Source organism: Pyrus communis, chromosome 12 (assembly GCF_963583255.1).
Source record: "Pyrus communis chromosome 12, drPyrComm1.1, whole genome shotgun sequence".
In the NCBI taxonomy this organism is placed as follows: Eukaryota; Viridiplantae; Streptophyta; class Magnoliopsida; order Rosales; family Rosaceae; genus Pyrus; species Pyrus communis.
Window position 1 is genome coordinate 705,131 of NC_084814.1, and position 139,632 is coordinate 844,762.

General features: G+C 37.6%; 16 protein-coding genes, 1 long non-coding RNA gene and 1 pseudogene across 19 annotated transcripts in view; 6 read left to right on the plus strand and 12 right to left on the minus strand.

Moving 5' to 3' along the window:
* Nucleotides 1–6,177: 6,177 nt before the first annotated feature.
* Nucleotides 6,178–8,946, plus strand: LOC137710702 (uncharacterized). Its single transcript, XM_068449805.1, has 5 exons — nt 6,178–6,376; nt 7,199–7,331; nt 7,740–7,836; nt 8,146–8,232; nt 8,549–8,946. Exons 1-5 carry the CDS (start codon nt 6,343–6,345, stop codon nt 8,681–8,683), a joined length of 486 nt encoding a protein of 161 aa, XP_068305906.1. The 5' UTR covers nt 6,178–6,342; the 3' UTR covers nt 8,684–8,946.
* Nucleotides 8,947–9,494: 548 nt separating this feature from the next.
* On the plus strand, nt 9,495–12,389 carry LOC137710701 (glyceraldehyde-3-phosphate dehydrogenase B, chloroplastic). The gene is made up of 9 exons (XM_068449804.1): nt 9,495–9,652; nt 9,752–9,865; nt 10,295–10,456; nt 10,595–10,762; nt 10,863–11,023; nt 11,154–11,215; nt 11,297–11,346; nt 11,482–11,888; nt 12,028–12,389. Exons 1-9 carry the CDS (start codon nt 9,554–9,556, stop codon nt 12,161–12,163), a joined length of 1,359 nt encoding a protein of 452 aa, XP_068305905.1. The 5' UTR covers nt 9,495–9,553; the 3' UTR covers nt 12,164–12,389.
* Nucleotides 12,390–13,222: 833 nt separating this feature from the next.
* On the plus strand, nt 13,223–16,434 carry LOC137710825 (uncharacterized). Its single transcript, XM_068449960.1, has 9 exons — nt 13,223–13,360; nt 13,541–13,567; nt 13,663–13,742; nt 14,511–14,583; nt 14,667–14,709; nt 15,056–15,107; nt 15,273–15,297; nt 15,433–15,524; nt 16,176–16,434. The coding sequence occupies exons 1-9, from the start codon at nt 13,262–13,264 to the stop codon at nt 16,204–16,206; spliced, it is 522 nt and encodes a 173-aa protein (XP_068306061.1). The 5' UTR covers nt 13,223–13,261; the 3' UTR covers nt 16,207–16,434.
* Nucleotides 16,435–16,548: 114 nt separating this feature from the next.
* On the minus strand, nt 16,549–21,016 carry LOC137710824 (probable protein phosphatase 2C 27). The gene is made up of 4 exons (XM_068449959.1): nt 20,457–21,016; nt 18,947–19,138; nt 17,720–17,925; nt 16,549–17,377 (listed from the first exon to the last, which is right to left on the minus strand). Exons 1-4 carry the CDS (start codon nt 20,679–20,681, stop codon nt 16,819–16,821), a joined length of 1,182 nt encoding a protein of 393 aa, XP_068306060.1. The 5' UTR covers nt 20,682–21,016; the 3' UTR covers nt 16,549–16,818.
* A 2,922-nt stretch (nt 21,017–23,938) lies between these two features.
* Nucleotides 23,939–28,976, plus strand: LOC137711484 (glutamate receptor 3.3). Its single transcript, XM_068450730.1, has 6 exons — nt 23,939–24,726; nt 24,865–26,213; nt 26,340–26,617; nt 27,683–27,714; nt 27,817–28,223; nt 28,342–28,976. The coding sequence occupies exons 1-6, from the start codon at nt 24,450–24,452 to the stop codon at nt 28,807–28,809; spliced, it is 2,811 nt and encodes a 936-aa protein (XP_068306831.1). The 5' UTR covers nt 23,939–24,449; the 3' UTR covers nt 28,810–28,976.
* Nucleotides 28,977–29,359: 383 nt separating this feature from the next.
* LOC137711485 (glucan endo-1,3-beta-D-glucosidase-like) lies at nt 29,360–31,684 on the minus strand. The gene is made up of 2 exons (XM_068450731.1): nt 30,120–31,684; nt 29,360–29,988 (listed from the first exon to the last, which is right to left on the minus strand). The coding sequence occupies exons 1-2, from the start codon at nt 31,531–31,533 to the stop codon at nt 29,957–29,959; spliced, it is 1,446 nt and encodes a 481-aa protein (XP_068306832.1). The 5' UTR covers nt 31,534–31,684; the 3' UTR covers nt 29,360–29,956.
* An 824-nt stretch (nt 31,685–32,508) lies between these two features.
* LOC137710594 (serine/threonine-protein kinase/endoribonuclease IRE1b-like) lies at nt 32,509–36,824 on the minus strand. The gene is made up of 6 exons (XM_068449660.1): nt 36,548–36,824; nt 36,237–36,450; nt 34,502–35,931; nt 33,814–33,986; nt 33,258–33,504; nt 32,509–33,099 (listed from the first exon to the last, which is right to left on the minus strand). The coding sequence occupies exons 1-6, from the start codon at nt 36,703–36,705 to the stop codon at nt 32,649–32,651; spliced, it is 2,673 nt and encodes an 890-aa protein (XP_068305761.1). The 5' UTR covers nt 36,706–36,824; the 3' UTR covers nt 32,509–32,648.
* Nucleotides 36,825–44,717: 7,893 nt separating this feature from the next.
* On the plus strand, nt 44,718–47,894 carry LOC137710663 (F-box/kelch-repeat protein At5g42350-like). Of its 2 annotated transcripts, XM_068449751.1 has the most exons (3): nt 44,718–45,015; nt 45,296–45,382; nt 45,714–47,894. In XM_068449751.1, exon 3 carries the CDS (start codon nt 45,768–45,770, stop codon nt 47,508–47,510), a length of 1,743 nt encoding a protein of 580 aa, XP_068305852.1. In that variant the 5' UTR covers nt 44,718–45,015; nt 45,296–45,382; nt 45,714–45,767; the 3' UTR covers nt 47,511–47,894. The 2 variants fall into 2 exon arrangements, with proteins under 2 accessions (XP_068305852.1, XP_068305853.1); XM_068449752.1 differs by lacking the exon at nt 45,296–45,382.
* A 1,944-nt stretch (nt 47,895–49,838) lies between these two features.
* LOC137710524 (U-box domain-containing protein 44-like) lies at nt 49,839–54,469 on the minus strand. Its single transcript, XM_068449569.1, has 4 exons — nt 53,953–54,469; nt 52,566–53,135; nt 52,161–52,470; nt 49,839–51,613 (listed from the first exon to the last, which is right to left on the minus strand). Exons 2-4 carry the CDS (start codon nt 53,115–53,117, stop codon nt 50,037–50,039), a joined length of 2,439 nt encoding a protein of 812 aa, XP_068305670.1. The 5' UTR covers nt 53,118–53,135; nt 53,953–54,469; the 3' UTR covers nt 49,839–50,036.
* A 1,107-nt stretch (nt 54,470–55,576) lies between these two features.
* LOC137710515 (cysteine synthase-like) lies at nt 55,577–65,482 on the minus strand. Its single transcript, XM_068449559.1, has 10 exons — nt 65,130–65,482; nt 62,887–62,996; nt 62,413–62,470; nt 58,781–59,044; nt 57,958–58,095; nt 57,639–57,690; nt 57,446–57,525; nt 57,115–57,174; nt 56,600–56,680; nt 55,577–55,934 (listed from the first exon to the last, which is right to left on the minus strand). The coding sequence occupies exons 1-10, from the start codon at nt 65,385–65,387 to the stop codon at nt 55,842–55,844; spliced, it is 1,194 nt and encodes a 397-aa protein (XP_068305660.1). The 5' UTR covers nt 65,388–65,482; the 3' UTR covers nt 55,577–55,841.
* A 346-nt stretch (nt 65,483–65,828) lies between these two features.
* On the minus strand, nt 65,829–73,635 carry LOC137711698 (uncharacterized). Of its 2 annotated transcripts, none has more exons than XM_068450961.1 (13): nt 73,238–73,635; nt 71,627–72,701; nt 70,779–70,997; nt 70,459–70,697; nt 69,272–69,346; nt 68,745–68,816; nt 68,561–68,659; nt 68,243–68,314; nt 68,052–68,166; nt 67,380–67,448; nt 66,908–67,205; nt 66,746–66,821; nt 65,829–66,649 (listed from the first exon to the last, which is right to left on the minus strand). In XM_068450961.1, exons 1-13 carry the CDS (start codon nt 73,370–73,372, stop codon nt 66,086–66,088), a joined length of 3,108 nt encoding a protein of 1,035 aa, XP_068307062.1. In that variant the 5' UTR covers nt 73,373–73,635; the 3' UTR covers nt 65,829–66,085. The 2 variants fall into 2 exon arrangements, with proteins under 2 accessions (XP_068307062.1, XP_068307061.1); XM_068450960.1 differs by having other exon boundaries at nt 66,746–66,824.
* A 15,228-nt stretch (nt 73,636–88,863) lies between these two features.
* Nucleotides 88,864–104,715, minus strand: LOC137711242 (octanoyltransferase LIP2p, chloroplastic-like; annotated as a pseudogene).
* On the minus strand, nt 91,181–93,957 carry LOC137711699 (uncharacterized). The gene is made up of 4 exons (XM_068450962.1): nt 93,701–93,957; nt 92,855–93,073; nt 92,538–92,773; nt 91,181–91,435 (listed from the first exon to the last, which is right to left on the minus strand). Exons 1-4 carry the CDS (start codon nt 93,780–93,782, stop codon nt 91,313–91,315), a joined length of 660 nt encoding a protein of 219 aa, XP_068307063.1. The 5' UTR covers nt 93,783–93,957; the 3' UTR covers nt 91,181–91,312.
* Nucleotides 104,716–110,533: 5,818 nt separating the features above from the next.
* Nucleotides 110,534–111,309, minus strand: LOC137710276 (uncharacterized). The gene is made up of 3 exons (XR_011064961.1): nt 111,167–111,309; nt 110,900–111,079; nt 110,534–110,824 (listed from the first exon to the last, which is right to left on the minus strand). It is a non-coding gene; the product is annotated as an uncharacterized lncRNA (long non-coding RNA).
* Nucleotides 111,310–111,383: 74 nt separating this feature from the next.
* On the minus strand, nt 111,384–112,894 carry LOC137711244 (WAT1-related protein At1g44800-like). Its single transcript, XM_068450472.1, has 6 exons — nt 112,582–112,894; nt 112,329–112,499; nt 112,184–112,246; nt 111,973–112,086; nt 111,697–111,898; nt 111,384–111,566 (listed from the first exon to the last, which is right to left on the minus strand). Exons 1-6 carry the CDS (start codon nt 112,806–112,808, stop codon nt 111,384–111,386), a joined length of 960 nt encoding a protein of 319 aa, XP_068306573.1. The 5' UTR covers nt 112,809–112,894.
* Nucleotides 112,895–124,624: 11,730 nt separating this feature from the next.
* On the plus strand, nt 124,625–132,455 carry LOC137710527 (arabinosyltransferase XEG113-like). The gene is made up of 13 exons (XM_068449572.1): nt 124,625–125,033; nt 125,761–126,057; nt 126,207–126,412; nt 126,494–126,599; nt 127,284–127,540; nt 127,714–127,849; nt 128,381–128,475; nt 128,576–128,629; nt 129,625–129,738; nt 131,285–131,383; nt 131,481–131,600; nt 131,796–131,882; nt 131,994–132,455. The coding sequence occupies exons 1-13, from the start codon at nt 124,880–124,882 to the stop codon at nt 132,159–132,161; spliced, it is 1,893 nt and encodes a 630-aa protein (XP_068305673.1). The 5' UTR covers nt 124,625–124,879; the 3' UTR covers nt 132,162–132,455.
* A 316-nt stretch (nt 132,456–132,771) lies between these two features.
* Nucleotides 132,772–136,522, minus strand: LOC137710529 (catalase isozyme 1-like). The gene is made up of 8 exons (XM_068449574.1): nt 136,332–136,522; nt 136,051–136,147; nt 135,138–135,415; nt 133,986–134,762; nt 133,711–133,800; nt 133,411–133,478; nt 133,236–133,329; nt 132,772–133,135 (listed from the first exon to the last, which is right to left on the minus strand). Exons 1-8 carry the CDS (start codon nt 136,344–136,346, stop codon nt 133,076–133,078), a joined length of 1,479 nt encoding a protein of 492 aa, XP_068305675.1. The 5' UTR covers nt 136,347–136,522; the 3' UTR covers nt 132,772–133,075.
* A 392-nt stretch (nt 136,523–136,914) lies between these two features.
* The window catches only part of LOC137710528 (catalase isozyme 1-like), a 4,719-nt gene continuing 2,001 nt past the window's right edge, over nt 136,915–139,632 (minus strand). The window contains exons 4-8 of the mRNA XM_068449573.1: nt 138,515–139,291; nt 138,239–138,328; nt 137,939–138,006; nt 137,764–137,857; nt 136,915–137,662 (exon numbers count right to left, since the gene is read on the minus strand). Coding sequence (XP_068305674.1) covers nt 137,603–137,662; nt 137,764–137,857; nt 137,939–138,006; nt 138,239–138,328; nt 138,515–139,291 — 1,089 coding nt within the window. The 3' untranslated portion in view covers nt 136,915–137,602. The remainder of the gene's footprint in view (nt 137,663–137,763; nt 137,858–137,938; nt 138,007–138,238; nt 138,329–138,514; nt 139,292–139,632) is intronic.

Here is a 139,632-nt window from a genome sequence, read left to right on the forward strand (position 1 = left end):
GTTGTCAATGACTGTTAAAAAGCAGAAGCAGTGTATACCATACTTCTAAAAAAAGTGTTTTTGCTTTCAAAACATAGTGTTCAGTGACCATTTTGTAACATCCCACATCACCCAGGGGAGTGAATCATGTAAGCCTTATATGTATATTCTCATCTCTACCTAGCACGAGGCCTTTTGGGAGCTTACTGGTTTTGGGTTCCATCGAAACTCCGAAGTTAAGCGAGTTCGCCCCAGAGCATTCTCAGGATGGGTGACCCCCCCTGGGAAGTTGCTCGTGAGTTCCCATAAACAAAACCGTGAGGGCGTAGTCGGGACCTAAAGTAAACAATATCGTGCTACGATAAAGTCGAGCCCAGGATGTGATGGGGGCCCGAGCCTAGATGTGACACATTTAATGAAATTTTCAAATGACAAGTATACCCCCACATAATTTACAAAATTATAACCTTTGCCCCTACATTATTCTTTAAATGCTACTAGACCCACTCCAGTGTCTTATTTTCCCATCCACATGATAATCCCATCCACCATAGAAAATTAAAAAAGTAAAATGTTATTTCCCCACCCACCATTATTCCCAAAATAATCATAATATATTTTTTTTAAATAACTCTAATATATCTTTAAATAATATTATAAATAAATAAATAAATATAGAAAAATAGAAAAAAATGAAAGAAAATGCAAAACCTAAGACCTAGACATTCATCATCTCCTTCACACTTAACGCCACCCTGCAGAGACCCCGGATCCCCAAACCACTCTTCTTCCTCCAAAAACCGCAGATCTCACACCTAATTCTCTTTTCTCTCCATTGAAGTTTCTCGCCTTCATCTAGCACACGCCCATTCCTTCCTCCAACCTTTTCGTCGATTCTAACCCAAATCTTTCCCTACCTCTTTCCACCAAAGATATCACACCCCACCCACCATTATTTATTTATTATTTTAAACTATTTTTTGTTTTTTCAAAATTTTTGTACTGAATTAAATAGGGGTTTAAGAGTCTTCTTTCAAAATGATAAATATGTTATTAACTTTTTCATTAAATGGTGGGTGGAAAAATAAAACACCGGGTGGGAATATCACCACTCTATTCTTTTTGACAATTATTATATCATATTAAATACTATATCATTTTTAGTCATTTAACATAGTCACAACATATATATAAAAGGTTACCAATATATAACTTTCCAAGAAATGCTTGCATTTCCCCACTGGGGGAATGAGCTCACTCCACTACTGTCGAATAATGTATCTTTTCTATAGAATTTTATAATTGAAGTCGTCCAAATATTTAATCTTCATTAAAAGATCATTCTTACCAAAAAAATATATGAATCGGAGTTCGTTTAGTCATTCAAAATGTATCATATACATTAACAATATATGTACCAATTAACATATTTATTAATAATTATCTATTTATTTGATATATTTGGATGACTAAACGAATTCTAATTTGAATGATTTTTTGAAATCTTCCAATCAAAATTAAGAAATTGATCGGTGATTATAAAATTTTCACGAAAAAGATATGTTATTTGAAGGCCAGCTCATTCCTCCAAAGGAAGAACGCAAGCATAATTCTAATTGTTCACAGTGTTTCCTTCGTTCAATTATTTAATTAATGGTTATGTATAACGATTATTTTTTTCTTTTCCATTTTCTTCTTTCTTGATGGATGATGGTTTTGGAACTTCGAAACTACCGAAGTGATGAAGAATATTTCATGAGTAGACCTGTTTTGTTATTTGACCCAGTCTTCTTCCCAAATTTTGTAGTTGGAGTTTTGTTTGTGTATCGTCACTTTGCTGAGTCCACCATGACTCGTTCAAACTATATAGTAATTACATGAGCTTTTTCTCCAAGCATTGTAAAACAAACTTTATATGTCCGATTATAATTGCAAACGTTTCGTCACGTTTCCATTTCTTTCTTTTAAAATGATTGGGGAGACGTTAAGTACAAACTAGTGAGCTCGATGTTGATTTATTTTTGGTGATCAAAGTATTTTTTTTGTTTCTGTTTGTTAGATATTTAAAAATCAATTCCATGGAGGAGATTCTGATTTTATAGAGCCACAGATGAAGTGTAATATGGTGTTAACTAAACCCCCATTCATTATAATCTCAATCCTTTGAAAACAATCGTAAAAAACACTTCATTTATAACAAATATTCAACCCATTAGTTTGTTATTGGGAGTTTATCATAAAATAGTTCTTGAAATTTACTAAACTCTTCTCTTTGATTCTTCAAGCATAAATTTGATCAATGTTGTCCTTAAAATATAGTGCAAGACAAATTCATGTCCTCTTTACGTTAAAAATTATGTTAGTTTGGTCACATGACATGCGGATGAGAGGCCTACTGCTTCAATAATTCAGTGCAATGTGGATTACACCAAATATAAATTTTATTACATAACTTTCAACGAGCATTTGTGATGAAAATCAAATTATGGCCTCCTTTTTTTGGGAAAAAAAAAAAAAAACTTAGGCGCTCTCTTCTTCTCTTTACCAAAATCCTAGATCTACAAAATTCATAGCCGTCAGCCTCTTGCTTCGGCCTGGGTCAGTGGCAACCCACTCCCCTTTTTCCTAGTCTTCATCCATCATCTTCTCATGGATTGTTGCAGATCTATTTTTCGTTTTAGTATTTCAATCAATAAGTGCTTTCTTATGAGATTATTTGTGAGTATTTTAAATTTGTATTGGTGTATTATTAGCTTCTCCTAGGTCTACTTAATTGTTTATGGTAGCTTCATGAATGGTGTTGAGCACACAATTCATGTTGGTATGGACATTAGTTGGTTCGTTGTGAATTTTTTTTTTTTTTGGAGTCGTCATTGCTCGTTGTGAAAGGGTGTCTTCATGTTAGTTATTAAATAAAATCATAGAAAATTAAAAATACATCATTAATTAGATATTGCTAGTAATATGTTCAGCCAAAACCACAAATGCATTAAAAACATAATACCCTCTCTATTCCAACAAATAAAAGTATCTCCAAACATGGTCTCTATTTTTTGTTAAATTTTAGCTAAAAGGACTATAAAATTATTTTAGAATCTTCTTAAAATAATTTTACTCCAATCATACTCACTAGTTTAGAGTTATAATGATTGTGGACCAATAAGAATAAAGCTTTTATTTAAAATATTAATTAAATATTGGTATTTAATGTTGTGAGCTCCTTCCTCACTCCCTAGATGTAGGAGCTCCTAAGAGAACCTCTATCTCAAGAGGTGGATAGGGAGCATGATTGGAGATGGATTTTTCCAAATCCTCCCTAAAATTTAGCTAGTAGCTCATTTGGTGAGCTCATTGACGATGCTATAAATGCCACTGATTGGTAATAATTCACTTTATCTCAGAGCTCCATAAATGCACTTGCGAACACATATGCATCATAAATTATTTTGGCTTTAGAGTGTCATCTCAGTCTTTTTAGTTTGGATGTGCATGATTTCAAGACTTGGAAGTGTTACTTTGCTTATTCTTGGGCCAGTCTCGCTCTCAATTCCACCAGTATGGTGACAACTAGTTTAGCCAAGTTGACTTTTTATCTTCTTTGAAGTTTCTTTGAATAAAGAACCTATTGGATATTATTCACAAAATCCTCTTTGATATTTGCCCAAGTTGGCCCCGTTTTGCTCAAAATCAAGCCTAACGACCCCATAAGAAACTTCAAACCCAATTCATGATCAAGTGTTTATTTTTTCTTAAGATCATGATTATTTGTGGTGCAATTCAATCCCTATTAAACCAAGACTCACCAAATTCTTGAGATTCCATCATAAATCAAGATCTAATTAAGTTTTTCATTCTTGGTAGGCAAGTAATATCCTCAATGGAATTAGCTTCATCAACCAATTTAGACCTATTGGATCTCCCAAATTTATGCAGTCCGGTGAGCCATATCCAGCTCTGCTTACAACTAAGGGTATTCCTAGTTATTTTGACCACAGTAATTGCCACGTGACATGATCCCAAAAAAACAATTGTCCAATAGATGATGAGCTAACTCCAAAAACTCGTTGTCAATTCGAATTGTAGGCTCTAACTCGGCTAAATGAAGTCGAAATCGCCAGTTAGTCATACGATGGTGATTTCATTCCTAAGCCTTGTACACACCGTTCATCACACTATGGGAGTTGGCCTACTTGAAACTTTTTTCTCAATTCTTAACCACAAGAATGGGGAAGACATCGAAGGCAGAGCTAGTGATCAGAGTGAAGTCGTAACAAGCTAGTCATATTGCAAGGTGCAGCTAGATCACCATAGTCGGGTTTCTTGCGCAATGGATCTCTCTCTTTCTTTGGATCAACGAAGTGCAACTTGCCAACGACCATTGATTGATGGAGGGCGACGATGGACTACGGTCCCAAAGTGTATATGATCTCCACCAAACATACATAACACTTTAGCTAGTACACGAAAGTGTATACCATGATTCTTCTGTCATACAAGTAAAGAGATCCATTCATTGATAAGAAAAAGAAAAAAAATGTGAAAACAAATAAATAACACAACTCTCTAAGTTTTCTAACCCCTTATACAATTGAAACATCATTGTATGGAAATATTTAGAATATTCTAGGCCTTTAACCAGTGAACGTTGTTCACATTCGCTAGGTGTACTATATCGGGTCACTTTTGATCAATGTGTGCCTTTACTCCTTGTTTCATCTCACTTGTCTCATTTCAATCACATGGTACTAGGAACCCCTGAAAATTAATGATGAGTCGTTATTATTACTGTATATCTTACCCTAATCTTAGTATTAATTTATTAATTATTTTGTGAGAACTTTGATCTTTTGAATTATATTTCCAATGTAGGACATGCGACTTCCTCTTGAGCAAAGAGTGATCAAACAGATGAATTTTGGAGTGATTCCAATTATAGGATGTTCGTGAGTCTCCCAACTTGTTCGTGTCAAAGTTTTAGATTGTATCTTTTGGTGATGGGCCTTATGGAGATATGTTTAGGACATCTCAAGCTTTAAAAAGTCATGTTGGGCATGTTTTGAAGCTATTTTGAGCATAGAACGTAACTGATCAATTTGTTGGGTGGTTTCTTCATGTTTGACTTGGAGATTATTTCCTAGTTTCTAACTTATTATGTTTCCTAGTTTTTAGAAGACTTTTTATAGGAAGGATTTTATTTTGTAGTATAAATAAGGCTAATTATCCATTAGGATTCTCAATGCATTACTTTGAAGAATTCGACTTAGAGAGCTTTCGACAATTCAAGTTTATTTTCAAAGTGTTTTCTATCCATATTCTTAATAGTATTTTGCGTTATAGTTGTGCGTAACTAATCTCTTTTGGCGAGGCCACGATCCTTAGCAATAATATGTAGTTTATTTTCAATTTACTTATGATATTTCTAGATTGGAGGTCCAAGTAGAGCATACTTTAGGGAAATCTAAATATGCATAGAACGGGGGTGAGCTTAGCCTTACAATGAGCTAGCAATAATGTGATTCAAATTTGCCGAGAATCGAATTTAAGACCTCTTACTTATAAGTAAAGAGAAATACCACTAGATTGTAGTACTAAATGACAATAATTAATAGATTTGATTTTTATATAAATTGTTTAGAATAATCATGTGGAGAACAACCTTGCTAAAATTATTTATACTATAATTATTTTGTTCTCTTACAAGTATTTTTATTTTAACAGGTGGTAAAAATCCCAACAATTAACCCACCCACCAACCCCACCCCCATCCCCACCGCCATCGCCCACCCGCCACCCACCACTCCCCACGCCCCATTCCCCAACCCTGGGGCGCGAAAGGAAAAAAAAAAGTCTTAACGAAACACTCCTTATACTGTTCACTTTTAACGTTAAATACATTTTTACCTTAAAAATTCACTTACAACACATTTTTATCATTTTGATTAAAACTCAAAGATTTCAACATCTTTTCATTAGTTTTCTTTAAAGAAAAAAACTCTCTTGTCGAAGGGCATAACATTTACCAGTTGAGTAATGTTATTCATACCATGTTTTTGTACCATATTTCTATATCACCTGAGATGACGTTTGACGTGGACAACCACATAAAATAGCATCACACTTGCCAATTGCTAGTTGCCATAGCGGCAGAGCCCGTCTCCTTTATAATCGTTAGTCACTACCGATAATTAATAATTAATTTCTTAATCAACATTTGAGGGAAGCAGCATTGCATTGTTATTACCGAACCAATTAAACAAGTCGTCTTCTTCTTCTCCTCCCAACACAAGAGTCGAACAACACTCGTTTCCACTCTCTTTGTTGGTGAGGTGTGGCGTGCAAAATCCAGACCTCAAAGCATTAAGCATGGCTGCGGTTTCGAATTCGCTGGCTTTGACAGGTAAACTCCGCCCCATGATCTAACCACCGCTTTCTTTGTTGTATTATTTGCTCATTTTTTCCCATCTTTTTATCGATTTATGATTACTAAATCTTAGTTGTAGAATTAACGATTAATGTGCTTTCTGACAACCATTCTTGAATTCGATTGAATGATTAATGTCCTTGAGTTCGATTGAATTATTAATTTTGGGTTAGTGTATATGTTTTGGAACATTTCACGTTCATAAACTACGGATTCCCCGATGTGTTCTGTCATGTTTCAAGGTTTTTGCTCGAACCCAAAAACAACAACAGGACGAAATTTGAAATCATTTGTTTTCCAGTTTTGGTGGTGCACTGGTTTGGTAGCCCCGGAGAAGGCCAAGTTCGTCTACAGCTCTACTGAGCTCCTTTTTTTTTTTTTTTTCGTCAAGCCTTTCCTGAGCGCCTATTAAATTAATAAGCATTGCACAGGACTTTATGGCTACTGCTTTTGCATCTAACCTGAAACTAATCGGAAATTTGCCGAGAGACCCATGATCTTATACCTTATTATGCTAGGTTTAGAGTTCTCGATGCGATGTTCTGTAATCTGGGAGTAACTGATGTAGCTAACTGGTATGAAAATGGTAGTCTAGTTTATTTAAAATATCCCCACCTGGTCTAAGGGTTTTAAATAATATCGGTTTCCATTATCTAAGTCATTAGAATTAGAACTCGTTTAAAGTTTTTTGTGACATTTTCGCTGTCAGAAATAAGTTGATTTGTGCACCGTGTGTCTGTTTTTGAGCTGGATTTGGAATGATGTTTCCTTTTCTGTTCCTGTGAAATTCTTCACCAGGATCTTCTCTGAAACCATCACAACAGTATCTTGGGAGTGTGACCCCGACAAACTTTTCACTGAATGCAAAGCTTATTGGGAAAGTTCAACTTTCTAACTCCAAGCGGTCCATCTCAGTTCAGGCTGCATATAGGTATTCTGTTTGGTCTTGCGTTGTGATCACTAGTATTTTTCAGGGCACGTGCTAGTAGTTTAATGCAAAATGCATGGTTGCTGCTGATTTAATTTCCTTAAGCATGACTTGCTTAGTGATCATACGAAAGTCCATTATTGTATGTCACATTGTGTCCTCCTCTTGTGATCATGGCCCTGTAGCCCTGTTTAATTTCATTTTCTCATCATCCGATTTAGTATTCAGTAGTGAATAGTATTATTTTGATTTCCCATCCGTCAGTTGGTGGTGTTTTCACGATCGCAATGTTGAAATCTAATTGGTCCTTCGAAAATCAATTATGTATTTTTAACCTTTATGTAATATTCAATTATATCACATTTTCTTTCAGTAATATTCTAATGTCAATCTCTAATTGTGTAATTACAGTGATGGTGGCAGGTCAAACAGTTCAAGCATCTTTGTCAGTGGCTTTGTGTTGGGAGGACTTATAGTTGGCACACTGGGTGCTGTGTATGCACCTCAGGTTACTTTTCTTCTGTGATTAAAAAATTGTTTTTTTTTTTAAATTTTGAAAATTCAATCATTATTTTGCTCCATGCTACTTTGTGTCTATGTTATTCATCAGTCAATTTTTTTACTTTTCTTAATGTTTACATTTTGTGAGTAATGACTCATGAGTTAGCCACTTTAACGAAATGTAAATGTATACTCTACCGCACAATTTTGCAGTGGATGGTGCTCGGTGATGCGTAAATGTTGCAGTTTGTGGGCTTTTGCATTAAGCTAATGAAACCATTTTTTCCCACTGAGCTTTTTCCTTTTTAATCAATAGATCAGTAAAGCACTGGCTGGAGCTGACCGAAAGGATCTGATGAGAAAATTGCCCAAGTTCATATATGATGAAGACAAAGCTCTGGAGGTGAGAAGTTTCGGTTGAATGGTTGACCCTTTCTTTCCATAATCAGTTACAAGGATTATTTGCAATGGCCGTTTTCTGTTTGATATTTTTTCTTTGGTTTTCCATATGTTTTAAGCATTTGTTGGAAATGCTGAAAAGCTAGTTTGTTGTTATTGTGGTTTTGTTCGATCAATTATCTTCACTAACCATTACTTGCCAAAACGTTTGGTTAATGTTGGCTATAGGGAGACAGACCATTGTGATTCTAGTCCCATAACGGTCATTTTTTATTTATGTATTTGTAAATTCACAACATGCATGTGTTTTTGCACCACAGAAAACACGAAAAGTACTGGCTGAGAAGATAGCGCAGCTAAACTCTGCAACTGATGATGTTTCTGGTCAGCTCCGACCAGAGGATGACCCAGATGAAGTACCTGTGAACTCGGAAGAAGTTGAAGCTTACCTGTGAACTCGGAAGAAGTTGAAGCCGTCGTATGAGTCCTCTGAATTTCGTGTATTTCAGTGTTTCGATATTTTTCTCAATAATCAGTGTAGTGTTTCTTTTCTGTGGGAGCTCATAGTTCTGGTAATGTAATTGTACCCGCTGTGATCCTAAGATTGCTAATATTTGGACGACGCCAAATATAGGATTCTTCTCCTTTTCAATTGTATTTTGGTTAGCTTGTAATTTGTACTGTAAAAATAATATTTGGGATAAGGCTTTGTTGTTGATGTAGTAATTCGTACCGTAAAATAATACCATATACTTTTTACAAAAACAAAAAACAAAATAGTGATGCTGAACTCAATTCAATGGTTCATGCTCTTCTGAAATTAGTTATCCATGATTAGTGGTTTAGATTTTCAACCCTTAGTGTTGTGGCTATTACGTGTCTTTTTTTTATATAAGCAAGACTGTAAATTCATATAAACTACGGAGAGGGAAATTCGAACTCAAGTGCAAAGGAGAGCACATTGCTCTAACCAACTTGGTTGCATGCATTTTTCTTTCTATTCTTTTTTTGGAAATATGTTTTCTCCTCTTTTTGTCTGTTTTTCGGTCGGATTTATATTCATCTCGTGACAAAAGAAATTCGACGGAAGGGCATTTTAGGAAGGGATGGGTGGAAATAATTTGCGGTTCATATTTTGAAAGTGTTAGCCATAGACATGATCTTATCTCCTATATCTTCATGTACCATGCTATAACCACAAGTTCCTTTAATCCAATTGCAACCATAATTTAAAACAAGGTAAAGTCCACAATGCCAATGGCAGGGAGTTCAACTGTATATATACGTTGGCAAAGTCAGTCCATTAGCTCTAGTTGCTTGCAGCCATGGCCTCACACGCAGCTCTCGCCTCTTCGCGAGTCCCGGCTAACACCAGGCTTCCCTCCAAGCCCTCCCACTCATTTCCCACCCAATGCTTCTCCAAGGTCTCTCTCCTTCTCTTGAACGGAGTTCATCGCGTCGTGTTATTTATTGGCTTTGCTAGTTTGGTATAATTTGCTTACTTTTTTTTTTTGGCTGTGCAGAGGCTTGAAGTTGGTGAGTTTTCAGGACTAAGATCGAGTTCATGCGTGACCTATGCAAGCAATGGCAGAGAGCAATCCTTCTTCGATACTGTCGCTGCCCAACTTACTCCCAAGGTTTTATCTTCCCATATTCATTCATTTCATAGGGTAATATATACAATCTGTGTTGCATTTCTTTAGAACATCTCGCATAGATATGATTCCTTCGAATTCTGAGCATGCTTCTAAGCTTCAGTTGATTGACTAGACCAGTAACACAAGCACGATAAAGCCATGTCTGAAAACCTTCACTCATATGAGCACTTAACGAACTGAAATGAAGGTGCGGTGACACGGTACAAACTATAAGTGCTACCTATGCCATGCTTACTAATCGGCTACAGCACGTTGGTTCATTACAAGAGGGTTACGTTTCCAGAAAATGCATTTGTGGACTCTCGGCAATGACCAGTATATTCCAAGAATGCTAACGTTTGATCAACGCTATGTTATTGAGTGGTTTTTCTGCTATGTACTTTATTAACTGTTGTTTGTTCATAGCAGACTGCAGGACCAACTCCTGTCAGGGGAGAAACAGTGGCCAAATTGAAGGTGGCAATCAACGGATTTGGACGTATTGGCAGAAACTTCCTCCGATGCTGGCATGGCCGCAAGGACTCACCCCTCGAAGTCATTGTTGTTAATGACAGTGGTGGTGTCAAGAATGTAAGGGAACTTATGACTATTATTTCCATTCAATATCCTTCTGGAGAGTGGAGAGCCAAAGTACTGGAATTATATTCGCTTTAATTTAATATGATTTTGGAAAATGCATTACTGAAATTTAATTCAATCCGAATGCAGGCTTCACACTTGCTGAAATACGACTCAATGCTGGGTACTTTCAAGGCAGACGTGAAAATCGTTGACAATGAGACCATCAGCGTTGATGGTAAGCCTGTCAAGGTTGTCTCTAGCAGAGATCCCCTGAACCTTCCATGGGCTGAGATGGGCATTGACATTGTTATCGAGGTAACCGAATGCTCTACTTAATACTGGAATATCAATACTGAGGATGCCTTGGATAATATTGTAAATAGCAACTTATATAACAGAATTTGAAAACATACAGGGAACAGGAGTCTTTGTCGATGGCCCTGGTGCCGGCAAACATATCCAAGCCGGTGCCAAGAAAGTCATCATTACAGCTCCAGCAAAAGGTGCTGACATTCCTACCTATGTTGTCGGGGTGAATGAAAAAGACTACGGCCACGACGTTGCCAACATTGTAAGGTCAGTATTCTCAGATAGATTAGCAAGATAGAGAGGGGGAAAAGCAAAAAGAAAACAGTTATGACTGAGCTCGGAGTAAATTCACTTCATATTGTAAAGGTATAAAAGTTCTATTTCTGTGTATCTGCAGCAATGCTTCTTGCACCACAAACTGCCTGGCTCCTTTCGTAAAGATCCTGGATGAAGAATTTGGTAAGACGTCATTGTATGTTCAGCGTGAATCGAACGGCACACCTTCTAGGACTAATAATTTGCTCCTCATGGAACTTGCAGGCATTGTCAAGGGAACCATGACAACTACTCATTCCTACACTGGAGACCAGGTAATGGATGGCGCCTACATTCTCCTCTGCACACAGATTTCATTCTTTCGTTTACGATCAAGCATTGACATTTTGATATCGTTAAATCTTATGATATTGGAGTTATGTGTTATTTAATGCTTATTCCAATTTCAGAGGCTCTTGGACGCTTCACACCGGGACTTAAGGAGAGCCAGAGCGGCAGCACTAAACATAGTCCCCACAAGCACTGGTGCAGCAAAGGCTGTGTCCCTTGTGCTGCCTCAACTCAAAGGCAAGCTCAACGGCATTGCCCTCCGTGTGCCAACACCTAATGTATCAGTGGTTGACCTTGTGATCAACGTTGCAAAGAAAGGTATTTCAGCAGAAGATGTCAATGCAGCCTTCAGAAAGGCAGCGGACGGACCACTTAAGGGCATATTGGCAGTGTGCGACGTTCCTCTTGTGTCTGTGGACTTCAGGTGCACTGATGTTTCCTCCACCATAGACTCCTCCTTGACCATGGTCATGGGTGATGATATGGTCAAGGTGGTGGCCTGGTACGACAACGAATGGGGATACAGGTGAGGTCACTAGTTACAAATCTACAAGGAGTTTTCCATTAAACAAAGCTAATGTTGCATCGAATGCCAAGTCTAGTTCGCTCATCACTATTTATGCGATTGAGTCTTGATCTTTCATGTCGATTATTATTTTTCGCAGCCAAAGGGTTGTGGATTTGGCACATTTGGTTGCAAGCAAGTGGCCAGGCGCGGCAGTAGTGGGAAGCGGAGACCCATTGGAGGATTTCTGCAAGACAAACCCGGCAGACGAGGAGTGCAAAGTCTATGAAGCATAGACTAATGTTTTCGGCAGGGTTTAGCAGCATTTGTTATCAGCAAATGCTTAATTTGTAATGACAATTGACGAGGGGGAACAAAATCATCAAGTAAATTACAAATTAAGACAATTCTCTGAATGATTATCTTTTGAAATAATGATTATCATCATCATCAGAGTTTTCTGTGCAAAACTTTGATTAGATTTTGCACACCAGAGAGAATGAATGACTTTGTCCAATCCAACCACTGTTGTTCAAGTTAATAAAAAGATTTCTCACATCTCAATGTCTTCTAAGCTAAATCTTCTTGAGCAGCCTAAACTGATGGGAGCAATTGAGCACAAGCAGTCTACAATGTATAGGCTAGCTATTTTGCTTTTTATTTTCTTTTGATAAATAATTGACTCGAATTCGAGACCTCCGACGTATAAATGGAGAAGAATATTAGTGCTAGTTACAGTTCTTTAATTAGACTTTATAGACTTTGATTGCTCTCCTCATGATTACTTACAAGGAATGTTTGCTTCTCACAGCTAATATTCTATGTTTACTTACCAGGATTGGGAGGAACTCCATAACTCTGGGCCATTTCACGAAATTTCATGTTTATGATCGGAAACATTCATATTGTAAATTACACTGTAGATATCATTTCTACAAAAAAATTAATTAAAATTAAGATCATTTAATTATTGAACTGTGTAAAATCAATGGACGTATTTGGTTAAACAAATATGAACCGTATATTTATTTACTAAAATTGATTAACTAAATGATCTTAATTTTAATCGGGTTTTTTTTTTTTTTTGTAAAAATTATTTTTATTAAGTAATTTACAATATAAATAGTTCAAATTATGATTAAAAAGTTCTTTCAATAAGCCATTAAGTATTTTGATAAGGAACTCCTCCTCAACTTTAAGGCGTCAAGGTTTTCTGGCGAGTGTTAGGAAAAGAAAAAACAAAAGGCAATTTATAACACGTGAACAACTTTATCTTTGGAGAGTAACAGTGAAAGCATATGGGCCGAGATCTTGGCCCATTGGTCAGCCTTAAAAAGATACTCGATCTGGAGAGAGAGGGAGGGAGAGACTGAAAGCAGAAGAAGTGAAAGAAAATGAGAGGGTCAATGGTGGTGAGGTTGGCTTTGATCTTCACCATTTTGTCGATGGCTGCTTCCATCGACGACAAATGCACTGCTTGCAATGCGGTCGCGGTAAAGTCGGAATCCTTTCCTTCCTTGTCTTCTTCTTCTTCTTCTTCTTTCCCTTTTTTTTTGTTGGTCAAAATCTTCTTTCCCATTTCCTTGATCTGAAAAATGGAAAGAAAAAGTAGAAAAAAAAGTAGTAAAGATTTCTTGGAATGGAATTTAATTCGGTTTGAAATTGGGTTGCAGGAGGAGCTTGAGCTGGGACTTTCCAACGTAAGATTTTCGATTATCCTATGTGTTTCGATTTCGCAATTCTACACATTACATCATTAGTTACCGGATGCAGTTTCATAAGATTTGTTTTCCAGGAAAAACCCAGAAACCATTTGGATATGAGACACCGTTTGGACTCAACCGGTCAACGGAGAGGAAGGGTAATCGATTACAGGTACTACCTGCTCTGCATTGCCTCCTCAATCTCAATTTTACGCTCGCTCTTGTATAATTTGTCATGAATTTACAGCCCAAATGCCCCACATCCCCAAATTAGTATTAAAACCGTGAATTTAAGGGGGCGTATTCAATTGGGAATTTGAGAGATTTTAATGGATTTATAAATCCATGGATTTTTATGGAATTTAACTGATTTGTAGAGATTCTATGTAAAATTTTGATTCAATTCCTTAGAAATTTCATGGAAAGAGGTGAGATTTGTGGATATTTAAAATACACTACAAAATCCTCCAATTCCCTCTAATTCCTCAATTTTTCCAAGTTCTTTAAATTCAAATTTTAATTGAATACACCTGGAATATTATAAACTTCTTTAAAATTCTAATTGAATATACCCAGATTTCTAAGGATTTTAATAAATTATTTTAAAATCCTGATTGAATACACATTGAATTTCAGAGAATATTGAATACCCCTAGATTCATTAAAAGATTTAAAATCCATACACCCCCAAAGTTTCGAGTTTTACCTATACTTCTTAACATGTGGTGTCAAACTTCGCAAATGGGGTGATCTATTGACTGATTGCATTTAAATGCGTTTGGTGAGATTGTATATATGTACATAGTGCTTAGTCTTATAGCATTGGTTGGCGAGATCATGACGATGACTATTTGTATATGATCACTTGTTGTACAAGTTGTTTTTACTTCACTTTCTTTTACAAGTGGTTGGTGACTATTTCCGCAATTGTTTCCAACAGAGTCAGCGAGCTAAGAGCGGTTGAACTCCTCGATGGACTTTGCGATAAGATGCAGGAATACACTCTTCACAAGGTCAATGCACCTAAAAGGTTGCTTTCTTCTTATTTATTTTCGTATTTTGTTGGGAAACATCCAACTCTGGTTTTTGTTTGCAGAAAGAGTGGGTCAAAGTGGATAGCTGGGATAACCTCACGATAAGTAAGTATTTCTTCGTCTATATAATCCATTCTATAGCTGTTGTTTTTTTCCTGATTCATATTTGCATTCTACATGTTATCTTTGTGACTGACATATCGATTCAGTAAGCAACAAGCGGATGTGCTGCCTTTTATTTTAGTCAAAGCGAACAAACTAATGGTCTAAGAGAATGATTAAATAGATCCTAGAATAGTAGAAAATGCAGAAAAGTTTGAAATAAATTTAGATCCAATATTGCGAGTTGATTATCTGTACCATATGTAAAATGAAGGGAGTTCTTATTGATTCAAAGATGAACCATTTTATGAGATTATGATATTCTGAACAGTGAATGTGTGTTTTTCAGGTAAACAAGAAGCTAAAGCATATTCAAAGGATTTGTCGACCTATTGTGGAAGGTGAGATTCCAACTTTTTTCCCAATACCTATCGTTTACGGAAATTTTAATATTTTATCTTTCAAAACTCTAAACTGATTGTACTCTTATGAACAATGAGCATTTTTATAAGCCAGTTAAGGCTACCATGATTCAGAAGCCTAACCAGTGTATTTATTTTGGACAGATTACTTGAGGATACAGAAGACGAGGTGACTTAATACTCCTATATTTTTGGTGTTGATGAAACAAATAATTAATGGTTATCTGTATTGTACATTGAACATCAATGCTTTTTGTCTGAACATCAATGCTTTTTGTCTGCTAATTTGAAATTATGCTTGCAGTTGACTGAATTGATAAAGAAAGAGTCTGTTAGAGTGGGGGATGTAAGCAAGGTCCTATGTCAAGATCTGAGTAAACACTGCAGCAGGGCAAGGTACACTTTGTTTGCCATTCATCGTTCGGTAAAAAAAATATGAGTAGCAAAATTAGATAACTTCTAACTCCTCCCAGGCCCCCAATCATATCATACCATGATATCAACAATAGATGCTAACAGTTTTCTTTAACACTGGGCCCTTACTTAAGGGCCAGCTTGACAACCATTTTGTTTTTAATTTTTGGTTTCACTTTTCGTGCTTGAGACAATAGGAAAGTGTATGGGGGGAATGGAAGAATGAAGAAGGGTGATGGGAGAAAGGGGAAGAAAATGAAGAAAGGAATGAAAACAAAATCTTGTGAAAACAACGTAAAATAGTTTTTGGTTTTTAGTTTTCATTTTGTGTGCCTTTCCGTGTACATGTCTTCTACAATTCTACCATCATCCTTCATCGACTTTTTCTTCGTCCCTCCTTTCCCCTATGTAACCAAAAGCGAAATGGTTATCAAATTGGCCCTAAATTTCTTTTGTTTTCGATTTTGGGTAACGTGAGCTTAAAGGTTTTGACCACAGAAACTCATCTGCTTTCTGGAATTATTATTAATCCTGACTTTGTCTGGGGATTGTCCCCAGTTAGAAGGTTATGCTCGATAGCAGGCTTCCCCTTTTGTATAATATCCTGAAATTGTTTATGGTGTCTGTGTGCAGTGTATCGAATGGAGCAGATGGAGAACTTTGAGTTAACCGAGTTTACATACTTCACCAGCAAGCAGAGACGATGAGCCAGTTAACTTTTACACAATGTTTCGTCAGTTTAAGTTGGCTTTGTTTATGAAGTGTTATGCTTGAGTGACATTTTGTTATTCTGTAATACCAGCAAATTTTGCTTCTGAACTTATGCCATTATGTACCAATTTGTGTCAACTAATACAAGACACCAAGTCAATGCATCTCTTATACAACTGAATTTGAGTTGGATTTTTGTCTCGTCGGTTGCACTAGTTCTTCATAAAACCAACATCTGCAGGGATTTTAACACGTTTTAGCTTTGTAAACTACTGCATGAACATCCCTGTCAACTTTCGTTTCTCATGACAAAAAAGGTCGAACAAACGGAGAATAGCAAGCAACCTATTTGCCAGAAATCAAACAACGAAGATGAATACTTCTCATTCGTAGAACATAGCTTTGTTAGATGTACAGAATATGCAGCATTACAAACAACCTGACTTTTAGTAACACAACAATCAGCAGCTTATGCCTTCGGGTTGAGAAAAAAAGAGCCCCCCCATGTCCGTTTCAGGCCCTTTCGCTTCTGTACAGAACTCACTCATTGGACCATGTCTTTATTTCATGAGTTACAGTCCAGTACACCCTTCAATAAATTTAGCCCTTCTAAAGATATGCTCCTTCGAACTCTGGTTTGCGGTATCTCTATTTTAGGGGGAGGGTCCGGTAGAAAACAAACCACAATAACAGTTAAATTATCACATGTGTTGCGCATGAGCGCCTCCCTGACCAGTTCTCTTGAGCATCTCTCAGGATCATTGTGGACCATCAATTCTTTCCTCGTCATTGTGACAGCGCATTGGCTGCTCATTACGTCCCACAAGCCATCACACCCCATTATCAAAAACTCATCATCTTCAGTTAGGCGTGTCTCCTGCCACTCTGGCTCTGCACTTAGAGGACAGGCAGAACCTTTTGCACCCTTCATGTGCCAGTCTCCTAGAGCACGGGCCACAGATAACTGGCCATTGAGATAGCCATCATATATGACACCGCCAAGATTCTCAATTCTTAGTCTTTCAGATTTACAATTTGGTTTGTGGTCTTTTGACATCTCTACTGCTCTACCCCGCCTCCCCAACACAGCTCGACAATCCCCAGCATTAGCAACCATCAGGGTCCTACAAAATGTACAAAGTATGTAAGACTAAGACATGAAACCTAACTAAGATTCACGACTTCTAAATGCAAAGTATTTAGAAGCAATTCTACGCAAACCCAATGCTCATCATTCAATTTCTTTCTTCTTTCATAATTTACGTAGAGAACTATCACAACCATAGTCAGATATAAGTACGCCTTATCTATAGAAATCAGTATAGGCACGAGATGTCCTAGAACCTGGGAGTTAAACTTGTGCCTAATTAAAACAACTGTAAGAAAAACTAGCAAAATGTTCATCAGCACCAGTAGCATCCCAAATGCAAATATATACTTAAAAAGTAGCAAAAGAGCGGCCTTACCTTCCCCAAATCAGGGAAGTCAGAGCAGTAGTGCCAGAGGAGATGTCAAGAGAATTTGCATCTGCAAATGCATAATCAGCTTTCAGATAAGCACTCTTAATGGCCCTGTCCAAACACCTTGGAAAATGGGAATCCTCAACTATGTATTTAAGGATGTTTTTTCTGATAAACGATGCTGCATCTGTGCCTCCATGACCATCAAATACCTGTTTACATGTGTATAATTAATATCACGGAAAAAAGCTGTATAAACTGCAATGTACGCCACTTTTCAAGATCACTGTTCAATTTTACAAGAGAGGGAAGGGCAGACACCGTTGAATTTAATAGAAAGTATGTAAAAAGGTAAAAAAAGACTATTAACAATTGAAAGTCCAGTATACTAATTTCTCAATCCATGGATTCAGCCAGTTTATCCAGTATACTAATTTCTCAATCCATGGATTCAGCCAGTTTATCTCCAATTAACATATACTAATCTCTCACTACAGGGAAAATATTCATTACAACTATATTAACGACAACATTTTGTGTAAGGGAGATGAAATAAATCATTGGAGGTCAGTGATACTACAGAGTAAAAAATTGTTTAACTTGGAAAAAGACTGATGATGATCAAATACTTCTTGGGCGAAGCTATATGGTGGTGGCCAGGGGAGCACGTGCCCCCTCACATTTATTGCAAATTAAACTTCTCCTAATATGCTGTCTTTCTAACCATTTTGATGATTTTTATTTGGTCTTTTTTCTAAAAAAATTATTCTTTGTATCTTTTGCAGACAGCAACCTTCCTTGGTCCAATATATTTACATTTCCTAGTTCGCAATTTTTTCTCTTCCTAGACATCTCTGTTTATTTTTGGGCGTTGAACTGGAGAAATCATTTAAAAATCAAGGGAAATAATAAAACAAAGGTGTGCAAAATGATAAAGGGTGTACGAAAACCATTTCCCTTAGGAAAACTTGAGTTTTTTTCCCTTCTGAAAATTGATTTATATTAGGGATACAAGTTGAGGGTCCCCCTATGTATAAAACTCCTGGCTTCGCCCCTGCTTTTCAGTATGAACTAACAAGTAACAACCCTGCCATATACTCTACAGGAACCACAATGATAAAGAAGCAGACAAATTACTAATGTTACCATCAACTATCCTGCCTTAAGAAGGGCATTAAAATGTCTTCTGACTAATGAGCAGTTAAAGTGGTATGGTAAGAAGGGGACACTCACCCCATAGAAAGCTCCAGGTGAAGAGAAGTCATCAGTTTCACCAAAATGATCAATAAGATTATCTATGCATACGTGTTCATCCTCCATGTACTGTTTAGGTCCTCTTTCAGCACAACTTCCTGAACGGAACACAGGGAGAAACCCTGACTTTTGATTGGAGGGCGATTTAGTGGATAAGCTGTCATCATCCAACTGGACAAAGGTGATAAAGTCAGTTCAAATGAAATCCTGAAATTTGATGCCAAAAGAAAACAGAAGGGAATACTGAATCCAATAAAAAGAAATTCACTCTTTTAGATGCGAAAAGACAGTGGAAAAGAAAAACAGAACTTGGATTCTTACAATTTTTGGAATTGCATCAGTATTATAAAGATTCCAAGCATGACTTTCCTTTTCAAGTTAATTGCACAAAAACAGAAATCAAAGCAAAACATTACAAGAACGATATGCAAGGATGAAAAACGAGCTCACAGTAACCTTTACATTTTCCAAAACACCAATCTCATGAAGCGATTTTATCAAAGACAAGTTTTTACACACAAACCACATACTGCAAAACGAAGTTTGGGTCCTTTTGCATGCGATGAAAAGATATAGTTATTGATCTTTGTTTCATGCTAAAAATGAACAAATCTATACTCCTATTTTGTTCAAAGAATCTGTGACACAAAGTTGACACTAGGGCTACATGCAAGTTATGATACGGGCATAATGCCGTGACATTTGTGAGCTTGTGGACATGGTTATTTCATTAAGCACACATTAACAAGTAACAAGTAATCATATCGAACCCAACCACTATGAAAGTGTTATTTTACCAGTCTATGTTGAATATTTATGATGACATTGGCTTCCAAACTTATACTCTCCAGTACACAGTTTCTGTAAATTTAATATTTGACCTATCCATCGATTAAAGCTCAAATCTGAAGCCAATTTTGATTAACCTGTTATGTTTTTTCTCTCTTTTAAAGCCAATTTTGATTGACCTATCCATCTCTCCGCCTAATTGTTAGATTCTAGACATTCAATACATATTGTGGATAAAATGGATCACCAAAAGTCAAAATTTACGCGATTTTGACATTAGATTTGTTGAGTGATTAACCCATTCTTTTCTTATGTTCTTGTTGTTTGGTAAAAAAAAGGTTTCGGGGGAGGGGAAGCTACCCCATCCAAGGCCAGGGCACGCCACAAACCTCATTGAGGACTTTCAGAGGGGGTCTTAGCCCTTTTTTTTGGTTTTTACAGATCGCCCACCAGGATTGTCGACAGCGGATCTCGAACCTAGGCCTTGGATTGCTTTTGTTTTTGGTAAAAATGACCTTGGATTGCTTTCAATAGGCTACAATTTCTTGTTTCTTATATGAAAGCTTTTTACGGACTCTGTTTGCTCGTATATACTCTATCCATTTACAGTAATCATACACTAGAACAGGAGTTACTCTATGCATTTACTTCAACCATATGAATATTGATAACTTAGCAACCAAGAAAACAAAATGCTTACCAAATCATCTGCTGTCAGATGCCCGATGGAGCTCACGCTGTGCCGCAAGGCTGAGGAATACCGCGGAGGCTTTCGATTTGTCATTTGTTTCAAATCACTCAAACTATCAGAAACCTCATCTTCCAATGCCGCTGCATTATCCTTATTGCACCCAACTTCCAGCACGCTAGAAGGAGCCGAAAATTCAGTACCGGCCGCCATGCTCACAGGCAGATCAAAAGTCATATCACATATGCTTCAATTCAACACAAACCCCCGAAAACGATTCCTTCCAGAATTTTGCAAATGGAAGCAAATACGCAGCAGAAAATTGTTGACACAAATGTCCCGAATTAGAAGCAATAATTACCAAGCTAGCAAACCAAAAGCATCAACAATTTACCATGTACCATTTACTGAAAGGATTCCAGTTTCATCCAATAACCAGAGAGAATTCTCAAAGTAAACGCAATACTTGACAGAGAAATTGGACAAGGCAATTGCTTTGAAGAATGTGAAAGAAATTGGAAAGATATCTGAGCTTTTTTAGAATGATGGAGGAGAGAGAGAGAGAGAGAGAGAGAGAGAGAGAACGTTGAGTTGGTTAACTTTGCTGGTATATTGTTGGCCACCGGCGATTCTAGGTAATCCACCGGATCTCGTAGCTGGACGTACGAGTACGGGGAAGGATACCGACACGTACGTTTTGCATTCAATTCAAAGATCTGTTTGTTGACGTGGATGTTACCGACAAAATGACCCCAACCAAATTAATTCGGTTTTACAATTTAAACTTAAGAAAATTGAACCGTACCGGACAATAATTTAGGTTCAGTTTTAAGCTAGAAGCCAGACCCATATGAACCAAACTCGGCCCTATGGCCTGATTGGTTTGAGATTGCTCCTCCAACCGACAAAAATATTTATATGGAAACGACTCGGTTATAGTCTCAGTGGTGTTGGTTCTGCTAAAACAATGTCATGTATAAATTTATCAACATATGAAATTGCATTGGATCATGGCGTCACGCAATGGTGAATTTATTTAATGTAAATGTAAATCGTTCTCCTTCCAATAATGTTCAAGTTGTACCTGTGGAAAGGATGTGTTGTTTTCATTGTCTTCTACTCAAAAAGCCTCGTTCATATTATGCTCAATTTAGCTACATGTATAATTTAATAGGTGTGGAGTTTTATGATAAGGGACGTCAATTTAATTAGAAACAAAACACTTCAATATGAGTCTTATATATATACATCTTTTTTCTTTTTGAAAATTTGACTGTTATAGAAACATTTCGAATATTGGTTGCTACCATAGAAATAGTACATGCCCACACACAAAGCGTGCGTGAAATATTTTTTGTTTTTAAAATCGAAGGAGTGAGGAAGAGAGAGAGAGAAGTGGGAGTGGGGAGAAAGGGAGAGAAGTTTATTTGTTTATTTGTTTATTTCTTTTAATTAGACATGATACAATCACTTGTAGGTGAGGTTTAAAAAAAAATCGTAAAATTTTGTTTTGTAAAATTACATTATTGTTCTTAACTTTTTTTGTTATGATTGAAGACAAAAATGTCTTTTCATCATTTTTTGATTGACAAAGTGGATTTCATTAATATCATTGAGAGATTACAATGCCGTTTATGGAAGAGGAATTGGATATCACGGAGATCACCATACATAAAAGTAATTTAATTATGGTTAGACTCGGAGATGACAAAGAATATAAAAGAAATTCTCATTATGGTTTAAGAGGATTGGGTCATGTTGAATTTGGTCTTCAAGCCTTTGTTAGGATGTGCGATGTGGAGAGAGAAAAAAGTTCGTGAAAAACCTTGGGGATTAATCATAACTAGTTTTAATTAAGAATAGATTAATAAGAGTTTTTCTCACACTGTCTCACTAATTAGTATTTAATGAAATGAATTGCACACATATTAACGTGAAATTTGGGAAAAATTAATGAAAATGATATCAACAATGAATTGCACACATATTAGCTTGAAATTTTGGAAAAACTAATGAAAATTATATCAACTAAATTAGTTTTTTTTTTTTTTCGAACTGAATTAGTTAATTAAATAGGTTATGATTGATCAAGTTTTTTACTTAATTTTATGAATGAAAGATACTGTATTGGGCCTTAAAATTAGTATCAGGTTTCTAGGCTTATTGAGCTTGTTAACTTAAGTTGTGTATGACAACTTAAATAAAATGGATCTAAAGGCCCAAGGACACCATTGACCGCTTTTACGGGTTTTAGATAGCTAGAATTTCATATATGACTCACCTATATAAGTAACTTTATGGCTCCATTTAGGCTTAGGAGTTTTTGTAGAGAAAAATGAGAAGGATGTCGTCCAGTATCTTAGTAGATTGAATGTTGGGTTTCTATTTTTGATTTCGAGTTCATAACTCTCCTTCCCTAAAATAATATAATAGTTTTAAACTTTCTCCCTTCCTTTTAAATCATCTTCAACCCTTAAATTAAAATCTAAAAATTTTCTTCTCCATGGTGTCCAATCAAAATGGATCTATTGGGATTGCACAGGGTGGCTGGCAACCCATCAGGCTGGGCCCCACTTCCACTTAACACTGTTCCATTTGCCTTACGTTTGGTGCGCTCCCTTGCGTTTGGCGCGTTCCCTTGCATTTTCTCCCCCTTTTCTGGCGCGTCCACGCGCAGGCAGTGGGCCAGACCATTTACCCTTGGCAGTTTCTTAGGTTAAATTTAAGGAAAACTAATGAAAATGATTTGAAAACTTTGAGTTTTAATGATAAGGACAAAATAAAAGGTAAAGTGAATAATACCATGATTGACTTTTTAGTGTAAAAATGTGATTTTTCGTTAAAGTGAACAGTATCGCGGACTTTTCGTTAAAACTCCCTTAAATTTACTCCAAAAATCAATTTTGGAGGGTTGGAGTAAATTGGGGGTTTATAACCTAAATTTTAGATTCTAACTCAAGGATTGGAGTGAGTCTATCTACATTTTTTTTTTTAACAAATGATATTATATAAACTAAAAGAGGGAAGAGATGTGAGCTTAGCGTCATAATAGACTAGCAAGAAATGGTTTAAATTCATAAATTAAGAGGGGAGGGTGGGCTTAACCTTACAATGACCTAACAATAATGTAGTTTAAATTCGTTTTCAGTAAAAATAAAATAAAACCTTTCATTTACAAAAAAAAATAATAAAAAAATACAACTATATTGTAGTCTAACTGGCAATCAAACACCTTCTTTATTTACAAAAAGAAAAGTTAAAAAAATGCAAGCACAGTTTTTACACAATGTAAAATTTCCCACTTTTCTATGGGCCCGCGTGAACTTTCACTTTAAGACTTTAAGTCCAAACAATAAGTATATGGTGGAGGATTCTTTTTCCTTTTTAAACTCTCTCATTCTTCTTTTTTTATATTTGAATTATCACGGTTAAATTATTTTAAAATTTTATATTAATATTTTTTATGAAAAGAGAGGTAAATAGGAGGAGACATAATTCCCTCCAAAGTATAGGCAAACAGGTAGCCTTTTCGTCAGAGAAAGGAAATTCGTTGATTGGCGAGGAAGAGAAGAACAATTCCCTCCTCTCTACACTATTGATTTCACTTGGTTGGGAGCTTTACTTGTCAGGTTAAAGCATGATTCTCTTCTGCACATCAACAGGTTGAGATTTAATTAAATTAAAATTTTAAGTTAAATCTCAATCGCTTTTTATCGTTTTTTGATGCTTAAGAGGGTAAAGCTCCAGTGTAATTATAATCAGTACTAGCAGCAGAGTAGAAATTGGGATTCTCTTGTTTAATCCAATTACTTATGGCCGAATCAATCGCTGTGATTTTATAAGTGCTTTTCCCGAAAGCTGTTTCCCATGTAGTTGTAGTGCCTTCCCGACAAATGAGCTTTTGAGTTTGGGTTTTTTATTCTCCTCAAAATCAAAGAGAGACTCAGAGCAGAGCTTTCTCTTTAGTGGGAAATCCAAATTCTTCATAGAAATAGTTCATTCACAATGAAATTAGGGTTTAGGATTTTTGAGTTGGTGTTTGTGTGTGTTGTTTTTGGGGTGTTGCCATTTGGATTTGGGACTTCAAATTCAAGTTCAAGACCAGCGGTTGTGAACATTGGAGCAATTTTCACCTTTGACTCCACCATTGGAAGAGTTGCCAAGCTTGCCATCCAGGAAGCTGTCAAAGATGTCAACTCCAATTCCAGCATTCTCCATGGCACCGAGCTTGTTGTACATATGCGGACCTCCAATTGCAGTGGCTTTCTTGGAATGGTTCAAGGTGACCACTTTTTTACGCAATTTTTGGTTTTTTTGTGTTTTCTAGATTTTGATAGTCAAGAATTCTATTTCAGAAATTGCTTTGAGATTGTACGTAATTCGTTGTTGTGCTGCTAATTAAAACTCGTGCTAATTACAGCTCTGCAATTCATGGAGACTGATGTTGTGGCCATTATAGGCCCACAATCCTCTGTTGTTGCCCATATCATATCCCATGTTTCAAATGAACTCCAAGTTCCCTTATTGTCATTTGCAGCCACAGACCCTACTCTCTCGTCCTTTCAGTTCCCCTTTTTCGTTAGGACTACTCACAGTGATTTATATCAAATGACTGCTGTGGCTGAAATCGTTGATTATTATGGTTGGAAGGAGGTTATTGCCATTTATATTGATGATGATTACGGACGCAATGGAGTTTCAACTTTAGATGATAAACTTGCCGAAAGGCGCTGTAGAATTTCACACAAGTTAGGAATTCCCCCTGGACATGGAGCTACCCGGGGTGACCTCATGGATCTTCTTGTTAAGGTCTCCCAATTGGAATCTCGAGTTATAGTTCTTCATGTCAATCCTGATTTAGGTCTCAATGTTCTCTCTGTGGCACAATATCTTCAAATGATGGGTGATGGATTTGTGTGGATAGCTACAGATTGGCTATCGTCTCTTTTGGATTCTGCTCTTCCTCTTTCTCCTGAGATCATGGATACGATGCAAGGAGTTCTTGTGCTGCGCCAACACACACCGGATTCTGATAGAAAGAGGGCCTTTTTCTCCAAGTGGAACAAGCTAACTGGTGGTTCCTTGGGACTGCATTCTTATGGGCTTTATGCTTATGATTCCGTTTGGCTGGTTGCTCATGCTATTGATGCATTTTTTAACCAGGGTGGGATTATTTCGTTCTCTAATGATTCTAGGATAAATTCTGTAGACAAAGGTGGTAGTCTTCACCTTGCGGCAATGAGCATATTTGATGATGGTCCGCTCCTATTGAAAAATATATTGCAGAGTAGTTTTCTTGGGTTGACAGGCCCTGTGAAGTTTGATTCAGAGAGGTCTCTTGCTCTTCCAGCATATGATATTATTAACGTGCTTGGTACTGGGTTTCGACGAATTGGTTACTGGTGCAACTATTCTGGTTTATCAACTGTCCCCCCTGAGATGCTCTATTCAAAGCCACCTAATCGTTCAAGTGCAAGCCAACAATTATACAGCGTTGTCTGGCCAGGCGAGATGGTGTCAAAGCCCCGTGGTTGGGTTTTCCCAAACAATGGGAAACAACTAAGAATTGGTGTGCCTATCCGGGTCAGTTTCCGAGAATTTGTATCACAAGTTCGGGGGACTGATAACATGTTCAAGGGTTTCTGCATAGATGTATTCACAGCTGCTGTAAACTTGTTGCCATATGCTGTTCCATATCGATTTATCCCTTTTGGAGATGGCAAGAAAAACCCAAGCTACACAGAGCTTGTGACTTCCATTGCAACGGGTGTGAGTAAATATATTATGCATTTGGTATTTGAATTTTAACTCATAAAAGGGCAAGTTTAATCAGCTAATGCACTTATGTATATGTGTGTGCATTCATTAGCTATTTCTCTCTTATACTAATTGCAGGTCTTTGATGCCGCTGTTGGTGACATTGCCATTGTTACAAATCGTACAAAGAATGTGGATTTTTCACAGCCATACGCTGCATCTGGACTTGTTGTAGTGGCTCCGTTTAAGAAATTGAACTCCAGCGCTTGGGCTTTCTTTCGGCCATTTACTGCACGTATGTGGGTTGTCACTGCTGCTTCCTTTCTTGTTGTTGGTATAGTTGTGTGGATTTTGGAGCACAGGATAAATGATGACTTCAGAGGTCCGCCTAAAAAGCAATTAATAACCATCTTGTGGTAAGTTCTATATTTAAGTTTCTCATCATGATATTTGCTAACTTGCGCAAACTCTTTTATGTTTTTTGGCCAACTTACAAACTGATTACCTGGTTAGTTTTTCCTTTGCTATCTCACTATATCACTGCTTAGAGCACTACTATCTTCAGGTTGTCTGTGATATATGACGGAAAAGAAAATTTCGGAAATTTAAATATGATAGATATATGGAGGACATGGCAGTTGATGATTTGATGTTTATTTGAAGCCAAAATAATGATTCTGGTGCACTTTCTCTGTCACTTCGGTAACTCTCACTATTCCATTGCTTAGAACACTACTATCTTCATGGTTATGTGTATATATTATGAAAATTGGAGCACTTTCCCTCTAAATGCCTTCAGCAGTCATGATGTTTCCAACCCCTGTAACCACAGTGGGTCGGTATTAATGGACTTGCCTCAACCCATTTGGGATTGCTTTTGTAGTAAGCAATTCTGCTCATAAGCACTTGCGATAAAAATGCTTTTATTAGAAACACGTTGAAACTAAAAGACCTTTCCCTTAGAGCTTGTTAGAAACGGTTTTCCATGCTGAAACTTTTCATGGAATCTTCAAGTAGGTTGTGGAACTTAATGTTCCTCAAAAGAATGGAGACAACAGAGGAAGCTAGTGATGGTAGGAGTCAATCGTAGAAAGCTTCTGTACAAGAGATGAATTTCAATTTTCTGTAAAGGTTTTTTTCCCTTTCTAAAACGGAAGAGGGCTGAGGTCAATATGTGTTTAATCAGAGCTGTGTTAAAATTTGTGAGCGCAGAAACACCTCAAATGTGACTACATTCCTCTTTGATGTACCATTTTTTTTATTTGGTCAGGGTGTGTGATTCGTTTTGCTTCTTATTGGAAGAATCCTAAGTGTTTGCATGGGTTTTGGCCTCCGTTTGCGAATCTGTCCATTGTATATGGGTAGAGCATGTTATGGTGCTAAACCAATAATTTGTTTTTCACCTGAAGTCCAAGACACTTGCCTCAACATCAAATATTGGTTTCTTTTCTAATTTACTGACTTGTTTCTTAACCTTGCAGGTTTAGCATCTCTACTCTGTTCTTTTCCCATAGTAAGTGAGGCTTAGATTCTTTCTTCAAAATCCGGCTTATTTGGGCTTTATTGAAACAAATTTTCATTTATTATCTGACTTGCTTCTGTGCCCCTTCCATAGGAGAGAACACTGTGAGCACCCTTGGTCGCGTAGTGCTAATCATATGGCTCTTTGTGGTTTTGATAATCAACTCAAGTTACACCGCTAGTCTGACATCAATACTCACAGTGCAGCACCTATCTTCTCCTATTAAAGGAATTGAATCCTTGAAAAGTAGCGATGAGCCAATTGGTTATCAAGTTGGTTCCTTTGCTGAACAGTATTTGAGTGAGGAACTTGGGATACCCAAGAACAGGCTTATCGCTCTTGGGTCTCCTCAAGCATATGCGCTGGCGCTCCAGCTTGGTCCTAAAAAGGGAGGTGTTGCTGCTGTGGTTGATGAACGCCCTTATGTTGAACTCTTCCTCTCATCCCAGTGCAAATTTAGGGTTGTAGGACCAGAGTTCACCAAAAGCGGATGGGGATTTGTAAGTATTCTTTCTTAGAACATTCTTATTTTGAAAACAGGAGCATTAGATCTTTTCGAAGTTAGCCGAAATGAGAACCACAAAGTTTTGACATGTCTTCCTTTTCTTTGCCAAATAGGCATTTCCGCGGGACTCTCCATTAGCTGTTGACATGTCAACTGCAATTCTACAACTATCAGAGAATGGTGATCTGCAGCGTATCCATGATAAGTGGCTTATGCAAAGCTCTTGCAGTTTAGATACCACTGAACTTGAGTCAGACCGGCTTCATCTTAAAAGTTTTTGGGGCCTCTTTCTCATATGTGGAATTGCTTGCTCCGTTTCTCTCTTCATATATCTTTTGCAAGTTTTGAACAAGTTACGCCATGCTGAAGTCACACAACATATTTCAACTAGTCCAGGCAACTCCCAATCTGGGCGTCTCAAGAGATTTTTATCCATAATTGACGAGCGGAAAGATCAGTCCAATAGTGGAAGCAAAAGAAAGAAAATAGTTAGATCATTCTCCGGCAATGTTACTGATGGCAAGTTGGAATTAAAACAAACAGAAATGACTGCTAGGAGTGACATTAATTCCAACAACTAACCCGTTCATTAGATCATCATAACTGTATCAATACATGTAAGTTCTCATCTTAACCATACCTAAGCATTAATATTATTTAGAACCATCTGCCGTGTATAATTTGTATTCTAGGAACATATTCTGGATCTATATTTATTCACTGAAATGGAAGGAATTCTGCCGTATCTCTCAATCATCGCTATGATTGTTTATACGTAATATTTGGTGTCCAAATTCAAGTTTGTGTTTCTTGATATCTCATGTTTTGTCTAGCTTTGCTTTCAGTTTTGAATCCTTGTTCTTATTTAGTTAAACATCCAGATTCAGTACCACCAGGAAAAGAAACGAAAGTTAAATATTCTGATAAGAGTTCGTCTGCAATGTTTATTAGTCTAGATGCTGTCAGTATAAACTTACATTTTACTCGTGCACCGTTTATCCGTCGCCGTATTTGTTATATAACTTTAAGAACTACAGATCTTGTTGTATAGTTATTTTGAATCAACCAATTGTCGTAAGTTGAGTTGATGATCAATAGCATGACTTATAAACTCGAGATCTTCAGATTTCGAAACTCTTTAAATATTTACCGTAGCATTACTCTTTGATGAAATCCGAATGCAGGTCAAAACGTACAATTCGTTATCCTGGATATTACTTTCTCGCTCGCTTTCGTGTGAATTCATGTTTTTTCTTCCCTTTGAATTTGCAGACTTTCTCAGAAATTCTCATTTGGTTTCAGATTGAGGATTTAAGACCAGAAACTCACTCCCTTGAAAAAGTACACAGTGAAAAAAGATTCCAAATCACAAAAGAGGCAGGACTTTATCCGGACAGAAAAGCCTTTGATTGGGGAGGCATGTCACTTTTAACCATGTGCGGTTGTGCACCCAAAGAAAAAGACCCCTCCTTTTTAGGACAAAACCAAAACCTGAACCCACCCTCAAATTTCAAACTCCTCCTGCTTTACTTCTGTTTTACATTGGGATGGGATAGTGACATAACAGAGGCTGTGTCCTCATCATGAACATAAAAAACCACATAAGTCTTAAACCCTAATTTTAGAAACCACAAATAGTACTCAGCATTGAAGAGTGAAAAGTCAAGATCTAGCTGTCTCTGTGTTGTAAACCACATTGTGCCCTCCAGTCATTCCTCCCTTGTTCATTTACTGTTGAGGATACCGGCATGTCCCGTAAGCTGATCGGAAATCGGAAATCGGAAATCACATAATCAGTTAATAACAAGGAGGGAGATTCGAACTTAGATGCAAGGGAACGGCCACATTTGGCGTTAGTTAAAATTGTGATATGAAAATGGTAAATACTTACTTGGATCACTGAAAGTAACCAAGCCAGTGCCCTTGAAGTCACAATTCCAGTAGTTCCTGCCATGCATCTGATAGTAAGCATTCATAGCATACGATGCATGAGCAAGCAGCTTATCAGGCTCGAAACAATCACCGTGCTCGTAAATCTCCCTGCAGTCCACACCACCTGCTCCGCAGCAAAAATCCAACACAGCTTGAAGCACCTTATCATCGGCGTGTGGCTTAGCCACGCACCAAACTGACGGTCCCCTCAACACTCCCGCTACTTTCTCACCAAATCCAGAGCCTCCACCGGATCCACTTCCGTCGGTGTTGCTGCAGAATTGGCAGCTCAAATCCACATTGTACACCTTCGATCCGTCCCCGTTGAAAATCCCAAAATTTCTCTCCGTCACACCCCCGTCTTTTTTGTTCTCGTTGAACAAAGCAAACACAAATATTTCAACCTTGTCATTAGGCTTCATAGGCGTCCCTTTGTTAGACTGGGCACGCTCAATCAACCTCGTGTTGTAAGTCTTGGCATTATCTGGCGTAGCCGCCATATCTCCGGAGTCACCTTTGGACGGCCACCCGGATTCCGACACCATGATCTCCACCTTCCGGTGGCCAAGTCCCAGTGCATCAATGGCAGATCGAACAGCATCAATTTGTGCATCCAGCATGTTGGTGTATACATAGCCCTTGGGGTCACGCACGCTGGTCGAGGTTGAGTTCCCCAGTAATGCGTACTGTAGATTGACCATGTCGGGGTTGTCCCGGTAGGCGAAATAAGGGTAGGCATTGACCATGAAAGGCGCGTTAGTGTCAGCCAAGAAGGCGGCTATAGAGGTCATAGTTGGCACGAGATTTGTAGTGAAAGTGGAGGCTGAAGGAGGAAATGAGGATGCCAAAACCGCCATGCTGTGCGGCGTGGTGACCTTGATCTTGCGGTCCAGCCCTCGGGCTATAAGCACCGAGTGCAAGTTCTGCATTGCTTGGACCAGAGCTGCTGGGTCCGATGGGTTTGGGTCCTTCTCATCGTTTCTTGCGGCAGCCCCGGTTGTTAAGTACTCGTTTCCTACGGCAATGGCAGTGATGGAAGTGGCAGGAATGAATGGCAGGACGCGAGTGGCGAACCACTCGTCCGCGGCGGCCACTTCCGTGCTGATGTTGGGGACATGGCTGTTCTCCACAGCGACAATGAGGTCGATCCCGGTGTTGGAAAAGGCCTGGAGGATTTCGGGGTTGGTGTCGTAGATTTTGACCTTGTCTATGAGAGTGGCTTGGAGGAGCTGAGCTACTCTCTTTGGCGGTGGCAGGTTGTTTCCGAGAGTGCCGTAGTTTATGCCTACAGCTGAAACAACGGCGTTGGGGAATGGGCTGAAAATCAAAGGGTGGAGGAGGAGGAGGAGGAAGAGCGAGAGGGAGGTGGCCATGGCGGTTCAAGCTCAAGCGAGTATTGTGTTTAGGCGCTGCGGCATGAATTGTGCTGCATTGATTCATATAATATGCATCGGATCCCAATTTTGCACTTTTTACTTTGTAGTGGAAATTGTCTGTCAGTGGTATTTTACAAAATTACAAGATTAGCCCTGCCATTTCAATTTTATATTACATAGGAAATGGATAGCTTGGACATTTCAGCTCGGAATATCTTCTGGACATGTCACGTGGTAGGAAGTCAGGAAGACAAATCTTTGTTGCAGGCTCCCTTCCTAAATGCGTGAGCTTGACTGATTCCAGGATTATGATATTTTTACCAATTTAATTAAGAGAGGTTTAACGAAAAACCCACAGTACTGTTTACTTTAACGAAAAACCATATTTTTATACCAAAAAGTCAATTCTGGTACTATTCACTTTACCCTTTATTTTGTCCTTATCATTAAAACTCAAAGTTTTCAAACTCTTTTCATTAATTTTTTTTTTAATTAAGTGTTTATTTTTCCCTTTTAACTCTGAATGAGCAGCCACAGTAGCATTCCCGTTGCAAAAAAATTCTTCTCCTTCTCGTGGAGTAGACATCGATTCATGCTTCAATTTCTGTTTTTCGTTTTTTTCGGTTTTATTTTTTTTTCAATTAAGCCATTCCAAATAGACTTAAAGTAGCAGATAGAAAATCGGGAGGGTGAGACAAAAAGGCCTACAAGTAGGAGAAGGATTTGCATAAAATAGATTTATCGCCACAGCAGTGTTCTGGTCTAATAATACAATATCATATGTAAATTTATTCTCACGTAACATTACATTTCTAGTCCAATAATACAATATCATATGTAAATTTCTCCTCACATAACATTACATTATCGGATAAGGAGTCACGACACCACAGTGGGAGTAAATCCCCTCCATAACTTTTGCTTAATGCTTTAAAATTATAGCTCTCTAGCAACGAAATGCTATAACTAGTAATAATTAATAATCATGTTCATTCATCGTGGCACTGTTAGTGTTCGTACATATGATGCAATTTCCAGCTACAATTTTTAAGTTAATTCATGGAAACAGGTCAACAATGTGGAAGGTTGAAGACAGCTTTTCTAGAGAGCAGTTACATCTGATTGCTTTTTATATACTTACAGAAGAACTCTTCCTCTTTGCAGTACCTGTATAACACTTTATACACCTCGATTAACAGTTTTGGAAATCGACTTGAAAAATATCCGTCAAACCCCTCAGGAACTGGACCCAATATCTCCTTAACTTCCTCAGGAAGTTCCCTGTAGTGATTTAACTTGTTCCGTATCACTCGTAGTAAATCACGAACGCTATCAAACTTGTAACGCCTGTATCGTCCAATGTTATTTATAAATGCAGATTCCATCTTTTCATCCCACTTCCCATTTAAAGCCACCGCTGCAGTACTTTCTAATGAATTTAGTAGTTCGGACTCATTCTCCCTATCTTCCAATTCAACCCGATCACTAGCATCTCGAATGAATGAAAGTCTTGTCTCCGAACTCCAGAAGAAAGGATGATGCAACACATCCATGGATGTTGGCCTGGAGATCATTAATTCAGTGAGAATGAACGATTTAGAGCCAAAAGGGTGTCCACATGGATGTAATGTGTCTAGACTCAGGGGTGTGTGCGTAAGAAGAGGGGGTACTCTACATAAAATTTAGTTTTAAGTTGATGGATAGTGAATAAAGAATCTTACCGAAGATCAGGGTTGGGATTCAAGAGACGAGTAAAAAGGTCTACAGCTTCTGGTATAGTGTCTACTAAGAACAAGTCTTTGCGGTCATTCACTATATTTACATCACGCTCGATGCTATCACCATAAGGGTGTTTGCCCCCAGTGACGCAGAAAAAGAGTAGACAGCCTAAACTAAACAAATCCACTGCACGCGTTTGGCGCAGATGGAGAAGTTGTTCAGGTGCTTGCCAGCCTGAACTACCATAACCTGCAGCCAACAAACAAGTAAAGAAATAAAAGGAAATTTTAGTATCCATTAGAACACAAACAATGAGTCGAGGTTCATCAGTAAGAAAGTCTACCCAAATACTAACAGAAGTGATAATGTTGAACCAAAAGGCCATGGAAAATATACATCAATAAAAGGTTAACTAATGGATAATTCCGGGTTGTTTTCAAATTCAAACTCACCACATTTCATCATTAGAACTCATTCATACGGGCGTAATAACCATATCTAGCACATGTTTGCCTCGAAATCAATGAACATGACCATTCAAATAGTTCCTACACTTACCAGTAGCATGCTGGGTTATGGAAGACTTGTCCCCTTGTAGGCGCTTGCTGATACCCATATCTGAAAGCTTGGCACATAAAGACCTGCCCTTTATTATCAAAACATTTTGAGGCTTTAAGTCCCGATGTATAATTCCAAGTTCATGTAAATGGGCAAGCCCAGAAACCAGATCACTGCAGAAAAAATGATTATGTCAAAATCTTGAGTACTTTATTCAGCTCTTTTCAAGACTTTTCTTTTTTCAGAATAAATCTTCGCAAGATTCAAGGAACACATCTATATTAATGGGATGAAATTTCTTCATGAGCTATTACTGAAAATCAAATCTAAGATGTGCTTTCACTAAACAGAAGCAAGTACAAACTTCAATCCCTCACTTAAAACAACAATTTCAAAGGGAAATAAATTGGGAAAACAAAAATGCTGCTCTTACCACATTTTTCATACCACATTTGTACCACCTATCTAATAGAGATGGGACCCACATGTGTTGGTGGGCCTACCTCTATTAGAGAGGTGGTACAAATGTGGTAAGTGTAGCATTACTCTTGGGAAAATAAGTTTCGATACGACAAAATTACAGTAAGTCCCCTTATGTAAGTTGCCAACATTTTAAGGGATGAAGCATTAGCTGGAACAGTTTGATAAAAAGAAAGATGGAGAGGCTATTACAAGACATCAAACTAACCTCATTAATTTTAACAACTGGGGTGAAGGGTATCCATTAGCCTTCCACAATTCAATGTCCTTGTTATTTCCCATCATGGAATGCAATCGAGTGGTATACTCAGTCCAAAAGCGGGGATCCTGATCTGTGGTGATTTGGCTTTGAATGGACCCAGAGTGAAAATAAATAAGATCATATAAGCTACATGTACAACGCTCCAAGGATAGATAAACAAAATCTTGATCATACTCCACTCCATGCCAACGTACAATATTTGGATGCTGATCAGAAGCAATAAGATTCTGAACCTCTTTGAAAGCCACATCATGATGAGTCCTCACAAGACGTTTAACAGCTACTGGACGACCATCATAGATTCCCTCAAGTACAATGGTACCATTACTTCCCTGAGCAATTTCATTGTTGGAAACACACAACTTGCCAATCCTGCGTCCCTCTATTTGACCATCAAGATGATCAGCTGAGGTCAAGAGAAACTTCATTTCACTTCTTTCATTTTGTATGAAAAATTTAGATTCTCCAACCTTATCTTCATGTGACGTATTGCTCATGTTCTTGACATCAATGGAATTTCTCTTATTGTTTCCCAGTCTACGGGTTCTCTTCTTCTTTGGAACCCCAGCTTGCATCTTAGTTTCCTCAGCCACCTGTTTGAGTTTATGTTGTTTTCCAAATGCTCTTGGACAGCGAAAGATACAGACCACAATGGACAATAGTGTGAGACAGAGAGACAGTAATTTTGTTACAGCTTGAGCCATTATGCCTTCATTGCCGCCAGATGGATGATTCCCTTCAATAATCGCAGGAACATGAGATGGATGATTCTCGTCAATAATCGCAGGAACATGAGATGGATGATTCTCTTCAATAAGTGCAGGAACATTGACATTAGGGGAATGATCATAGGCAGAACTGTCTCCAGAATGGCTATCATTTATCCCAGCATATTTTGAAAGATACTCTGTCAATATGGGATCAAGAGTACGGGAGATATAAGTTTTGTTCTGACTAGGCAAAATTGAGTCGGAAACCCCGCTGTGTCTTAAAGCAAGCTCATTTCCAGCATTAGATATTTGAGGGCGAGATTCAAATGTAGCAAATGTCATGGACCAAACAACCTTACCAGAAGAATAATGTGTGATTTCATAATCTGTTCTCACGATGTAAAGCATATGTTCAACGGTTTCCAAGCCTATGGAACCAGACTCTACCAACCCGTGAGCATCTTTCACTTTCGGAGACAGATCACTTTCGGTACTCCAAACCACTAACTTGGACGGAGTATCAGCTGATTTATACATGTGAATTAGTTTTCCGGTCTTGGCATCAACAAGGAACACAGTGTTCCTCCTTGATCCCGTTGTGACTCCTCCATCCTTTGACCAATACGGAGCACCTCCTATGAATTCTTCTACACTCGATGACAATTTCTGTCATATAATGAACCACAATCAAATATAAAACAATGCAACCACAACAAAGATAATACTACAACAGAGATCCAAGCTATGGAAAACCATCCAATTTACTGACACTTGAAAGCTGCCCACATAATCTTGGCAAAGATTGAGATCACGAATATACAAATGATTACCATAAATCATCAACGTAAAAACTAAATATCCATTACAATACATTACAAGCAAAAAAGACATATTCGTATATAATAGAAGTAAAAAATGAAACGAAAAAACTGAACACGGATTATCAAAGGTGATACTGTGAGCCGGTATACCTCTTTTCCACTGCGGGTATGGCTATAGAGCGCCCCGTCTTCGCCCAAATCAATGAAGTGATCATCACTCTTAGTATTGTTTAAAAAACTGGCATCCTGATACGAAGTATGAATTGGGGCCCCAGAAGAGAAGCCCCACAGGATACTCCATGGGTTAGTGTTGACCATATATATGGTCCCATCCAATGCAACAACCAGCGTTATATCATTTCCACTGCATCAAATTTCAGAATTCAAAAGTTTATGAATTTCATTGAAATTCGACAAATTAAGCCGAAAAAATTGAGACTTTGAGAGCAGTCTGTGCTTACAGCTTCGGCAGGAGAGAATTGAAGCGGTTGGAAGGCGAGGAATGTGGAATGGAGAGGCCAGTCGAGGTCTCTGGTTCTGGGACTGTGATGGCTGCTTCTCTGGTCAAACATTCAATTAGCGGAGCAAACAGGAGAAGGAAGATGAGAGGTCGTCTCATTTCTTAGATCCAAACGAATCGAGTAAATCAGAGATCTTTCAATTAGGGTTTTGTGGTGACCTGGGAAACCAATTGGGAAATGGAAATTGGTGACGACAGACAGCTGAGAGGCGAGCCAATTTCAGTACGCGTATTTTGACATTTACGATTTTGATGTTTGGGTTGGATTTATTTGTGTTTTTTCCAACTAGGAATTTGATTAAAATAAGTGAAATTTTATTTAAATTCATATAACATTTTTCTATACTTAATTTAAATTTTAAATGTTAATTGTCTATTTTATCTTATTACATAATTACTATTAAACACAAAATAAAATTAATAATAAAACTCAAATTTCTCAATAAATCCAGACACATATGTTCATTCCGGCTAAAACCTTAATAGTTTTGATAGAGAAGAACAAGCTTTTCTATTGATAGATAGTAATTTTGAAGTTTTGATTCCTCCAAGTATGACTCTATTTATGAATATTTTGTTTGTTTGCTTCTTTTTTAGATTAAATTTCATACTTATTATATTATATTGTATTTGTTTTTTCCTGCCTTCTGTTTGCACCCCAAAACACTATTGCAAAGACTTTTGATTAGTAGTGCAAAGACATATAACTTGATTCTTGGTGCAAATAAAGATTGCCCAACCTCATAAACCTTGACCACTAACTAGCGGGTGGCACATCTCCATCCAAATCCAAAGCATCAAGGTCAAATGTTTTTGGCAAAGTGATGGACTAAATTGGAGCTGTGGAGCCAAAAATAATCACAAGGCGACACGTGGATTTTTGGTAAAAAGGACAAAGTTACCCCTGAGACATACCGATTGTTCTACGTACGAGCAGTGGACAATCATTCTTTAATCAAGCCAAGAGTGTCCAAAATAGGTAACAAATTCCAAATTATCTCACCCATCCTCATCTTAGGTATTTACTTCATAACCTACAAATTAGTCCATATAAACAGAGATTAATTGGTTAATTAATGGATTAATTCCTAATTAATCCATTAATCACCAATTAAATCACCCATTTTCACACAAAAAAAAAAACCTCTAAGGGCCGACCACCTCCATTCCCTGTATAAATGACCCTATTTTCTCTAAAAAGCCAAGTCCACACTCTTGTAAAACTCCAAAAACTCTCCAAACACTTTTTCTCTCTAAATTCTAACTTTGATATCAGAGGTTCTTCGCCCAAAGCCCCCTATTCATCGTGGGCGTGTGAGGCTCTTAGCCTTAACCTAAGGTGTTAATTGTTTTGTAGGTGCAATTTTGTCCAAGATCAAGAAGGCGGAAATTTGCATCCACATGAGCTTGCATTGCATTCTTTGGCAAATTCAAATCTATAGAAGGATCTATTGGATCCTAAGTCTATGGATGAGTTTGGTAGCATAAAAAAAAAACCATGGAAATGCTAGTCATACGCAATTATACAAGGGCAAAGGACACCTCTTTAAATAAAAAAAACAACATTCAATTAGAGATGTTATTTTATAAAGGGAATGGGTGTAAAGATAATTTTACATTTTGAATTGGGTTTGAGAGGGTAGTTTAGGTAATAAATTTGGGTTTAAAGAGATATTAATTCTTTACTAAAAAAAAAAAAAAAAAAAAAAACTGTGACAGCCCGTCCTGAATTGTTCGTATCGTAGGTGTGAAATGACAATTTTACCCTTGGTAGTTATTTGTCATTTTGGGGTGATTGTTTTGTGGTTTGGTTGGTTGCATATGGACCACACACTTACCCACACCCACATCATCTTCTCTCGTGTCTCTCTCTGTCTCTCTCTCTCATTCTCACTTGTACGGACGAGACTCAAAATCCTTGCAAACGTGACGGATCGAAGTGGAAAATGGTACCTTTGTGTTCGTGAGGATCATACGAGTTCAACCATACCAATTTCAGGTAAGGAATCCTTCGATTTCACGTCAAACCAAGAATCTCTGATTTGGTCACTGTTCATGCACAAGTGAATTATTGACTTTCAAGGAATTTGAAGCTTTTAGGAAGCTTAGTGAGGTCCTTAGGAAACTCGGGGCGGTTCGTTGGGTGGAATTGGACGTCATGATCGTGAGTTACAAGTTTGGCTGATTTTTTTTGAATTTCTCTGACGACATCTCGTGATCTTTGGGGCTTTAAACAGGTAAGGAAATGTTCTACAAGTTAAGAGCTTCAATTTGGTACTGGTTTCATGAAATTTGGTTGAAAAACGAGTAAGATATTAAGATTTGAAATTTTTTCAGTTTTCCAGCGACGGCGACGGTACCGGAGGTGTGTCGGAGAAGACAAGGGAATATTCCGTTAAGTTAATGGAATATTCTTAACGACATCAGGTTAGTTTTAACAGAATCTATTAGTTTTCATGGAATATTCCCCAACGGCGGTTAGGGAATCCGTTAGTTTTGGCCGCGCGTGGGGTCTCGGAAAATTATTTTAAAAATATGGGGATGTTTGTGAGGTTGAGTAGATCACGTTGGTATATCCAAACATCCCATTTGAGCATTGTATGAGAAGTTATTACCTAGTTTTGGTTATGTGCTTTAAATTGACGTTTTTATAGTTGTTTCGCATATAGGTGAAACCCATCCTGAGGACGAGCGCAGTCACTCGAGGTAAGGGGGTTACGACCCTTCCACATACTAGTGAGTGGGCTTTTGATTTTCCGTATATACCTATATACTTGTGGTTTTTCTCAGAAAATGAAATGGAATGTTTATATGTTTTAAATGCCATGCATAGCATTTGCCTATTTATTTATGCATTAGTAGTTGCATATATTTTTGATTGGTGCTGCGGACGCATAGGTAAGTGCCAGGTAAGTTTATAGATTATGGATGTGAATTAGTGGTTATGTGAGATACATAGAGAGCTCATAACCTACACCCCCGGTGTTAGTGCTCCCGCCTAGAGTAAGGCACAGTCCTTCACGTGATGTTCACCTCCCGCACCACACGCTTATCTTGGATCCAAGTTAGGTGCACAGTCCTGTTGTACAGACCACTATAGGTGGTTCCGACTCATAGGTGACCCGCGATTATTCGGTCAGTCTTCACGTGATCGTAGCACTTGAGCGTATTTATATACACCTAGTCCTGTCGTACAGACCACTTTAGGTGGTTTTGACTCGTGTGCAGGTATAGTTAGTGAGTTGGGGATTTGAGCTCTAGATTCAGCCATACAGGTCACATTAGGTGACTCCGACTGAAATGTTACTTGCATTGATTGACATTACCTAGGTTACTTACAGTTTATGAGGAGGCATTCGATATGGCATATTTCTGAACATGTTTTCGACATATGTGTATATTCTATTTTTTGGGAAACTATACAGGTTTTACGGCGAGGGATTAGAAATTTTAATAATGAAATGATTTTGAAAAGTTTTGTTTTTGCCCACTCACACTTTCTGTTTTGCGCCCCTTTAGGTTCTAGTTAGAAGTAACTTTGGTGGTTCATGAGGACTTGACGGTGGTTCTGACAGAACATCACAAATGTAGGATCACCTTTGGGTGTTGTATATTTAGTATTCATTCTTCTGGACTGCACTTAGGCTTTCTGTGCTCTAATTATGTTTATTACGCTTAGTCTCACACTAGTGTGTTACTTTAACTAGTTTATTTAGTAGTTTGGTTTTTATTTATTCGTACGTTTATTATTATCTTTTGCTTCCGCACTGTGCACATGGCTACATCACCCTCACGTGACGGCCAGCACGCCTTGATTCCGGTCGGGGTGTGTCAAAAACAATATGGGTGAAAATAGTAAGTTGGGTGTAGAAATAAGTTTGATGGGTTCAAATAAAATTTCTCTTAAAATAAATAAGTAATTTTGTTTTATTTTTTATGGAACATATTTGTGACACTATTTTTTTTACACAAATTCTGCATGTTTTTGTAGAGCACACTTCGTAATGTATTTTTTAACGACTCAAACCGTCTGTCTTTTGAGTCTTCTCTAAAAGATCATGTCAACCAAAAACACCTAAATTTGAAACTAAATGACCGTTAGATTAATTTTTTTGGTTTCTTTGTAGAACCATATTCCTTTATTTATTTTTTCACTACAAATGAATGTGTTAATGGTTTTGAATTTGTTTAATTTTTTGCAAACATAATCTATAAATAATGTTCTAAAAGATAAACTGCTCAAATCCTTAAAATACAATAAGAAGTGGGAGTTACAAATGAATGTGTTAATGATTTTGAATTTGTTTAATTTTTTGCAAACATAATCTATAAATGATGTTCTAAAAGATAAATTGCTCAAATCCTTAAAATACAATGAGAGTGGGAGTTACAAAAAATATGTGTAAAAAGTTAAGTAAAAAATAGTTTCGCAGATCCACTTATATATATCTTTATATATAAAGCCAAGGGTCCAATGAACAATGTTTTTTTTGGTGTCACAAGCTTTACAAAAAAAATAAATTGACAAAAATGCCCCTCAAACAAAAAACTTCAAAAGCAATCCAAAATAATGCATCAAATGTGGCAGAGGTATTTTCATCATTTAAACAATATTTTTTTAATAATTAATTTTTTTTTTGTATAGTTTTATTTTTTTTATTTTTAAATAATTAGTATCTCACAATAGGCTAGCAATAATGTGATTCAATCAATTTTTCATTAAATATTATTTTCTCTATTTTTAAACATGTTCAAAACATCTTAAGAGGAGTGTAATGCCGGTTATAAAAAAGGTCTTTCGCACACGGATAATAATGTGATTAAATTAGTTGTCTAATGATTGTTTTTATTTTATTTTTTGAACAAACAATATTATCCACACTAAAGAGGAGGGGATGATGTGACAGCCCGTTCCGAAAATTTTAAAACGTACGCGTGAAAAGACGATTTTGCCCCTAGTGTGAATTTTTACGTTGTGTGGTTGTTTTGAGCTTGGTGTGGCTGGTTTTGCACCACACATTTTCCCCCACACCTTTCCCCTATCCCTGTACCTATCCCGTGCCATTTCCCTTCCCATTTTCATATCCATGTGTACGGACACACTCCAAAACCCTTGTAATCTTCACATATCGAAGAAACAAAGTACATATCCATGCTCGTGAGGTCTGTAGGAGTTCAACCATACCCATTTCAAGTAAGAATACCTTCGTTTTCACGTCGAACTCGGGATACCCGATTTTTGGCACTGTTCATGCACAAGTAAATTCTTATGTTTTTGGGAATTTCAAGCTTGTAGGAAGCTTGGTGAGGTCCTTAGGAGGCTCGATGTGGTTCGTTTGAAGGTTTTGGACGTCGGGATCACGAGTTCCGAGGTTGGCCGGAGTTGGGGGTATTTTCGCGGCGAGATTTCGTGGATTTTAGCACTTGAAAGTGGTATGATTTTGTTCCTTTCATTGTAAGCTTCATTTTGGTACCAATTTTGTGAAATTTGGTTGAAAAACAAAGAATATATCACGATTTAAAATTTTCCCGATTTTCCGGCGCCGGAGCCTCGCCGGAGAAGACGACGGAATATTCCGTCAGTTTGGACAGAATATTCCTAACGCCGTCAGCGTGCCAGGCACGTGCCTTGGCCGGCGCGTGGGGGCGCGTGCGGCGGTGAAATTTTTTTCTAAAAATATGGGGATGTTCCTGAGGTTGAGTAGATCACGCTGGTGTATTCATACACCCCATTTGAATATTGTATGAGAAGTTATTTTTTAAGGTTGGTTAAGTGCTTTAAAATTAACGTTTTTATAGTTGTTTCGCATATAGGTGATACCTATCCCGAGGACGAGCGTGGTCACTCGAGGCAAGGGGGTTACGACCCTTCCACATACCAGTGAGTGAACTTTTGGTTTTCCGTATATACCTATATACTTTTACTTTTCCCAGAAATTGATTTAGAACGTTTATTCATTTATATGCCATGCCTATAATTGCCGTTGTTATGCATTGTTAGTTGTATATATATGTATGTATGTTGGGTGCTGCGGACGCACAGGTAAGTGCCAGGTGAGTATGATTTATGTTTACATTCAGTAGTGATTTGAGATGCATAGAGAGCTCATAACCTGCACCTCCGGTGTTAGTGCTCCCGCCCAGAGTTGGGCACAGTCCTTCACGTGATGTTCACCTCCCGCACCACACGCTCATCTTGGATCCAAGTTAGGTGCACAGTCCTGTCGTACAGACCACTTTAGGTGGTTCTGACTCGTAGGTGACCCGCGATTATTCGTGATCGTAGCACTTGAGCGTATATATATATTACACCCAGGCTTGTCGTACAGACCACTTTAGGTGGTTCCGACTCGTGTGCAGGTTTAGCTATTGAGATGGAGATTTGAGCTTTAGATTCAGCCGTACAGGTCACATTAGGTGACTCCGGCTGACAGATTATGTAATATTGATGCGATATTACTTGAGCACTTGCATTATACTTTGAGATTTTGGCATAGCATATTTATGATTATGATTTATATATGTATATTATATTTTCTGGGAAATATACAGGTTTTACGACGAAGGGTTAGAACTTATTTATTAAATGGTTTTCGAAAAACTTTGTTTTTGCCCACTCACGCTTTTGTTTTGCGCCCCTCCAGGTTCTAGTTGGCTAGCACGTTTGGTGGCTTCCCTGAGGATTTCCCCGGCATATTTGACAGACCACCACCAGTGTAGGACCACCTTCGGGTGTGCTTTTGTTGTGTCGTTTTCTTCTGGACTGCATTAGGCTTTTATGCTCTGAACCTAGCGTTCACACTTACGCTTGCACTTGTTCATTTTTACTTTGTGTAAAGCTAGTTTTTATTTATTTGTACTATTTATATTATTATTTTATTAGCTTCCGCACTGTGCACATGGTTACGTCGCTTCCACGTGACGACCAACATGCCCTGATCTCGATCGGAGTGTGTCAGATGATCTTAGTCTCACAATGAGCTAGCAACAATATGATTCAATCAATTGTTTATTAAATATTATTTTCTCTATTTTTAATATAAATTTAATAGATGCCGATTTTATTATGTGGATTTAGCTGCTTTAATTGATTTATGAGGGATTTCTTCTAGCATGATCTAAGATGATTCATTTACTTCAAATATTTGACTTTTCTTTTGTTAATTTACCCATATAAATACATTTAAAACGTGTAAATCTCTCGTAGCACGTCGTGATTCGAAAAATATTTCTGCACACGCTCATGCGTGTGCATGAATTCTAATATACACACACTAATCACTAACTTTTATGTTTAATCGTTGCAACTTGAATTCTTTAACATTGATTTGATTTATGACCCTAACTTTTATCTTTCTGCATGATTTGACGTACTAAATGTGTGTGAATAATGAAATTAAGCAAAAATCGGGTTGGGCTAAAAATCAGATTTGGGCCCCCAAAAGAGCACAATATCAAATTGATAAAATCCAACCATCGTACCACGCCATCTAAATTTTGTGACATACTGAAATTTAGCATACCAAAAACTTAGAATAGTAGTGGTACTAGATCTTGTCACATCAAGAGGTTGGTATTGTAATTGAAACCGAAGTTTGGTTACAGTAATTGTACTGTACCCATCCTTTACATCGTTCTATAAAAATATGACATCAATTTTACCAAAAAAATTAATTTAAGATCTGAATTTGTAACTAAATCGTTAAAACTATTTAAGAATAAATAACTTATATTGAATGGTTTCACTTTTAATTGTACCGAGTCTTATAGTGTAAATTCCTACACTTACCTAGTTGTGCAAGTAGTTAAGTTACAGATTATTGTATGTGTCAATTAGTAATAGATTATTAACCTGATTCTGAAGTTTGGACATAATTATTTATATAAATTATTAACTAGGCTCTAAAGTCTAAACATAACTATTTTATAAACACGTGAACGAGTAACTATTTTATAAACATAACTATCTTAATTGCAATCTGAAAAAAAAAAAAAAAAAAATTGATTCAATTCCATCATAAGTTACAAAAAAATAAAAAATAAAAAAAACGAAAATAAGACACTTAAATCTTTTGGATCTCTTTTGATTAAAAAAATTCGAAAAATTGAATTTGATAATCCGAGAATCTCATCTGCTTTTTCTTTCTTCCTCGCTTTACCTTCTTCACCATCATTCAATCCCATTGAATAGCGCTCAGATCGCTCACTGCAACAGTGCTGCGCTCAATTGCCCGTTTGCTTTTCAAATCTTTTCCTTTCCCTTTCTTTTCTCCATTTCTTTTTTAGCTTTTCAATTTATTCCATATCAGTCGATCCCAAATTCGAAATCACTCCTCCCTTCTCTCGTTTCTCGGCAGCCAAACCCATTCGTATCTGCAAATTTCGATCTCATTAGGGTGTTGATTCCCGGTATGTTGCAAAACTCCCGCTCCTATTTTATTTATGTAATTATCAGCAATCAAATGAGCTATATATATGTGTATATTTGTTCATTCAATTGGATTTAAATGCTATCGGGTAATCTGGTGAATTGGAATTATTGATTCGATGTATTGTTGTCTGTATTTTCTTTGCCTTTCTGTTTTAGTATTATACTGGAGTCCTTCGATGGTGATTTTGACTAAATATGGTATTCTACCCATTGTTTATTTCGATTTTGTAATCCTTTGCTCTGTGCTTGGTTGCCCAGAAAATTGAGGGAGAACTTTGCTCTGTGTTTGGTTGCCCAGAAAACTGAGGGAAAACTTTGCTTTGTGCTTTCTCACTTTATGCAAGTGTAAGTATCTGTCTTTTTTCGGTTAATGAGATGGAAATGAATTTAGGAGGATTCTTGTCGCAAAGATTTGCGAGGGTTGTAAAATTTGAGTAATCAAATTTCTTTTCTTGCGATTAGAAAAGGAAATGCTGAAAATTAATCTCTTATTTTTCAAGGGCATAGTTTTAAATAACCTAACCAAATCTTAAGTATGCTGCTGCACATGATTTCACCGCTCGTGTTCTATATGAGTTTCTGGGAGTGCCAAACTTATATGGATATGCATGCTTATGTTCACTCTTATGCACTCTTGATTAGTATCTTATACTTGTGGTTTTGCTTCTTCTTTTAGGGTTCATGACTCTTGCAAGAGAGTGCTTTTGCTTGCTAATGACTATAGAACAGAATGTACTCTGGGAGACCATCTGGTGAAGAATCTCTTCATCAAGATTTTGAAGCTTTGAGTGTATCGAAGTGTCTGATGAGAAATGTTAGCCAGAAGTTGAGGAAGAAGAATCAGAGGTCTGTAGGAGATGAGGACAATGGTGTGAGGGGAATAGCTTTGAGATGTCTTACTCTGTATGGAAGGGGTGGAGGTTGCAAAGTAGGTGCTGACACATGTGATGATTTTGGGGATACGAGTAACAGGAGGAGGTCAAGTGCCAGCGATGAAGGCAAGGGATACAGACCAATATGTGGTACCGAGGAATCTGGAGTGGATTGCTTCTCGTATGGGGTGAGGGAGAAATTTTGGAAGAAACATAACAGAAAGGATTTTGAGCTTGAAGAATCAATTAGAAATAGCAGGATGCACATTTTTCTTCCAGACGACATACTGGAAATGTGCTTGGTGAGGCTCCCACTAACCAGTCTCATGACTGCACGCCTCGTGTGCAAGAAATGGAAACACTTGACTACTACTACTCGGTTCCTGCAGATGAGACAGGAAGGCTCACATCAGACCCCATGGTTGTTTCATTTTGGTGCTGTTAAAGATGGTTATTGCTCTGGTGAGATACATGCATTGGATGTGTCTCTAAATCAATGGCATAGTATAGATGCTGAAATCCTAAAGGGAAGGTTCATGTTTTCTGTTGCTAGTGTCCAGGATGATATTTATGTTGTTGGGGGTTGTTCGAGCTTGAACAACTTTGGGAGGGTGGATAGGAGCTCATGTAAGACACACAAAGGGGTGATGCTGTTTAGTCCCTTAACAAAATCTTGGCGCAAAGTTGCTCCAATGAAGCATGCAAGATCAATGCCTATTTTAGGAATCTCAGAGGTCACTTCAGATTTTTCCACCAGTCAAAGTTATCAAAGTCGCCAAGATAGACGTATTCCCAGATCACGGGTAGGTGGAGTATCAGAGGTCTATGAAGATCCTCACAGGCTTTCTCTTAGGCGTCAACAGAGACATTCTGCTGATGACAATGAGTCTTTGGTGTTACCCAATAGAAAGTCGTATAAATTTATGAAACAAAAAAGTGATCACTCATCCATGAAGGGTTGTAGAAGGTTTGTGCTCGTTGCTGTTGGTGGTCTTGGCTCCTGGGATGAACCTTTGGATTCTGGAGAAATATATGATTCTGTTTCAAGGAAATGGACAGAAATTCAGGGGTTCCCTGTGGACTTTGGGATTGCTTGTTCTGGGGTTGTTTGTAATGGGATGTTTTATGTTTATTCTGAAACTGACAAGCTTGCAGGATATGACATAGAAAGGGGTTTTTGGATTGGAATCCAAACCACTCCCTTCCCACCCCGTGTTCATGAATATTACCCAAAACTGGTATCTTGTAATGGCCGGCTCTTCATGCTTTCTGTCTTCTGGTGCGAAGGGGATGGTCAGATAGGCCGGAGAAACAAGGCTGTTAGAAAGGTATGGGAGCTGGATCTCATGCACCTTAACTGGACCGAGGTCTCAGTACATCCTGATGCTCCAATGGACTGGAATGCTGCGTTTGTGGCAGACGGAAACATGATATTTGGTATTGAGATGTTCAAAATATTTGGTCAAGTATTGGATTTTTTTACTGTATGTGATGTGTCTGATACGGGGATGAAATGGAGTCATATCTCAAGGAACCATGTAACTCGCGAGCTGGATGCCTCTTCATGCTTGACCAAGTCAATGGCTGTGCTACATCTGTAAGTTAAAGACTGTAAAGTCCTCTGTACGTTGTAACTCACAGAAACAAAGTATTACACACAACACATGATCATCATTGGTCAACGCTCTCGTTCTCCCTCACTTCTCAAGAGCATTTTGGGCGTACCTGCTACCGTCAAGTTCAGTGTTGAATCCATTGGGCAAAGCATTTTGTGGTGAAAAGATTTGAATGGAGATTCTTAATAAAAACCCCGACCATTGGAGAAATACGGTATGCTCGCTCATTCACTCGCTCATGTAGTCTCGGATGTAATTTGTTCACCAACATTCATGAAATTGATTCTGTAATTTAAATCTCTCCTCTTTGTTAATTATTCCCACCTCATCATATTCATATGTTGCAACTCTATTGAATTGAATTTGGTCCCTCCTGCTGTTAATGATTTTGAATGGTGGATGTCCTATTACTTCTAAATTGATCGACGGTTGGTCAATCTTAAAGAAGCGGTTGTTGAACTGCACTGTAAGTTTTCCGTTGAGCATTCTGATTCTTTTTCAACATTGTATTCACTCGATCGCGCCATCAAGAAACTGAAAAAAATGATTTGAGCAAAGCTCTCTTTGTAATACTTCAACCGAACCAGCAAGATTTCCCGATGGTGAGAACCAAATTCGCCTAGTTATGTATTACGGTTCGTATCATGCCGATAATTGGGCGAACTTGTGAAGGTGTGGTTGCAGAGGCCCCGTGGAGGGATTATCAGAAGAACCCAAACAAGCAGACTATGCGGTCCTGGGTTGGCGAGTGTATGCGATGGTGGCGCCTCAAGCAGACGAAGCAAGCAGAGTGAGGAGAGAGGGGATGCGACTTGATTTTGGGTTCTTCGAGATTTGAAACGAGCAGACAGAGAGATTCTGGGTTCTCCCTCTGCGATTTTGGGTTGGCAAGTGTAGGCGATGTTGGCGACGCGAGCAGACGTAGCAAAGATCTTAGCAATCCCATGGTTTTCAGGGGTCTTGCTAAGACCTTCTAGTGAAAGAGTCCATGCGAGTCCCGTTTTATCCCCTTAAACTTAGTTCGTATACGTGACAAACGTAAGACTACATGTCGTTCAGTCCAGTCCAGTGAGAGTTAACGAGTCCAAACAAACGCACCATTAGTACACTTAAATTTGCTGATTAAAATTCCATCCTCAAATGAAAAAATTATAATCTAAGTTTCATGACCCTTTCAATATAATCGCACTGAACAAGAGAGTTTCTAGGTTCCGATTAATCCATTTTCAAATTTTCCTAAACTTTCTCGGTGACCAAACAGCAGAACGGACACTCAAAACAACAATCTTTATCAACTTCTACTCCATATATATAGAATAGCCAAGAAAATAAAGAATTTAAAAGAAAGGATCGGAATAGTTACCGTTACGGGGATCGGTAAATGCTTCCGGCTTCGGACATCAGAATCGTGGAGTTGAAAAATACTAAGCACACCCACCCATAGACTGTCCTATTTGGCAGCCATTTTCAGGAGAATCTAACTGCGGCAATCAATCAAGAAAAAAAATCGTAAGAGAAACATGTATAAATGAAGTTACAATGCATGCGTTGTCTTTTGTTTTTCCCGCTTTTTCCAGGGAACCAACCAAACAGGAACGGAAAGTGTACGAGAAACTGACCGAAATGAAGTTCAAATGTAGAGAAGGACGACGTCGGAGCTGCGCTGTGGATTAAAAATGTAGAAAAGCTAGGGTTTGTGGATTGACCTTTGGAAGGAGGAAGCAGAGAGAGGCTCGTTAGGTCGTCGGTCCATCTTGCATGTTGCACCACTCCCTTTTTCATGAATGGAGGAAGGACTGAATGGCTTGCACATGGGGATTGGGGCCACTCTTTTTATTTAATCCTTTCAAATAAAAATTTATTTCCTTTCAAATTTGTTTATTTTTTGGCACCACCACTTAACGATCAGTTTGATAATTGATTAACGGAGATCTATTATTGCAAGGAATTTTTAAATTGATGTATGGCATTACAATGTTTAAGATGTGAGGTATGAAATTATTATGCGGTCAAAAATTAAGATGATAAAATGTAATTTAAATAAGTAAACTCTAGTTTAGGGTCAAATTTGGAATATTTTGAGTTTCAATGGGTTTCAAAAAACTTGCAAATTCAAATAAGTGTTCAAAAGTCACTTAGTACTACAGTCATGTGGTATTCTTCTTCAGTTAGAAGTGAGATATCTTAAATTCGAATCTTATAGATGACAAATTCAATACCAAATAAGGTTGTCCATCGTGTAGCTTAGCCGAACTCCCCCTCTCCTTAGTGTAAAAATATCGATGTACTAAAAAAAGTGTTTTGAGAAGTGGGTGTTCCAGAATTGAAATCTGGGTGTAACAGAATTTTCCTTAACAATTTGTACACAAAATGCAGCTGATTAACAGAAACCAAGTAGATGGAGACACCACCATCCTTAAAAACAAATGAAAAATCTGCATACAACAAATATATACCCCCTCCAATTGCAGCTTTGCAAACTATAACAATAAAAACCACCGGGGAAGATGCCTATCCTGCGTTCGGAAAGACACCAGAGAAGTTTGGTAACCTGTCAATGTGCTTCAGGGCACGTTCAGCAGTCTGCCGGGTTCGATAGTCACCATGCTGGAAGGCATCAACAAGTGCGGTGCTCACGTTCGGATCTCCAGAAACTTCATAGGCTATCTCATCACTCCGCAATAGTCTTTCAACTACCCAGACTGCCCTCCTCCTCAGATTCTCTGTCCGTTTCTCTAACAACACGTCAAGAATAGGCTTCACCCCCTCTGCCTCACACAACACCATAACCCCTTGTTCGATATCAAGCCCATCATCCAACAGAGTAGAGAGTGCTGCAAGTGCTGCTTCGACCACCTTCTCGTTTGTGTGGTCGAGAAGAGCTACCAACTTTTCCACAGCATGTCCCTCCAAGAGACAAAAACTATCTCTAAGTGAACATGTCCCACGATGAAGCCGACACAAACCATTTATGGCAGGTGGTTCACTAAAACATGAAAAAACTGAAGCACAGAAACCAGGTGTAGGCAACTCGGGCAATCTTGTCAAATTTTTGGATTCTTGTGATAAATTCTCCAATGCTGCTGCTGAACTCATCTGTACATTCTCCAGTCCGTTGGCCTGTAGAAGTTCAATGAAAAGTGCAGCAAGATTAAGTTCACGGCACAGAGAAACTGCACCTTGCTCATCAGCCAACACAAGTGTAACCCTTGCTAAAACTCGTACAAGTCCTTCTAGAAATGGTGTCACAAAGCGGCCACCCTTACTCCCCCCTTGGCGGATCTTAACTACTCTAGAATGTACCAGCTCAAAGGCACCGTCATCTAGCATCTGCCTGGCAAGGCCTAGATCCCTCTCCGGAAGTTCAGCTAAGATGCCAATGGCCGCTGATTGCTCTTCAGTGATTGAAATATTCTCTGATATGACTTTTATTAGGCTTCCAAGTTGGCCCACTGTGCCACGTAGGGCGTCAGCTAGCTCCTGGCCCACATGTGGGGAGAGGTTCTGGAGAAGTTTAATGGAAGCCACACGTAATTCCTTTTGTGGAGCCTCAATAAACTGCACCAAACTAATAATGGCACCGGAGCTTTTAATGGCGGCAACAACACTCAAAACAGTTGAAGGAGAGCTAGTGAGTCCAACAAGAACCTGGAGAAGCTTGCTCTCGATTGCTGGTCCAGTGTTGCTAATGAGATGTAGTAGGTTATGGACAATGTCTTCTGAGACTAGCGTTTGCTGATCAGGTCCAACCAAGATGGAATCAAAATCATAGTCTGTGCTAACAACATTAGCAAGAATTGTTGCAGCAACCTCTTTCAGTCGCATAGGAAGCTGGTTAGCCCCAACGATAAAGAGATCTTTGACCAGAGACGGAAGTATTCCTGCCTCTATCAGTACCTTGGCACTTGCCTCACAAGATGAAATTTGGTTGAGAGCTTTCAAAGCTGCTTCTCTTGACTGCATATCACCACTTCTCATGATGTTAATCAAAGCTGAACCCACACTTTTAGCCACTATCACCTTTACATCATTGTCCAAAACTAACTCACCAAGGAAATTAGACATCGAAAGTTGGGTTTCTGGAGGGCCTGCGATCATATCAGCAAGGAAAATTGAGTTATGCTCAACATTTTTTTTTAAATTTTTGAGAGAGATAAAAATTATCTTCATTTGAAACAATAAAAGAGAAGTATAGATCAAACTAATACCAACAGTCCACTAAATTTAATTATTAAAAAATTAAAATAATCAGAGGTGGAGGTAGAGAAAATTAATCTGTACTCGAGTTTAGACCAAGAAGTCATAGGCGGGACAGCTACATTTAATTATTAAAAAAATAACGAATGGATAGTTGTCTCATAAGTAGGAAAACTCGTCTTGGATCAAACACTAGCAGAATCATGCAAGCTGTGGTGGACTGGAGACGCTAAGCAAGGTGCAGAAACTACAATAGTTCAATTTAGCAGTTAGCACGGTTTTTTGTTTTGTCTTTGAAAAAAAAAAATTACAAAAATGAATGTTTACCATATTTGCAGGACATGTAGTGCGAAATAAATTATCCAAAGAGCATTGGCTGTTTGGTTGTCCTACTTCTAGCAACATGCTAAGTGTAAAGATAAGAGAAAGTACAAGTACCTTCACGAATTTGTGTCAGAAGAGGCTGCAGTCTACCATTTTCAGCCATCTGTCTCACATTGTTCTCACACTTCTCCAGATTCTGTAATGTTTTATCAGCGTTCTCAACAGTCAAAATGTTATCTGATTTGCTGCTTGTCATTCCAACCAAAATAAGAATCGCTCCATTAATTGAACCAATCTTCTCACATAAGGCTTCAGATTTGGATAGTTCATACAGCAAAGAGACAGCTTTCTCCCTCTCTATGGATTGCTCGTGATACAAGAACTTCACTATAGTTCGTACTGTATCCCCATCAGCCAATAATTCCTACAACCAAACAAATATTAATATGAGGCCCTAGAAACATCCATGTTAGCAATTTCATGGAAAATGACAAGAGAAACAGAAAAATCTAGGACTACCTTATTATCGGAATCATCCTCCACCACAGTTTTAAGGGTTTCCAAAGCTTTGCACCTTACTTTACGACTGCTCTTCAACATGTCAACTATCATAGGAATCAGCCCTGCATTGCGTGCAACGTGCTTATTTGATCTTGTTTTTTGGCAGATTTGCTGGACAAACTTCAAGGCCAAAAGAACTTCACTTTCTGAGCTGCCCAGATTCAATGACTTACGAGCCATATCAAGCTGAGCAGCTTCATTTCTGGCATTCCACTCTTCAATGGTGTTCCTCAAAGCTATGCTAGGCTTTAGATCAGCGCTTTTCAATTCTTTTAGTGTCAGTGGGCAGACCAACTTCCTTCCACTCTCCTTGCATTCCCTAAACCACTTTTCAATTGCTTCTCGCTCAAATGTTTGACCATTTTCTAAGGTAACAGGATCACGCATAACTTGCTTTGTTAAAGGACAAAAAAATGCATCATAAATAGGCTCAATGTGCAATCGCTCAAACTTATGGCTGTCATCTGATGGACTGCCAGTGTCATAATTTCCATGCCAACTTTCAGCCATCTGACCTAAATCCTCCTACTGCACCGAAGTAATACAGCATACGGTTAGAACAGCACACCAACAATCACAAACTAGCTGTAAAACCGAATCAGCTCTAAAATCAAATGGGGAACCAAAATGAACGTGTGCAAAGAGTATGGGAAATGAACTGAACTGTTTTCTAACTCCATTTCAATGCAAAAAGGATTTTACTTTGGATGTGCAGTATACTACAAGTGTTGCATTGCACGAATGTTCTATACAAATTATAATAGATTGGGTCAGTAAGATACACCAGAGCAGCACATTTGCAGCAAATTATCATGTTCGACTAAGAACTGGACGTCAGAATCAAACATTCAAAATTTCCTATATCCTGCAGATCATCAAAACTTATATGTGGAATCTCTAAAATCCAGGTGTTGGACGAAACACCAACAGCTTGATGTCAGCTTCTAAGGAAGAAGCTACAAAATCCAATATTTGCATTTCCCACTTGAACTACAAGCGGTAGAAATAGGGAGCAAACTAAAGCAAAACACAATAAGAGGATTGGATCGATAAGATAAAGCACAACAACACAATAACAGTAACCCAGATAGAATGTGGTCTAAGAAACTGCAAATTAATGATCTTTATGTTAGTTTCTTCCACAGGGCCGAAGCGGATACAGATTGATCACCGCGCAAATCAGGGTTTCGATTAGATTAGATAAGATTAGATTAGGGAATTACATATTTATGAATGAAAATCATGCCCAACTATTAAGTTTAGTAAAAGGTTTATGCTTTCAACTAAATTACCAGGAAAAAAAAAAAAAAAAAAAAAGAGCGCAAGAAAAGAAACAAGTGCATACCTTTGAGTAGTTATGGAGTTTTTGTGGCCAAAGATGGTGTTCCAATTTAGGTCTGAGAATTGCTGACAAATTTTGAATAAGGGTTGAGGAAAGCATGAGCAAATACAAACCTATTCTTCTTCCATGGATAAAAAAATCAGATAATTTCTTCTTTTTCATTAAAATAAAAAATAAAAGAAATGGAATTGGGGTTTTCTTTTATTGTAATATGTGGTTGTTGATGATGGTGCAGTGTGAAAGTATGAAGTTTGATGATCTGAGGAAAAGGGAGAGGGAGAGAGAGAGAGAAAAGAAGCAAAAGCTAAAAACCCAAAGGCAAGAAATTAAAGAGAAGAACAACAGCAGCAAATACCAACAAGAAAAATAAAATTAAAAGGAAGACAAAAATTAAATTTGATATTAGTACGCAACAATTGAAGAGAGAGAGAAGGTTGACTCGATGAGAATAGTCATCTCTACTCTTCCAGCTTCTGCGTGTGAGAACCAGAGCTTCACCCGCCGCCCGACCCCACTTTAACCAGGCTGGCTTGCTGGCGACTTCACCCGGTTGCCAACGACTATTTAACTACCGGTTAAAATTAGAACGCCAAACGGTGCCGTTGTGTCATTTTATTTTTCTACACAAGCAAACAATATTTTATTACGGGATCGAATGAACTTGTCATCTATACAAATTGAACCCAAAATACCTTATTTATAATTTACAAATGACATATCACTAAACGGTAATGTAATTGTCGCTTACTTTTGCTTTTTCAATTGAAAAATAATATACGTTTTTCTATTTGTGAAATTTTTTCCTTATTATTGTCACCACACCGTAAGAGGCAAAAAGGAGTATTAGATACGTAACTTGGTTTCGAATTAAAGTAGAGTGGGTGACTAGAAGTGGAAGGAGAATAGAAAACTTTAGCAAGACTATCAAAAATTGAAATTTTTCGGAAGTAGAATAAATACATATATCATAGATTATTTTATTAAATTAGATGTTAAATTAGTTATCGATGGGTTTAAACCCACACCATCGTGCAAGAGTGCAACTCCTTTCCACCGTTGTGATAAAGAGGCACTTACCATCAGTCAAATAATTGAATATATATAATTGCTAAAAGGCTAAACTGAGTGGCAAAATTTAAAACACAAAGCCTAAGTAAAGTCTGGGAAGTAAAGCGTATAATTTGGACGACAGCAGGACCCCAGACTGGCCAAACTTAAACTTTGTTTTTATTGGGGCTTACATATTACACCCTTCAAGTTGGATTGATTTGAATCATGAGATTTTAAATTTTTCACATTTTAAAACTTTATCTATTTATGTCTTTTTTCTAACGAATTATTTAAATCTCAATTAAATTGATTATACGGTGAGCATGAAACATTGAAACTCGTAATTTGGATGGATATATATAAGCCACATATGTACCAAGTTGACTGAAAAACTCATCAATTTAATGAAGAAATAGACATCAAACAGACAAAAGATGTAAACTGATACAAATTACAAAATTTTAGGCTGCATTGTGAGGAAATTGAAACCTCATGGCCATTCTAAGCATTGAAAAATGCAGTTTTATTTCTTTTGCCTTTATGTAGATGTAATAAAAAAATAAAAAATAAAATAGAATTATGGAACTTGATTGAATGAATCAACTGGTGTGCCCTCAAATAAGCAACACCAGCAAATTCATCTCCATCTTAATTATTTCAAAATATTCATGTCAAACAACCAGGTCACGAATGGACAATCTTATACCATTGATCCTATCTCTAAGGAGTACATCAAGGAGATTTATGGAGAAAGAAATGACGTGTGAACGGGAAAATATAAAAGGAAAATTTCGGGATAAACAGTGTGCATCGTTGTCATAAAATTGCTTCAGCAAAGGAAATCATGGCTCCGGTTGCATCTTCTCACATTCTTCTCGGATTGACTGGAAAAGAATTGTGGAGAGATAACGTTCACCAAAGCTCGGAAAGACTACCTGGAAGCAGTAAAACTCTCAAGTGCATTAATACACACAGAATTGAAAGCAATATAGTTTTGAGTGCGTGCAGATCAGACAACAAACAGCCCGAGAAAGTAGTGATAGTGTGAACAACCAGGACTACCAGCCTGTCATTATATCATGCTTCTCTACTCCATAAGCGAGATTTTACCTTGACTGCGTAGAATCCAACCAACAAGCACACATGCAAAACATGGAGTGACTTTTATCTCTTTTACCAAACTGGTAAAAAGTAAGATGTCACGTGCACAATCGAATTAATTCCTGTGGGAATTCCCTAGTTTTGACTCTACATGAATTCCACAGACCTCTTGTGACAAGCTAAGTAAGATCCATGGCCTCTTTTTCTGGACAAGATCTAATCTAATATAAGAGCCAGCAACAATTGTAGGAACTATGCATCCAGGGAAACCATCTCAAGCCATCTCACGTGAAAAAATTCAAAGAAAAAGTCTATATTTTCATAGTCCCACCTCAGTTGTAGGATATAAATTCTAGAGCCTATGCAATCTTCTGCACTCGGTATAATGTTGTGTGTGCATGGTCTAAAATGAACACCTTTTATATCTTCCCAACTTGCAGTACGTAAATTCTATGCAAAAAGAATTACTTTAAGAGAAAATAGAGAGAGGATGATATACCGCTATAAGCTTCCCTGCATTCTCAGGCCTCTTACCAACCTTGATTGCAGCAGCAGCAGCTGCTCCTGAAGAAATCCCAACCTGATATGAAATAATTATTAGAAAATATTCTGAAATTGGATCTCAACTCTACATTCTACTCCATGGACTTTTTCCCTACTTGGTTTCATTCATGGGCTGTGAAAGAATGTCGCAGATGGAGAGGTTGAGGAAAGAAAGTTCATTTTTGCTCCATTGACAATGAAAAAAGTTTCATATCGTCCACTGAATGTGCTAAAATGTGCTGAAATGTGTGCAAAAAAGTGTCCCTTTGATCTAATCGTCTAAAATGTGCTTCCAATTCTTCTCCGGTTGTAATCTAAAACCTATGTGTGCAAAAAAGCATCCCTTTAATCTAATCATCCAAAATGTGATCTCTCACTTAAGGTGATTAATCCCAACACCCAAGAATGAGGATTAAGTTAATTTTTCCTTCGTCTAAATATAAATTTAGATGAAAAGTAGAAAACACATACCAACAAGCCTTCCTGGAGTGCTAATTGCTTTGCAGTTTCAACAGCTTCATCACTTGAGATCTGCCAAAATCACAATCTGTGAGAAACAACTAGAAAGCAATTCCAAACAGACCTGATGTAATTAATGATACATGGACAAATGACAAGAAAAATAACATTTGATAGGATCAATTACAGCGTAAACATGATTTGTATTGCAAACGTCAACGTAAGCACAATTGATTGTGTAACTTGGAAAGTTAGCTTTCATACAAGGATATTTATTTCAAGTGTAAAGAGAGAAACAAGTATAAAGAATGTAACTAGATTGAGTTGGAATAAGATCTTAGACCTCTATAATTTCATCGACAACATCCTGGTGCAAATTTCTAGGTATAAATCCAGCTCCAATCCCTTGAATCTTGTGGGGACCTACATTTTCGACAATGAATAGTAAACAAGCATGTAATTAACGAACAAATGACAGAATATTTAAAAAAAAAACACTGCATTAAGATGATCAGAACGCTGCTCTACTATCTTACCTGGCTTTCCACCTGAAAGGATGTTGCTTTCTGTTGGTTCTACGCCAATAATCTGTTAATTTTTAAGATCAGATGGTGGAAACAAAAATAACAGAATGGAAAACAAAGAAAGACGGCGAAAAAGAAATGGAATGCAAATGAAGAAAAATCCTCTGTTTAAAAACAATTTTCCCTCCAGCCAATACAGATATAAACCAGGATATGATTCGAGTTAACTCTTCCTTATAATTGACACATTCAAGGTGAAGCTATCAGATCCTGGTTGGTCAGCATGTTTGCGTGTATGTCTTCGAAACTGTGAATCAGAAAAACAACATACCTTTACTTTAGGATTTTTCTCTTTAAGGAACCGTCCTACACCAGAAATGGTTCCACCTGTTCCAATTCCTCCGACAAATATATCCACCTTGCCTTTTGTATCTTCCCAGATCTCTGGACCAGTTGTCTCATAGTGTATCTGCATATAGAACATCCAATATAAATATAGACATCTAACTGTATTGTAAGCCATAATGTCATTACACTACAACTAGTTAGAAGATCTCTCTGCCAATTTGCTATCCTTATGGAAAGGTGACAAAGGTCAAACTCACATGCTTCTGGATGCCAAAAAATGTAAAGTTGGATGCAAATGATCAAAACAGATAAAAGAAGAGTGAACGTATCTACTATCTAATAAGAAAAATAATCTACCAAGAGACAATTTTCTCTTTCATGTGAATATCTCTCGGATTTGAGTTGAATATTATCCAATTTTCCAACTCCATATACTTCCAAGGTTAAGCTCATACACAATGTTCTTTCCAAGGCTAAGCAAAGCACTATTCTGCTTTTTGACATATAATGAACAAAATTTGGGCCGCAGGTGTTCCAGTATACTTATGCATCAAGATCAGCACTGTACAAATATTCCCATGAACAGGATATAAACACCACGTCCACCATCACTGTGGATATGTAAAACGAAACTAACATGAATTCTCTGGTCTTTTGCGTAGGCATATGACAATTACAAAAAGACAAAGAAAGAAAACCAAAACTGAAACCTGGCAGTAAATGCAAATGCAAGTGGCCGAATAGCCTAGATGCTAAAACGACCCGTGTTAAATAATAAACAGAGTAGAGATAGGATGCCAAGACACCTTAGGATTAGCAGGGTTGTCGAACTGTTGAAGCATGTATGCATTTGGAGTACTATTGCATATTTCTTCAGCTTTCTGAACTGCTCCCTTCATTCCCTTTGCTGAATCAGTCAAAACAAGCTCAGCTCCAAATGCCTTTAAAAGAACCCTTCTCTCCAAACTCATTGAAGCTGGCATTGTCAAGATGAGTTTATATCCTTTAGTTGCAGCTATAAATGCAAGGCCAATGCCTGTGTTTCCACTCGTGGGTTCCACCAAGACACTCTAAAAAAATAAGGGAATAAAACAATGTCAAGAATGTAAAGAAACTATGAAAAGGAAACAAAGTGAAGCTTCACAGGCCTGTCTGATTTTACATGAACCAAAACAACAAATATCTAAACATGTGAACCATGCACTCATTTCAAGTTTTAAACAGCCAAGACTAAATTATGGGAAAAAGACCATTGCCATATGATTCCATGATTTTTTTATAAATTTTGTTCAACACAAGTCTATATAGAATCTGGAAACTTCCTCTGTAAGCTTTCCAATTGTATTTCTGAATTAATTAGTTTGTACACTGTGAAGACATATATAGCCTTTGGCTATTTACAAAGATACCCCTTAACTACCTACCTTATAACAGTTCTAACTAATCACAAACATTAGCACAGCTAATTACATTTAGAGATAACAGACTATTTTACAGTAATTGAAATGGGTGACTTGTCATTTTCCCTAATACACCCCCTCAAGCGAGAAGGGGAATCAGAACAGATTCCAATGGGAAGCTTGGAGCACAGGAACTGAAATCGACTTTTGGATAAGGACTTGGTGTGAAGATCAGCTAATTGGTCTGCACTGCAAACATACTGAACTTTGAGAAGATTAGCTAGAACCAATTCGCGAATATAGTGGTAATCAATCTCAACATGCTTTGTACGAGCATGAAAAACAGGATTAGATGCGAGGGAGATGGCTGAGATGTTGTCACACCAAAGTGTAGGCAGTGTAGGGATAGGGAAGTGAAGATCTCTGAGGATTTTGCAAACCCAAGTAAGTTCAGCAGCTGTATGAGCTAAGGAGCGATATTCAGCCTCTGTAGATGACCGGGCAACAGTACTTTGTTTCTTAGCACTCCAGCTAATGAGATTGGAGCCTAAGAACACACAATAGCCACTGGTAGATCTTCTATCAAAAGTGCAGCCAGCCCAATCAGCATCAGAGTATGCTGAAAGATGGGTTGAACCCTTGGTGAACCATAAACCATGGGAAAGAGAACCTTTAAGAAATCGAAGAACTCGTTTAGCTGCCTGAAGATGTTGTTCCCTGGGAGCATGCATGAATTGGCAGATCTGGTTGACAGCAAAAGCGAGATCCGGTCTAGTCCAAGTAAGGTATTGTAATCCCCCAACAATAGAACGATATTCAGTGGGGTTGGACAAGAGAGGCCCACTGTTATCTAATTTTGTGGAACTAAGGGGTGTGCAGCACGGTTTGGCACCCTCCATGTGTGTTTTCTTAAGAAGATCAATTAAGTACTTGGATTGATGAACAAAAATGCCATGGGAGGATCTATGTACTTCTAAGCCCAAGAAGTAGTGTAAAGGACCAAGATCCTTTACTGGAAACTGAGAACTGAGTTGGGTGATAAACTGTTGACAGATTTGGGAGTGAAGACCGGTTACGAGAATGTCATCAACATACACAAGAACAATAACCAAATGAGGACCATGAAGAACAAACAATGAGGCATCGGATGAAGATTGTTGAAACCCAAGAGAATGAAGAGCTTGAAAAAGTTTATCAAACCAAGCTCGAGGAGCTTGTTTTAGTCCATATAGGGATTTCTTCAACTTACAAACTGAAGTAGGAGAATTGGGATCAACAAACCCGGGAGGTTGTTGCATGTAGACATCCTCCTTTAAGTCACCATGAAGAAAGGCATTGCTTATATCCAATTGATTGAGAAACCAGTTATGTTGGACAGCAAGACTGAGTAAGATCCGAATGGTAACTGGCTTGGCAACTGGACTAAAGGTCTCTTGGAAGTCAATACCTTCTTGTTGGTGAAAACCCTTTGCCACTAGTCTGGCCTTAAATCTGTCAATGGTGCCATCAGCCTTTTTCTTAACTCGAAACACCCATTTACATCCAACTATATTTTGGGAAGGATGAGAGGGGACAATGGACCAAGTACCAGTAGAGATCAATGCATTATACTCATCTTGCATTGCAGCTCGCCAATGAGCATGCTTAGAAGCTTGCAGGTATGTACTAGGAACATAATCAGTGTCAACAGGAAGAGGATGCTTAGTTGCTGCATAGGCATGAGGGAGAGATTTATAAATGCCAGCCTTGGATCTTGTGATCATTGGATGAGAATTAAGAGGAAGAGGAGGAGGATTGGACTGACTTAAGGGTAAGGTGGAGGATTCAGAAACAAAGTCAGAACTGGAAGCAGGGACTGAAATGGGTTGAGAAGAAGAAGGAGGGGGAGAATCGGAGGCAGAAGGAGAAACAGGGGAAGAAGATGGTGCACAGCTAGTAGAGAGATGGGGAATATATTTCTCAAAATAAAGATCCAAAGAGGAAGAGCTTGCTGGTGAGGATGGGTTGGGACAGAAACAGGGAGGCTGCAGGGATTGAAATGGATAAGAACTTTCATCAAAGACAACATGTCTGGAGATGTAAATTCGAGTGGTGAGGGGATCAAGACATCGATAGCCTTTGTGTTGAAGGCTATATCCGAGAAAAATACAACTTTTGCTCTTGGCATCTAATTTGCTGTGAACATATGGTTGGAGCCAAGGGAAGCATAGGCAACCAAACACTTTAAGTTTAGAGTAATCTGGGGGTTGCTTGAATAATAATTCCCATGGTGATGAGGAAATACCAGAGATGGGAAGCCGATTAATAAGATAGATGGCAGTGGAGAAGGCTTCAACCCAAAATACATGAGGAACATGAGAAGCAACTAGCAAAGTACGAGCTGTCTCAACAAGATGCCTGTGCTTTCTCTCAGCACAACTATTCTGTGCTTTCTCTGATACCATATAGAATCTGGAAACTTCCTCTGTAAGCTTTCCAATTGTATTTCTGAATTAATTAGTTTGTACACTGTGAAGACATATATAGCCTTTGGCTATTTACAAAGATACCCCTTAACTACCTACCTTATAACAGTTCTAACTAATCACAAACATTAGCACAGCTAATTACATTTAGAGATAACAGACTATTTTACAGTAACTGAAATGGGTGACTTGTCATTTTCCCTAATAGTCTACACTCCACAAAGACATGGCAATGAAAAGCAGCCAATATTTGAAGGACATCCAATTACAGGTGGAAAATATAGCATGATGCATGCACAGAAGGCCAGCATCGCAATTATGAATTATGATACTATTTAGTATATAGGCATCTTTTAGAACTAACCCTCTGCAACAGGAACCCTAATTTGAATTGAAATCAAAACCAAAGAACTAATGGCTGGTCAGAGAGCAATAACTTTAGGGAATAACCAACGAGCCAATTAGCAATGCAACCTAATTAAAAACCATCTTACACATTAGCGCACATGCATAAGAGCTATATTCTTTTTTTAGTCTTAAAACATCATGAGATTTATATCCATAATAAGCTACCTGTCCAGGCTTTATGAGTCCTCTTTGCTCAGCATCAGTTATCATACTGTAACCTATTCTGAAGATGAACATCAAACACATTAGTAATAGTAGGAATATAAAACATATGATATTTACAATAATCAAAAGACAAATAAACACATTAGCTTTCATCGTAACAAGATGTGCCATTACACAATACTCATACAAACACGATTAGGGAGAAGGCCAGTAGTGCACATTTATTGCCATAAGCTTTTGAGTTTTTTAAACCAGCAATTATTATATATGGAAATTTGCTCTCCATAACTGCTATTTATTGAAAGCTAAGCAATGAAATGTAGAGTTCATTATCAAGTAACTATGTCATTTCATATATCAATCCAGGGGCTTGTTTCCCTCATATCAGTCTGAGAATAATGTTTCAGAATCACGTTAAAAAACCAAAAAAATCCTAGTGCTGAGTACCCAGACTAACAGTCAATGCTTCCTCACCTGTCCTTGACACTGCAACATGGCTCCATAATCTCAAGCTTGGCAGCAATATTTGCAACTGACCCCTTTACAATATTATTCAGGTACACCATTGGTGTTTTCCCAATAAGCTGCATCACCAAAGTAGCGATTGTAACAAATGAATTAAAAAGAAACATTAGCACTTCAAATTTAGAAAAAAAACACATACACGTTGTAGTCACATGATTTCTAGTTATGTCTATTAACCAGAAAATGGAACGTTCAGTACTACTGTACTCAGTGTTAAGAAGGGAAATAGCATTTCCAACAAAATTCAAATAATACCATCACATAGATCAGCATTTCAACTCAACCCAAGTAACTACATTTTCAAGACTCACACCACATCAAAAAATTTCACTCATTCTCAGCTATTTGTGTTTGGTATGACATAAGGCAAAAGAACTGCCATGCTTTACTTTGAATCTTGATAAAAATATAGAAGAAAGAGATGAGTGCTTTTCTACGAACTATGAATTCTTATATTGGATTTTAGGGTGGACTGGAACAGGCCTCATCAAAGGAGACAAAACTAATCCTTTTCAGTATACTATACATATTGAAATTTTCTTTCCCCGACAAAGACTTCTCGGTAAGAAAAACAGCTTGAAGCATCTGATATAGTGATTGAAAATATTCTGTCCCTGCACAAGAATAAATCTAAACGATATAATCACATGAAGAAACATAGTTTAAGTTTCTCAGATTTTAAAGTTCAATGAACTCCAATTTTTTTAGAGCCAATATTTATATAGAAATATAAAATAATCATACGATTCTAATTTCCATGCAGCTAAACTAAACACTCTGACTTCCATGGATTATTCCAGAACTTCCTTATATAACTAGATCTTGCAGCCTATTTAAGCATGTTCCAGATTTTCACAAAAGGCGATGTCTATTCATTTATTCAATCAAAAAGCAAATGCTACCCTGCGATGTCTATTCATTTATTCAATCAAAAAGCAAATGCTACCCTAATCTCAGCAAGGGCCGACCTTCTCAATTCCTAATAAATTCAATTTCTAAAATGTCATAACTTTTAAATTTTTCTGATTTCAAAAAAAAAAAAACAATATTGCCCCATTTATAGTTTGAGAGAATTATTTACTCACCAAGTGACAGTTGATGGCATTGGAATTATCATAAAGTAGTTTAAAGGGGTAGAACCCCATTGGTGCTTTCATTAAAATAGTTTTAGTTATCAGGAATATAGATAACTACATAATTTGGCACAATGCTGATTAAAATTATTTCGAACTTCATCCTTCTTTGTCTAGTGTGAGTAATCACACAGTTACCACTCTCCCACAAAGATCTTGATATTGACGATAATAACACTGACATGGATTCACTCACTTTCAAGCAAAACAGCTACAAAGATGACATGCTCCATCAACCTTCTGAATTTTCTTGGAGAAAACGTAACTGTGCAACCTAAATAGTGGGTTAATTGAATAAAACAAAACATGAAAGATACTTTATTTGGCTATCTGTATCAAATTAACATTCCTAAGCAAGAGTTGACCATATCAAGTACACTAAATAAAAATGAAAAACGAAACTAGAAGGGCGAAAACTACCTCTCTCTTGTTCTTACAAATGATCCTAGTCCTAGATATTGTCAATTTTTTCAAGTTAATTAAAAGGTATCCACAGTCAATAGTAGACCTGAAGTAACTCACAACATCGTTTCTTCTCTCCACAAGGAAATCAAACCCCAAGTGAATCCACAGTGAGAGTTGACCTCACAAGCATCAATCAAAGCATCCCAAAAGTAAATAAAAACAATAACAAAACCAGTGTAAGAAAGGTGGATATTCCTAACTTCCTTATTCCGAACTTGTAATGGAGAGAAATTTAACCTTGCCATCTATAGTTTCAACAAAGCAAACCGACCAGCTTCATAATTTCAATCAATTGCATGGAAAAAATGACAGTAATTCGTGACCGTTGAGCTTCACACGTGGACAACCTTGTTCTAATACCACCGTAAAACCAATTGGCAATATAACGAGTAGCCCAAGACCATATAAGCACATGGCAAACCTTGTCCCTCGCACCGATGTAGGACAACTCTCAACGAGTAACAAGTAAGCAGACTAAACTAATTAAATTTTAAATCAAGAATCGCATTCGAATATTGCCAACAAACGTAGCAGCCAATTACCCAATGGAATTCGCATTTCGCAGAGAAAAAAAAAAGTGAAAAATGGTTATACCTGAGTGACATCTTCGGCAATGTTGAGACCTTCAACGGCAGTTTGCGGCTTCACAGACACAGCCTTGCACACCACAGACGAAGACCAAGACTTTCCCTTCAGCCTCAAACCATTGATCTTGGTTATACTGGTGGACCTTAGGCCGGTAGTCATGGTGGGGCACGCCGCCCAGAACCGTATGGGAGCAGCGACCTCCGAGGGGCCGGAGAGGGAGGATGATGTCAGCGGATTGATCAGAGAAGCGGAAGAAGAACCCATCTTTCGTTGCTTTCGCTTGTGAGCTTCTCTGTGTGAGCGTCAACTTGTTGAGTGGTGTGGGTGCGGATTAAGGTTGTATTTAAAACCCGTTAAGCCAGGCCAGCAACAAAATTTTTGACCCTTTTGCCCTTTGAAAAACTACAATTAACTCCAAACCCAGCAGACTTTTCATTTCGTCCACGACCATTTTTTTCCATGTTGATAATGACTAGGGCAGAAAATAAAACCGGAAAGAACCGAACTGCTCGAACTGTGCCGAAATTGACCCGATAAACCGGTCTAACCCAAGAATTCAAGATTGTCTTTATTTTATGAAAATTATTATTAACACTCTGAACTTTAATGTACACTCAAGTAAACCGGTCCAGGCTGAGAATTCGAGATTGTCTATATTTTTATAGAAATTATTATTAGCACTCCAAACTTTGATATACAACAAGATTGATTATTCTCGTCAATTATTTCATATCAAATGAGAGTAATAAATTGTACACCGTATTGAACAAATATAAATGGTCTGTCATCAAATAATACAAGGCCATACAAACAACAATACAGGTTCTTCCAAGCCATACACTTGCACAGAATTTATCACACAAAAATTTGGCTACCATCAACAAACCCTCAACCCTCAAACAAAATGGAGAAAACAAGTAACGAATTTTCGGCTTTTTTCACGAGGTACAGTGGATTTCCCGTTAGAAAGCGCTCCAGTTATCAGATCCTTTCTTCGATGTTTGACTCTCTGATGAGACCTTAAATGGCCCAGAAGAGCCGAATGGATCTGTCTCGTCAAAAGAATATGCACCCTGGCCAAAATCTTTGGTGCTGTCTATGGAGTCGAACCTTGTGAGCTGCGGCTCGCGACCCTGACCAAAGTCCCTGCTGCTGCTCATGGAGTCAAACCGACCAAAGTCCTTGCTGCTGCTTATGGAGTCGAACCGTGTGTGGCCCCCAAAATCTCTAGTGCTATTTATGGAATCGAACCTCGAGAACCTCTCAGGCTGGGAAGAAAAGCCAACGTCATGCCTGTTGCTGCTGAAGGAATCAAACCTTGATAAATTGTCAAAGTGGTAGTCTCCAGCCTCGCTGTATCTTGGAGAGTTCTGAAATTTGGAGAGCGGAGTGCTGGGAACAGAGTCTTCAAAGAACAGGCTCTTTTTCTGAAAGCTGGTTTCTGCGTGGGGGGAACCAGTTCTTATTGGGTTGAGACCAAAGTCATCCGATCCAAAGAAATCCTTATGCTTCTCAGCCTCTGAGCCCTGCAGGTTGACATCAAATATGGGAAAGATTAGTATGTTTGGTGTAATCTAATAATCAGGAGCTAGAATGGTGTGCTTCAGCATGTCCAGGAGTACCTTGGTGTTAAAACCCCAGACGGAGTCAGTATCATCATTATTGTCAAAGGCGCCACCCCAGGTCGATTCATCAAAACTTCTGTCACCAGAAATTTATAAAATCAGCGTCAGGACTTATGGGGGAGAGAGAGTGATAAGTAAAGAAATGAATTAATTCCATACCCATGTGTTTCTGCATCTGCTTCAGAACTTTTACCATAATGGATGTCAGAGAACTCTCCTGACAGGCTTTCTGGAGCATTCCTGGCAGCTGGACTGCCATTTGAGCTTCTTCCATACTCATCTTCACCATGGGCGAAAACAGATTCACTTCCAAAGGCATGTTCCCCATTCCTTGATTTGCCATCAGCAAATGATGATGTATCAGGAGTGGAACTACGATCAGGGGAAGTATGTTCCCTCTGAACAGATGCAGATTGTGCTTTTGCCGAGGCATCAATTGTCAGATCATTGCCAAATCCTGAAAAAGTTGTTGACATGTCCACATATAAGAATGAACAAATATTTCTGTAACATCTCTGTTGGATTACTATGCTTTAAGTGCATCTGCATATTTGAGAATAATTACTAGATACTAACTCATTAAAAAAACAAAAACAAAAAAAATATAAAATCTGTGAACAATAGGACAAACCTTCATCTTCAAACTTATCCCAATCTTCATCCCAAACAGCGGCTCCCTCTTGAATTCCAGGTTGCCAGCCTTAAGAACCATCCCATGCAAAAAATGTCAGTTAAAAAAAAAAAACCAAAATACGAAGGCTAAATTTTGGGACTTCGTAATGAACACATCAATAATGATAAATTCAAGCATAAGTGCAAAGGGTTGAACAATATATAAAGTTAGTTTCTCATATAAAAAGGGTGTGAGATTAAAGCAACTCGGAGTTTTCTTCCTTGGAAGTTTCCACAAAACTTTCCCATGCACAGGGCCACATTACACATGCGCTTTTTTTACGGCATTCAGACTTCCATGTAGATAAACCCACATGGATAATTGTGTTGTATACTAACAAACAGGCTAGTGCATCTCTTAAACTCAGTTGACAGTCTTAAGCGGGTTAAATGAGTTGGAAGATCTATGATTGCAATTGACTTGTGGAGTGGTCTTACAAGAGTGTCCCTCAAGTAAGCTTATTTGAAGGATCCCTGAACCGAAGCTCACTCTAAATATATCTGATTAGGTTATTCCTTTTCTTTATTATGAGTATACAGTGATATAGTAGATTATTTGTATTCTCCTTGAATATGGGACATTGCTTAAGTGAAATAATAGAGTACAGGAAAACGAATGTGACTGTAGTACCAGTTGGAAGCTCAATTATTGCACTTGACTTCATGTTTAATCCATGTTTCTTGCATCGTTCTGTAAGAGCCTTTACTAGCTCCTCAAGATCATATTGTATACGATCAGCACGGACCTATCGTAGACACAATGCATCAGAGACAAACAAAGTTACACGCATAGTTCACCATAGCTAATGAGAAGGAGTTTACCTGAAGAATACCGTCTGCACTACCTCCTTGCTCCATTTTAACAATTGCTTGATGCAATTCCATTTTCCTCTCCTGAGAATGAGTCGAGTAATAAATAAGCAATGAAATTGAAGGTTGTTGTAAAAAAGGCACACTTCAAAGTAATAAAAGCACTCATTATACAACAAAACATTTGAATAAAGCAGCTACTGGGGGGAACTGCGTATTATTACTCGTGTATGAAAACAGCAGAAGAAAGAAAAAGAAATACATATATGTGCCTGCAACAAATGGCATGGCTGCAATAAACCAATACTCCTGAAGCAAGAATATAAATACCTGAACTTCGCGAAACGTGGCCTCTTCAATAGTTAACTTAGATGCTATTTCTGCCACTTGTTTGTACTTCTCCTCATATTTTTTGGCCAGTAACTCAGCCTGCAATACAACTCATTAACATGAATTAACGGGAAACCATTCTTGCTAAATGTTAGTAGTACAATTCATCTTTGTAAGAAAATACCTCACGCTTGTCAGCAATTGCCCTTTCTGTGATCTCATTTAATCTGTTATCACATCTGCTTTTATACAGAACCTGTAAGAAATGACCAAAAGAAAGTTAAGAGAGGCAGAAACCATGCACTATGGCCAAAATTCCACTGCTTTAGAAGCTTATAACAATACCCAGCAGAAACATAGAACCAGAGGCAATGCCTGAATATTATACCTCAGAACTTAAAAGTGGACAAAGTCACTTGATTGAATTCAAGGATCCCGGTAGGAAGGTTACTAAAATCACTTTCTATAGCAATTTGTTATTTATGATCCCACACTACCATAACTAACATTATAGAATCACTAGACACCAATATAATGTGAAACAGGAGGCATTTCAACTACCCCCATGAACAAGCCCTCTACTGTCACATCCTACGGACAAATCAATATATCAACATATACAATTGAACAACTGAGCTATACTGTAAGGAAATTTAACAGTACTCTAGACCAATGACCAGAAGAAAAACAGCCAAGGACAGAGCTACTAACAAGTTCCTGCATTTTTGTGCGATAGAACTCCATCTTCTCTCTCGAGTCCAAAATCACATTCTCAGTTTCTTCAACCTGCCATGATTAAAAGAATGATTTCTAATCCCATGAAGACAAAAATTAAAAATCTTTGAGAAGAAAATATAATTATCAAATTATCAATAATATGAAACCTGACAAAGCACATAATTTTCTGCAAAATCATATAAAAATTCCTCCATTCTAAGACGGGTTGGGAGAGGAATAAGAATGATTGAGTAGTGAGTACTCACAAATTTAAAGGCAAGAGACACTCAGCTCACAAATTTAAAGGCAAGAGACACTCAACTCCAAAAATATGTCAACACCAACAATATTGCAGGAAAATAAACAAAAAGCAAATACACGAAGCATGGAAAATAAAGAAAAATCAAGGTTGAAACAATAACCAACTTCAAGATGTTATTCTTAAACTGTTTGTCTGAGGATTAATTATTTTAACGAGGAGCAACTTCCAAGACTGTTGTGCTTCATCTCCTCTTTTTTTCCAAGACTGGAGGTATATCAGATGATTCAACAAAATATTCTGTCTACAAAATATTCCTGAGATCATTTCCACATAAACAAATTTTATGAGGTTCAAAATGATATTAAGATAACAGTAATATCTCTGGTCTTTCCTTGTTCAAGATGTTGGATTGAACTGGAAATTTAGAGTGGACTCAATTTGCAATCTAACTGTTGAACAGCGCTCTATACAATATAGGACTGTACTGTGCATAATATTGACCTAATGTGATCAGGTAGGACGCTTATTATTTTCTCATTTAGATCTCATAAAGATACTTTTGCGTATTAGAATGGCTATATGCTGGTCTTTCAATTTATAAGTTACTTAGACTTTCAAAACTGAATAAACCTTAGGCTTTCTGTCTCTGTAAAAACTAAGTTTCTTAAGTGAAAATTTTGCTTCAATGAAGTGATTTATCATGCTGACTTAGGAGAAAAGGAAGAAGGAAACTTGTTCGGGACAACATGACCCACTTCGAGGGGAAGGAGAGGCGGGTTATGAACTTCCTGTCTGAGATTGTTGAGTAATTCATATTTGTATTACCAATATATCAAATGACACCGCAGAAAATAAAAGAGACTGTTAAAACTTGAAGCAAGACTCTGTACGTTGGAATAAAAAGAAGAAAGGAAATTGCCTTTTTCCCTGCATTAGGCTCTTCGGGTTTTGAGTTAGCTGAATCATGCTTCCCATTATCATGTTGGGTTGTATTCAAACCCTCCATCCCTCGCACTCTCAAATTCTGCTGATTCGGTTGCAATGCACCATCAGCCTGGGGAAGACTTCGTTGCATTGGTGGCCTCAAACCTGCAGCAGGTGCCACACCCTGCATCCCTTGATGTTGTCCACCTTGCATCCCTTGATGTTGTCCAAAACCTAAATTCAAGGAGAACATGTATCTAATGAGCAATCTAACGAGGCAAACACTAAATCTAAAAAGAGAAATCTATCCATTACCAGGGTTGGGACTCCAAGCAGCATTTCCATAAGCCACTTTGGGTTGACCAGTCATTGAGAGTAGAGTCTCATCATGCATCACATTATGTGGAAGTGTGTCTGGAAGAGGACGACCTTCCCTGTAACGTTCCATCAAATAGAGAGAAAAGCAGAACTCCCTCAAGGAAAGCATGCTGTCATTATCTTGATCAGATAAGTCCCACACCTGCTTTAAAACCTCTGAGAAATGCAAAAATGGACATTATTGAGCATTTGTTGGACCAAACAAAGTCTTCAAAAAGATTGTCCAATTACATGTAAAACAAAAAGCATCATTCCATCGATACAAACATCTTGAGGGTAACAAAGATCTTGGATCAAAATTAAATTTGGCCACTGTATAAATGTAAATTAAGTGCTTGACCTGTCCAATGACGAACAGTTAAATTACTGTAAAAGTAAATTGAATGTCCATTCATAGATGAATGGAAAACTGATTTGAATCAACCACATCACCACCAAAATGTACACTTTCATCCTGAATATTTTCAACGCTTTTACTAATATAATTTTTCACATATGAAAATCCACCACGTCACCTACACAGTTTACCACTACAGAACCCCAAATATCCTATTCAAATCAGTCCCTTCACACATGTTCAATGATCACGAGGTTGAAATGTGCAATTTGATCCACTAATTCCAAGAAACTCTAACAAATAAAAATATGAAATGCTGAATGATGGACTTCATTTAAAGAAAAATTAAATGGGTTACTTATTCTCCTTTTTCAAATTGTTAAATTAAAGATTAGTCATCTGACCTAGTGCATTTGTTATGCTTACATTCAAATCAAAAAACCCTTACCTCTTGGTAACCTCCAACTCAGAAACAGATTCCGTGCCTGCTCACCAGTGATTCTCCCATCTCTGTCAGTGTCTACTTCCATAAACACTTTTGTATATTTCTGGATATCAGATGGCTTCATCTTTGGCCAAGGAATCTGCGAATTTCCAGACGTAGAGTTTCCTGCTCCCACTGAACTCCCAGATGATGGAAAAGAGGAAGAAGCTGGAGCTGAAACCTGCTGGCTTGGGTTCGAAGGTCCCTGCGGCCGCTGAAACTGACTGCCAGAAGGCTGCATGGTGAATGCACTCAATGAATCAAGTGCATTGAGCTTACTGGAAGATTGGGGCCCACTGGAAACTGGAAGAGTGGCTGATGGGGTAGGTATGCTTCTAGCAGAATATATAGACCCAGAAGATTCCTGTTTCAGTTGACTGGGAGTTGCAGAAAATAAATCACCTGATAAAGCCGAACTGGATGCAATTCCATTGCCAGAAACAACTAATGCTTTGGAGTCACCAGTTGTCGGCAGGGAAGGCATGGAAACTGGAGGCTGTGAGTTTGGTGTAGATGAGGGCATGGAAGGACTAACCCCTCTGGGCCCAGCAGGAGATGCACCAGCGCTTCCACCAAGCCAATTATTTGAGATGTTTGCGTTTGGAACATTGGGAGGCCCCATACCACCACCAACACCTTGTTGGGGTGGACGAGAATTCACGCCAGTAGGCATTCCAGTCGGCATGGCTTGAGGAGGTCTCATGGACTGATTTTGCTGGGGTGGAAAATAATTCTGGTTCGAGGATGCATTAGGAACTCCTGGTCCTCTAAATCCAAAATTTTGAGATGTTGGCGGGGTTCCCATACCCATCTGTGGCCTAGATGCTGCAGCCACTGGATTTGATTGAGGTGCAGATGTGGGTGGAAGATTAATCTGAGGAGTAGGAATTTTTGCAGCAGCTGGACCGTATAATGCCGCCTTGACAATATCCGGAGTTAAATCTCTCTTACTCTGTGCAACAGTCACAAGTCTGAGTGCATTGTAAAATTCTGGCCGACCAAGAAAACCAGTTTTGTTTTGATCAGCATGCATCCATATCTGCAGCTCGTCAACATACAACATTTGGTCAGCCAGACGTACCATGCTAAATCAAATTCTGAATTCTGTAGATTAAATAAGTCCGAATATAAGCACAAGCAAGAGCAACACAGAAAACTTTCCAACAATCTTAAGCTGTTACAACACCGTGATGTATAATACTAACAATAAGATGAACAGAACACAGAGACATATGACCAACTAGGCACAATGTTCACTGAATATCAACTAGGACAAATAATAAACTCGTTCCAAAACAATGAAGTCGTAAAACTGTCAATTAGAACAGGGTGAGAGGAATGTGAAGTTGGTCTATAGCAATCCATTCTCTGTAACTTCCCTAGTTTCTCAAACGACAGAATTCATACACTAATTACTATTTGTGGTAATTCAGATAGATATTCAATCTTATGAATCCACATATACACACACAGATGGATGATGATTCAAATATATATATATATATATATATATATATATATATATATATAAATAGAGAGAGAGAGAGAGAGAGAGAGAGAGAGAGAGAGAGGAACCTGAGCAAGAACTGGTTTGGGCAAATTGGAACCCTGGAAGAAAGCGACGGCTTCAGCTCCGCTGATCCTGCCATCTCCATCCAAATCTGCTCTCCTGAAGTAGGCTTCCAGTTGATCCGCATACGGACCCGCCATTTTCCTCCGATCTCACACCAGATCACCACCACACCCGCTCAACACAATCGCAATCCCCGAATCCCAAATCAAATCATACAGGACGTATACCACACATATACATACAGATACACAGTGGATAGAAATTGAATCTCTCTCTCAAAAATTTCTTACAGAAAGAAACAATGGCAAGTCGAATCGAATGCGTGGGAACCAGAGGTTGGTACTTGCAGGCTTGATCGAAGAGACGACGGAGAGAGAGAGATTTGGATATTTATTTCTATTTAAAAATATAACCAAAAAATATTGAGAGAAAATGTAACTACAATGCTTAGCCATCCTCGGTTGACCTCGCCCGACCCGAGACCCCGTGGGTCTTCTTTGCTTCTACAGACAGTTGGGGCAGGGCTTATTGGGCCCACGGGACCTGCAGTCCAGAGCTCAGAAGAAAAAAAACAATTTTATTTGTTGGGCCACCAGCCCCAATAGTTTTTGGGCCCGCAACCCGCCTTATATTTTGATCTAATATTTTATTCTTTTTCTTTAGACCGTGACGTATATCTAATAGTCCTCTAGATACTCGTTCTAGAGTCTGAAAGCTACCCAAATTCACTCTACTTGTACTATATTGTATATTGTGTTTGCTTGCAGGTCATTAAAGTCGAATTGAAGTTTCGAATAAGCGTCGTTGAAACCTGAAGTTTTTGTAAATCAATATATTCAAGAAAATTTGAAGATTTTCATGCTAAAATTAAACCAAACATGTATAATAGAATCGAAGTGTTCAATCTTTTTATCTATAGATATCTTTTTTAGTACTATCCACAATCTTGTTCCTTTGTTACAACGATATGTCAAACCTTACCAAACTTAATTTTACCGCTCCAAAAGTCTTTGGCAGAAACTTGCTCAATTACCTGAGGAATTTGTGGCCTCCTTGACATTTACATGTTCCTGGTTCTTATGCAGGGTTCCAATTACAGATAGGAAGCTTAACATGGGAACTTGGCAGGTATTTAAAAGTTAAAAACAATAATTTTACTTTTCCCAGTTTTCTAATTGTAAATTGCTTGGATCTCTCAACCTTGTAATCATGGTTTATACTAGGGGTTTTTGAACATTAGTCCTTGCAAAAGATTAAAATTTTAAAAAAACTTGGTGCTAGATTATATATTCAATTTAATCCCTTAAAGTACACTTTTATCAAAATTTATATTCAATTTTTGTTATTTAATGTGTATTTTTATTTAATCTCTCCACATTAAATTTTAATTTTATTAATATGCACATATTTAGTTCTTTAATTATAAATGAACATAAATGAGAAAATATTAAAAGAAATTTGTGATACAAAATATATAAATACATGATTGTGCTGTGCCGAAATATATATAATTGACTTTTTTGTACCTACATGATTGTACCGAAAAATATTATAATGAACCTAAATGTGTAACATTCCACATCGCCAGGAGAGTGGATCTTGTAAGCCTTATATGTATATTCTCATCTCTACCTACCACGAGGCCTTTTGGGAGCTCACTGGCTTCGGAGTTCATCGGAACTCCGAAGTTAAGTGAGTTCGTGCGAGAGCAATCCCAAGATGGGTGACCCACTAGGAAGTTGCTTGTGAGTTCCCAGAAACAAAATCGTGAGGGCGTGGTCGGGGCCCAAAGTGGACAATATCGTGCTACCGTGGAGTCTAGCCCATGATGTGGTGGGGGCTGTCACATCCCGGCCTGGGGCGGATCACGAGCAACTTCCCAGTGGGTCACCCATCATGGGATTGCTCAAGCCCCCTTCTCTCTTAACTTCCGAGTTCCTACGGAACCCGAAGTCAGTGAGCTCCCAAAAGGCCTCGTGCTAGGTAAGGATGTGGTGGGGGCTGTCACATCCCGGCCTGGGGCTGATCACGAGCAACTTCCCAGTGGGTCACCCATCATGGGATTGCTCAAGCCCCCTTCTCTCTTAACTTCCGAGTTCCTACGGAACCCGAAGTCAGTGAGCTCCCAAAAGGCCTTGTGCTAGGTAAGGATGTGAATATACATTTAAGGATCACTCCCCTGGGCGATGTGGGATGTCACAATCCACCCCCCTTAGGGGCCCAACGTCCTCATCGGCACACCACGGCCAGGGTTAGGCTCTGATACCAAATGTCACATCCTGGCCCGGGGCGAATCACTTCCCGGGCCCGCTCCACCACCGTAGCACGATATTGTCCGCTTTGGGCTTACCATTCCCTCACGGTTTTGTTTTTGGGAACTCACGAACAACTTCCCAGTGGGTCACCCATCATGGGATTGCTCAAGCCCCATTCTCGCTTAACTTCGGAGTTCCTACGGAACCCGAAGCCAGTGAGCTCCCAAAAGGCCTCGTGTTAGGTAAGGATGTGAATATACATTTAAGGATCACTCCCCTGGGCGATGTGGGATGTCACAGGGGCCCAGGCAGGGATGTGACAATATGAACTCCGAAGCCAGTGAGCTCCCAAAAGACCTCGTGCTAGGTAGAGATGAGAATATACATATAAAGCTTACAGGATCCACTCCCATGAGCGATGTGGGATGTTACAAAATGTATGTACCGAAATGTATTATATTGAATTAATGTACCTAAATATCAATACTGAAATGTACGTACCGAAATGTATTATATTGAATTAATGTACCTAACTGTCAATACCAAAATGTATGTACCAAAATGTACATATCGAAATGTATGTACCGAAATATAGTATCATTGAATTAATGTACCTGAAAGTCAATACTCAAATGAGAGGTATTATGTTTGAATCTCGTGGATGACAAATTCGATACCAAATTAAGTTGTTTATTGTATGGCTTAGCCAAACCCCCCCTCGCCTTAGTGTAAAATATATCGTTATACTAAAAAAATAAAAAAATAAAAACTCAAATGTGTGTACCAAAATGTATGTACCGAAATGCATGTATATGTTTAATGTACCTATATGTTTGTATCGATGGATATACCGAAATATTCAAATATATTAATGTACCTAAATGAAGAGAATACAAAATTGTTATTGGACTATATATTATAAAAATAAAATAAAAATTAGTTGCCTAAATGTAGACATTAAAATATTATGATAAATTAAATTTAAATGTAATTAATACATTAAAATAGGAATAAAAAGATAAATAAAACATCAAAATATAACTAATAAATGAGATGATTAAATGTATTAGGGACTACAATTGGATTTTAATCTTACACAACGTTAAAGTCTAAAACTCATCTTTTTTTAAGGATTAAAATGAAGTTTTCTATTTATATATTATATGTGTGTTTGAATATGTTCAATTTTTCTATATATTCTTTGGTTCGTTTGATCATGTTGAGGTACGTTGTTATTGTTGTTTCCGTAAATGCAAATTCAAATTATGTGCCCTCGTTTCGTATGGAATCAATCAAAATATTTCAAGATTTTAGTTTCGTATAGTAAATCGTGTTTTCTCTTTAAGCATGTTGTAACGTGTAATGTATTGCTATCATCATGTGTTTTGATCAAATTTCAAGTTTTGCACCATCACCGTCAGCCTATCTTATGCAGACTTCACCTCTAAGCCTGCAACAAAAAATATCAATGTCAAGAAGCTTACAAACTTTTAGTTTATTGGGAACAAACTCGCGGATTTAAGCTTTGCATATATTCTTAGCCCCTTCTGTGCGATATAATTTTTGCGGTCTTTCACTTTGATGATGCTTTTTATTATTACTGTTATTTCTAACAATGTATTTTCGTTGCCTTCCCTACCACATTCTCATTCCCAGCCCATTTCATTAAATTGCTACATCATGGTTCGGATCCTTGCTTTCCACTACCATGGAATTTGCATAACTTCTTTTGCAAGATCAACTTGTAATTTGTATATGTGATAGGTTTTGATTAAATTGATTGATTTATGTACATGATGTTGCCTTTCTATTGATTAAAGTCTTATTTTTTTGTTACCTCCCTTGTAACTCGAACTTAATGTTTCTTTTTTAAATTAAAATATCGCCACTTTATACCTAAAACTCAATGTTCACTTCATTTTGATGGGATTTCGTCAATTCCTGTTACATATTTGTTAAGTTGCTTAGGTGACACAAGTCTAATGCTGACTTATGATACCATCCAATAAAAAAAAGCTACCTGTCATACTAAAAAGGAAAAGTATAAACACCCCATTAAACCCAGAAATCTTTTAGCACCACCACCCCTCATCGTCGAAAGTCAAGGACATAACAAAGAACAACGCCAACTTTCTCAAGTTTTTGATTACCAAAGATGAAATTTTAGTTTTTCGAACTTTTTTAGGTAGGGGTCTATACCCTGTGATGTTTTCTATTTTATATGAAGAAAGTGTTAGTACCTCCAAGGAAATACTAAACTCGGAAACAAAGAGAGAGAGAGAGAGAGAGAGAGAAGGCATGGATGAGAGAGGAAGAAGGGTTCATCGAAAAGGATGGCGTCTGAATCATGAAACAAACATGATTACATATCTTGTTTTTGTCTATTTATTCGCCTTTAATTTATTCAAACTTACTAATATTAAAACAAGAACGAAAGTAAGAGGACAACAAAGGAAGAGCGGAAAAATCAATTCCTTGCTTTTAAACCGTATCGTGCCAATGTTAAATTAGGTTATTCCAATTCCAAAAAATAAAATGAAACTTGCACGTATCATGGGGCTGGCAGTATACAAGTACACCGGACTTGATTTTGAGATTGTGGTAATAAATTAGAGGGGAGGAAGGAAAGCAAAAGGGAGTATAAGTGATATTTATGATATACAGCTACTTATCTGAGGATTCAATGGTTGAACATGATGTGTAATAAGTGTCTTAGTTTTGTTTCATTTCGATGCATGTGGATGTGGTTGCCATTTTTACCAATTGTAATTAAGGATGGTATTGGTACGATTATCATACCAAAATTCATGTACCAATTACCATACCAAAATTTTGGTATGACAAAATATATTACCATTACCGTGCCAAATTTTCGCTATACCGAATTTCAACATGCCAAATAGTTCGGTTGGCATGGTATGATAATGGTAATTACCATTTTGTTTTGGACCATTCTTTTGGGTGAAAATTTGATTTTTTTTTTTAACAACCCAATTTAAGGCCCAAACGTGTTTTAGCCACTCCCCTTGGGTATCTAAAACTTTTTTATTTAATTATGAGAACTTTATAGAGATTCATTTAAAAAATAAGAAGTAAATAGATAAAAGAATTGCTAAAAGAATCCAGTATCCCTAAAAAAATGGTACAAAAATTCCTAAATTCCATCTCTACATTCTTTAAAATTGTACAAAAATTAACTTTATAGACGAAGCCAGGGAGAGACATCCCAATTTGATGAAGGAGAAGATGAGATGGACTCCGGAGAGAGAGAAAGAGAGTCACCGGAACTGGAGCAACAAAGATGAAGTCGGTGGCTAGATGAGTGAAAAGATGAAGAGTCGCAAAACAAGAAGGCTAAGGTTTTTTTATTAGGAAAGTAGGGATTAGAGTGTGAGATAATTGGATAAATGACTAGGAAAAAAATATAAAGTGCATATATAATGATAATAATACCTAATTATATATAAATAAAAAAATAAATGATATAATATTAATAGTAGTGGTACGGTACGGTATACCACTGATAATGATTTTGAATACCATTACTGTACAAAAAATGTATGGTATGGTACAAATACTGTACCATTACCAATGGTACAAATTTTTTGACACAACTTTGGTATGGTATGGTTGGTAAAACTTTTTTATTTAATTATGAGAATTTTATAGGAATTCATTTAAGAAACAAGAAGTAAATGGATGGAAGAATTGCTGAAAGAATCCAATATCCCTAAAAAAAATACTGCAAAGATTCCTCAATTCCATCTCTACATTCTTTAAAATTGTACAAAAATTAACTTGATAGACGAAGTCAGGGAGAAAGACATCCCAATTTGATGAAGGAGAAGATGAGATGGACTCCGAAGAAAGAGTCGCTGTAACTGGAGCAACAGAGATGAAGTCGGTGGCTAGATGAGTGAAAAAATGAAGAGTCACAGTGCAAGAAGGCTTAGGTTTTTTTATTGGGAAAGTAGAGGTTAGAGGGTGAGATGATTGGATCAATGACTAGAAAAAAAAATATAAAGTGCATATATAATGATAATAATACCTAATTATATATAAATGAATAAATAAATGATATAATATTAATAGTAGTGGTACGGTACGGTATACCACTGGTAATGGTTTTGAATACCATTACCGTACCAAAAATGTATGGTACAGTACAAATATCGTACCATTACCAATGGTACAAATTTTTTGGCACAACTATGGTATGGTACAGTTGGTATGATAACTTAGCAAAAAATTCCACCCCTAATTATCATATAATTTCAGCATTGTATCCTTATAATTTTTTAGAGGAAAGACACATGCAATTTTGACCTAAAAGTGAGTAAGTCATATGTGCTGAAAAATTTCAAGACAAACACATCCACTCAAATTTTCACAAATTCACCTCGAACTCAATTTTGGCATTCGCCGTCGTATATCTAAAAAATACAACACTTTCACTACAATGTGACGGTTGAAACTAAATATTAACACACTACAAAGTCTGAAGGTAGATCGAACTTGAAATTTCTTCTCCTTAGAAACATCTGTTGTGAGATCAAAATCAAGCTAATTGATGAACTATATAGTTGTGGCATGTTTTTTATTTAAATATTTTTTCCTAAAGTATAGCATGTTTTTTACTTGAAGACACTGCACATTGCCCTTCACCCAAAATAGCTATTTTTGCCAATAATAGCAAAAACGAACTGTTGGTTTCTGATTGTCATTTCCGGCAATCGAATTGAAGTAAAAATGGCAATCATGGAGCACTCGAAACCATACCCTTCACCTACATTCTTCCGTCTCCACCGAATTCTCCTCCACTTTGTCCAAAGGCCATGGAGCATTCGAAATTCTGCGAAGGGGAACCTGCTGCTCCCTCCACAGAAATTCTTCTGTCTCCTCCGAATTCTCCTCCACTTTGTCCAAAAGCCATGGAGCACTTGAAATTCTGCGGAGGGGAACCTGCTGCTCCTTGCACAGAATCTGGGGAGAAGATGAAAGGTATCGACTTGGACGATGAACGTGCTGATGCAAAGCACTTTCACACTGCTCTTGCAACACGCAATTCATCCGCTTTGCACTCTTTGAGGAAAGGCGATACATTCACTCTCGGGAGTCTAACGTTCAAGGTCACTAAAACTTTCGGAGAACATTGTGTGGTTTCCCTTGAGATCTTTTGCCAGGGGGAACCTGTGAGAAGGGAGGATGATGTCGATGATGTTTTGAACATTAGTCCTTGCAAAAGATTAAAATTAAAAAAAAAAAAAAAACCTAGTGCTAGATTACATATTCAATTTAATCCCTTGAAGTACACTTTTATCAAAATTTATACTCAATTTTTGTTATTTAATGTGTATTTTTATTTAGTCTCTCCACATCAAATTTTAATTTTATTAATATGCACATATTTAGTTCTTTAATTATAAATGAACATAAATGAGAAAATATTAAAAGAAATTTGTGATACAAAATATATAAATACATGATTGTACTGTGTCGAAATATATATAATTGACTTTTTTGTACCTATATTGTACCGAAATGTATTATAATAAACCTAAATGTATGTACCGAAATGTATTATATTGAATAAATATACCTAAATATCAATACCGAAATGTATGTACCCAAAATGTACATACCAAAATGTATGTACCGAAATGTACGTATCGAAATATACGTACCCAAATATATGTACCGAAATGTACGTACCGAAATATACATACCGAAATGTACTATATTGAATTAATATACTTAAATGTCAATACCAAAATGTATGTACCAAAATATACATTATGAGATCAAAATCAAGCTAATTGATGAACTATATAGTTGTGGCATGTTTTTTATTTAAATTTTTTTTCCTGAAGTAGAGCATGTTTTTTACTTGAAGACACTGCACACTGCCCTTCACCCAAAACAACCATTTTTGCCAATAATATCAAAAACGAGCCATTGGTTTCTGATTGTCATTTTCGGCAATCGAATTGAAGTAAAAATGGCAATTATGGAGCACTGGAAATCGTACCCTTCACCTACATTCTTCCGTCTCCTCCGAATTCTCCTCCATTTTGTCCAAAGGCCATGGAGCACTAGAAATTTTGCGAAGGGGAACCTGTTGCTCCCTGCACATAAATTCTTTCGTCTCCTCCGAATTCTCCTCCACTTTGTCCAAAAGCCATGGAGCACTCGAAATTCTGCGGAGGGGAAACTATTGCTCCCTGCACAGAATCTGGGGAGAAGATGAAAGGTATCGACTTGGACAATGAACGCGCTGATGCAAAGCACTTCCACACTGCTCTTGCAACATGCAATTCATCTACTTTGCACTCTTTGAGGAAAGGCAATACATTCACTCTCGGGAGTCTAACGTTCAAGGTCACTGAAACTTTCAGAGAACGTTGTGTTGTTTCCCCTGAGATCTTTTGCCAGGGGGAACCTGTGATAAGGGAGGACGACGTCGATGGTGTTTTGAACATTAGTCCTTGCAAAAGATTAAAATTTAAAAAAAAAAACTGGTGCTAGATTACATATTCAATTTAATCCCTTGAAGTGTACTTTTATCAAAATTTATATTCAATTTTTGTTATTTAATGTGTATTTTATTTAGTCTTTCCACATTAAATTTTAATTTTATTAATATGCACATATTTAGTTCTTTAATTATAAATGAACATAAATGAGAAGATATTAAAAGAAATTTGTGATACAAAATATATAAATACATGATTGTGCTGTGCCGAAATATATATAATTGACTTTTTTTGTACCTACATTGTACCGAAATATATTATAATAAACCTAAATGTATGTACCGAAATGTATTATATTTAATAAATATACCTAAATATCAATACCGAAATGTACGCACTGAAATATACATACCGAAATGTATGTACCGAAATATATGTACCCAAATATATGTACCGAAATATACATACCGAAATGTATTATATTGAATTAATATACTTAAATGTCAATACCGAAATGTATGTATCAAAATGTACATTGTGAGATCAAAATCAAGGTAATTGATGAACTATATAGTTGTGGCATGTTTTTTATTTAAATTTTTTTTCCTGAAGTAGAGCATGTTTTTTACTTGAAGACACTGCACACTGACCTTCGCCCAAAACAGCCATTTTTGCCAATAATAGCAAAAATGAGCCGTTGGTTTCTGATTGCCATTTTCGACAATCGAATTGAAGTAAAAATGGCAATCATGGAGCACTCGAAATTGTACCCTTCACCTACATTCTTCCGTCTCCTCGGAATTCTCCTCCACTTTGTCCAAAGGCCATGGAGCACTAGAAATTTTGCGAAGGGGAACTTGCTGCTCCCTACACAGAAATTCTTCCGTCTCCTCCGAATTCTCTTCCACTTTGTCGAAAAGCCATGGAGCACTCGAAATTCTGTGGAAGGGAACCTGCTGCTCCCTGCACAGAATCTGGGGAGAAGATGAAAGGTATCAACTTGGACGATGAACGTGCTGATGCAGAGCACTTCCACACTGCTCTTGCAACACACAATTCATTTGCTTTGCGTTCTTTGAGGAAATGCGATACATTCACTCTCGAGAGTCTAACATTCAAGGTCACTAAAACTTTCGGAGAACGTTGTGTGGTTTCCCCTAAGATCTTTTGTCAGGGGGGAACCAGTGAGAAGGGAGGATGACGTCGATGGTGTTTTGAACATTAGTCCTAGCAAAAGATTAAAATTTAAAAAAAAAAAAACACCTGGTGCTAGATTACATATTCAATTTAATCCCTTGAAGTGTACTTTTATCAAAATTTATATTCAATTTTTGTTACTTCATGTGTATTTTTATTTAATTTCTCCACATTAAATTTTAATTTTATTAATATGCACATATTTAGTTCTTTAATTATAAATGAACATAAATGAGAAAATATTAAAAGAAATTTGTGATACAAAACGTACCGAAACATACGTATTGAAATGTACATACCGAAATGTACGTATCGAAATATATCGAAATATACATACCGAAATGTATTATATTGAATTAATATAATTAAATGTCAATGCTGAAATGTATGTGACAACCCGTTCCAAATTTTACGTTTTTATTTTATTTTAAAAACGTGAATTTACGAAATTGCCCTAGAGGTAAGGACTTTGACTTCCGTTGACCATCGACTTGAGAGATGTGGGACTTATTCTTTAAGCATACCCTCGTAGTACTCTTTGGTACGAACGTATAGGCGAAAGCCGTTTGCGAGTCCGGATTATAACGGTATAGTTACGGACGTTCGAAATTGGTTATTCAAGGTTTAGTGTTTATTTAAATTAAATCCCCACTTTGTGGGGAAAGCCCAAAATCAGAAATGGAGGGAGGAAAGAAAAAAAAAAAAAAAAAAAAACAGAGGTGGTTTCCGTCCACCCGCACCCACCGCGGGTACATCTTCCAAGGCCGATTCTGGCCAACTCCAGTGGAGTTTTTGGATTCCACCACCACCATCTTGAAGCTCTCATTCCCCTCTACAAAACCCACCCAAGAACCACCTTGATTAACCATGGTATGGGGCGGTTTGAGGCCACGAAAGTTGACAAAAATCAATGGTGCTCCGGCCACCCTTTTCGATTTTCCGGCAAATCCGCAAAGCAATGGCCGATGCCACCACTTGGGCTTTGTAGCCCATCATCCCAGGAGAAAAACCCAACCAACCTTGACCCCGTTGGACCACCGTAGACGACGAATCGACGTCGGGAAGTTTTAGGCACCCGCCGGCTTTGTGGGCAAAATTGACCATCTTCCGTCCACTGTTGGACTTCGTCGAAGGTATGAAAGTTGCTCCACTCACTGAGATCTTCATTTCTGTGAAGTTTGAGAATTTTTGGAAATAGTTGGATTTTCCGGCGAGTCGGGGCGGCCGACCGCCACCCGCGGCGGCGCGTGCGGCGGCGCGTGGCCAGTGGGCCGCCAATGCTATTTTTAGGCTATGTCAAATGTCTTGAATTCATTTTTGTCATTTGAATGACGTAGGTTGATAGTTGGAACCTAAATTCGTTACGATACGTTACTTGATAAAAATGTGAATCGATGATCCGACTGTTGGATCGTCACCAAAATTAGATACATTATAATACGTAATATTTAAAGATCATAGGAATTTATGGATTGGGAATCCGACTTACGGATCTTCCTGAATTGGATTTGTAAGTTAGTAAAATAAATGTTCACGGCCACTTGTTTTGGGCAATTGGCGGAGATCTGACCGTTGGATCGTAATGAAATTTTAATATGTTATTCTAGAAACATATTGTGGATCGTTGGGAGTTGCGGATTGGAAATCTGATATGCGGATCTTCCGAGTCAAGTTATACAGGGTTGTAAGATCGACGGTTGACTTGTGGTCAATGGGTCTCAAACTATTTTAGAATGTCGTTGAGGTTGTGTTTTATGTGAATTACGTATTCTTCGGATAAGAGTTCTGAGATGTGATTTGATAATTGGTCACAGGGACCAATCATTCAGGACGTCTCGATGTGTGCGCTAGAGAATCATAGCGTGAACTTCAGGTGAATGGATCTTTTCCTTTTTATCGTACATATTGTTGAGAGTTCTATCGACACTTTTAAATTGATTAGGCATATTACTTTCATATAATTATTGTGAATGCTTGAAGTACCATATGAACTACGAATGGCTTGATCCCTGTTTAGGGTACGTAGGCAGTCTAATGAGACGTTAGATGCAGCCATAAAATATTTGAGACAAAAGCCTTATTTGGGAAATTGAGTAATGCAAAGGAAATTGGTAAAGGCAAGTTTTAGTTTTGTGAATTAGTTAGTTAATTAGTGTTAATTGGGTTGTTATGGATAATTATCCCTGAAAATAAGTAGTTTGGGTGTAGGGCGTTATTGATTGTACACTTCTCACTGTATTGTGTATAATTGAAAATGCTACGACATGGTTGAGTATTAGATTGCATCATCGTATATCCATATGTATATTACTTGCATATAATTATTGGGAATGCTTTCAAGTGCAAAGGTGGACATCAAGTGCAAAGGTGGACGCATGACACCCAGGTAAGCTTCAGGTGAGTACATGTTGATGTTAGTGATGGTAGTGAGTACGATTGTGTTGAGATATAGTATAGCTCATAAACCTGCACCCCGGTGTTAGTGCTCCCGCCCGTGGCCAGGGCACAGTCCTTCACATGATGTTCACCTCCCGCACCTTACGCTCACCTTGGATTCAAGGTAGGTGCACAGTCCTGTCGTACAGACCACTTTAGGTGGTTCCGACTCGTAGGTGATTCGCGATTATTCGCCCAGTCTTCACGTGATCGTAGCACTTATTTACACCCAGTCCTGTCGTACATACCACTTTAGGTGGTTCCGACTCGTGTGCAGGCATACTTATTGAGCTATTGGCTAGCCAGGATTGATGAGATATGGATAAGTCGTACAAGTCACTATAGGTGACTCCGACTTATATGCTAGCCAGGATTAATGAGATATGGATAAGTCGTACAGGTCACTATAGGTGACTCCGACTTATATGCTAGCCATGATTGATGAGATATGGACAAGTCGTACAGGTCACTATAGGTGACTCCGACTTATATGCTAGCCATGATTGATGAGATATGGATAAGATGTACAGGTCACTATAGGTGACTCCGACTTATATGCTAGCCAGGATTGATGAGATATGGATAAGTCGTACAGGTCACTATAGGTGACTCCGACTTATATGCTAGCCATGATTGATGAGATATGGATAAGTCGTACAGGTCACTATAGGTGACTCCGACTTATATGCTAGCTAGGATTGATGAGATATGGATAAGTCGTACAGGTCACTATAGGTGACTCCGACTTATATGCTAGCCATGATTGATGAGATATGGATAAGTTGTACATGTCATTTTAGATGACTCTGACTGATATATCACTTTGTATTGATTTAGTTCATTTGGCCTACTTATTAATGTATGGTGGAGTTGATGGCAAACCGTGGTTTTGGTCATTTCTGAGTATGGTTTGGATATATTTATATACGTTGTACTGTCTTATGGAAAACGATACGGGTTTTACATTTAGAGGCATTACTTTTAGAGAGGTAATAACTTTGGGAAGCTTGGTTTTATTGCTTACTCACACCTTCTGTTTGGTGCCCTCTAGGTTTTAGCTGCTGAGTTTGTATCGACAAGAATCTGTGGCGAATCTTAGTATTGATGGATATTTTTAAGGGTATGATTCTTACCCGCACTACTGTACCTTACCTATGCTCTGACATCGCGTGTGAAATGGGTTCGCTCTCACTCGCAGCGCACTCTGGTACTTAGACACTTTTAGATTCAAATTTATTCACTTTTTATACACTATCACATTTTATGGTTTCGTCACCTTCTAGGTGTCGGCCAACACAGCTCGATTCAGGGTCTAAGTGGACTTTCTGGGTTGGGGTGTGTCATGTATGTACCAAAATGTACGTACCGAAATATATGTACCGAAATATAGTATATTGAATTAATGTACTTGAAAGTCAATACTCAAATGAGAGGTATTAGGTTCGAATCTCGTGGAAGGCGAATTCGATACCAAATTAAGTTGTCTATTGTGTGACTTAACCGAACCCCTCTCGCCTTAGTGTAAAATATATCGTTGTACTCATATAAAAAAAAACACTGAAATGTGTATACCAAAATGTATGTACTGAAATGCATGTATATGTTTGTATCAATGGATATACCGAAATATTCAAATATATTAATGTACCTAAATGAGGAACATACAAAATTGTTATCGGACTATATATTATAAAAAAAATTAGTTAACTAAATGTAGACATTAAAATATTATGATAAATGTAAAAAAATAAAAATAAATGTAATTAATACATTAAAATAGGAATAAAAAGATAAACAAAACATCAAAATAGAACTAATAAATGAGATGATTAAATGTACTAGGGACTAAAATTGGATTTTAATCTTACACAAGGTTATAGTCTAAAACTCATCTTTTTTTAAGGATTAAAATGAAGTTTTCGATTTTTTCTTTCTTTTTATTTACATTTCTTTCAAATTTACCTTTTTTAATATTGCACCGAAAAGTGTTATTGATATTCCAAAAATCTCATTCTACACTTATCATAAGTGTATTTTCTTTTCAAATTTAAAAAGTTAGAAGTGTAGAATAAAAATTTTGGAGTGCTAATAACAATTCTCTATTGCACCATCGACAATATCTTATGCTCTCCTCATACCCTAATTACTTGAAAAAAAATAAACAAGCCACAACTATAGGGTTCATCAATTAACTTGCTTTTGATCTCACAACGGATGTTTCTAAAGAGAAGAGATCTCAAATTCGATCTACGTTCAGATTTTGTAGTGAAAATTTCGACAGGGAATACTTCAAGTTTGACCCACCTCAAGAGATCTCAAGTTGTTGTAATTTTTTTTTTTTAATATCTGACAGGAAGTACCAAAATTGAGTTCGAGGTGAATTTGTGAAAAGTTGAGTGGATATTTTTGTCTTGAAATTCTTCAGCATGCATGATTCGCTCACTTTTAGGTCAAAATTGCATGTGTCTTTCCTCTAAAAATGATAACGAGACAACGCTGAAATTATATGACAATTGGTGAATGGTAACCACATCCACATGCATGTAAAGGAAACAAAACTAGGCACTTACTGCACCTTGATACGTGGAAGTTTTTTTTATTTTTTATTTTTTTGGTATTGGAATAGTCTAATAACATTGGCACAATACTGTTTAAAAGCAAGGAACTATTTTATGCGCTCCTGATTTGTTGTCCTCCTACTCTCATTCTTGTTTTAATATTAATAAGTTTGAATAGAATAAAGGCTAAAAAGTAGACAAAGACAAGATGAGTAGTAATACAAGCACAACATTGATCCACCTTTGGCGGGATTTGATAATCAGGAAATTAAACATTACAAATATATTACAAAGATAATTCTGAATAGTATAAAGGAGATGTGAAAATAATTACCAAAGCTTTCCAAGCTACAGGTTACCACGATATGTAATCATGTTCGTTTCAAGATTCAGACCCCATCCTTTTCAATGAACCCCTTCTTCCTTTATCATCCCCGCCTTCTCTTCTCCCCCATTATCTTGAGCTTATTTTATTGGGTGGTATCATAAGTCAGCATTATGCTTGTGCCACATCAACAAGTGAGCCCCACTTATGCAACATAAGCAAACGTAACATATATGTAACGAAATTGACAAAATCTTGCCAAAATGAAGTGATTGAGCTTCCAGTTGTAAGTTCGGGATATTTAAATTTTAAGGAAGAAAGTGAGATCAAGTTCAAGTTTCAGAAGAGATAACAAAAAATAAGACTTTGATCAAGAGAAATGCATCATCATGCACAGAAATCAGTCAATTTAATCAAAATCTATCAAATATACAAATTACAAGTTGATCTTGCAAAGAAGTTATGCAAATTCCATGGTGGTGGGAAGCAAGGATCCGAACCTAACCTAATCTTCTCATGTAGATCTTATAACGTGCATAACAAGTTACAAGTTGAGAGCTCTAACAATTTCAATCTAAGTAGGAGTATTCATTCTGAGAGCGTCGACAGCCATGTCTATTTCAGACCCACAAAGGATTTAGAAATGTAGCCCCTCAGATTCAGACCTTGACATGGTTTCATAATGAATCCAGCCTGAGAAACTTCGGAAAACTCATTGATCAAAGATCTACATGCAGCATCAAGTAGCTCCCCATCATCGGGATCAGGTAGATATACTCTTCCACACTCTGCAGATGTCTGAAATTCCTCAAGCAAGCCTTCAACGCTTCCAAACTGATAGCCTTGTACCCACAAGGTACGATCCAACGAAAAGGGCGTCTGTGTTCACATTCACTGCTACGCCATGTTATGTTATCCACTGGCTGACTCCTATTGCAATGGCTGCCAATTTCTGGTTTCCTGAAGAAAAATTCAAATATAAACATCACAGAAAAATTCCAGCCGCCAGTTCGAGTACCAATATTCTTGGGTTTTTTTTTTTCCCCCTCTCTAAACACGACTAAATTAGGGAACAAGGAACCGTTACTTGTAAGGGAAGCTATGAGAGCAAAAACTCGGTACTAGCAATGATAATAAGCTATAATACAAAAGGAAGGAAATACATAATGCCTTTGTTTTAAGAAGCATACCATGCCAAACACCAGCATGAGGCCCTCAAGCCGCGAAGCCTTGACGCAGAATGTCTTTGAAAGTGCACGGATGATCACCTCCTCAGTCAAAGGCGAAGCCTGTGATTTATTGATGTGGCACTAGCACTACTAAATTAAACACTTTGCGCGACGAGGGACACTTTGTCGTGCAAAGCATCTTGAGGTCGCACAAAACCTATGGTGACGGATCAATCGTCGCGCAAAAGTCGTGAAAAAAGACCTTGCGCAACAATGAAGTGGACATTCGTCGCATACTACGCAACGCTTTAGTACAAGTCGCGCGAAAGGTATACGGACAAAGGCTTTCGTTGCATGATATAAAAGGGTACAAGTTTGCTTTGTGACAAGAGAAAATTCTTGGGACGTCTACAATTCGTTTTTAAATATTTGCGCGACAAAAAACCTTAGACGCTCATGATTTTGAGTGATGATTGCACTTGACTTGTGAAGTGGGTCTTAAAAGAGTATCCCTCAAGCAAGCTTACCTGAAGGATCCCTGAACTGATGCTCACTCTATATATATCTGATTAAGTTATTCCTTTTCCTTATTATGAGTATACAATGATATACTAGATTATTTGTATCCTCGTTGAATATGGGACATTGCTTAAGTGAAACAATAGAGTACAGGAAAAAGAATGTGACTGTAGTACCGGTTGGAAGCTCAATTATTGCACTTGATTTCATGTTTAATCCATGTTTCTTGCAACGTTCTGTAAGAGCCTTTACTAGCTCCTCAAGATCATATTGTATACGATCAGCACGGACCTATAGTAGACACAATGCATCAGAGACAAACAAAGTTACAGACAGTATTGTTCATCATACTTAATGGAATGGAGTTTACCTGAAGAATACCATCTGCACTACCTCCTTGCTCCATTTTAACAATTGCTTGATGCAATTCCATTTTCCTCTCCTGAGAATGAATCGAGTAAAATATAAGCTATGAAATTTAAGGTTGTTGTGAAAAAAGGCACACTTCAAAGTAATAAAAGCACTCATTATAGAAAACATTCGAATAAAGCAGCTACTGGGGAGAACTGAGTATTATTTCTCGTGTACAAAAACAGCAGAAGAAAGAAAAAGCAATACATGTATATGCCCGCAACATATGGCATGGCTGCAATAAACCAATACTCCTGAAGCAAGAATATAAATACCTGAACTTCGCGAAACGAGGCCTCTTCAATAGTTAACTTAGATGCTATTTCTGCCACTTGTTTGTACTTCTCCTCATATTTTTTTGCTAGTAACTCAGCCTGCAATACAACTCATTAACATGAATTAATGGGAAACCATTCTTGCTAAATGTTAGTGGTACAACTCATCTTTGTAAGAAATATACCTCACGCTTGTCAGCAATTCAAGGATCAATTGAGCCAGATGTCTCCCGGTAGGAAGGTTACTAAAATCACTTCCTATAGCAATTTGTTTTTTATGATCCCACGCTAACATAACTAACATTATACAATCACTAGACACCAATATAATGTTAAACAGAATGCATTTCAACGATCCCCATGAACAAGCCCTCTATTGTCGTATCGTATGGACAAATCAATATATCAATACATACAACTGAACAACTGAGCTATACTGTAAGGAAATTTAACAGTGCTCTAGACCAATGACCAGACAAAAAACAGCCAAAGACAGAAGCTACTAACAAGTTCCTGCATTTTTGTGTGATAGAACTCCATCTTCTCTCTTGAGTCCAAAATCGCGTTCTCAGTTTCTTCAACCTGCCATGATTAAAAGAATGATTTCTTATCCCATGAAAAAAAAAAGATTAAAAATCTTTGAGAAGAAAATATAAATATCAAAGTATCAATGATAACCTGACAAAGCACATTATTTTCTGCAAAATCATATAAAAGTTCCTCCATCTTTAATATGGGTAGGGAGAGGAATAAGAATAATTGAGTACTCATAAATTCAAAGGCAAGAGACACTCAACTCCAAAAATATGTCAACACCAACAATATTGCAGGAAAATAAAAAAAGCAAATACACAAAGCATGGAAAACAAAGAAAAATCAAGGTTGAAAAATAACAGTCGTTGGTCCCTTTCAGACAAAACCTTTTTTCATGTTTAAACAATAAGCAACTTCACGATGTTATTCTTAAACTGTTTGACTGAGAATTAATAATTTTAACGAGGAGCAACTTCCAAGACTGTTGTGCTTCATCTCCTTTTTTTTCCAAGACTGGAGGTATATCACATGATTCAACAAAATATTCTGTCTATGACATATTCATGAGATCGTTTCCGCATAAACAAATTTTATGAAGTTCAAAATGATATTAAGATAACAGTAATATCTCTGGTCTTTCCTTGTTCAAGATATTGGATTGAACTGGAAATTTAGAGTGGACTCAATTTGCAATCTAACTGTTGAACAGCGTTCTATACAATATAGGACTGTACGGTGCATAATATTGACCCAATGAGATCAGGTAGGACGCTTATTATTTTCTCATTTAAATCTCATAAAGATACTTTTGCGTATTACAATGGCCATGCTGGTCTTTCAATTTATAAGTTACTTAGACTTGCAAAACTGAATAAACCTTAGGCTTTGTGTCTCTGTAAAAACTAAGTTTCTTAAGTGAAAATTTTGCTTCAAAGAAGTGATTTATCATGCTTGGGAGAATACGATTTGGGACAACATGACCACTTCGAGGGGAAGGGGAGGGCGGGTTATGAACTTCCTGTCTGAGATTGTTAGAGTAATTCATATTTGTATTACCAATATATCAAATGACACCCCAGAAAATAAAAGAGACTGTTGACACTTGAAGCAAGATTGTGTACGTAGGAATAAAAAGAAGAAAGGAAATTGCCTTTTTCCCTGCATCTTCTTCAGGTTTTGAGTTAGCTGAATCCTGCTTCCCATTATCATGTTGGGTTGTATTCAAACCCTCCATCCCTCGCACTCTCAAATTCTGCTGATTCGGTTGCAATGCACCATCAGCCTGGGGAAGACTTCGTTGCATTGGTGGCCTCAAACCTGCAGCAGGTGCCACACCCTGCATCCCTTGATGTTGTCCACCTTGCATCCCTTGATGTTGTCCAAAACCTAAATTCAAGGAGAACATGTATCTAATGAGCAATCTAACGAGGCAAACACTAAATATAAAAAGAGAAATCTATCCATTACCAGGGTTGGGACTCCAAGCAGCATTTCCATAAGCCACTTTGGGTTGACCAGTCATTGAGAGTAGAGTCTCATCATGCATCACATTACGTGGAAGTGTGTCTGGAAGAGGACGACCTTCCCTGTAACGTTCCATCAAACAGAGAGAAAAACAGAACTCCCTCAAGGAAAGCATGCTGTCATTATCTTGATCAGATAAGTCCCACACCTGCTTTAAAACCTCTGAGAAGGGGAAAAATGGACATCATTGAGCATTTGTTGAACCAAACAAAGTCTTCAAAAAGATTGTCCAATTACATGTAAAACAAAAAGCATAATTCGATCGATACAAACATCTTAAGGGCGACAAAGATCTTGGGTCAAAATTAATTTGGCCACTGTATAAATGTAAATTAAGTGCTTAACCTGTCCAATAACAAACACATTCATTACTGTAAAAGTAAGTTGAATGCCCATTCATGGGTGAATGGGAAACTGATTTGAATCAGCCACATCACCACAAAAATGTACACCTTCATCCTGAACATGTTCAACGATTTTACTAATATAATTTTTCACATATGAAAATCCACCATATCACCTACACAGTTTACCACTACTGAACCTCAAAGATACTATTCAAATCAGTCCCTTACCACATGTTCAATGATCACAAGGTTGAAATGTGATATATTTGATCCACTAATTCCACGAAACTCTAACAAATAACCATATGAAATGCTGAATGATGGACTTCATTTAAAGAAGAATTTAATGGGTTACTTATTCTCTTTTTCAAATTGTTAAATCAAAGATTAGTCATCTGACCTAGTGCATTGGTTATTCTTACGTGTAAATGAAAAACCTTACCTCTTGGTAACCTCCAACTCAGAAACAGATTCCGCGCCTGCCCACCAGTGATTCTCCCATCTCTGTCAGTGTCTACTTCCATAAACACTTTTGTATATTCTGAACATCAGATGGCTTCATCTTTGGCCAGGGAATCTGCGAATTTCCAGACGTAGAGTTTCCTGCTCCAACCGAACTCCTTGATGATGGAAAAGAGGAAGAAGCTGGAACTGAAACCTGCTGGATTGGGTTCGAAGGTCCCTGCGGCCGCTGAAACTGAAAGAAACAATGGGCAGGTCGAATTGAATGCTAGATGCGCGGGAACCAGAGGTTGGTACTTGCAGGCTGGATCGAAGAGATGACCGAGAGAGAAATTTGGATATTTATTTCTGTTTAAAATATAACCAGAAAATGTAACTACGATGCTTAGCCATGCTGGGTTTACCTCGCCCGACCCGAGACCCCGTGGGCTCTTCTTTGCTTCTACAGCCAGTTGGGGCTGGGCTTATTGGGCCCACTGAACCTGCAGTCCAGAACCCAGAAGAAAAAAATCAATTTATTAGTTGGGCCAGCAGCCCCAATAGCTTTTGGGCCCGCAACCCGCCTTGTATTCCTATCTAATATTTTATTCTTTTTCTTTGGACCGTGACGTATTTCTAATAGTCCAGTAGCTGTGAGGATCTCGGGAATTCTCAAATCACATTCGTTCATCGTACATCGTGCGGTCAGAACTATTGTAAATTTTTTTATTTAAAATTGAATATAAACAATACTTGATGAAAATTGGCCACACGATATACGATGAATGAATGTGATTGGAGGATCTTCGGGATCCTCACAAAGAGGATCCGGCAAGGATCCTCACAAAGAGGATCCGGCAAGGATCCTCTCTCGTCCTGTAGATACTCATTCTAGAGTCTGAAATCTACCCAAATTCACTATACTTGTTATATATTGTATATTGTGTTTGCTTGCAAGTACCCAATGAATTGGCTCATTAGAATCGAATTCGAAGTTTTGAATAATCATCATTGAAACCTGAAGTTTTTGTAAAACAACACGCCCATGAAAACCTGAAGATTCTCATGCTAAAATTAAACCAAACATGTATAGTAGAACCCAAATGTTATGCCTTTTTGTCCATCGATATCTTTTTCCATAGTACTATCCACAATCTTGTTCCCTTTATTACAATGATATGTCGAATCTTACCAAATTCAATTTTACCGCTCTTGAAGTCTTTGGCAGAAACTTCCTCAATTACATGAGGAATTTGTGGCCTCGTTGACATTTACATGTTCTTGGTTCTCATGCAGGGTTAAGGATGGGAAGCTTAACATGGGAACTTGGCAGGTATTTAAAAGTTAAAAACAATTATTTTACTTTCCCCAGTTTTCTAATTGTAAATTGCTTGGATCTCTCAACCTTGTAATCATGGATTATACTTGGAAAGATTTTCACTTATGCTATACTTATTACATATTTAGAGAATGGCTCATTATTCATCGAAGGAATAGAACTTAGAAGTAAATTATGGAATAGAACTAAATAAGAATATATTGCTAAAATATTTCAGTTATACAATGAATAAAAAGTGCAGTACGAGAGTAATAAAACCGAGTGAAGAGTAAACACTGGGCGGAGCATTATTTGGTGTACTCGCCCTATCCTCAATAGTGAAGTTCTTGTAGAAATTTTCCCACACCTTGGCATCAAGGGTGAAGGAAAAGATGCCGTAGTCATTTATTTGCCACTTGCAACGATGCATGCAACGTTTTTGATCCCTCTTCGGCTTGTATATGTTAAAAGCGGCCTTTACCCATTTCCCATCAGACCTTCGCCACTGCATGTAGCAAAAGAAGAGGGTTCTATCCCAGAAATCGTCGTGGAACGTAAAGTTGTACGCGCCGCCGTGTGGAATTGCATGGTTGCCCAAGTCGTCACTCTTGGATTTGCAGTGAAGCTCAATAACAGTGTTTGATACTAGTGTGTTCTCTACGTCAATATGGATTTTTCCGAAAAAAATTGCTGAAACAAATTGGCCTAGGGCAAGCACGGCAACAATAATGAAAATGGTCCTTGCAGCCATTAGAGTCTCTCAAACAGCTTCGTTAGGCTATTTGAACGTAAACCAGAAACAAATCAGAACAAATTGGAAACGAACGTAAACCACACACAAAAAAAAAAAAAAAAATATATATATATATATATATATATATATATATTCTGAGAACAAAAAAGCCAAATTCAAGAGCAATTTATTGACGAATTATTCTCTAACAACAAGACCCAATTCATAGTTGGCAAATGTGTAAGTTATTCAGAAACAAATGCATAATTTAAATCAGGGATATTCTGATTGGAAGCCAAATCAAAGAGAGACAGAAAAAAAAAAAAAAAAAAAAAAAAAGCTAAGTGAATGGCGAGCTAAAAACATGCACATCCTAATTTATATTTTACTAAAGCCCAAATCTGACTGAAACCCACAAAACAAAACCCAAAACATTGCAAAATGCCCCAGACTAGGGATGGAACCGAAATTCCCAAACCGAATTGAAAATGTTCCGAAACCAAATCGAAAATCCCAAATCGTTCGGTACCCAATCCCGAAAGGTTCTGTATTATTCGGATCTCAAACCAAACCAATAAATATTTTAATATAATTTTATATATAGTTGAATTAATAATAGTCGTTAGATTTGGTTGATATTCAATCTCAACCGTTGGCTTAAAACTTAACCCTCTCTCCCCACTTCCTCACAGACCTCAGAATCTCCGTTCTCTCAAACTTGGAAGACAAGTCCTGCCAAACCCCCCAAAACCCTAAATCCCCAACCCTCCTCATCTCCTTCTAGTGCCCAATCGCCGCCAAGAGATGCCACGCCGTGGCCAAGCTGCTCAGTTCAATCTGGAGTATTATCAACTCTATATGTCTTTTAATTCTTTCGTTGAAGCCTCCTTGCTGAATTTATACAAATTCTGACTTCTCTGCGAATGGTATGAAATGCCTAATTTTCTGGGTTTATAGAAAATCCCGAATCGTCCCAAAATCCCAAAAAAAGACACTCTCCTCACCGATCCATTCATCAAAAAGCAAATTAAAAACACAGAGAGGTAATAGGAATAGGAAAGAGATAGAGAGATAGAGAAAAAAGCATTACCAGCGGAGGAGAAGGCCGAAGAAACAGTCGGAAGAAACAGTCGGAGTCGGCGATTCCACACCAGGCAAACAATAACAAAGGCGAAGCCGAGTGGGAGGCAGGAGAAGAATAGAGAAAGTGTGCGAGAGTGAGTAGACTGAGAAGAGAAAGTAGTCATGAATGCCATTTTTTACGAGTTCAATTGGGTTGCCGGAAATGGCAATCACAAAGCCACCGATCTGTTTTTTTTTGCTGTTATCGGCAAAAACTCTGCGCGCTTCCTTCCCTAACACCCTGACATTACATCACTCCTCTACCCTTGTGGTCCGCGTTGGCAGCATGCATTGGCATCACGCAACCAGTTTATCTGACCATGCAATAAATTAGCATGCATTGGCATCATGCCAAATTTGGGATATTTTGCTCTGTAATTACACTATCAAAATGCCCTAATTTAAATATTTGTATGTACATTGGTCACCTCCTCAAGTGATACAGAATGTCTTTGCAAGAGCACTGATGATCTCCTCCTCAAGTGACCTGAGGTACCGACAAAGATCCATCTTGTGATTTGGTAGATTCAAAATGCATGCATCCAAGGTTCGGAAAACAGACCCTGTAACCAATTAAGTCGCATGTTCCAACGGATTCTAATTCCTACTTGACCACCGTGGGCTAACAAGTTCAAATTACAGTAAGGAACCTTCTCTTCTGCCTAGCCCATGCCTGACTACAAGGAACCTTCTCTTCTCCTTGCACAAATCGGAGTCGACCTGGTGGGTTCCATGGGACATTACGACTATATGAAATGATTTGGAAACTCAGTCTCTAGTCTCCAAAGAGTATAAGATGTGGACAGCAGAGTTTGAACGTCTGAAACTTTATTCGATTTGGATAAGATGCGCAGAGAGAGAGTGAGAAGGAGTCGAGTAGCGGAGGAGTCGAGCAAGAACAATAAGACAATTTCCATACTAACCTTTACCATGTGGGTTTGATTATCAAATTTTGTAAATGATATGACAAATTTGTTGATGATTTGATTATTAATTAAGTGTTAATTAGCGTGTTTGTTTTCTATTAATGAGTTGACATATCCAATGATGAAGCGATGAATTGTTGGAGAGAGGAGCATGATTTAAAAGAGTAAAAGGTCCCAAACAATGTAGACAACCAAATTCTTTTAGGGAATTGTAGACAATATTAATGTTTTTCATAATTTTTCAATACAACATAACCATTTAGAGTCCAACTGATGACATTCCATTTATTTGTATTCCCAGTTGGATCAATTGACTCATAGGCTTATGCAAAAACATCCGTCAAGACACAGTTCAATTCATCAATCCTCAAATCTCCAAGATGTTGACTGTATTCTAAGTACATGATTTATTAGTCAAAATTTCACAAAAAATTCACCTATCATCTAATGACTTCTTCGAAAATTCGATTCTTTCAGATCGAAAAAAGTTTTCGGGTAAATTAACGAAACTCCACACACAACCAAATTTCGAAAATACGTTATGCACTATTCGAACATCGGATTGAAGCCTAGCATCTTAATCGGACCGATACGGGTCTTAAAAGAAAAAAAAAAAAAAGAAGTAAGAGAGAATAAATAAAACTTGAGAGAGAGAGAGAGAGAGAGAGAGAGAGAGAGAGAGAGATAAGAAGAACAGGAAGAGAAAAAAGGGGCGAAATGGAACAAACGAGGAAAAAAAAACAAAAAAGAGAGTGGTGCGGTTAGGAAAGAAGAAAAAACAGGCTGATAAAGAAAGATGGTGGGGTGAGTACCCAAAAGTCCGATATTTTTTAACGGACAATATTATTTAAGACCTCTCACAATATATTAGCAATATTGAATTATTATTAACATTCTAAAAATCTCATTCTACATTTCAAACTTTCTATATTAGGAAAGAAAAATACACTTGTGAGGAGTGTAGAATGAGATTTTTAGAGTGACAATAACACTTCCCTAGCAATAATGTGGGTTAAATTTACCTTTAGCGAGAATTGAACCTAAGACCCCTCACTTACAAGGAAAGAAATATCACTAGGCCATAATACTAAGTGACAAAAGTTAACATATTTAAAAATGGGGATTTTGTACAACGCCGTGATGAAACTTCATCTTCTTCACCAGATAAGAAACATAGATGAAGTCAATGCCAAGATGAGAGAGATTAAGTCACAATAGAAAGATGAGCGCTTTTCTATTGAGATTTTAAATTAGTTTCTAAAAGTAATCGAGGCGTTCAACCGGGATTCCAAATAAGTTATTTTAATGTTTTGTAATATTTCAATTTCTATCATTATCATTAGTGCCATTTTTATGTGTGATGCTAGGGACACTAAAATTTTAAATTAAATTTGTAAACCAAACGATGTAGTGGAAGATAATTGGATTATTGTTTAAGTGTTTATGTTTATTTTCTATTTATGACACATTATTTGATTTAAAAATTTAGTATTCTTAACATTATCATTTTTTTAATTCTAATATGTTTCGAGGTTAACACCCTATTCCTTCAAAATTTTACTTAAAAACAATTGATGACCCACCTGCCACCTTGGAGAGAGTTAAACCTTGCACGGTAGTGTTACAACTACAAAAAATCCACACCTTAGGCACAGCCCTTGCTTGATTTTAGGGTCAGAGAAATAGTCCAAAAAACTTGAACAAATGAATCATAGGAACCGAATCTATTACCCATTTAGAAGTTGATCAGTAAATTACAAACACCTTTTTAATTACAAGGAAAGAAACCCAAAAAATGGATGTTAGCAATGTTCAAGGGATGTATCATGGAAGAACATTTGAATTTGAAGGGTGTGAAGAAAAGAATGAACTATGATTTTGTTCTTTGTTGGGAGAATAAGATGAACAATATTTTCTTTTTATTATAAGAAATTTGTCACTCAGTACTATGGTCTAGTGATATTCATCTTTATTTGGAAGTGAGAGGTCTTACATTTGAATCTTGGATGGCGAATTCAATATCAAATTAAGCTGTTCATTGTGTGGCTTAGCCGAACTCCCTATTCCCTTAGCGTAAAAAGGATGACGTACTAAAAAAAAGAAACTATTATGATTTGTGTGGCGCACATTGAAACATTATATTGAGGTTGAACTGTTGAAGTATATGCCTTCTTTCGTCTGTTCACACAGTTAAAAAAAAAAACTAAAATTAAATTTAAATGGTGAGGTGAATTTAATTGGTCAGAATAAAATTAATGAAGATATAAAAATAGAGATGGATCGAATTGCGCATGCATCCAAAAGGTTTATTTATTTATTTATTATTGATCATTTGGGAATTAATTACATGCATATTTTTTATTACTAAATAGAAATTAATTAAATTCTCTCATTTCTGCCACTCATATCCAATATCCCATGCTCCGTTGAATTCATTATACGTAAAAGCTGCAAGTTGACGAATGCTCCACCAACAGTGAGTTATACACCGCTTTTCATCTCTCAGGGCATTGTACACCTCAAAGCTTCCGCTGACATCTTCCCACCACATGGTGCAAAAGAACAATGTGGTGAGCGAATTAGTTTTGAACTTCCATGAAAACGAGTCTTTAAACATTAAGTAATGCTGGCCAAGGTCATCGTCTCCGGATTTGCAGCTAATCCTCAAAAAGATCCCTGGACCTAAATCATTAGTTATTACCACCTCTCTCTCCAAATTACCGCTGCATAACAACAGCAATGACAAGAAAATGAGCAAGACGAGCAGCGTTATCTTCAACATTGCCGGAATTGTATTTCGAATATATGCACACAAGTTTTGTTTGGCCCGCACCCTTTAAATATTTCATGACAATATCTGTTTATGGAATATGACAATTATTGACAAGCATTATACATTTTTTTTTTCCATTTTTGAGAAAGTATGATTTTCTATTGGGGGATCCTAGAGATATTATTTATTTAGAATATATTGATTTTGTATACCACGTGTTGTTATGATTGATGGTTGAATTCTCTTTTAAAATTATTAAAAAAATAATTCAAGAATTAACTGCTACATTATGTGGTTTAGAAAATATATATCAAATAAATGGCCTCTATGTCATTTATCAATTTTCTATTGGAAGAAATATATGTTGAAGGAATATGAAAATATCTTTTTATACTTTAATTGGAGCTTGGAAGATTCCTGTTGCACAAGGAATGGGGTGTTGGAATTTCAGTGATCTAAAATTAAAAATATTTTTTTAAAAGTAGAGAGAAAATGTTGTCACTCAGTATTACAGTCTGATGATATTCCTATTTAATTGTTAGTGAGTTAAATACGTGTTAGAGGAAGAAAATTGGGTTAACTACTACATTAACACACTTGAGGTTTATCTAGTTTTCACAAAACCCTCTCACGTTTGAGATATTATACTAACACCCATTTAGGTTTTAGTTCACTTTCAAATAACACCTTAAGTAAAAAAATCTAATAATAAATAGACAACTTTACCCCTTATTAATTACTTAAAACTCATAAACAAAAGCTTTATAATTATATATATAAATTGTAAAACATTAATGGTTTCACAGCTGCAATTATAAAAATCTGATTTCAAGTAAACTTATAGTTATAAAAATTCGATTTTAAGATGGTTACTAAAATTTGTTGGCTCTGGTTTTTTTCATATCTGGGCATTCTTCTTCAAAGGTATTAATTTGGTTTCACTTTTTCGTTCGATTTAGTGGGTTCATTGAAATTTTTGTGTTTTTTTGGGTACTGTTTGCTCCCCACAGTTCTACTCCCAGCTCGAATAGTGGAGGCTCTGAACTGTGTACTGTCTGTCTGCATTTTATTTTTAATTTTTGTTTTTTTTAATATTTAATGTTTTAATGTAATATTCTTTTTCAATGCATTTATAAATTTTTTGTTTAATTATAAGGGTAAGTTAGTAAACTCATAAGCAGATATTTCACTTAAGCGGTTATTTGAAAAGTGAATTAAAACCTAAGAGGGTATTAGTGAAATATCTCAAACGTGAGGGGTTTTGTGAAATCTCAATTATCCTCAGAGGTGTTAGTATATATATTTTTTTAATAGTACAATATTTCATTCATTAATAAAAAGGCAATACAAATAAATATCATGAAGAATTCGGCCCCAAAATGATCATTGCAAACTAAATCTAAAAATATTACACTAAAGCATCACTAATCGCAAAGTAATAAGTAGACTTCAAGCACTTGTTCAAGTTCTTCGGGAACTGCATGACTACACAGATTAATAAACTTGTTAAACTTTGTGTTACAAGGAGATCATGTGAAAACAAATTCTCAAACCATCAATTGGGATAGAGAGTACGATGCCCATGGGTCTATCGCATCACTTAATCACCGCCACAATCATAGAACACCATATGAGGTATATTCAACAAATCAAACTGCTCCACCTTTCACACAAGACCCAAAAGGGATAGCACACCAAAACAAAACTTAAAATCAAGCACTCTCCTATAGAAAGCAATCAAACTAGCAAACTCTCATACAAAGATAAATCAAACCAAACTCCAAGATAATTCTTGGAAATTATTACACATAAACAAAATAAAAGGATAAAATCAAATGCTCCACGTCCTCCGGACATTTAGAAGGCATATCACTACATCAGCTAAACCCAAAGTGTCGTACTGGCTAAAATCGTTCTCGACACAATTTGACATCTTCCATGGCACACCGGCAAAACCTAAAAGAGTGTTAGTGTAATTAACTTGAAGAAAATTAGTTGAAATCGAACATATGCATCAGGTTATATACGAATGACTAAGCAATAAAGCGCAATTTGCAGAATAGTATTTATTTTTATTTACATTTGTTTGGTGGTTACATCTAAATTCTAATTAATCAATTTGATTACTTGCAAGTGACTCTTTACCAATAGTGGTGGAAATATCACCACTTTGCACACTGGAACTCAATATTCACTTCACTTTTATGAGGTTCCGTCAATTCTGTCAAAAGGTCGTGACAAAATTGAGGATATTTTAGTGTTAAGAGGAATGTGAGACTTAAGTTCTGAGTTCTTGGGACATAACAAAAAATAAGCCTTTAATCAATAGAAAGACATAATCATGCACGGGAATCAGTCAACTTAATCAATACCTATCAAATATACAGATTACAAGTTGTTCTTGCAAAGAACTTGCGCAAATTCCATGGTCGTGGGAAGCAAGGATTCGAACCTTAATCTTCTCATGTAGTTATATAACGTGCATAACAAACTACATGTTGAGAGCTCTACCAATTTCAATCTAAGTACGCCTAAGTATTCATTCATACGGCGGTTTCTATTAATACTGTTGCGGCAAAAGTTGTTACAATGGTATTAAGAACATCCATCAGGAATCGAATGCTATCTGTATGACCTTATGCTGGGTTGTGACTAAGGAGAGCGTGGACAGCCATGTCTATTTCCAACCTTGACATGGTTTCGTAATTGATTCTAACCTGAAGAACTTCTGAAAACTCATTGATCAAAGATCTACAAGCAATGTCAAGTAGCTGGCCATCATCGGGGATCTGGTAGATGTGCTATTTCAGTCTGCTATTTCATTGAGCACTGATGATCACCTCCTCAAGTGACCTGGGGTACCAACGAAGATCCATCTTGTGATTTCGTAGATTCATAATAGGCAACATCTCCAAAAACATAAATGTTAAATTCAGCCATTGAAGTACCTGATCCAGACCATGATATGTAACCTCCCCGCCACATTCAGTTCGATAAATGTAGTCCTTGAAATCGAAATTAAGAAACTGTTCTGAACTAGCAGTTGCCAAGGTACGACCAAAATCTGTTACAATTGACAACTTACAGAAAGGAACTAAAAGTATATGCAAAAGGTTCAGTCCGCCAGTCTGTTCCCAATAAACTCATAGTTTGAAAGCTTCTTGACATTGATATTTAAGTTAATCCAACTAATATTTCTTGCTTGCTGGAGGCTTAGAGGTGAAGTCTGCATAAGATAGGCTGACGGTGACAGTGCAAAACTTGAACTTTGATAAAAACACATGATGTAGCAATACATTATACATTACAACATGCTTAAAGAGAAAACCCCATTTGCTCTACGAAGCTAAAATCTTGAAATATTTTGAACAAGGGCACAAAATTTGCATTTGCGGAAACAATAGCAACAGCATACCTCAACAAAAACAAAGAACCAAAGAATATATAAAAAAAGTTGAACAAATTCGGACACACGTATTCAAAAGTCAAGCACCTAGATCAAAACTCCCCGAACTAAAAAGGATGTGTGTTTATCGTCTGTAATTTTTTATTATCTTCCCAAAAATCATGCCCATAAATCTGCAATCTGAATTGCACTTGAAAGACTGAAAAAATCAGTCCAGCAAAGACAATATTCTATTTATACAACCGAGAAGGATGCATGTACTAAAAACATACAATTGCAATATTCATCTCCAATGCTAATCTCAAATATTATTGGAAGAAAGTTCTAGGGAAGTTCTAGGGTTAGTCTAAATCCTAGTCGGCAAGCATGGGTGTATGTATGGTACATTGGCTGTCATAGTTGTCATAGTGGTGACAGTTGTTGATTGTCCTCACCTTTAGTTGTAGGTAAAGCATAAATCAAGGAAGTGTTGTTCCATGTTTTCTGCTTTACTTTTCCATGTTTTCTGCTTTACTTTTCCATGTTTTCTGTTTTGCTTTTCCTTTCTTTCTGCTTTGCTTTTCCTTGTTTTCGGCTTCTGTTTCTTTTCCTTTCTTCCGCTCATTTATATGAGCTTTCCTTGTACTTGGTTTCACATAATACAAAATATAGACATTCAAAATTCAATATGGTATCAGAGCAGTGATCTCTATCGACCTGCTTCTGAGTACCGTCTTCCTGTTTCTCTTTCTTCTCCATCATGGCTGAAGAGAGCTCCTTGCATGGCGAAGAAGTAAACTCGCATGCTGCGTCTTCTTCATCTCATCTAGATGTTGATATCAATCCAAATCAACGTCTCAGTTCGGTCCTACTAAATGAGTTCAACTATCTCCCGTGGGAGAGAGCTGTCTCCCTTGCGTTAGGAGGACGATCGAAGCTTGGTTATGTTAATGGCGTGATTCCAGCACCTGATGTGTCCTCATCCGATTACAATGATTGGCTATGCAAGGACCAGCTGGTCATGTCATGGCTGCTCAACTCTATGGATCGAAAGATTGCAGAAATCTTCAGTTATGCGGAATCTTCATACGTTCTCTGGAAAAATCTCAAAGAGATGTATGGAAATCAGAATAATGCAGCTCGAGTGTTCCAGCTAAAGAAGGATATTGCTAGTCTACAACAGGAAGGGAACTCGTTTGTGCATCATCTTGGCAAGTTGACCACCATGTGGAATGATTTGAATGTTTATCGGCCACACACCATTGACGCTGCCGTGTTGATCAAGAGAGCTAAGGAAGATAAAATCTTTCAGCTTCTAGCAAGTTTGAGCTCTGAATACGAAGATCTCAGGAGTCATGTTCTCATGAATCCTGAACTGCCTTCCTTCTCAAGTGTGTGTGCCACTATCCAAAGGGAAGAAACTCGCAGAAAAATCATGACTGTGGAATTAAAGTCAAATATACCAGAATCTAGGGTATATTTCTCAAATCACAAGGCTAATGAAGAGAGGAGATATAAAGGAAAGAAACCCACTTTGAAGTGTAGCTATTGTGATAATGGTGGACATACACGAGATCATTGCTGGATTCTCCATCCTGAACTAAGGCCCAAGCATTCGAGGGACAGCAACAAGAGCTTCATTAGAGGAGCACACAACTCATCACCCAAGGCAAATCATACCATGACCTCTCATTCCTAGGAAGCACAGATGTTCACCTCTAATCTGGCCATGCTGATAAATGAATTTGCTGCCTTCCTTCACAAGAAACAAGGTGGTGGGGAGAATGAAGGATCAACCAGTCATGTTGACAACAAACCAGCTGCTCTACTTGGGCAGTTTGCTGGTTTTTTGGCTGGGAAAGAAGGCGTGACACAACAAGATATTCTAGGTATCTTACGATCCTTCTCAACTGCTCTTAAAATAGGTAATATGCATGATTATTGGATTATAGATTCAGGAGCCACTGATCATATGACCAACAAGTCCACAAATCTGTATGATTTTAAAAAACTTTCACGTCCATCCCAAGTGTCAGTTGCTAATGGCAAGGGTGCCATGGTTGTAGGGAAAGGAAAAATACATTTGATATCTAGTAATGTCGGGTCTGAGGCCCTATATGTTCCTTCATTCCCTTTTCAGCTTTTATCTGTTGGAAAAATCACAAACTCACTAAACTGTACTGCCATCTTCTCTCCAAAAACTGTGATTTTTCAGGATATCACCACCAAGAAGATGATTGGTGAAGGTTTTTTTTCTAAACGGCCTTTACTATCTTTTCCAGCATGTTCAAACTCCCAAGGCTTTCCAAGTCACCTCAAGCCTGATTCAGGAACAACAACTTTGGCATCGACGCCTTGCACATCCTTCTGATAAAGTCCTATCCTTTTTGTTTCCAAACCTGTGCAAGGTTACAAGTTCTTGTGATGTGTGTCATTTTTCTAAATTCACTAGATTACCTTTCACCTCCTCTCTATCTAGGGCTAGTAACCCTTTTGAAATCGTGCATTCCGATGTTTGGGGACCAGTTCTAGAGTCCTTTGACGGATACAAATACTTTGTAACCTTTGTGGATGATTTCACAAGGATAACTTGGTTATATCTTTTGAAATTTAAAAATGAAGTGTTGGAAGTTTTTCAAGATTTTCATAGACTTGTAAACACTCAATTTGCTTCAAATATTCATGTCTTACGATCAGATAATGGCTCCGAATATATGTCCCATAACATGTCTCATTATCTAAGCACACATGGCATACTACATCAAACCAGTTGTGTTGGAACACCCCAACAAAACGGGGTAGCAGAAAGGAAGAATAGAGACCTACTTGAAAAAACTAGGGCCCTGATGTTTCACTCGAATGTGCCGAAAAAATTCTGGTCTCAAGGTGTTCTTACTGCTGCATATCTTATCAATAGATTGCCCAGTAAGGTTTTGAATTTTAAATCACCCTATGAGATCCTAAAAGGCAGACAAATCGATTTGTCACACTTACGAGTGTTCGGATGTACATGCTTTGTTCACATTCAAGCACAAAAACGTGACAAGCTAGAACCACGGGCTGCCAAATGTGTTTTCTTGGGCTACTCTTCCACTCAAAAGGGTTACAAATGTTACAATCCCGCAACTAGGAAAATGGTTGTTTCAAGAGATGTAAGATTTGAGGAACCAATGCCCTACTTCACTCAACCTCTGGACCACTCTCAAGAGGGGGAGAACATGCTTGACTTGTTTCCAATACCATATCCATGTAAAGAAGACGCAACGGGTGTCATAAGGGACCAAACACTGAATGAGGTCCATTCTCAGTCTCACAACCTGTAGAACACACCACCAGTGGCACCTGATGAACTTATCTTATCTGAACTCTCAAGAAGTCCTTCCAACCAAGAGACTGCTCAACTACCAGTGGTTCAACCTCCCACAGTTCGTCGAAATCCTTCCCGTGAGAGGAGACTCCCATCCAAGTTAAATGATTATGTAACTTACAATGTCAGGCATCCCTTAACTTCTGTTATTAATTACAGCAAAGTGTCACCTTCATTTGCTGCATTCCTCAATACAGTTACTGAGACCTATGAACCTCAAAGCTTTCAAGAAGCTAAATTACATAGAGAATGGAGAGCTGCTATGGCAGAAGAGCTTCAAGCTCTTCACGAAAACAACACCTGGACCATCATGAAGCTTCCTAAAGGAAAGAAGGCTGTAGAAAGTCGTTGGGTGTACAAGATCAAGTTCCATTCAGATGGCACGATTGAAAGACACAAGGCTCGATTGGTTGCTCGTGGATTTACTCAGACTTATGGAGTAGATTACAAAGAGACCTTTGCACCTGTGGCAAAGATGAATACAGTGAGGGTGCTGTTATCTGTTGCCATTAACAATACATGGCCTCTCCTTCAAATGGATGTTAAAAATGCCTTTTTACATGGGGAACTAGAAAAAGAAGTTTTCATGAAAATTCCTCCGGGTCATCCTCAATCAAACAATCCAGACCTGGTGTGCAGACTTCATAAAGCCATTTATGGCCTCAAGCAAAGTCCCCGAGCATGGTATGCCAAGCTCAGTCATGTCCTAGAGGGAGTTGGTTTCTCTCGGAGCAATGCTGATTCCTCCCTATTTGTGCGATCGGGCAAATCTGGTAAACTTGTGGTGCTTATTTATGTCGATGACCTAATTGTTACAGGTGATAATGTTTCTGAGATTAGTGCTCTTAAACAATATCTCAGTCACAAATTTGCTATCAAAGATCTCGGCACTCTTAAATATTTCTTAGGAATCGAGGTGGCACATTCCCACAAGGGCTGTTTTCTAAATCAGCGCAAGTACATCATTGATCTTCTTCATGAGGCAAACATGACAGATTGTAAACCTGCTCGGACACCTTTGAATAGCAACTTGAAGATGCAGTCTCATGGTGATCTCATTCCTAATATAGAGTCTTATCAAAGATTGGTTGGCAAGCTTATTTACCTAACTATCACTCGTCCTGATATATCATATGCTGTGAGCCTTGTTAGTCAGTTCATGCATGCTCCAAACACAGATCACATGAAGATTGTTCACCGTGTGCTTCGCTATCTGAAGGGTTCCATTGGTAGAGGGATCCTCATGCGCAATAATGGTCATACTCAGATCTCAGGATATACAGATGCAGATTGGGCAGGGAACTCTCTCGATCGCAAGTCTATCACTGGTTTTTGCACATTCGTAGGGGGTAATCTTGTCACCTGGAAGAGCAAGAAACAAAGTGTGGTTGCACGCTCAAGTGCAGAGGCAGAATATCGTGCTATGGCATCAACGGCATGTGAACTCACTTGGCTCAAAACTCTACTCTCGGATCTAGGGTTTCCTCACCCGCAACCTATGTCTCTTCACTGTGACAATCAAGCAGCAATGCACATCGCATCAAATCCTGTCTTTCATGAGCGAACTAAACACATTGAAGTTGATTGTCATTATGTTCGGAATCAAGTGCAGTCCAAGGTAATTGCTACACACTTCATTCGCAGTCATGATCAGCTAGAAGATATCTTCACCAAAGGACTGGCATTTACTACCTTTCATCATCTCCTATCCAAGCTCGGATCAATTGATCCCTTTGATCCAGCTTGAGGGGGAGTATTGGAAGAAAGTTCTAGGGAAGTTCTAAGGTTAGTCTAAATCCTAGTCGGCAAGCATGGGTGTATGTATGGTACATTGGCTGTCATAGTTGTCATAGTGGTGACAGTTGTTGATTGTCCTCACCTTTAGTTGTAGGTAAAGCATAAATCAAGGAAGTGTTGTTCCATGTTTTCTGCTTTACTTTTCCATGTTTTCTGCTTTACTTTTCCAAGTTTTCTGTTTTGCTTTTCCTTTCTTTCTGCTTTGCTTTTCCTTGTTTTCGGCTTCTGTTTCTTTTCCTTTCTTCCGCTCATTTATATGAGCTTTCCTTGTACTTGGTTTCACATAATACAAAATATAGACATTCAAAATTCAATAAATATGTATGCTTATTTCCTTTCCCCTGTGGCATACAATTACACATGGTAACTGCAGAAAACAAATACAGCAGAGCTATTGAACATCAAGACCAACTATAGCAGAGCAAAAGAGAGAGTATGCATGCTCAATTATCTTATTCTCCAAGGCTCCAAGCCACCAGCAATAATTGTCTTCCTGTATCAAAAGACATCACACCAACACCAACTATAGCAGAGCAATTCAACATACGAATAAATGGCCGATTTTCTCCATGCAAAGTAACTAGGTTAGTTTGTGACCTAAGGCTTTGTTTAAGAGACCAAGAGTGACCAGAACAGAACCTGGATAACAGGATCATGGGTAGGCTCAGGAAAATGACCTTTACAACCAGCACACTCAATGTCATGCCAACAGTGAAATGTAATCCGAAGAAATGTAAGAGAGAAGCCGAAAAAAATCAGAAGAATCGAAGACAGAAGAAACTGTATAACTGCACACAATCCTTTTGTGAAAATGTCAGCATACTGATCTGCAGAAGCTACAAACTGCAACAAATGAGTGTCTTTTTGAAATCTTTCACGCACAAAATGACAACCAATTTCAATATGCTTGGCCTTGGAGTGCAATACAGGATTGGTTGCTGATGTCATGCCAGAAATGTTATCACAGTGAAGTAAAGGAGCATCAGAGCTTAAAATCTGTAACTCCTTGAGTAGCCGCTGAATCCAAACATGCAAATGACATCTTTAAAGGCAGGTTGTCAAGGAAAGATTTGCCAAATATAGCTCAACATGCAAATTCACCAACCATAAATAGTGACTTGAAAGCACAAGGACTGCATAAGGATAGGCAATCAAAGCCTATTTGGCAGTAGGACAGACGCTTCGCTGTCTGATATTTTCCAGCAGGGATCTCAATCCAATATCCACCAGGCACTAACTATGTTGCAATCGATCATGAAACAAAGAGCAAAAAGAACAATGTTTTCATGTCACATGAAACTCTTTATACCATGACCATCAATTTGTATTCCTCTATCAAGAATAACTGGCAGTTTAGTAAAGCATAGAATAGAAACAAACCATTACTAAACAAAAGTGACGTGACGGAAACATTGCACCACACCATGAGATGCAAGACTAGGTATGAGAACTATAGCTATCCAAATATAACCGTTACAAACAGAAATTTGTTAGAGGGGTGGAATGCTTTTGTTTAATTCCTTGTCAAGAAATTCGTCTTCTTGGGACGTGGCATGCTGCTTGGGCTGTGGGTTCTGTGGCGGCCTTAGCAGTTTTCTGGTCATGCCTTTATTAATGGGCTTGGTTTTTCAGAGGTTTGGGTTATGGTGGAGGTGAGCAGTTCATACAGAATGCTCCTCCTTCTGCACATGCATAAGGTTCCTCCTGTATGAACAAACAACAACAACAAATAATTAGATTAAAGCATATAAAAATAAAAGAAACGATAAGTGTAACTACCTCATCAGCTCGAACCTCCTCCACAGCTCGAATGTCCTCCATAGCTTGAACCTCCTCTGCAGATTGAGCCTCCACCTCAAATGCTCCTCCTCAGCTCGAGCCTCCTCCTTAGAGGTTGATCGATATTCTCCCCAATGAAAAATGAAAAGCCCAATCACGATCATTATGACACCCCCAATACTGAAAATTCAATGATGCACTTTGTTATCAATCAACTTCAAAAATAACTCAATTAATGCCTATTAGAATTAAGTTTGCAGATTTTACCACGGTTTTTTTATGCGATCATGCAAGATCATAGCTGACAACCCAATAACTAAAATCATGGATATCGGGGTGAATGAGGACGCAAATACAGCATCCGTCTTCTTCGTCAAATTGGTCCCCAAATACTGCACTAGACCAGCAGAAATGCCCTACAAGAGAAAGGTAAACAAATCACAAACTGTATACTAACATAAGTTGCTTCATAATATAGATGTTGTTAGTTTATGAAACTAACCGCAAATACCCAGCAAAACGTGTTGAAGTCCCAACCCATAACCCACTTGTAGGCTCGTCCACGAGTGGTGACCAGGGCAATAATGAGGCTGGGGATCATAGCTGAAAACCGTACTATAGTTGCAAGCCATAGAGCCTCGACGTCATACTTCTCCATAGTGTTTTCCTAAAAAAACAGAGTTGAAAGAAGAACTATATAATTTCCACCACGTTTAACAGCCATTAATAAACAAATAGACCAAAACCATTTTAAAGATTATAAATCAACTTATGATCTAAAATTGAAATATTCTTACCATGAGTACATTGTGGCAAGCTGAGCACAGTACTGAAGCGATCACAAGACACAATGGCCAGGTCCAGTTTTCATTGACAAGTCGATGAGCTGCGATGGTGGGGCCATTATATTTTCCAATCAAGAACGCCCCACAAAAAGTTATTACTAGACCCCCCAGTTTTGCTTGGTCGCTCTTCTTGCGAATAGAGATCGACTGTATCCTGTTATCACAATGGTAAATAATAAGTTAGCTTCTAATGCAGTGTTATTTAACTTGAACAAGGTTGAAGCGCACCTGAAGATTAATGAGATCAAGTATGTCAATGCGGGGACAACCGATTGCAAGCAAACAGTAAATTGGGCTGGCAAGAATTGGGCACCAAAAGACAACCAAATCTGGGATAAAGGCCTGTTCACGAAATGGAAAACAGTTATACTATAGTTATTATAAAGCTAAACCTGTATTGAAAAGAACTAAATCTGTTTTTCCCTATGTAATTACTTACTCGAACACATGAAGACCCATTATGCGTATGAACAGGGAAGGTGTCAATGTAGGAAATGGTGTCCTGCAGCATGAAATTTAACATTGTGTTAATAAACAAACTAATTCACATTGAATTCAGAAAAGAGAATGTCTGAAATACTAACCTCAAAATGATTGTAGCGAGCAACAGCATTAAAAAGGATAGTCCGTTCGTAAAGAAATTGAACACATCAAAAGTGATGCCCCTTGACCTTGTAGACACTATAGTGGCGCTCCCTGCTATTAGTGGGATTGACACACCAATGGTCCATCGGGCGACTCTAACCCATGCGGATCTAAACAAAACAAATTAAAAAAAGTCAGATATATCAGGTGTTTGAACATAGCATTGAGGGTTTGATATAAGTGTGAACAAACCTAGTAGAAGCAGTGGGCGGCTTTGGTACATCTTCTTCATCAGCACTTTGTTCATCGCTGCCATCCTCACTGCTAATCTCGTCGTCCCCACCACCACTGGCACTAGCACGTTCATCGATGCCATCATCACTTCTAATTTCGTCGTACCTAGCACTAATGCTGCTCTCCCCACCACTCTCGCCACCCAGCTCTCGTATAAAAGGACTAATCATCCCGTATGTATACATAATCTAAAGAAATAACATTGTCAAGTTCCATCAGATACATATTTTAGTATACCAACTATCAAGAAAAGTTTAAGGGTTCACAGTAAAAGGAAGAAAAAAAACAGAAAATGTAAAGTAATAATTTGCCATCATACATGGAAGGAAATAACAATTGGGTAAATCTAATAATGTATTCGTAGTATGCATGTTGCAACAAAGATTTGAAAAGTATACAGGCTAAAGGATCAAGTTATGTTTAGCAGCATGCTTTTCCAACCCTAATTCTTGACCAAGGGCAAATTCTAGCTGAACTAGAACTAGATACAATGTGCTATTTTCCAACACTTATTTCAATCTGTTAGGCCGGTATTAAATTGATGAACGGTAGCTATCAGTATATCAGTCTATCATGACACTTTATCGTGACACTTTCCAACGCTAGATGCATATAAGCGAAGCATAAAACACACAAATACAGAGAAAAGTCACAGTTTCATGCAAGGATAACAAGAAATCAGAAAAGAAAGACAAGAAACACTCACTGTTTCATGCAAAGCAGCCAGATTGCTTGTTGCAAGAGCATTATGGAAGTGCTCATTTGTTCCACCAGCATAATTATCTCTGACTATTAGTGCCTTTCCTGAACCCGGAAGTCCAGGAAGCATAATTCCTTCTGGAGCTTTCACACCAACTGATGTAAAAAGCTCCGAATAACTTACGGGCAGCTCGATCACTTCACGGATTTGAGCCATTTGCTTCCAAACACCATCGACGTCATCCTCCCTTCTCACGGGTTCCCCCTGGCAAAAGATCTCAGGGTAAACCACACAATGTTCTCCGAAAGTTTCAGTGACCTTGAACGTTAGACTCCCGAGAGTGAATGTATCGCCTTTCCTCAAAGAACGCAAAGCAGATGAATTGCGTGTTGCAAGAGCAGTGTGGAAGTGCTCTACATCAGCAGGTTCATCGTCCAACTCCAAGTCGATACCTTTCATCTTCTCCCCAGATTGTGTGCAGGGAGTAGCAGGTTCCCCTCCGCAGAATTTCGAGTGCTCCGTGGCTTTTGGACAAAGTGGAGGAGAATTCGGAGGAGACGGAAGAATTTCTGTGCAGAGAGCAGCAGATTCCCCTTCGCAGAATTTCGAGTGCTCCATGGCCTTTGGACAAAGTGGAGGACAATTCGGCAGAGAAATCGGAGGAGACGGAAGAATGTAGGTGAAGGGTACTGTTTCGAGTGCTCCATGATTGCCATTGCCATTTTTACTCCAATACGATTGCCGGAAATGACAATCAGAAACCAACGGCTCGTTTTTGCTATTATCGGCAAAAATGGTTGTTTTGGGTGAAGGGTAGTGTGCAGTGTCTTCAAGTAGGAAGATGAACCATGAATAAGAATGGGACTCATAATAACGTCCATCGCATCAAAAAATGGACTGAGCCGTTGGAAGTTTGAAATAACATTATTGGGACCGGTAATATCATTATGTAGAATTACAGGTGCAGAGGCACGAAGAAGAAGTAAAACCAATAACAAAAGTCTGAAATATTTGTGGAAGTCATAATAATTCCTACACGAGTCCTATAGGGATTATAATTCTCCCTGTACAATCTGATAATACATCTTAAACACTTGGATGTAATCATATAACAAGCAAAGGAGAGGTTGGTTAGGACTGGACTCTGGCACATTATTTAGTCTCCTCATAGAATCCCTTAATTACTTGAAAAAATGAAAAAGAAAAAAACTATTGAAATTCTTTTTTCTTCATTGAAATTATTGGTTAGATTTTATCGAGACCCCAATAAAACGCTCTATCGTCTTTGTATTTATTCATTTTGATCTAGATTAATGAATGTCATGCTCTACTTCAGGAAAAAAAAATTTAAATAAAAAACATGCCACAACTATAGAGTTCATCAATTAGCTTGATTTTGATCTCACAACGGATGTTTCTAAGGAGAAGAAATTTCAAGTTCGATCTACCTTCAGACTTTGTGGTGTGTTTAATATTTAGTTTCAACTGACACATTGTAGTGAAAGTGTTGTATTCTTCAGATATACGACGACGACGAATGCCAAAATTGAGTTCAAGGTGGATTTGTGAAAATTTGAGTGGATGTTTTTGTCTTTCACCACATATGACTTACTCACTTTTAGGTCAAAATTGCATGTGTCCTTCCTCTAAAAAATTATAAGGATACAATGCTGAAATTATATGATAATTAGGGGTGGAATTTTTTGCCAAATTACCATACCAAAGTTGTGCCAAAAAATTTGTACCATTGGTAATGGTACGGTATTTGTACTATACCATACATTTTTTGTACGGTAATGGTATTCAAAACCATTACCAGTGGTATACCGTACCGTATCGTACCACTACTATTAATATTATATCATTTATTTATTCATTTATATATAATTAGGTATTATTATCATTATATATGCACTATATATTTTTTCCTACTTATTGATCCAATCATCTCACCTTCTAACCTCTACTTTCACAATAAAAAAACCTAAGCCTTCGTACATTTCGGTACGTATATTTCGGTACATACATTTCGGTACGTATATTTTGGTACTTACATTTCAGTATTGATATTTAGGTATATTAATTCAATATAATACATTTTGATACATACATTTAGGTTTATTATAATATATTTCGGTACAATGTAGGTACAAAAAAGTCAATTATATATATTTCGGCATAGTACAATCATGTATTTATATATTTTATATCACAAATTTCTTTTAATATTTTCTCATTTATGTTTATTTATAATTAAATAACTAAATATGTGCATATGAATAAAATTAAAATTTAATGTGGAGAGATTAAATAAAAATACACATTAAATAACAAAAATTGAATATAAATTTTGATAAAAGTACACTTCAAGGGATTAAATTGAATATGTAATCTAGCACCATTTTTTTTTTTTTTTTTTAATTTTAATCTTTTGTAAGGACTAATGTTCAAAACACCATCGACGTCATCCTCCCTTCTCACGGGTTCCCTCTGACAAAAGATCTCAGGGGAAACCACACAACGTTCTTCGAAAGTTTCAGTGACCTTGAACTTTAGACTCCCGAGAGTGAATGTACCGCCTTTCCTCAAAGAACACAAAGCAGATGAATTGCGTGTTGTAAGAGTAGTGTGGAAGTGCTCTGCATCAGCAGGTTCATCGTCCAAGTCGATACCTTTCATCTTCTCCCCAGATTATGTGCAGGGAGCAGCAGGTTCCCCTCCGTAGAATTTTGAGTGCTCCATGGCTTTTGGACAAAGTGGAGGAGAATTCGGAGGAGAAATAGGAGGAGACGGAAGAATTTCTGTGTAGGGAGAAGCAGGTTCCCCTTCACATAATTTCGAGTGCTCCATGGCCTTTGGACAAAGTGGAGGAGAATTCAGAGGAGAAATTGGAGGAGACGGAAGAATGTAGGTGAAGGGTATGGTTTCGAGTGCTCCATGATTGCCATTTTTACTTCAATTCGATTGCTGGAAATGACAATCAGAAACCAATGGCTCGTTTTTGCTATTATTGGCAAAAATGGTTGTTTTGGATGAAGGGCAGTGTACAGTGTCTTCAAGTAAAAAACATGCTCTACTTCAGGAAAAAAAATTTAAATAAAAAGCATGCCACAACTATATAGTTCATCAATTAGCTTGATTTTGATCTCACAACGGATGTTTCTAAGGAGAAGAAATTTCAAGTTCGATCTACCTTCAAACTTTGATGTGTGTTTAATATTTAGTTTCAACTGACACATTGTAGTGAAAGTGTTGTATTTTTTAGATATACGACGGCGAATGCCAAAATTGAGTTCGAGGTGGATTTGTGAAAATTTGAGTGGATGTTTTTGTCTTGAAAATTTTTAGCACATATGACTTACTCACTTTTAGGTCAGAATTGCATGTGTCTTTCCTCTAAAAAATTATAAGGATACAATGTTGAAATTATATGATAATTAGGGGTGAAATTTTTTGCCAAATTGCCATGCCAACTGTACCATACCAAAGTTGTGCCAAAAAATTTGTACCATTGGTAATGGTACGGTATTTGTACTGTACCATACATTTTTGGTACAGTAATGGTATTCAAAACCATTACCAGTGGTATACCATACCGTACCATTACTATTAATATTATATCATTTATTTATTCATTTATATATAATTAGATATTATTATCATTATATATGCACTTTATATTTTTTTTCCTAGTCATTGATCCAATCATCTCACCCTTTAACCTCTACTTTCCCAATAAAAAAACATAAGCCTTCTTGCACTGCAACTCTTCATCTTTTCACTCATCTAGCCACCAACTTCATCTCTGTTGCTCCAGTTCCGGCGACTCTCTCTCTTCGGAATCCATCTCATATTCTCCTTCATCAAATTGGGATGTCTTTCTTCCTGACTTCATCTATCAAGTCAATTTTTGTACAATTTTAAAGAATATAGAGATGGAATTGAGGAATCTTTGTAGTTTTTTTTTTAGGGATATTGGATTCTTTGAGCAGTTCTTCCATCCATTTACTTCTTGTTTCTTAAATGAATCTCTATAAAATTCTCATAATTAAATAAAAAAAGTTTTACCAACCGTACCATACCAAACTTGTGCAAAAAAATTTGTACCATTGGTAATGGTACAGTATTTGTACCGGACTATACATTTTTGGTATAGTAATGGTATTCAAAATCATTACCAGTGGTATGCCGTACCGTACCACTACTATTAATATTATATCATTTATTTATTCATTTATATATAATTAGGTATTATTATCATTATATGTGCGCTTTATATTTTTTTCCTAATCATTTATCCAATCATCTCACACTCTAATCTCTACTTTCCCAATAAAAAAAAACCTTAGCTTTCTTGTTTTGCGACTCTTCATCTTTTCACTCATCTAGCCACCGACTTCATCTCTGTTGCTCCAGTTCCGGCGACTCTCTCTCTCTCTCTTCGGAGTCCATCTCATCTTCTCTTCATCAAATTGGGATGTCTCTCCCTGGCTTCGTCTATCAAGTTAATTTTTGTACAATTTTAAAGAATGTAGAGATGGAATTTATGAATCTTTGTACTATTTTTTTTTAGGGATATTGGATTCTTTTAGCAATTCTTCCATTTATTTACTTCTTGTTTCTTAAATGAATCTCTATAAAATTCTAATAATTAAATAAAAAAGTTTTAGATACCCAAAGGGAGTGGCCAAAACACGTTTGGGCCTTAAATTGGGTTGTTAAAAAAGAAAAAAAAATCAAATTTTGGCCCAAAAGAATGGTCCAAAACAAAATGGTAATTACCATTACCATACCATGCCAACCGAACTATTTGGCATGTCGAAATTAGGTATACCGAAAATTTGGCACAATAATGGTAATATATTTTGTCATACCAAAAGTTTGGTATGGTAATTGGTACATGAATTTTGGTATGATAACCGTACCAATACCATCCTTAATGACAATTGGTAAAAATGGCAACCACATCCACATGCATGGAAAGGAAACAAAACTAAGGCACTTATTACACATAATTTTCAACCATTGAATCCTCACATAAGTAGCTGTATATCATAAATATCACTTCTACTCCCTTTTGCTTTCCTTCCTCCCCTCTAATTTATTACCACAATCTCAAAATCAAGTCCGGTGTACTTGTATACTGCCAGCCCCATGATACGTGCAAGTTTCATTTTATTTTTTGGAAATGGAATAACCTAATTTAAGATTGGCACAATACAGTTTAAAAGCAACGAACTGATTTTTCCGCTCTTCCTTTGTTGTCCTCTTACTTTCGTTCTTGTTTTAATATTAGTAAGTTTGAATAAATTAAAGGCAAATAAATAGACAAAAACAAGATATGTAATCATGTTTGTTTCCATCCTTTTCAATGAACCCTTCTTCATTTCTCATCCATGCCTTCTCTCTCTCTCTCTCTCTCTCTCTCTCTCTCTCTCTCTCTCTCTCTCTCTCTCTCTATTTCCGGGTTTAGTATTTCCTTGAACGTACTAACACTTTCTTCATATAAAATAGAAAACATCATAGGGTACAAACCCCTACCTAAAAAAGTTCGAAAAACTAAAAATTTCATCTTTGGTAATCAAAAGCTTGAGAAAGTTGGCGTTGTCCTTGTTATGTCCCTGACTTTCGACGGTGAGGGTCAGTGGTGCTGAAGGATTTCTGGGTTTAATGGGGTGTTTATACTTTTCCTTTTTAGTATGACAGGTAGCTTTTTTTAGTGGATGGTATCATAAGTCAGCATTAGACTTGTGCCACCTAAGCAACTTAACAAATATGTAATGGGAATAGACGAAATCCTGTCAAAATGAAGCGAACATTGAGTTTTAGGTATAAAGTGGCGATATTTTAATTTAAAAAAAAAAAAACATTAAGTTCGAGTTACATGGGAGGTAACAAAAAAATAAGACTTTAATCAATAGAAAGGCAACATCATGTACAGAAATCAGTCAATTTAATCAAAACCTATCACATATACAAATTACAAGTTGATCTTGCAAAGAAATTATGCAAATTCCACGGTAGTGGGAAGCAAGGATCCGAACCATGATGGAGCAATTTAATGAAATGGACTGGGAATGAGAATGTGGTAGGGAAGGCAACAGAAATACATTGTTAGAAACAACAGTAATAATAAAAAGTATCATGAAAGTGAAAGACCGCAAAAATTACATTGCACAAAAGGGGCTAAAAATATATGCAAAGGTTCAATCCGCAAGTCTGTTCCCAATAAACTGAAAGTTTGTAAGCTTCTTGACATTGATATTTCTTGTTGGAGGCTTAGAGGTGAAGTCTGCATAAGATAGGCTGACGGTGATGGTGTAAAACTTGAACTTTGATAAAAACACATGATGATAGCAATACATTATACATTACAAAATGCTTAAAGAGAAAACCCCATTTACTGTACGAAACTAAAATCTTGAAATATTTTGATTGATTCCATATGAAACGAAGGCACATAATTTGAATTTGCATTTACGGAAACAACAATAACAACATACCTCAACATGAACAAACGAACCAAAGAATATATAGAAAAATTGAACATATTCAGACACACATATAATATATAAATATAAGTAAAATGATGCATCAAGATTCATGATAGAAATTAAGGTTACACACCAAATCAAATTGAAGTTAGTAAACTAACTCTATAACTCATAGTCATATAACTCTGTAACTAATTTCATATTGTTGAAATGATAAAATCATACCTGCAACAAGCACGCATCAAGTAGAGTGCAATGAGTATGAATGATGTGACAATTTTAAACCTTGAGATGCATTTAATGGTCAGGATTAAAATTCATAGAATTCATATAAATTCATTTAATGCAAAAGATTAAAATTCTCATATTGGGAAGTTTTCAATCCCTTCATTTTTTTTTTAATTTTTTAATATTCACGTGGGCCCTAGATTGACACGGGGCGCCTAGTCATCATTTACGTGGGTGTCACGTTGACACACCCCGACCGAGATCGGAGCGTGCTGGCCGTCACACGAAGGTGACGTAGCCATGTGTACGTGCGGAAGCTAAAAAAAAAGTAGTAATATAAAAGTACGAATAATTTAAAAACTAGCATACAAAGTCCTAGAACAAGTGCTAGCATAAGTGAAACACAATTCAGAGCAGGTCTATAGCAGTCCAAAAGAAGATTGCGACAATAGTACACCCGAAGGTGACCCTACAATGGTGAGTGTCTGTCAGAAACGCCGGAAAAGCCCTCTGGGGAAACCACCGAAACTGCTAAGCAACTAGAACCTGGAGGGGCGCAAAACAAAAGCGTGAGTGGGCAAAAACAAATCTTTTCGAAAACCATTTAACAAAATACATTCTAACCCCTCACCGTAAAACCTGTATACTTCCCAGAAAATAATCATATATACGTACGTATAAATATGCCAATCATGCTCAAGGGTATGCCAAACATGCTCAACAATGTGCCATGTCAAAGTCTCATAATGATATGCAAGTGCTCAGGTATATCTCATAACGATAACATATAATCTGGCAGCCGGAGTCACCTAACGGGACCTGTACGGCTGCATATAGAGCTCAAATCTCAAACTCAATAACTGAACCTGCCCACGAGTCGGAACCACCTAAAGTGGTCTGTACGACAGGCCTGGGTGTAATATATATATACGCTCTAGTGCTACGATCACGTGAAGGCTGTGCGAATAATCGCGGGTCACCTACGAGTCGGAACCACCTAAAGTGGTCTGTACGACAGGACTGTGCACCTAACTTGGATCCAAGCTGAGCGTGTGGTGCGGGATGTGAACATCACGTGAAGGACTGTGCCCTACACTGGGCGGGAGCACTAACACCGGGGGTGCAGGTTATGAGCTCTCTAAGCATCTCAAACCACTACTGAAATGTAAACGTGAAAACCACTTACCTGGCACTTACCTGTGCGTCCACAGCACCAAATATGCATATGTATATGTATGCCACTACTAATGCGTGCAATGATGCATACACGATAATAATAACGTGCATGGCATAAGGCAATTAACCTCCTTTTTACTCAATTTCTGGGAAAAATAAATGTATATAGGTATATACGGAAAACAAAAGCCCACTCACTGGTAAGTGGAAGGGTCGTAGCCCCCCTGCCTCAAGTGCGCACGCTCGTCCTCGGGGTACGTGTCACCTATATGCGAAATAACTATAAAAACGTCAATTTAAAAACACATAACCAACTTCTCGTAATAACTTCTCATACATTGCTCAAAATGGACAAATGAATATACCAACGTGCTCTACACAACCTCAGGATCACAACCATATTTTTAGAAAAATTTTCCTCCGCCGCAGGCACGTGCGGTGCACACGGACGGCGTCAACTGACGCCGTGAGGAATATTCCGTTATTTCTAACGGATTCCGTCAACGGCGTCAGGAATATTCCGTCAGATTTGACGGAATATTCCGTCACCTTCTCCGTTCAATCTCCGGTGCCGTCGCCAGCGCCGGAAAACTGGGAAACCTGCAACTCGAGTTTTCTCGCTCGATTCTCAACCATTTTTCACGATTTTAACACCAAAATGAAGCCCTAAACTAGTAGAACACGTCCCAACAAGTTTTAAGGGCTAAAAACCACAAGATCGTACCTGTCTCAAAACTCAAAAACCGGCCAACTTCGAAACCCACGATTCCGACGTCCAATTTCGTCCAACGAGCTACTCCGATGCTCCTTAGGACCTCACTAAGACATCTATGAGCTTCAAAAATCCAAAAACAAGCTAGATTAATGTTTGCATGAACAGTGCTCAAAACAGACATCGTCGAATCGACGTGAGAACGACGAATTTCTTACCTGAAAATGGTACGATTGTGCTCCCACGAACTTCACGATCACAACTGTGCTCCTAGTTTCCTCGATCTGTTAATGTTTAGGGTGTTTATGGGTTTGTCCGTACGTATTAAGGTGAACGGGAAGGGAGAGGGAGATGAGAGACAGAGACAGAGAAAGGGCAGAGAGAGACAGTGAGTGTGCCTGTGTGTGTGTGACCCAACACATGCCACAACACACAAAACAACCAATAACGTCAAAGAAACGAATTAGGGGTAAAAATGTCTTTTCACAAGTGCGTTTTAATAATCCCGGGACGGGATGTCACACACGTCACATGTTAACTGCTGTTTTAACAGAAAGTTTAACATATGTATGAAACTGTCCAAGAGTTCACTTTAGGTACCAAACTAGGATGAAAAAAACTTGAAGTATGAAATGTTGAAAACCAAGAAACTTCAAGATAGTAAAATGAGATTTACTTTAGTTTAATTTCCAAGTGATGTCCAATCATTGTCTACGTGGACGCCACATCATCAATTAATCGAGGTTCTGACGAAAAATTTAACAAATGTATGTAAGTGTTCCAAAATTATAACTTTATGATCTTGAATTTTAATAATTTCACGACATCACAAAGTTGCAATTTAGTTAGTTTTTACAGGAAAGAGGGGAGATAAGAGATGAAACCAAGGGTAAACATGCAGCTGTGGAAGAAAAACAGAGAGAAAAGAGAGAAAAATGTATAGAATAAAAACGACTCATCACTATACACACGTTAAATTTTGTATTCATTATCCTTTTAGGTTAACTAAACAAGAAAATTGACAAATTATAGAAAATAAGATTCCGTCATTTTTATTTCTGTCATTTTGGAATTTCTCATCCAAACACAGTGTGTAAATGAATTTATGAAAATACCAAATTATTCAATCAAGATCTCAAATGATTTTACAAAAATTTATAGAAAACCATTAATCTATTCAATTATGATTTTAAATAAATTTACAAAAGTTTATGTGTATTCCAAATATCATTGATTTGATACGATTTTTAAAAGTGATGGATTTTGGAGTTTATATTGTAAATTAATCCATAATAAATCTTGCCTTTTTCTATAAGATTTTGATGAGTTTGTCTTACCTTGTTTCTCATGATATCTTACTGATTTATCACTCTCAACATCACAATCATTTGCTCTCCCATTTTCATCATCTTCATCTCCGGCTTCCTCCACGTCACATTGCATGCCTCATCCAAATCACAACAGTCTCATTTCCCACTTTCATTCGTTCTACCACAATTGAATCCGAGTCTCCCTAACTACTGCACAACCAAGAAGTACGATCGTCCCTCTAATCTCAAAACATGATTTTGTCTTTGCATGAAAACACAAGAGTAAATGTTTAAGCCAGTGTGTATCCTACAATGAATCTCAAAATACTTGGCAATTGCTTGCAGGTTGTGATGGCTAGTGACTTCGTTGGAGAGAAATTTGGTTGTCCCAAAGCATTGGTTTTATAAAAAGATTGCTTATATGGTAATACCATGGTTTTTCACATGAGGATGTAGGTGCAAAGGAGATGCAACTTTTTGGTATGATTTCGACCTCTAATTTGTTTATCAGGTATAATTTCTGATCTTCAATTTTAGTAATTTCACGACATCACAAAGTTGCAATTTAGTTAGTTTTTACAGGAAAGATGAGAGATGAGAGATGAGAGATGAAATTGAAGGTAAGTATGCAGCTGTGGAAGAAAAACAAAGAGAAAAGAGAGAAAAATGGTTATTCACTGAAAAAATGGGTAAATACATTGCAATGAGTATGAACGATGTGGCACACTCTAACCCTTCAAATGCATTTATTTGTCAAGATTAAAATTAATAGAATTCACAAAAATTGTTCAAAATAAAAAATAAAAACTCACAAACTCCATTAAATCCACTTAGAATTCACTTTTGAAATTCAAATGGAGTTTATAAAACTCAATTAAAATTCTTCGAATTAAAGTCGTTTAATCACAAATAAATAAATGGTTAATGATAATTTTACAGAATTTGTCTATTTATTTTTGTATAGTTTGATCATCAAATGATTTTATATTGTATTATTTTTTCACACATATAATATAATTTCAATATTAAACGATTTCGATCGTAAGATTGGGAATTTGATCCTCTCCTGAGCTTGGGCTCAGGAACCTCCTGACCAACACACAAGGGTCGTTGGATTTTGATCCAACGATTACAATTATTATAACTTTTAAAAGATTTCCTGTTTGTAACCGTTTGATCAAAATTCAACGATCCATGTGTGTTACTCAGCAGACTCTTGAGCCCAAGCCCAGGAGAGGATCGAATTCCGTAAGATTGAAATCGAGGAATTCGTAGCAAAAGTGAATGGGGAGGAACTCTCATCAACCATTGAGTCAAGTTAATCCTTTTTGGTAATCATGTGGGTTTTCAGTATTAAAAAAATAATAGGGAGAAGGATGGGACAAACATGGTGCCTAGAAGAGTTGACCTTGGCAGTTGGGCAGCTGGGCAGCCTGTGAGAGCAGCTCAGAAGAAAAACTGAAATAAATCTCTCCCTCTCTTTCTCTTCTTAGATTCAGATTGATTGATTGGGATTTCGATTAGGGTTTCAGTTTCTTTCTTCTCGTCTTTCCTCCCAGACGAAAGAAGAAGGAAGAAGATAATGGCGCGGGAATGGTGACCAAATAAACCAAAAATCCCAATAAAAAGCAGAAAAATGGCGTGGAAGAATGCGTTCGACAAGGCGAAGCCAGTGTTCGTGACGATATACGCCACCGTAATAATTGGGATCGTCTTCTCGTCTTTGTATGTGATATCCGCCATCTACTCCGGCAAGTCTGCCGCTGATTCCACCACCTCCTGGCTTTCCCGTCAGTTCCCCCTCTATCTCTCTCTCTTGATTTGCTTACAAGTGAACTACCTTTCAATTCATTTTCTGCAAAAGCTTCAATCTTTATCACTTACATTGCATATTCGAAACGGGGGTTTGAGATTTTAATAATTCAGCACATATGTGCTCAGTTAATAATTAACGCAATGGACCTTGTCTTTCTAACCAAGTACAAATTTTCAACTCCTTGCTTACATGTCCAAGTGATGAAACTGATTCAGCTATTACATCGTAACCGGCGAACATGAATGCAACCTCATTTAGGAATTATATGATCAAATTTTCTACCTTTGGTATTTTTTTATAATCTTTTCGGGTTGGGTAGAACTAAAGGCGATCAACTCTGTGCTTCTTGTTTCTTCTTATACACCAAGAGTGTGAATTTTACACATTGTGGTTACTGCCGTTGTGTTTTGGAGTTGCCATTGGAGCTGATTTAGTCCGTTCGGTCTAAGTATGTGTGTTTGACTTCTGAGCAGACTCCAAGCATTGGATATATGCGTCAGATTTTGTGTATGTGATTTTGACGTTCTATTATCGATTACCCTGCAGTCAGTAATATTGTATAACTCGGGACTTTTTGTTTTGTTCAATGCACCCTTTGTTGCAATGTCTTGTGTTTATTCAATAAGCAATCTGTCTATGATCCCAGTCTTCTCCCTCTTCGTGCATGTGTTTTATTTATGTGAATGAACGAATTGTTACAGATGTAGGTTCTCCTCCTTTAGAGCAAGCACCCAATGTTTCTCAACCAGAAATAGTTCAAGCAATGGCCACACCTTCAGTAGGGCCTCAAAGCATGTCAACAAGACCTATTTGGGAAGCTCCCCCACGCACAAAGAAAATGCCACCTTTGAAGAAATTTAGACTGAGCAAAGAACTAGTTCAGCAAAGAGTGAAGGATAACGTTGTTATAGTGACCTTTGGGAACTATGCATTCATGGATTTTATCCTGACTTGGGTTAAACACTTGACTGATCTGGGGCTTTCTAACCTTCTCATTGGTAAGCTACCCCATATTCTCAGGCGTGCGTTTTTCTTTCTTTACGGCCTTTGCAATTTGTATACATTTCTTGTTCCACTTCCCAAGGAAAAAAATGTGCTTGTCTTTCTATTTTCATTTGCACCTCTGAGTTTGACCTTGATGGCTTAGGTGCAATGGACACCAAACTGTTGGAGGCTTTGTATTGGAAAGGTGTTCCGGTGTTTGACATGGGCAGCCACATGAGCACAATAGACGTTGGATGGGGGTCGCCAACATTCCACAAGATGGGACGAGAAAAAGTTATACTGATAGACTCAATTCTCCCTTATGGTTTTGAGCTATTGATGTGTGATACAGACATGGTTTGGTTGAAGGTACTTTTTAGCTAGCGTTCAAAATTTTAATTGTTTAGTTGCTTCGTATGGCATTATGAGTTATCAATTTTCTTGGAACAGGACCCACTTCCGTATCTTGCTCGCTATGCAGAAGCAGATGTCTTAACTTCCAGTGATCAAGTTGTACCAACGGTCACCGATGACAGGCTGGACATTTGGCAACAAGGTAAAGATTTTTTTTTAATATTTCTCCTTCTATCTCCTTTATCCTTTGTTTGCAGCTTTTCCATGAGGAGGATTTCAGTATAACTTGCATAAGATCTGGTGATATAAAAATGTGTCCCACCACAAATGATTACTATGGGTCTACCCATCAGGGAACTAGTATAGGATCCTAAACTCTCCTTATTTTTGTAGATACCTTCATTACTATTCTTGGATGTTTAGGCACTTAGAAAAGAAAAAGAACTACTGAATGTGCTTTTTGTCCTACTCCTAACGAACCTATACTAATATGTTATTCTGGTTTCTATTTAACACTCTATGAATATTCTTCATGTACATACCAAGTTGGATTAATATATATGTCAGTGTTGACTGTAGTATACTCTGAAATTCATACACATGATGTATATTGCTGCAGCTCCGTTCCTGGATTTAAAAGATACCCCAGTGTTTATTTTTTAACATAGGAGTTGTGCCCGTGTCAATGACTAATATGCTCACCATTCACACTCTATCCACATTGTTTAGTGCAGTCTAATTTTGACTCCCTCTTTGTCTCTGGTCACCCTTGTTTATTTTTATTTTAGAAGTTATTTGTTCGGTTATGTTTCTTTTTCATGATCAATAGATTTAAAGTTAACTCAAAATTTGAGAATTTTAAAAGATGTATCTTCACCTATAACAGTTGGTGCTGCGTACAACATTGGAATTTTTCACTGGCGGCCAACAGATCCTGCTAAAAGATTGGCTAAGGAATGGAAAGATATGCTTCTAGCTGATGAGAAGATATGGGACCAGAATGGGTTTAATGATCTCGTACGAAGACAGTTAGGGCCACCAGTTGATGGAGAGAGTGGACTTGTATATGCTTTTGATGGAAGTCTCAAGCTGGGAGTTCTGCCTGCGAGTATATTTTGTAGTGGGCATACATATTTTGTCCAGGTAGATCCTGTAGTTTTTATTTGATAGTTTGGGTATCTTTTCAATTTACAGTGTTATTCCTTATTTTAATCAATTTTGCTGTCAAAGTTAGGTGTCTTTCAAGGACTTAATGCAACTAAGCTATAAAAGGTTATGTTTCGCTTAAGCCCTAAGCTTTAACGCTTTAATGACAGGCCATGCATCAACAATTGAGATTGGAGCCATATGCAGTGCATACCACATTCCAGTATGCAGGTACCGAAGGAAAACGCCACCGACTACGGGAAGGCATGGTTTTCTATGACCCACCAGAATACTATGATGCACCAGGTACTAAAAGGAAATATCATTGATATTGTACTGTACATTGGATATCTTCTAAATCTTATTAGGATGCATCTTTCTTTCAATTGCTTGCTTAATGCGAATGTTCGGTATCATCCTTTGCATCATCTCTGCCAAGATTTCCTTCCAATCTCATGGAACTTGATCTTTCACATTAAGAAACCAAGGTACTGTTTGGTAGCTAGAATGAGCATTGGAATAGAATGGTACGTCTGAGAATTAGAGGGTATAGTAGGAAGAATTGAAAATTTGGTATTACCTACAATATATGGGGGAATGAACATTCTATAGGAATACTAGACCATCTCTAATAATTAAAACACCAGCTAATCTCTTTTTCCTTTAGAACTTCTAACCTCGTCAGCAATCAAAAAGTTTGTGATTTAGAAGTGAAAAGTTGATCACTTGAATACACGGATACGCTACTGCTGCACATTTGTTCTTACTGATGACTATTTAATTTATACAATTGACGCTTAACATCTTTCTTAACAAGGACTTTGCAAATTTACGCAGGAGGTTTTTTGTCATTTAAGCCGTCTATTCCTAAGAGCTTGTTGCTAGATGGGGAGCATAATGTTAAATCACATTTTACTCTTATTAATTACCAAGTATGTATGTGCTAACCTGCTTCCATAATCTTTTTACATTGTGTGGGATCGTATCTTAGTGTTACATCTTATAATTTTTATTCTAAATGATTTTGTTCAGATAAAACAAATAAGAACGGCTCTTGCAATTGCTTCTCTGTTGAATCGCACCCTGGTAAGAAAAATTATATATATATTATCTCTCTTTTATTTTATTTCAGTCTATTTTTTGGACTGAAATGTTCTGGTGATATATGTGTGAATGAATTTAGTTTCGGATCATTAAATGAGTTTGAGTTTGAGTTTGGTTTGTTTAGATGTACCTGGGTGAAATTACAATTCACCATTAACAGAAGCCTTGATGCAATCGTCATCATCAATTTATCATATATGGAAATTGGGGGCTTATTAATACATGTTCCATTGTGCATGCTTCACAAAATATCACAGACAAGGCTTAGTTATTATTTTCTTGTTCAAAGGTGTAAACCTTGTAAGGACCTGCATGTCTAACAATATAGTGGGATCATGACTGATAATCTTAAGTACATACGTAGATATGTCTTCTAAGTTCTATGAGAATATAGAAATCTCAAATCAGATATTCCAAGTCTTGTATCTCTTTATATAAATCACGGGCTTCTCCTCTAATAATCCACTGGTTTTTGGTTGCATTGTCTAACTCTGACAAGGTATGTGAGTGGGACAATTTATCCACATTTCAGGCCCAATTTGGCTATACATGCTCCGTGTCATCCAATATATAAGTTAATCCATCTGTTTGGCTTAGACCAGCCACACATGAGTTAGTGTTGAAAATATTAAACTCTTACATCTGGTATCCAAATTCGTGTATCTCAACATATAAAGTCTTGGTCCTCTCCACTAGTAGCTATTTGGTTTTAGATTGGATGGTTCAAAACACAGTGCAATTTAAATTGGTCACCTTTTACACACTATAGATACTGTGTTGTTTTGCTTATTGGTTTGGTCATAAGGATAAGGGACAAAATCAGTCCTCTAATTAATCAAACAACAGTGTGCTGGGATATGTACTTAAGGTTTTAGGGTTTAGGTTTACAAGTTTGGAATTCATTATTGTTGAGATGAAATAATGCATTTTTCTGCATATGTATTTTAGTCGTCATCTCTTTTATTTGTGTTTTTTAGGTTATGCCTCCACTATGGTGCAGGTTGGATAGGCTGTGGTTTCCCCACCCTGGCGTTCTTGAGGGATCTATCACTCGACAACCCTTTATTTGCCCTCTAGATCATGTGTTTGAGGTATGTCCAATTTGTCAGAGCTAACTTTATACAGTTTGTTATCTTTGCTTCCACAATAGACAAGATTGCTCGAAAAAAAATTCTTGTAAGACAGTTGCCATTCCTTTGGTAGAATTTTGTATTAAATCAGCCTTTGTACTAAAATAGCAGAATGTGTCAGACAAAAAATAAAAAAAAAAACAGCAGGATATGAGTTGCATTTTCTAAATTGAGTCAGTTACCATATTAACTCAAGGCTCTTTTTGCTAGAGTTTAATTGTTTGGAGTAGTGAGTTGAATTACAATGTCATGGGACAAAAAGTAGTGATCGTATTATCAACTTGGTCCTCCTTGCAATGGGCTCGATTAGAATTTTAGACTTTTCCCCTCTCCACAATAAGTATGCGATGGAGTCTGAATGACTATTTGTGCTGATTACTTTGTTGTTACTACCCTTGCTAAAAACCTATTAGGATTACTAGAAGTGTCAGTTGAATTTTCTGATTGCATCTCGTTGTGATATCCCAGTTGCCATTTCTGAGCATGATTTATTGCAAAAGGGGGAGAGAGGGGGGTGGGGGTGGGGGTGTGGGGGGGGGGTGGGGGGGTTGGGGGGGGATGGGTTGGGGTTGGGGGGGTGTGGGGTTTCCTTAGAGGGGATGGTTTCTAGTAGTGTCTTTTCTCTCATTTGTTTTTGGTTGGATGTGGTGCAACCGCCCTTATGATCGTTTAGGGAATCGGCTTCACCTGAGAGATTTTTCTGTATTTATACACATCGTAATAGTCAACTGGTAATACAATGTCTTTTTCAGCTAAACTACAGATAAAACAGTCGTAACTTCGGCCTTATAAAATGTTTTATTTTTGTCACATAGATACCTATGTGGTTTCCTCGGCTACATAAAAAAGTTAACTTTGGTAGTAATTAAGCACGTCTGCAGCACATGATTTTGGTAAGACGCCATAAAAATCATACCTAATCTCTACATCTCTTCCATCAATTTTCATATTAAGTACTGATGAATGAAATAAACGATAAGTGTCATGATGCCTGAGGACAATACATGTTTTACGATCTAACCACAAGATGTGTTTCCATAATTTTCCTTTTTCTCTATCCTATGTGTGGACCCTTTTTATTATAAACATTTAAAAGGGGCTGAGCTACAAAATACTCTCTAATCCCTGATTAACAGAACATGAAAAGTTTCAAGGAAAATTCATGGTTGGATTGGATATTTGAGAAGCCGAAATTTCTATAAACTGGAAAGAAAGAAAAAAGATTCAAGGAGAGAAAAAGAGGCATACAGCGGTTATTTAATTATTTTCCTACACCTACCTGTGTACAATCGATTTTCTAGTTTTTTTTTTTCTTCACCTTTGTCATTTGTCAAATCTTACATCTCGTTTAAACTGATTAAGTTCCACTGTTTAGATTAATGGGTTTGTACAGAGTGAAGCTTCCAAGAATTGCACAAATAATTCATAGGAACATTGGTGTATCTCAAGGTCCTACCGTGAAATCCCTTCTGGAGGTGGTAGCTAACAAAAGTGTACTGTATCGCAGGTGAATGTCATGCTTAAGGAATTGCCAGCGGAGATATTTGGGCCCCCAATCGGTGTCAGAGAATACTCATTCTTTGACAATCCATTGATGCCAAAACAGGTAAATGGGTATCTATGAAATTTTTTAAGTCAAAAGAGTCAGTTCCATTGATTCTGTAGCTAAGAGTAGACAACTTCATTTATGAATTTTGTTTTAGGTGAAAGAGTCATGGCTTGATGTCCAGCTTTGTCAACAAGGAACACGAGATTGCATAGCTTCAAATACTACCACCCCTTCAGGAGCACTCAGATTTCCAAAGAGAAGCAACGAAGAAACGGTAATGTGAATTAATACGTGTGTGCGTGTGTGAGTTCATTTTATTTCTCTCTTGGAAGAGTGTACAGATTAATATATGTATGTTTTATATGTGTAACAAACCTTGTTCCTTCTTAACCCTATTAATAAGTAGTGTCTTTTGGATCCTGGTGTTCTGAGTGACTTACACGATATTGGATTTCACTTGTATATGCAGTTCAAGACAGTATTCTCCTCGTTCAAGGATGTAAAAGTAATTCAGTTTTCTTCTATGCAAGATGCATTCCCAGGTTTCACCGACAAGGCAAGTCTTTTCGTCAATCTTATTCGGCTTTTCTTTCTTACTTTGGTTGTACATGCACCACATGCTTCGTTATCATGCGCTGATCTGACGCTTTGCGAAATTTATGGTCAGGCAAGGGAAGAGAAATTCAGGAATCGTGCAAAGCGGTATGTTGGTATATGGTGTTGTGTGGCTGAACACACTCCTGGTCACATATACTATGACATGTACTGGGATGAGAAACCAGGTTGGAGACCTATCCCTCCTCAAACCCGTGAGGACGATCACCCACCACCGTAAGATAAACGGAGCAATATCTGTACGTGGATCTGTCAAAGGAAATACAAAGACGAGGAGTATGGGAAAGTATCTGACAAACGAATTAGTTCCTAACTTACCTACATGAATAGACACGAAGAGGACTGCATCCATGTTTGTACACGGAGGAGAGGCTGTACCGAATGCCGATCCATATTAAAAACGGGAAAAATAGTGTTGTGTATTAAAGAAATCTTTTTCAGGTGTATCATTCATAATCTTCATATGTAGCTCCAATAAAAGAAATGGAAAACTTTATATTAATTTGCACGTCTATGTTTTTCCATATGAAAATAAAAATATTAGGCGAGACTAGTTCTACGTCAATTGACGTGTGCGAGGTAATGGGGAAAGGACTGTTGTACCTTGAACCCTCCGCCGGACCCCACTATTTTATTTTATTAATAATATGAAGACAGTAAAACAAGCAGGAGGATTAGGTCGAAACTCGGCCTTAAATATTTCAGTAATCAAATAAAATGAGGAATATCATTGATCAGGAATACAAGTTCATATATATAAAGGACGATACAATACGCGTCAAATTTGAATGGGTTAGATTAGAAGCCTATATACTACGTACGCATCCGCATGGCTATAAAAGTACATCCGATTAGGAGCCACATATCATATGCAAGTCAAGCACAAGTATGATTACACATCTTGTATAGAAACAGTGAAAACTGGCGCCTGCAACCGGCACTTATTACATTGGAGTTGCATAGTACCATCGATTCGGACTTATTACATTGAGGCAACACGTCACTTATATGCGAAATTTAGTATAACAGTATCACAACACGAGGATAAACAATTTAACATTTGATTTCTCTCCTCCCACATTTTCCTTTCACTATGTCTTATCGAAACTCAAACATCTTGCATTGGCATCACCCTCAAATGCTCGGCCTCACGTTAAGACGAGATGCCAGTTTTTGACCAAAAGATCGGTCAGCCTGCATTTCAATTACCACCAGCACACATCATATTCCAGTAAAAAATCACATCCAATTATACCAATTCACAAATGCGAATACTTTGCGCGTATGCACTCACCTGAGACCAGTATGAGATCCAAATGCTGCGAATTTCATAGGTGACACGAGGATCGGATAGGGCATCAACCCATCGGTGGAGGAATCGCTCTTGCCTGCAATTAACATTTAGATTATGAACATGACGTTTAAATACATTTATTTCCACATAGAGACATCATAGGGTTGGCAGCTACCTGTCGGGTGCCCAAGATCTGTATCTCTCTCCAGGTTGCTTGAAGTTGTTCTCCTTCTCTATGACGCACTGCATATCCAACAAAACCAACATACACAAATTAAACGCAAAGTTGCTACATGAATCATGATGTGCAGCGCACCAAAAGGATTCAGAAATGCAACAAGCATTCATGCATGTATCTAACTTTTTACATTCCAAGTGCTTTCAAGTTTCAGGTAAAAAGAGAAACACAGAAAACAAGAACATGGGAAAACTAAGGGAAATTTAAATGAATTCTTCTAAATTGATACAAACTGACCTTCTCACGCTTTCCAGTGCAAATATTAGAAGGAATTGGGAAGGTCTCAGCATGGCGAGCAGGATCATACCTTGATGGGAAGTAGTTAACCTACAGAAAACAGTATGGCATCTGAGCAGAGAAAACTTTGATGAAAAAACAAGTGAAAATTTAAGCACATGTCTGAATCTTTAGCAATGCAAGTGTAAAAAGGCACAAAGATATTCAATAAGCGTCAGCAATTGAGGGAAAAGTGGTATCGTACTTGGAAAAGAAATTCAAAAGAGCAAAAGTACCTCCTCATCTCTGTGCATGAAATTCATAAATCCTTCATGGTGATTGTTGTGATGAGAACACTTGGGAGCATTAACTGGGAGCTGCAGATAGTTCGGGCCAAGACGGTGCCTCTGAGTATCAGAATAGGAGAAGATTCGAGTTTGGAGCAACTTATCATCTGAATAATAGACACCAGGGACAACAATGGCAGGGCAGAAAGCAAGTTGTTCATTCTCTGCAAAGAAGTTATCAATGTTCTTATTCAGTACCAAACGTCCAACTGGCTGCAGGGGAAGAATATCTTCAGGCCAGATCTTAGTAACATCAAGTGGGTCAAAGTCAAATCTGTCTTCATGATCAGGATCAATTGTCTGAATAAAGAGTTTCCACTCCGGGTAGTTGCCAGCTGCGATGGAGTCATAGAGATCCTTGGTAGCGTGGCTGTGATTAGCTCCTCCAACCTTAATAGCCTCATCCTCCAACAAACACTTGACTCCACAAGTGGGTTTCCAATGAAATTTCACATAGTGTGCCTTCCCGGTCTTACTGATAAGAGTATAGGTGTTAACACCAGACCCTTCCATGTGCCTGTAATCTTGTGGAACTCCCAGGTCATCCAATAGGAAGGTGAACATGTGCAGGCTTTCTGGATGGTGGGAGAAGAAGTCAAGGATCCTCCAATTCTCTTGGATGTGGGACTTAGGGTTCGGTTTGAGAGCATGGACCATGTCTGGGAATTTCATTCCATCACGGACAAAAAAGACGGGGAAATTGTTTCCCACCAAGTCAAAATTACCCTGTTTAAGAAAAATAAAGTCATGGCATGAGTAAAGAAAGGAATGCAAGTATAAACAAGCAAAAACATTAGGACCAAATGATTTCCAAGAGTTAGTTAATAATAATGTTACAAAGAAATCAACATCTGTAGAATCAAAACAATATTTAAAAAAAGAAAAGAAAAGGATGAATGCCATACTTCATGGAAGTCACAAGACTACTGGGTTTAGTTAAATATGACTAAAGTCTTTGTCACTGGAGCAGTGACTCGAGATACCACTGCATATTTTTAACTATAAATATGCTGTTGAATATAATTACGATCATCGACGTGTCAAAACTCAACTATCATTATCCAGAGGTCATAAAACATCAATAAGCCAATGAAACCTCACCTCTCTGGTGTAAAACTTCACTGCAAAACCACGAGGATCCCTCAGGGTTTCAGGGCTGCCACGCTCATGGATAACAGTGGAGAAACGCACAATGACAGGTGTCTGAACTCCAGGGGCTCGAAGGAAGTCAGCACATGAAAGATGAGAAATGTCATGGGTGACCTCAAAGAAACCTTTTGCACTAGCTCCCCTAGCATGGACAACACGCTCTGGGATCCGTTCTCTATCAAAATTGGCGAGTTTCTCCACCAGATGGTAGTCCTCAAGCAGAATTGGACCTGACAAATAGACAAAGAATTAAATTCTTAACTGCATCTACTCAACTCGACATAATCAACCATCCTGATTACATGCAAAAGATGTGATAAGAATGAAATTAGCGGTTATACATTTTATAAAGTATGTCAAATATAGATGACTGCTCTCACTTGCAGAGATAGTAACTTTTATTTAGTTTCAGGCAACCAGACGATCAAAAAATCATCTTGACAACCCGAGAAGCAATGAAAAAAAGGGACCCGCAGGAATTCATTGAAAACCAACAGACTGGGAACTATAGTTGAGAAATTTAAACATTAATGTCAAATAGGGAAAGTTCTAACTTCAAATACAAACAATATATGTGTGTGTGTGTGTGTGTGCATATATATCCGAAAAACAATGAAAAACAACAAGAGTTTCAAAATAGTAATCATCTTCATCTTGTAGATCACAATAACATAGACAGAATATCGATGCATACACAGATTACAGCATCAAAACATGATTACGGTTATTCACAAGGTGCTTGAAAAGCGATGTGCAACTAAAAAAACACAAAAAAAGTAAAACTCGAAGCAAATTTGCAATTGAAAATCCGTCAAAAGCAAATAAACAAATAGATAAATTAAAAGTGGATTAAGAATTAAATCACCTCTGGGTCCAACAGTCAGAGAAGAGTTGTTGTTCGAAACTGGAGCACCGGAATTGGTGGTCCAGAACGGGGAATTGAAAGCACTTGAAGGGCGGTGCTGCAACAACACACAAAAACAAACCAACCCAAATCCATTAGAGAGGGCTCTGTTTGGCAGCCGAGAAAATAAACAAGAAAAGTAATTCAACAAGAAAATCAAACTTAAATAAATCAATTAAGAGCATAAACAAGTAAAAAAGAAAACATCCCAGAAAGATTTAAGACTAAGATTAGAGTAGTACCCTGTAAGGATCCATGGAGAAAGGTCAGGTTAGAGAGAGAGAGAGAGAGAGAGAGAGAGCTTGATGGATAAGGTAAGAGGTGAGCAGAGGAAGGGGATAAGCCACTCACTCAGACATTAGAGTTGAAATGTAGGTTTCTTTGTTTTCCAAGGAATTAGGTTTTACTTATTTAATTTGATTTACGTATTTAATGAGGTTTACTTATTCAACTTGCCTTGTGTTTTGTACTCTGTAGGTTTCTTTGTTTTCCAAGGAAGAAACAAATATGTATTAGAATTGCGTCGAATTACGAAATATTTTGTTTAACTGATTTTAATGTAATAAATATTTCATTAATCAAATAAAATGAGGAACATAATTAATTAGGAACACAAGTACAAATGCAACTGAAAAATAATACAATACTAGCCCACGTAACCATATCTAACCAAACGAAAAAATAACGTTCACAAAGACAACCTTGCATAACCTTATAATAAACTTGCAAAAGATAACGTTCATGCGTCAAATTAGAACGGAATAGATTAGATTATGGTAGACTCTTGTAAAACCAGTTGTCCTATAAACTACGTACGCATCCGCATGGCTATAACAGTACATCCCATTAGAAGCCACAAATCATGTGCAAGTCAAGCGCAAGTATAACTACACAACATCTCGCATAGAAACAGTGAAAATTCGGTGCCTGCAACCGGAACATTTTTTTTTTCTTTTTCTTTTTTTTTTTTTGGAAAAAGTTTGACTGTAGTAAAACTACAATCAAAACTCCCTCAACTTTTATTAAACAAGCCCAAAATTACAAACAAAGCAAAGATCCAACTTACAACTATACACAGCCAAAAAGGCCTGAAACCAAAAGAAAACAAGAAAGAGGCCCCACAACAGTGAAGCCCAAAAAAACACAGAACAACCAACCGAGAAGCTTCTACTGAAATCTCCTCCATTGACAGAGATCCAAGCCAGCCACCGGAAACGTCATCCACCACCGAGCATCGCCGCCTCGAACACCACCACCAACCCCACCCCGAACAACAACCAGATCATAGCCATTAATAGGAGATAGTTGGCACCAAGGAGGGATTACATTGGAGTTGTATAGTACGAACGATTCGGACTTATTACATTGAGGCTACATGTCACTTACAATCGAAATTTAGTATGACAATATCAAGACACGAGAATAAACCAATTTAACATTTGATTTATCTCCTCCCACAATTTCCTTTCACCATGTCTTATCGAAACTCAAACATCTTGCATCGGCATCGCCCTCAAATGCTCGGCCTCACGTTAAGACGAGATGCCAGTTTTTGACCAAAGGATCGGTCAGCCTGCATTTCAATTACCACCAGCACACATCATATTCCAGTACAAAATCACATCCAACTATTACCAATTCACAAATGCGAATACTTTGCATGTGTGCACTCACCTGAGACCAGTATGAGATCCAAATGCTGCGAATTTCATAGGTGACACGAGGTTCGGATAGGACATCAACCCATCGGTGGAGGAATCGCTCTTGCCTGCAATGAACATTTAGATTATGAACATGACGTTTAAATACATTTAATTCCACATAGAGACATCATAGGGTTGGCAGCTACCTGTCGGGTGCCCAAGATCTGTATCTCTCTCCAGGTTGCTTGAAGTTGTTCTCCTTCTCAATGACGCACTGCATATCCAACGAAACCACCATACACAAATTAAACGCAAAGTTGCAATGTGAATCATGATGTGCAGCACACCAAAAGGATTCAGAAATGCAACAAGCATTCATGCATGTATCTAACTTTTGACATTCCAAGTGCTTTCAGGTTTCAAGTAAAAAGAAAAACACAGAAAACAAGATCATGGGAAAACCAAGGGAAATTAAAATGAATTCCTATACAGTGATACAAACTGACCTTCTCACGCTTTCCAGTGAAAATATTAGAAGGAATTGGGAAGGTCTCAGCATGGCGAACAGGATCAAACCTTGATGGGAAGTAGTCAATCTACAGAAAACAGTAGGGCATCTGAGCAGAGAAAACTTTGATGAACAAACAAGTGAAAATTTAAGTACACGTCCGAATCTTGAGCAACGCAAGTGTAAAAAGGGTAAAAGGCATTCAATAAGCGTCAGCAATTGAGGGAAAAAGTGGTGTTGAACTTGGAAAAGAAAATCAAACGAGCAAAAGTACCTCCTCATCTCTGTGCATGAAATTCATAAATCCGTCATAGTGATTGTTGTGATGAGAACACTTGGGAGCATTAACCGGGAGCTGCAGATAGTTGGGGCCAAGACGGTGCCTCTGGGTATCAGAATAGGCGAAGAGTCGAGTTTGGAGCATCTTATCATTTGAATAATAGACACCAGGGACAACAAGGGCAGGGTTGAAAGCAAGTTGTTCATTCTCTGCGAAGAAGTTATCGACGTTCTTATTCAGTACCAAACGGCCAACCGGCTGCAGGGGAAGAATATCTTCAGGCCAGACCTTAGTATCATCAAGTGGGTCAAAGTCAAATCTGTCTTCATGATCAGGATCCATTGTCTGAATAAAAAGTTTCCACTCCGGGAAGTTGCCAGCTGCGATGGAGTCATAGAGATCCTTGGTAGCGTGGCTGTGATTAGCTCCTCCAACCTTAATAGCCTCGTCCTCCAACAAACACTTGACTCCACAAGTGGGTTTCCAATGAAACTTCACGTAGTGTACCTTCCCGGCCTTGCTGATAAGAGTGTAGGCGTGAACACCAAAGCCTTCCATGTGCCTGTAATCTTGTGGAACTCCCACGTCATCGAATAGGAAGGCGAACGTGAGCAGGCTTTCTGGATGGTGAGATAAGAAGTCAAGGACCCTCCAATACTCTTGGATGTGGGACTTAGGGTTCGGTTTGAAAGCATGGATCACGTCCGGGAATTGCATTGCATCACGGACAAAAAACACGGGGAAATTGTTTCCCACCAAGTCAAAATTACCCTGTGTTAAGAAGAATAAGGTCACAACATGAGTAAGGAAGGAATGCATGTACAAACAAGTAAAAACAATATGACCAAATGGTTTCCAGGAGCTATAGATAGTTAATAATAATGTTACAAAGAAATCAACAATCTGCAGAATAAAAACGATATTTAAAAAAGAAAAGAAAAGAAAAGGAAGAATGCCATATTTCATGGAAGTCACAAGACTACCGCTGTAGCCGAACTAAAATTTTAAAGGATTTTAAAAATGATAAATTTTATAGGATTTAAGAAGATTAGAGTCTTCAACAAAATTCACATGAATTTTTAAAGAATTTAAATGGATTGTGGTGGAAGGAT

What these genes read in the sequence shown, in the direction of transcription:
- LOC137710702 (XM_068449805.1), top strand. Translation starts at nt 6,343, where the DNA reads ATGGCTGCGGTTTCGAATTCGCTGGCTTTGACAG. An exon ending in GAATTCGCTGGCTTTGACAG is followed by an intron (nt 6,377 to 7,198) that starts GTAAACTCCGCC and finishes ATTCTTCACCAG; the next exon opens with GATCTTCTCTGAAACCATCA. An exon ending in GTGCTGTGTATGCACCTCAG is followed by an intron (nt 7,837 to 8,145) that starts GTTACTTTTCTT and finishes TTTAATCAATAG; the next exon opens with ATCAGTAAAGCACTGGCTGG.
- LOC137710825 (XM_068449960.1), top strand. Translation starts at nt 13,262, where the DNA reads ATGAGAGGGTCAATGGTGGTGAGGTTGGCTTTGATCTTCACCATTTTG. An exon ending in CTGGGATAACCTCACGATAA is followed by an intron (nt 14,710 to 15,055) that starts GTAAGTATTTCT and finishes TGTGTTTTTCAG; the next exon opens with GTAAACAAGAAGCTAAAGCA. An exon ending in AAACACTGCAGCAGGGCAAG is followed by an intron (nt 15,525 to 16,175) that starts GTACACTTTGTT and finishes GTCTGTGTGCAG; the next exon opens with TGTATCGAATGGAGCAGATG.
- LOC137710824 (XM_068449959.1), bottom strand. Translation starts at nt 20,681, where the DNA reads ATGACTTTTGATCTGCCTGTGAGCATGGCGGCCGGTACTGAATTTTCG. An exon ending in ATCTGACAGCAGATGATTTG is followed by an intron (nt 19,139 to 20,456) that starts GTAAGCATTTTG and finishes ACCTTTGTCCAG; the next exon opens with TTGGATGATGACAGCTTATC. An exon ending in CACCTGGAGCTTTCTATGGG is followed by an intron (nt 17,926 to 18,946) that starts GTGAGTGTCCCC and finishes ACATGTAAACAG; the next exon opens with GTATTTGATGGTCATGGAGG.
- LOC137711698 (XM_068450960.1), bottom strand. Translation starts at nt 73,372, where the DNA reads ATGGCGGGTCCGTATGCGGATCAACTGGAAGCCTACTTCAGGAGAGCA. An exon ending in GTGCAGACGGTATTCTTCAG is followed by an intron (nt 68,167 to 68,242) that starts GTAAACTCCTTC and finishes TGTCTACGATAG; the next exon opens with GTCCGTGCTGATCGTATACA. An exon ending in AATAATTGAGCTTCCAACTG is followed by an intron (nt 67,449 to 68,051) that starts GTACTACAGTCA and finishes ATGGTTCTTAAG; the next exon opens with GCTGGCAACCTGGAATTCAA.
- LOC137710515 (XM_068449559.1), bottom strand. Translation starts at nt 65,387, where the DNA reads ATGGGTTCTTCTTCCGCTTCTCTGATCAATCCGCTGACATCATCCTCC. An exon ending in GACTCATAAAGCCTGGACAG is followed by an intron (nt 59,045 to 62,412) that starts GTAGCTTATTAT and finishes TTATTTTTTTAG; the next exon opens with AGTGTCTTGGTGGAACCCAC. An exon ending in AGAAAAATCCTAAAGTAAAG is followed by an intron (nt 57,691 to 57,957) that starts GTATGTTGTTTT and finishes AAAAATTAACAG; the next exon opens with ATTATTGGCGTAGAACCAAC.
- LOC137710529 (XM_068449574.1), bottom strand. An exon ending in GCACTGGAAAGCGTGAGAAG is followed by an intron (nt 133,479 to 133,710) that starts GTCAGTTTGTAT and finishes TTGGATATGCAG; the next exon opens with TGCGTCATAGAGAAGGAGAA. An exon ending in GGATCTCATACTGGTCTCAG is followed by an intron (nt 133,136 to 133,235) that starts GTGAGTGCATAC and finishes ATTGAAATGCAG; the next exon opens with GCTGACCGATCTTTTGGTCA.
- LOC137711244 (XM_068450472.1), bottom strand. Translation starts at nt 112,808, where the DNA reads ATGTATACATACGGGATGATTAGTCCTTTTATACGAGAGCTGGGTGGC. An exon ending in ATGGGTCTTCATGTGTTCGA is followed by an intron (nt 112,087 to 112,183) that starts GTAAGTAATTAC and finishes TTTCGTGAACAG; the next exon opens with GCCTTTATCCCAGATTTGGT. An exon ending in CTTGCCACAATGTACTCATG is followed by an intron (nt 111,567 to 111,696) that starts GTAAGAATATTT and finishes CTGTTTTTTTAG; the next exon opens with GAAAACACTATGGAGAAGTA.
- LOC137710701 (XM_068449804.1), top strand. Translation starts at nt 9,554, where the DNA reads ATGGCCTCACACGCAGCTCTCGCCTCTTCGCGAGTCCCGGCTAACACC. An exon ending in ACAGTGGTGGTGTCAAGAAT is followed by an intron (nt 10,457 to 10,594) that starts GTAAGGGAACTT and finishes ATCCGAATGCAG; the next exon opens with GCTTCACACTTGCTGAAATA. An exon ending in ATTCCTACACTGGAGACCAG is followed by an intron (nt 11,347 to 11,481) that starts GTAATGGATGGC and finishes TTCCAATTTCAG; the next exon opens with AGGCTCTTGGACGCTTCACA.
- LOC137711484 (XM_068450730.1), top strand. Translation starts at nt 24,450, where the DNA reads ATGAAATTAGGGTTTAGGATTTTTGAGTTGGTGTTTGTGTGTGTTGTT. An exon ending in CTTTCTTGGAATGGTTCAAG is followed by an intron (nt 24,727 to 24,864) that starts GTGACCACTTTT and finishes TGCTAATTACAG; the next exon opens with CTCTGCAATTCATGGAGACT. An exon ending in TGACTTCCATTGCAACGGGT is followed by an intron (nt 26,214 to 26,339) that starts GTGAGTAAATAT and finishes TACTAATTGCAG; the next exon opens with GTCTTTGATGCCGCTGTTGG.
- LOC137711485 (XM_068450731.1), bottom strand. Translation starts at nt 31,533, where the DNA reads ATGGCCACCTCCCTCTCGCTCTTCCTCCTCCTCCTCCTCCACCCTTTG. An exon ending in GGTTACTTTCAGTGATCCAA is followed by an intron (nt 29,989 to 30,119) that starts GTAAGTATTTAC and finishes ATTTCCGATCAG; the next exon opens with CTTACGGGACATGCCGGTAT.
- LOC137710527 (XM_068449572.1), top strand. Translation starts at nt 124,880, where the DNA reads ATGGCGTGGAAGAATGCGTTCGACAAGGCGAAGCCAGTGTTCGTGACG. An exon ending in ATCCATTGATGCCAAAACAG is followed by an intron (nt 131,384 to 131,480) that starts GTAAATGGGTAT and finishes ATTTTGTTTTAG; the next exon opens with GTGAAAGAGTCATGGCTTGA. An exon ending in AGAGAAGCAACGAAGAAACG is followed by an intron (nt 131,601 to 131,795) that starts GTAATGTGAATT and finishes TTGTATATGCAG; the next exon opens with TTCAAGACAGTATTCTCCTC.
- LOC137710594 (XM_068449660.1), bottom strand. Translation starts at nt 36,705, where the DNA reads ATGAGACGACCTCTCATCTTCCTTCTCCTGTTTGCTCCGCTAATTGAA. An exon ending in AATTCTCTCCTGCCGAAGCT is followed by an intron (nt 36,451 to 36,547) that starts GTAAGCACAGAC and finishes AATTTGATGCAG; the next exon opens with TGGAAATGATATAACGCTGG. An exon ending in CATAACCCAGCATGCTACTG is followed by an intron (nt 33,505 to 33,813) that starts GTAAGTGTAGGA and finishes TGTTGGCTGCAG; the next exon opens with GTTATGGTAGTTCAGGCTGG.
- LOC137711699 (XM_068450962.1), bottom strand. Translation starts at nt 93,782, where the DNA reads ATGGAAGTAGACACTGACAGAGATGGGAGAATCACTGGTGGGCAGGCG. An exon ending in GAGTTGGAGGTTACCAAGAG is followed by an intron (nt 93,074 to 93,700) that starts GTAAGGTTTTTC and finishes TCCCCTTCTCAG; the next exon opens with AGGTTTTAAAGCAGGTGTGG. An exon ending in TGCTTGGAGTCCCAACCCTG is followed by an intron (nt 92,774 to 92,854) that starts GTAATGGATAGA and finishes CCTTGAATTTAG; the next exon opens with GTTTTGGACAACATCAAGGG.
- LOC137710524 (XM_068449569.1), bottom strand. Translation starts at nt 53,117, where the DNA reads ATGGCTGAAAGTTGGCATGGAAATTATGACACTGGCAGTCCATCAGAT. An exon ending in AGGATGATTCCGATAATAAG is followed by an intron (nt 52,471 to 52,565) that starts GTAGTCCTAGAT and finishes GTTTGGTTGTAG; the next exon opens with GAATTATTGGCTGATGGGGA. An exon ending in TCTGACACAAATTCGTGAAG is followed by an intron (nt 51,614 to 52,160) that starts GTACTTGTACTT and finishes ATATGATCGCAG; the next exon opens with GCCCTCCAGAAACCCAACTT.
- LOC137710663 (XM_068449751.1), top strand. Translation starts at nt 45,768, where the DNA reads ATGTACTCTGGGAGACCATCTGGTGAAGAATCTCTTCATCAAGATTTT.